This window comes from Bidens hawaiensis, unplaced genomic scaffold (assembly GCF_021521415.1).
Source record: "Bidens hawaiensis isolate Kalapana, Puna unplaced genomic scaffold, B.hawaiensis_p1.1 tig00039628_1, whole genome shotgun sequence".
Lineage (NCBI taxonomy): Eukaryota > Viridiplantae > Streptophyta > Magnoliopsida > Asterales > Asteraceae > Bidens > Bidens hawaiensis.
The window spans coordinates 17,893-162,071 of record NW_027496983.1 but is presented as its reverse complement, the minus strand read 5'-3'; the positions used below and the strand labels follow the sequence as shown (position 1 = coordinate 162,071).

Genomic DNA, 144,179 nt, shown 5'->3' with positions numbered 1-144,179 from the left:
TGGAAATTGTAGGTTTTCAGTTGGGTCATTCAAGATTGGTGTTCCAAAGGTCCAATTTCAATCAATATATTTGTTTATATGCTTTTGATTATATTGGTATTTAACTAGGGGGTTAAGGAAGCCTTCAGTGGATAAATATGATTAAAACATTTAAAATCTCCAAGCCAAGGTTTAATATTGAAAATAATAATTTTTATCATTTCACTAATAACTAATAAGGACTAGGTTCCTCACATGTTAATCATGTCATATGATGTCTTGTTTTACTACTCTTTTTTTTCTTTGTTTTTTTTTTATTTCAAACATATGTGACAAAATTCAATTTTCAGCTTTCATGTGGTTGTTAGTAATAATATGCAGATATGTCTCAAATAATGGTTTTTTGCGTTACGTAAAGATTGCAAAAAGTTTAGTATACAAACCAGTTCGTGCTGCGACTCTTTGGTGTAGATGGATGATAATATAATATATTCTCCTTTTGCGGATTTACTTTTTCCATTTTATTTTATACAATAACTCATATCAAATTCGTGTACCAAAATTAACCATAAATGATTCTCTTTTTTATTTAATAAACCAACTTACAGACTTATGATACTTCTGTGTTTTTACTAAATATTTGATTTAAGTTTTCACATTTACTTTCTGTTTTTCAATTTAAGATATTTAAGTATACCTTATATTATATTGTAATTGTCCCTCTATAAGACATTTGGGCATATTATTTTTGCTCTATTTAGAATAAGACTTTTCTTGAGTGTTTTGGTGACATTTTGTAGCAAAGAAGTATTTTAGATGAACATTATCTAATCCATCATTTCTTTAAAACCTGTATTATTTTCATTACATAATGTTAAATCATGGTTATAAATATGTTATTATGGTGACTATCCACATTCTTAACTCTCATAACTCTATTAGCCTATATATAGTGGCTTTGTCTACTAGTATTAGATATACATACATACCAATGAATAAGAACCTCCATTTTCTCTACGTTTCATGCTCTCTATACACAATGATAATATGCATATCCGATGTAGTTGCTATATATATCTGAAAAATGAAATTCACAATTTATGTTGTGCAAGTCTGAACCAGAAACGAGGTGACTAGGTTAGTTTCATTTTCACGTTGGGTAACTAAATTATAATAATAATAATAATAATAATAATAATAATAATAATAATTCTTTTTTATTTTCTCTTACAACTTGTGAGTTAATTAGTTTCAAATGTTTTTTTCATTCATATTAGTTTCTAAACAATATGAGTAGTTTTCATGGCCATTGTGGATTTTCAGTTGGGTCATTCAAGATTGGTGTTCGGGCCTAAAATCCTTTAAGTAATAATAAAGACAGTTGGGTCGTGCTTTAATTTTCTTGGCTTTTGGGGTTAATATGAGGTGGATGCGGGCCGGTTACAAGCTTTTGACTGAATACATAAGGCTGGGTCACAAGATTTCATGTGAATGTCCAAATTGTGTGCTTTGGCCTTGTGTCTTGTAGTGTATAAAGTTGTTTGTACAACGCGTTTGACATTATGCTTGTAGCTAATTTTATTATGTTTTAAGTATAATTTTCTAGAAGACGTTGACTTAGTCATTGTTTACATTTTGGGTAGTTTTCACTTTTTTGGGGGCCAAAGTTGGTTTGAAACAAGAGTAGACTTTTATGATTGAAATGTACTAAAGTTGCAGTGACACTAAATTTTCAAGAACAATTGTTGTTCATTGGTTCATTATAGTAGTGACTGAATCATCGATGTGTTCCCTATGTACATGGAAACTGTTGTTGCACCGACTATATGATGTTACTTGCTTCCCATGTTTAATGTACGAAGTTACTTAAATGAACCATTTTTAGTGTTTGAACCTTACTACCTCCTTTTAAAATTAAATTTACTTTATCAGTGATTCAAACATTTGCATGAATGGTTGATTCTTAGTATATTACTATGTTTAATAGCTAAAAATTAAAATTTAATTTTCTTCTCTCTATTTATTTCCTTTTTCTTGTTTTTTTTTGTCGCTTCACCCGACTTAAGCCGACATAAAGTTCAAGTTACCTACGCTTTCAATTGTCTTATGAATAACAACCTGTATTATATGATAAAAAATTGTTATTCAAATAAAATATATAAATTAAATTATTTAAAGAATGATAAGAAACTTAATATATAAACATATTTAGAAAACGTAAGATTATTTTCATAAAATATTGTCTATGTCAAAGTACGTGGCGTTATTATTTACAAGAAATGGAGCATGGCTATGTAAGGCCCCGTTACCGGTGCCTCACATTTGGACGTTGGATTTACTCATAAACACAGTTCATACTATCAGAGTTAATAAAAACATTCACGGAATGTTAAAACCTTCAAACCATTACATTACATGACCATTAATCCTTGTCTTAACGAGCATTTCAATTATTTAAACATAAAATATTGTCTTTTAAATACCATAACATAACACTTCATTGAGATGCCAATGCCTTCCAATCCATGCCATGTGCTTCCCCTCAAGCAAGTTGCCTCATTCTACTCACCTGCGTGCATACTAAAAGTCAGCTACGGTGAGTGAGTTCTAGTTAATCAGACGACATACAATACATTCACATACTGACATATGCACCCGAAGGTACATACTTCTAATTTACTTACATGCTTACAATCATTCGTACTTTCATCCTTTCTTTCATACTTACGTAATACTTCCATTCGTATATATATGTTTTAAAGAGCATTTCGCCCTATTAACTTCGTTGATATTATTAGGGTCGGCTCCCTACATTCGCCGATACTTTTAGGTTCGTTTCCTTACATTCGCCGATACTATTAGGGTCGGTTCCCTTCATTCGCCGATACTATTAGGGTCGGTTCCCTACATTCGTACTACTATAACACACCTGTCATTTACATACTTTCATTGACAATATGTGCAATCTCCGAAGAGAGTTCACGTACCATCAACATATCATACATACATTATTCATACATCATATGTATTCATACATACATCATTCATACATCACACATATCAATCATACCTTTAACTACCACTTGATGGCACATGCAATATCCGAAGATCGTTCACACACCGTCAAGCAATCATCATACATAAATCATACAAGGCATACACTTACCACCTATGGTAAGTGTATTAACTATCACATCGAGTATGCACACAGCCCCGAAAACATAACAAGGAATTGGGGCTAGAAACTCACCTCAATGCGGTTGCGTTCACCGTTTACGGTTATTCCACTCTTTAGCTGTGAACGACTAACTGTATAACAATTAGGCGTATTAATTACTATCACTATCCATATCGTATTTCTAGTCCAATTATAACCCTCAACGAGTGGGGGTCCGGGGGAAGCGCACCTGGCAGCGGGGTCTAGGGCGGCAGCCCCTAGCAGGGTCCAAGGGGGAGAGCCCCTGGCTGGGGTCGAGCTGCCAGGTCAGCTTGGAAAAATTTTATTTCTATTAACTGTCTTATCACATTTTCCATTAGCATTTTGAATTATTAATTAATTTGCTACTTAAAAGTTCAAGGGTTTCTTTGTAATTAAATCATTCTTTTTCTAAGTTCAGGGACTATTCTGTCCTTTTGTTAAACTTCTAGTTCGTTACATTGCTCTTAACGAATTGGCTTATCTTAGCAAACTGGTCCTTGTAGCGAATTGAACCCTTTAAAGAACTGGACCTTATAACGAACTGGTCCTTTGACGAATCAGTTCATGTAGCGAATCAATCCATGTAACGAATTAGACCCTCCAATTCGTTATCTCCTTTAACGAATGACTATAACGAATCAAGTGTGATTCGCTATCTTTTCCCTTAACAAATTGAACACGAACTGAAGCTAGTTTGTTATGCTCCCATAGACGAATCAGCTAACGAATCACCTTTTAATTCTTTAAGTTCCCGTTAGCGAACTAGGGTTAGGTCAGAGAATGTCGGAAACATTCTCTGACATTCCCTTCCTCGTATTACCTTTTTCGACGCCGTCGCCGGAAAACCGCGGATTTTAACTCGTGTTTCACCGTTTTTCGTCCCGTTCGATCCAGATCTGAGCTAGGGTGATCCCTAAGCTCATCTTAGGTTCGGTTTATACCCGATTTCATCCGGTTCTCGTGACTTAAACGGTTTAACGGTGTGGGCTCGTCGTTTCGTGACCATAACTAACGGGTATAACATCATACTATCATTACCTTAGGTCGGGATCGATTCTTCTTCTATGTTCGGCTAGAGAGAGAGCTTAAGTGTGTGTTTTGATGGTGTATGGAATATGTGTGAAATGAAATTAAATGGGTGATTAAAGGTATATATATTTATTGATCATGGGCTTAAGCCCATGGTCTTTCCTTCTTTCTTTCATAACCCAAGTCCATAACCCATATCCATTTACCCAACACTAGCTCGACTCCTAATAACTCGTATTTTCATTTATTAACCGAAACTAGAAAAACGGGATGTTACAAGTCTTCCCTCCTTAAAGAGGTTTCGTCCCCGAAACCTAACTATTACATAAACAAATTTGGATAAAATTTGCGCATCTCTTCTTCAACTTCCCATGTAGCATCCGATCCCTTGCGATGCTTCCATATCACTTTCACTATTGGGATAACTTTATGACAAAGCTGCTTTTCCTTGCGGTCAACTATCTCGATTGGTTGCTCAATGTAGTTCAACTGTTCATCAGCCTCAATGCCTTTAATGGCACGTGCGACGTGTCATCAGCCAGACATTTTCTCAGATGAGAAACATGGAAGGTTGAGTGAATTCCTTCTAGCTCTTCAGGCAATTCCAGCTTGTAAGCCACTTCACCTACACGATCCATAATCTTAAACGGTCCAATGTACCTCAGACTCAACTTTCCTCTCTTCCTAAAACGAATAATTCCTTTCCAAGGCGAGACCTTGAGCATCACATTGTCACCAACGTTAAACTCAATCGGTCATCACCGCTTATCGGCATACGACTTCTGTCGATCTTGAGCAGCCTTCATCCTTGCTTTAATTTGTTCAAATTTTGAAGAAGTTTCTTGAACAACTTCCAAACTTCCCATTGCTTTTTGACCAATCTCTCCCCAATATATCGGAGTTCTACAACGTCTTCCACACAACATCTCGAATGGTGGCATGCCAATACTTGAATGGTAGCTGTTGTTATAAGAGATCTCTGCCAGATGCAGATGATCATCCCAACTCCCTCCAAAGTCTAAAACACAAGCACGTAGCATATCCTCAAGGGTTTGGATCGTCCTTTCAGACTGTCCATCTGTTTGAGGATGATACGCCGTACTGATGTTCAATCTTGTTCCCATAGCTTCATGGAACTTCTTCCAAAACCTTGAAGTAAACCAAGTATCTCTATCAGACACGATCGATTACGGCACTCCATGCCTAGATACAACCTCTTTAATAAACAAGATTTCTAACGTCTCTGACGAGATAGCCTCTCGTATACGCAGAAAGTGAGCACTCTTGGTCAAACGGTCCACAGTCACCCAGATGGTATCATGATGCTTAGCTGTACGAGGTAGCTTAGTTATGAAATCCATGGTGATGTGTTCCCATTTCCATTCAGGTATCTCAAGCGGTTGCATTTTCCTATAAGGCTTCTGGTGCTCCGCTTTGACTTGCAAGCAAGTTAAGCACTTACTGAAATAATCTACTACATCATTCTTCATACCCGGCCACCAATAATCTCTTTTCAAATCTTGGTACATCTTAGTAGCTCCTGGATGAATCGAATATCTCGACTTATGAGCTTCGTCTAAGATTCGACCTCTGAGATCTCCATGGCGTGGAATCCATATACGGTCAAACCTAGTCTTAACACCATGCGTGAATTCCACCAACTCGTCTTGCTGACCAAAAATTCTTTCTTTCTTCACTAGCCCTTCATCTACCAGCACCTCTGATTGCACTTTGATGATTTCTTCAAATAGACTTGAGTTCATAATCAACTGGTATGACTTCACTGTTGCAATGATTTCCTCATTCTTACGGCTTAGCGCATCGGCGACCACATTAGCTTTACCAGGATAGTACTTAATGTCGCAGTCGTAATCCTTTATCAACTCCAACCATCTTCTCTGTCTCATGTTCAATTCTTTCTGCTCGAAGAAGTACATTAAAATCTTATGATCTGTGTAAATGGTACACTTAGTACCGTACAGATAATGTCTCCATATCTTAAGAGCGTGCACTACTGCTGCCAGCTCTAAATCATGCGTCGGATAAGTACTCTCATGGACTTTCAACTGTCTAGACGCATAAGCTATCACCTTTCCTCGTTGCATCAACACGCAACCTAACCCACGATGCAAAGCATCAGTACAGACAACCAAATCCTCATCACCATCGGGTAAAGCAAGGATTGGAGCTTGCGTGAGTCTCTTCTTTAACTCCTGAAAAGCCTTTTCTTGAAACTTACCCCAACTGAATACTATCTACTTTTGGGTCATACTGGTCAACGGTGCGGCTATCTTGGAGAAACCTTCGATGAATCTCCTATAGTAGCTAGCTAACCCTAAGAAGCTTCGTATATCAGTCGGGTTCTGCGGAGTCTTCCAATTAATTATCGCCTCAATCTTAGCTGGGTCCACGGTAATCCCTTCAGGATTAATCACATGACCTAGGAATTGCACTTCCCGTAGCCAGAATGCGCATTTCAAAAACTTAGCGTACAACTTCTCTTTCTTCAGGGTCCCCAACACCTCTCTCAGATGCTCAGCATGATCAGACTCGCTCTTTGAATAAATTAATATATCGTCGATGAAGACAATAACCGAATTATCTAACATTGGCCGACACACCCTATTCATCATATCCATAAATGCTGCAGGAGCATTTGTTAGACCGAATGAAATTACGAGGAACTCGTAGTGTCCATACCGCGTTCGAAACGATGTCTTAGGGATGTCTGCCTCTTTCACCTTCAGCTGATGATAGCCTGATCTGAGATCTATTCGTGAGAACCAACTTGAACCTTGCAGTTGGTCAAACAGATCATCAGTCCTTGGCAAAGGATATATATTCTTTATCGTAAGCTTATTCAACTCGCGATAGTCTTTGAACATTCTCATACTTCCATCCTTCTTCTTCACGAACAACACTAGCGCGCCCCAAGAGGAAATACTTGGTCTTATGAAACCTTTATCGAGGAGTTCCTGCAGTTGGAACATCAATTCTTTCATCTCAGACGGCGCTAGACGGTAAGGTTCTTTCGCGATGGGCTGGGCTCCTGGTATTTAATCTCGCTCCGGTGGCAACCCCGGAAGATCCTCAGGGAATACTTCTGGGTAATCGCGCAATGTAGGAACATCTTTCATTTCTTTTGTCTCGGACGTAGCGTTGACAACATACGCCAGGTAGGCACCACACCCTCGTCTTAATAACCCTTCGGCTTTTATCATCGAAATGACGTTAAGCCCTGAACTTTCCTTATCACCATAAACTGTCACCGCACTGCCATCCAAGGACTTTAGCTTTATTATCCTACTCTTACATACTATCTGAGCTTCGTATTCAGACAACCAATCCATCCCCAACACTATATCGAACCCTCCTAAGGTCATAACATACAAGGTAACAGGGAACTCATGTCCCTCTGATTCTATCTTACAATTATTAACCATTTTCTTTATTTTCACCGATGTGTCACTAGCGGTTTCTACTATGAAGGTTTCAGACACTCGGCAACATTTCATTTAGCTAGTTTACTAAATGTCGTAGCTACAAAACTTCTATTCGCACCCGAATCAAATAATACTGAAGCAGAAATACCGTTTACTAAGAACGTACCGGTCACGACATCAGGAATCTGTCGGGCTTGTTCTTGGGTCAGCATATAGGCCCTAGTCCTTTGCCTCCCTTGTTCAGCATCTTTCTTCTCGCTCCCTCCAGCTTCACCACTCGTACAAGTCCTCGTCAAGTGACCTGTCTGTCCCCACTTATAACACGCAGGCTTCGCATGTCAATCTTGAGCAAAGTGCCCCATCTTACCATATTTGTAACAGGCATTTGACCCTGATCTACATTCCCCACCATGAGACTTCCCACACTTGCGGCACACATTAGACCCAGTGCCCCACTTGCACTCTCCAACGTGCATCTTTCAGCACGTCCTACATGGCCTTTTCTCCCACACTCTCGGTTGCTTATTCTTAGGGTTCCACATCTGAGTACCAGGTCGTTTGGCAGGAGCGACCCACTTCTTCTCCTTTTTCTCTTCCATAGCCACCTCATCTGTCAAGTCCTCATAAATCGTTTCCGCGAGCCCCACAGTAGAATCAAAAGTATCTGGTCTACCAACCTTGACCAGGACGCGAACATTCTGCGGCAGTCCCCTATGGTAAAATTTGATCCGCTTGGCCTCGGTGTCCACCATTTCTGGCACCAACCTTGACAGACGGTTGAATTCAGTGAGGTATTCGCGGTGTGTCATCTTACCCGCCTTCAGACCCAAAAACTTCATCTCAACCTTCTCTACCTATGCATCAGCACATAGTCGTTTCATCACTAACTCTTTCAGATCGTCCAACCTCAAGGCCATGATCTCTTCTCGACTCTTCCTCTGCCCAACTGACTCCAACCAGTAAATCGCCTCCTCACCGAATGATTGGGTGGCATACCCTACAGCTTGGTCGGGATGACATTCGCTAATTCGGATAATTTTGTCCATCGCGGTTATCCATTGGAGAGTAGCGATTGCATCTCCCAAGACAGTTAGCTTTGGTGAATCACAGCCTTTGAAAGACTTATAATGGCATCCACCTCGGCCCCTTTTTCTAGCATCCACCTCGAGCTGCCAGGTCAGCTTGGAAAAAATTTATTTCTATTAACTGTCTTATCACATTTTCCATTAGCATTTTGAATCATTATATAATTTGCTACTTATAAGTTCAAGGGTTTCTTTGTAATTAAATCATTCTTTTTCTAAGTTCAGGGACCATTCTGTCCTTTTGTTAAACTTCTAGTTCGTTACATTGCTTTTAACGAATTGGCTTATCTTAGCGAACTGGTCCTTGTAGCGAATTGAACCCTTTAAAGAACTGGACCTTATAACGAACTGGTCCTTTGACGAATCAGTTCATGTAGCGAATCAGTCCATGTAACGAATTAGAACCTCCAATTCGTTATCTCCTTTAACGAATGACTATAACGAATCAAGTGTGATTCGTTATTTTTTCCCTTAACGAATTGAACACGAACCGAAGCTAGTTCGTTATGCTCCCATAGACGAATCAGCTAACGAATCACCTTTTAATTCGTTAAGTTCCTGTTAGCGAACTAGGGTTAGGTCAGAGAATGTCAGAAACATTCTTTGACATTCCCATCCTCATATTACCTTTTCCGGTGCCGTCGCCGGAAAACCGCGGATTTTAACTCGTTTTTCACCGTTTTTCGTCCCGTTTGATCCAGATCTGAGCTAGGGTGATCCCTAAGCTCATCTTAGGTTCGGTTTATACCCGATTCCATCCGGATCTCATGACTTTAACGGTTTAACGGTGTCGGCTCGTCGTTTCGTGACCATAACTAACGGGTATAACATCATACTATCATTACCTTAGGTCGGGATTGATTCTTCTTCTATGTTCGGCTAGAGAGAGAGAGACTAGAGAGAGAGCTTAAGTGTGTGTTTTGATGGTGTATGGAATATGTGTGAAATGAAATTAAATGGGTGATTAAAGGTATATATATTTATTGATCATGGGCTTAAGCCCATGGTCTTTCCTTCTTACTTTCATAACCCAAGTCCATAACCCATATCCATTTACCCAACACTAGCTCGACTCCTAATAACTCGTATTTTCATCTACTAACCGAAACTAGAGAAACAGGATGTTACAGGCTAAAACTACACGACACAAACCTTCTTATGACCTATTTAACCTGCATAACCCAACGTGTTCATGTTGACCTGTTTGCCCAATTAGTTCAACACGACAAACCCCTAACCCGCTTATGACCCTTAACCTATTTGTTTACAACTCACCAACTAGATTCACATGTTTACAACTTGGTTATTGACTGCAAACTCGTCAACGTTTTTTCCACGTTTAAATAATTTAATTAAAGGGGTCATGTTTAGGTTACATGGTTTTAATTGAAGCTTCATATATTAATCGCCACCCTTTGACCTTTCTTCACAAACTTAGTTGGCTTGTGATTATTCTCAATGAAAGAGATCTGTCTGATATCTATATAATCCCCCTAAGGAATACACATTGGGGTTGTAATCGACACAAAATAAAACCATTTTTTATTCATATATTTTGTTGAAGGCTTCATTCTTAGAAAATTATTATGACTGTTAGCTGAAAAATTAAAATATAATTTTCTTATCTCATTTTTTTCCTTTCACGCGACTTAAGACTACATAAAGTCTAATGTTTATTTTTATGCATCACCCAAACATGTTTGAACTCGTTTAAGCTAACATAGATCTTAGATCTGAGATATAATTAACCTAACACTGATCTAGATCATGATTACTCTTGATTGTATATAATACGTTATATGTATGTGTGTTAATTGTATGTATGTGTATATATAATATGAAGATGAAGATCGAGAGAGATTCGGACAGGGTTTTGTTAATTAACTCTCCAAAACTTAAATAACTTGTGAACATAGTTCACTATAAATAGAAGATAGGTCTAGTTCGCTAACATTCCCTAGCGAACTAGACACTACTTCGTTACATACATAAATAGATAAATAACTTAACCAAACATCTCCTGATTCGTTAAACATCCTTAACGAATCAGGAGGAAACTAACTTAAGTCTTAGTTCGCTAAACATCCTTAGCGAACTAGTCATTACATTAACGAACTAACTTAATACATTAATATTTTATTACATTAATCAAAACGACGAATACATTAAAGATAAATACAAAGACTCGAGACGCAAAACCGTGCACTAACAAAACACCCTTCCAAACACTCGTCACTTCCTATCAACTTTGTAAGTAACATGTGGCTCATAATATAACCACATCGTACACATATCGATTAAATGATGTTTCACACTGACTCATGTATAACACCTTGCGATGTAAATACAAATCTTCGTGGAAGGCATGCCTAAAAGTGCAAAAACATGTACCAAATATACGTATGGACCCTGTACGACTTCAATTCAAGATGCCCATACATATATACTTTTGTCCGACATATTAGTAAGGCTAGGAATTAGGCCAATGTGAAACCGTATGCAAACAATGGCTCTCACTACTTGAAACAAAAAAAAATTAGCACAACGCATTGTCACCACTTTCAAAGAATTTACAAAAAAAAAAAATCAATGCTCAAACCGTGGCACACCATAGTCTATCCTCTTACTTCAGCATACCCGGATCTTATGTCAAATACTATCGTTCCACTACCATGCGAGGAAAATCCTCGTGAATTCAACATTCATACAACTCTTAATGGCCTCATATGTTTATGTTGTCGCTATACTAGAAACTTGGTCGTCTAAAACCCCTTAACTAGCGCATATACACACACTATCTAACGCTATTGGATTGTACTTACAACATTTAAATGAATATACCCTCCTACATGTGAAGCGCGACCATGAGAAAATAAAATTATACATGTACTTACCTAAACCATGGATCTGGAAAATAGTTGGAATCGTAAACGAATATCAACTGGGAACAAAGGACCATCAATGGAAAAGTGATACTTTTAATAACGGAGTTATGTACTTTGTTGTGAAATCCACATATTTAAGGTGACGTGTTCAGTTGTTGGCTTTTGATACTCACACGGAGAAGTTTATTAACACGACCTTCCCAAAACTTCCAACAAAACCCTCGGATGGACACTTGGTTGTCATTCACAACGACCTCCACATATTTGTTACTCACGGTTTATCGTATTGGACCTTAGATTTTTAAAAGATGACACGTCACACATGGACAAAAATGTGACCCCCCCCCCCTAAAAAATGCCTATACTATTAGAGTTGACCATAACATACAAACTTAGAATTTGTGTTCTCAAATCATCCCTTTATTTTAATCATCCCCTTTATTTTAATCATGCAAACTTAGAATTTGTGTTCTCAAATCATCCCTCTATTTTTCATTTCTTTTTTGTTTTGTATGTTTTACTTGGTTTAATGACGGATGCAATCGATTTTGTTATGTTTATAGTTGATCTGAACCAATAAATATACCTAACATGTCATTACCCTTACTTCTTCGATTCCAAGGCATTCAGATTTTTAATTATAAACAACCTACATGGAACCAGAAAATAGAATCATCACATGATCAATTGCTAAAAAAGGTTCTTACTTCTCACTGACACATTAATCCAATGCTTCATGTACATATAAAAAATAAACAATCGAATTTGACACAACTTTTGCAATAGAAATCCAATATAAATCCCATTATAAATCTATGTATACCATACTCAACGCATACTTCGTGTAAGGTTAATCATTATTCCAGAATTAAACACACATTCAGTGCTTCATCATCGATAAGTCTCTCCTGCTATTTAAGTCTGATTCGTACTTGTCAGTTTTTAATGCCCCAAACAAAAACTTTTTTGTTTCTGCAAGTTAAGTACCAGATACTTCATAACACCATCGATCCAATATATATGTGTGCGCGATTATGCATGTGCAAAATCAAGTCACGTATGCCCACCCTTTTACCTTTTTTACAATTCGCTGACATACTAGCTTTAATTTAAGCATTTCTTTCATCTCTTTATCAAATGTCACCCATAACTACTCACTTATTAACACACATTAATCCTTTAGTTGATTAAAATTTACAAAACCCACAAACGTACTTTATTAAAAAATATATCACAGAACACGATGTATCCAATATATATATATATATGCATATGTTAATTCTTTTGTGCGAGCACCCCCCCCCCCAATAAAAAACAAAAAGCATCCAACAAACCATAATCACATGCGGCGCTCGCTCGCACTAATAACCCATTACACACCACACCAAACACTACAAACCAATACGAGTCGATAACTTGCGTGAACCCGCAACAATGCGCGGGCACTTTTTCTATTACAAACAAAATTTTAAACATATCTGGAGTATTTTTAATAAACAATGAGTAATCATTTTGGCTTTGAATAAAACAAATTTCTAACAAAACACCTAGTAATTTTGTATTCCACATTCTAGGTGTTTGTTTAAGACCATATAAAGATTTATTTAACCTACATACCTTATTTTCATTTTTAGATTAATAGCCCTCAAGTAATTTCATATATAAGTCCTCATTTAATTCACCATATGAAAACCCATTGTTTATATCTAATTGAAAAAGAGACCAGTTATTAAACACAGCAAGAGTTATGACACTTCTAACAGTTATCATTTTTACCACTAGTGAAAAAGTCTCATAAAATCAATTCATTCTTTTAGGTTAAAACCTTTTGCAACTAATACCTCTCAACCTCACTTGTTGACATATTTTTAATCTTATGCACCCACTTACACCCAATGGGTTTTCTACCATTAGACATATCAACGAAATCCCAAGTATGATTTCTATGTAAAGTACTCATTTCCTCATTCATAGTCAATACCCAATTATTATCAATACTAGCTTCTTTAAAAGTTCTGGGTTCAAAACTTCTATTTAAAATAGACACTAAACAAAAATTTTCTTTTGGAAGTTTAGAGTAATTTAGCATCTTTTCTAGCCCGTATTAACTTTTCCCTCAACAATAAAGTGATGTAATATTTTTGGTATGAAAATATTTCTAGTAGATCTTTTAGCATGTATGAAACCTGGTTCCCGAGTACCCTCAAGATGGTTAGTTTCATCATGTTGGAAAGTAGGTTGAGCTACCACACTGTCACTATTCACATATTGACTAGGTTCAGCCGTCCTAGTCTCACTAGAACTACACTCAGGCGGCAGCTTAGACCCACTTTCTCGTGAAACATTTCCCTCCTCATCATTAGTATTTGTACATTTGAAAAATATTGGTTGTCTAAATCATCAAACTTATCAAAGAAATTCAAACTATTAATTGAAGTATCTTGAAAATAATCAAAAAATTTTTGAAATACATTTTTTTAAAAGGAAAAATGTTTTCATAGAATTTTATATCTCTTGAAAAAACAATATGTCGTTTCTCATGATTCCATAGTTTATAACCTTTTTTGTTAAAAGAGTATCCTATGTGTACACATTTATCAACACGTTTACACAGTTATCAGAATTGTTTAAAACAGTGTGAAAACAAAGACAACAGAAAACTCTCAAATGTACCAAAGAGGGTTTAAATCCAAAAAGTTTTTCATAAGGGGATCTGCCATTCAACACATAACAGAATCCTTTTGATTAAGTATGTAGCCGTTAGAACACATTCAGGCCAAAAGTTAAAAGGAACGCCTCCTTCAAATAATAAAGTCCTAGCAACATTTAACAAATGTCGATGTTTTCTTTCAACAATACCATTTTGTTGAGGAGTGTGGGTGCAAGATGTTTGATGAAGAATACCATTATTTCTAAAAAAAAATCATTTGATTATTTATAAACTTGGTACCATTATCACTTCTAAAGGCTTTAACAATTGTATTAAACTGGTTTTTAATTATTAAAAAGAAACTTTCAATGTTTAAAAAACTTGTGACTTATCATTTAAAAGATACACCCGCATTACTCTAGAAAAATCATCAACAATTGTTAGGAAGTACCTAAAACTTCCTTAATTTTAATCCTATAAGGAGCCCAAACATCAAGATGAACCAATTCACCAACACTATGTGACACATGATCACTAAGAGGAAATGGTTCACGATGTTGTTTGGCTTGATGACATAGATCACAAGGAATAGACTCATCAAAGCTTTTACTTTTTAAATCATCTTTAACACATTTAAGACTTGACTAGCAAGATGGCCTAATCTAGCATGCCAAAGATTAACTTGATCAAAACTATTGGAACACACTTTAAAAGATTTAGAATCTTCACCACATATATATAACTCATCTATTTGGCTACCAGTCACCAAGGTTCTCTTTGTGAGTGAGTCCTGAATGAAACAATTTGACTCATTAAAGGTAACAGACATTCTATTAACCTTTGCAAGTTTATAAACTAAAAGAAGATTTACATAGTATTCTGGTACAACAAACACATCGCTTAGGATAACATCATTATTAAGTTTTAGGTTTCCAATTTTAGTTACCAAAACATTTGATCCGTTGATGTTTTGTAACAGCCCAGCTACCACTGCACCATAATATTGTCCGCTTTGGCCGGGACGTACCACCATCGCCTCATGGATTTGCTTTTGGTTGCCCAGGTGGTCACCCATCCTCATACTACTCCCACCTGAGCACGCTTAACTATGGAGTTCTCCTCTCATCCACTACCACTAAGCGCCCAAAATGCTTTATGATGGGGAAGGTATCCACCTCCTTATAAAGAAGGCTTAGTTCTCCTTCCCAAGTGATATGGGATGTCACATGTTTAATACTTATGATAAATTCAGAAACATCAATTGGATCTATAATGATTTTATCAGTTTTGACCATGTGTTGGTTTGCACCAGAATCAATGACCCAACCAGTTACAGCTGATAAACTTTGACAACTATTAAAACTAAAAATATTTTTCATAATATGTGAATTTGAGAAGCATCTAATACCTCGTACATTACCACCTTGTTGTTCCTCATTAGACTTCTCTTGTAATAAACCTGATAATTTAGTCACTTGATTAGGAATAAGTGAATTATGTGAAGCATTATCAGAGGAACCACGTTTAAGAGAACTACCACTTGGTTTGTATACCCCCTTAGGTCTGGAACTTTGTGGGTATCCAAAAATTTCAAAACACCTTTCTATGTTAAGCCTTATCTTATTACAGTGTGTGCACTTCAAATTAGAGTTATGTAACATTCGTTATTTTTCGAATCCGAAACCGAACACATATATCATTTATGATTATTTTTATTTATTATTAATTCGAACGTTCAACGCTAAATAAATTATCGCGCCGTTTAAACATATGTATTTTTCTTTTATTGATTTATTTTTTTTATTTATCGATTTAAATAAGAGTTATGTACAAAATCCAGCCCTAGCTAACATTTATCCACTTGTGTACCCAATCCTAAAGTTTAGGGACTAAATTGCAAAAATTATCCAAAACCCTTCTCTTCTTTCTCCCTTTCCCGTCACCACTGTCGCCCCCCCCCCCCTTGCTTCATGACCCACGATTAAGGCCTGGAATCACGGAATTAACTTTGTATAAACGCTAAGTGATCAAAAACGCGTCCAAATCATACTTTAATTGTGTTAATAAACAACCAATTTACAGCTCAATGCCAAAAACGAACTGCGGATCATTCGATTCCTAAAACCATATATAAAATCGTCTATGTTTCAATTAAACTCGTCCACAACTCACTTAAGCTATCACGACCTAAACCCCTATACTTAATTAGACCAGTTCACTCTTTATAACTCGTTCTTTCATCAATAAACCGTCGGCCCTGCTTGATCTCGTTCACCCACCTATGATCGTTGTTAGAGGTAATTGTATACATGGTTAGAATCGCGATGTTGTGTAGATTAAAAGCCCTAAGGCTTATTGGATAAACATTAACATATTTGGATCAATTGATTTCGTTAGGGGTGCTTAGCCAAATATGTTGATGTTTGCTTATGATTATATTATTTGGGTTCTGGGTATTGTTGCAAGATGTTGGATGGCTCAACTAGTTAAGTCACTTGAATCCCGGGGTGGAGGTCGCGGGTTCGACCCCCTGCCACCCCGTTTTGCCTTTAATTTTAGTATTTTTGTTAAACTAATCAATTTCAATAATTTAAAACCTTAATAAATTATAAATAATTTATATCTTATTAAAGCCAACTATTAGCTCGTTGTTTTCTGAATCTCGGTTAAAACTATATATATATATATACATACACACACAGGGGTGGGATCTAGAGAGAACTCATCTTAAAGAGAGAACTAGAGAAGTAGTAAAGAACTATTTTTAACAATCTAAAAAAATTATTTTGTGATTTTTTTTTCTTTCCTCATTCTAATAAGATGATATTGACCATAAAAAAAACAAAAAAAAAAAAACTTGTCGGTGTAGTACTGTAGTGCATATGTGCACTAATACCTATTGCATATATACAATAGTATTTTATTGCATATAATACAACACAATTGCATTATCCAATACACACTATTGAATATATGCAAATACGACACTAATAATTGTATGCAAAACACATTATCGCATATATGTAATACAACACTAATGCACATATGCACTATATCGATTTTTTTAATTTTTGTATATAATATAACACTATTGCAAATAAACAATACAAACAACTATATAAATGCTATTCAACATTATTTCAAATATCAAAATGCACACTATTGCATATATGCATTATAAAAAAAGTCGGTGTATTGCATATATGCATTACTCGTTAATTTTTGTTATTTTTTTTTAATTTTATTTTTTTTTTGTGGTGAAGAATAACAACATATAAGAAGGATGAAAGAAAAAAAATTTAAAAAATATTTTTTTTAATTAAATTAAAAATACTTCACTATTAGTTCTCTTGTTCTCTCCATAAAATGGAGTTCTCTCATGATCCTCTCCCTATATACATATATATATATATATATATATATAAATATATATGTATAATAGTTATTAAAAGTTTATAAGGGTTTTTGTAATGAATATTTAAAAAGATTTTGTTTATTTAGAATACATAAATTAAGGTATATAATATAATTTTACATAATAATTTGGCTAGGTAATTTATAAACAAATGGTATTTTAATAAATATATATTGTTACCGCTTAAATATTATAAGTACGAATATTTTATAAACAGATATATTTTATGCAATATTAAGTTATAAGTAATCTTTATTAATCTTTAACTTTAAATAAAATATGCTATACGCTCAATACCCGTTCCTATCTCGTTTTCTCTCTTAGTCCATTTGTTAATTTGTAGTTTTCCCGTTATTACACTTGTTAGGATTTGACTTTGCTACCTCTCGAGCGCGACGCGTATTCTCCTACCAATCTTAACGTATTTATTCATTTGCTTATTCTCTAAGGTGAGTTTACATATCCCCCTTTTTCATATTTCAAAATTTGGGGGGTGGCATGTATACCCTATTTAAATTACTCATTTTTATTTATCCATCTATTCATAACACAATTCAATATATGTTTATGTGTGATTATTGCATGCTCTATGATAATGCTCTATGTGCTTAATTGTTTATTTTATGTTTGGTGGTTGATATCTCATCCTCATCTAGTATGATCATACACTTACCCAAATACATTGATTTCGTATCAATAGGAACGGGTCCACATCTATTTAGTTGTTTTACATTTTTCATGGGAATTGTGATGCTCAACATTAACATATGAATTGTGGTTTTTATCTATATATGTATCTCAACTTAAACTTATGTATTCTCACCAACATTCGTGTTGACAAACTCTATTTTTATACATGCTACAGGTACAAGTAATTTACATTGATCAAGATTGAAGATATTAGTTTTTACCTAAGGATATTTATCCAAACAATAAATATAATGTAATTGTTTTAATTATTATAACCGTGTACTTGTTTTGATATTAATGAATTAAATAATTATTGTCACTTTAATTAGTGTCTTATGAGCTACTGTCCAATCAATACATTACGTCCCCGGCATGTTCCGCCCCAAAATTTAAAAGATGAAAAAGGGGGATATGTAAACTCACCTTAGAGAATAAGCAAATGAATAAATACGTTTAGATTGGTAGGAGAATAAGCATCGCGCTCGAGAGGTAGCAAAGTCAAATCCTAACAAGTGTAATAACGGGAAAACTACAAATTAACAAATGGACTAAGAGAGAAAACGAGATAGGAACGGGTATTGAGCGTATAGCATATTTTATTTTGGTGGTTGGTATCTCATCCTCATCTATCATTATCTAGTATGATCATACACTTACCCAAGTACTTTGATTTCGTATCAATAGGAACGGGTCCACATCTATTTAGTTGTTTTACATTTTTCATGGGAATTGTGATGCTCAACATTAACATATGAATTTTGGTTTTTATCTATATATGTATCTCAACTAAAACTTATGTATTCTCACCAACATTCGTGTTGGCAAACTCTATTTTTATACATGCTACAGGTACAAGTAATTTACATTGATCAAGATTGAAGATATTAGTTTTTACCTTAGGATATTTATCCAAACAATAAATATGATGTAATTGTTTTGATTATTATAATTGTGTACTTGTTTTAATATTAATGAATTAAATAATTATCGTCACTTTAATTAGTGTCTTATGAGCTACTGTCCAATCAATACGGTACGCCCCGGCATGTTCCGCCTTTGGTCGGGGTGTGACAGATTGGTATCAGAGCCGAAGGCTATAAGATAGGTGGTTAGATATAACGACCTAGTAGCATGCTTAGGGTCCCTATACGTGACATGCCTTTACGTGTTTGCATCCTGAATTATAATATTGATTGCAGTAGCTTAAATACTATTTAATGATTTAATATTATTCTTGTACACAAAATCACACACTTAATCCGAGGTTATGCCTCACTCTCAAAATTGTTTTCAAAACTTTAGGACGATTTTTTTTAAATAATATGTGAAATTCCTTAAGAAACCCCGCCTTTTTCACCTCCCTCCTTGAGGATGATTCGTGGGATGGATATGTAGTAACTGTAAGAGGGACGCGCTTGTTTACCGAACCCTTGAAACCAAGGCTTGCGAGCCTAAGGAAGTGCAATGCGCATAAATCCCAATCAACTGCGAGACCTGCTTGCCTTCCTGGAGTGTTCAGTAAGGGTGTGGAACTTATTAGCCAAAGCATATCACACCAAACGTACCCGAGTCTGCTACCCTCATTGTATCAAACGTGGTCATGTGACGATCACACTCTTATATCAACGATGAGATTTTTGTTTAAATTTTTCTATTTTGTTTAAAATGAATATTTTCTCAAATTATCAGTTTCATCAATACTCTAAGTTAAGGTTATTAAAATTTTATTTTGTATTCTCATGAATTTTCACAAAACTCGAAATTTCACATAGATATACAAAATTCTTTCCCCAAAACATAATAATTTTTTTTTCACGTGTCATCATTGTAGCTTGTCTTCTTCCCGCCTTATCAACCGTAACCATCGCACCAGCAACGCAGGCCGTAGCATGTCATCCCGCATCACCAAGGGAATCGGGGAAGCCCTCCCAACGATCATCTCTCAATTGCAAAATGTGAATGCTTCTTCATCATCCACAACTCCAAACCCAATTGCTTACCCCCTCAAACAATTCAAGAGTGCCAACCCGCCCGAATACTTCGGTATCGACGGTGCTACCATTCTCCTCCAATGGTTCAATGAAATGGAAAGCATATTCCTTCATTGTGAATGTCCTGAGGACAAGAAAACCACTTACGCCTCGAGCATGCTCAAGAAAAATGCCCTCAGTTGGTGTAACGTTGAGAAGTGCACGCTTGGCACTGAGGTTGCCATGGCCTTGCCATGGGATGACCTCAAGAAACTCATGCTCAAGAAGTTTTGCCCAAAACATGAGCTTCGGAAGTTGGAAGAGGAGTTCTGGAGTTTGAAACAAGAAAGTGGAAATGACGCCATCTACAACGATCATTTCCATGAACTGAGCCTTCTCATCCCTCATATGGTCACTCCCCTTGAACGTTCAATCGACAAGTACATCTCAGGTTTGCCTATGCAAATCCAAGATTCCGTCCTAATTCGTGACCCTCAAACCCTCCATGATGCCATCACTTTAGCCGGTACCCTCACCAAAAACCACGTTAAGGCCGGGACCTTGACGCGGAAAAATTCCAAGAAGCCCAATGATAAGGCTGCATCCGAGCCCACTAAAGAACCTAAGCCCGAATCTCCCAAACCCGAGTCTTCTAAGCCCGAATCTTTCAAGCACAACAACAACAGCTCTACCCACTACCGCAACAATAAAAGAAAGTCCAATTCCCAAAACTATGTATTGACCTAATCACAAACCCAACCCACCAAGAAGCCCTACATAGGACCCGACCCATTATGTGATACGTGTAACTTTCACCATTCGCCTAACCTCAAGTGTTGACAATGCACCCATTACAATCGATTTGGTCACCTCTTTACCACATGCCGTGAACGCAACCAACTCATGATGCAACCATTTACCTCACCTCTTACCCAACCCTTACCTTATACTCAATCACCCTCAACTATGAGTGCTTGCTACAATTGTGGAGACCCTAACCATTATCACAATGGATGCCCAAGACTCGCACACATGAACCAAATTCAATCCTAACCAACCCAAGTCGCTTAATATCAAGCTTACCAAGCCCAAGAAATCAACTTCATCCAATTCAAGCTCAACCCATCCAAGCAATTCAAGTCCAAACCATTCAACCAATTCAAGTCAACCAAACCCCGATTAACCAATCAACCTCAAGTGACCAAGCTACTCAAGGACAAGTGTGTTACATCAATGGTTCCCAAGTTTAGCCTAACCCTTTATGAAGACATGCTACGCAAAAGACGTTTCTTTTATTTAGTTCTTTTCATTTAAATCTAATGTATTAACTTCATTAGATTTCAAGTTTTGTTATAAATAAGAATTATGGTTATATATAATAGTATTCAATCTCTCATTTATTCATATATTGTCGATTATTGCACTATTTATTGTTACACAATTTATTATCATGATTTAAGTGGTCTATGACCGGTTTTTTACCGGGACTATGTTGCATGGCTATGCGCATGGTAATTTAATAGCACCTTATTTGTATAATGAACTACCTATGACTGATTCCTACATACTCTTTGGAAATTGGGACTATGGACATGTGTTGTACATAGTTATCTAATAGGAGTCACATGTGCAAATTTTATTTCGATATTTTAATACATGACTACCCAAACCCTCCAAACTCACCACATTCTCATGGTACTCTTATCTCATCCAGTCGATTTTATAATCTTGGTTTCAACCCTCAACTATTATTATATTCATAAGTCATGTGATTGGTTTATTGTGTGAATCGATTATTGCGTGAATTTTGTCGTCGTCACAAGTATTTTCTCTACATCGTAGGTGTAACTTATATAATTTTCCTCTATCTATTTATTTCATTTTGTTGTTATCACTTTCGATGGTTAACTTCAACAATTTCGTTTATATTTATTTTTATTTTATTTATTTATTATTATTATTCTTAAGATTATTTACTAGTTATTTATGATCATTAAATTTCCCATATTTATCTATATGTTCATTACTCTTGATCAAATGATTCTATTTAAATATCAAAGAAAAAAAAGGAGTTTTCTTTTACCCATATTTTCAAACCCGCACAACGGGACAAACCATGTGCATTATTCGACGATCTAAATAATTATGAGTGCACGCATAATTATCGAAATCCTCGCATGGAACTCATGGTGAATACGGTTGTGTGTCATAACTCGGAACCTAAGGTGATTTTGGGTAACAGTACAAATATCGACGTGATAAGGGTATGGTGGATACGTCACTGATACATACTATATATAAGTGTCCTTATCATGCCTTCCGTTTGTAGCGTTATTTGGGTCACCTGAAGATCTGTGTTATTTTTTTATATATATAAAAAAATCTCTTGACACTTACTTTCTTTCTTTATGTTATATCTTTCTATAATTTCAGGACGAAATTTTCAAACTGTTGTGAATACTGTGACATTTGTTATTTTTCGAATCCGAAACCCAACACATATATCATTTATGATTATTTTTATTTATAATTAATTCGAACGTTCAACGCTAAATAAATTATCGCGCCGTTTAAACATATGTATTTTTCTTTTATTGATTTATTTTTGTTATTTATCTATTTAACTATGAGTTATGTACAAAATCCACCCCTAGCTAACATTTATCCACTTGTGTACCCAATCCTAAAGTTTAGGGACTAAATTGCAAAAATTATCCAAAACCCTTCTCTTCTTTCTCTTTTTTCCCGTCACCACTTTTGCCCCCCCCCCCTTGCTTCATGACCCACGATTAAGGCCTGGAATCACGAAATTGACTTTGTATAAACGCTAAGTGATAAAAAACGCGTCCAAATCATACCTTAATTATGTTAATCAACAACCAACTGACAGCTCAATGCCAAAAACGAATCGCGGATCATTCGATTCCTAAAACCATATATAAACTCGTTTATGTTTCAATTAAACTCGTCCACAACTCACTCAATCTATCACGACCTAAACCCCTATACTTAATTAGACCAGTTCACTCTTTATAACTCGTTCTTTCATCAATAAACCGCCGGCCCTGCTTGATCTCGTTCACCCACCTCTGATCGTTGTTAGACGTAATTGTATACATGGTTACATTCGCGATGTTGTGTAGATTAAAAGCCCTAAGGCTTATTGGATAAACATTAACATATTTGGATCAATTGATTTCGTTAGGGTTCTTAGCCAAATCTGTTGATGTTTGCTTATGTTTATATTATTTGGGTTCTGGGTATTGTTGCAAGATGTTGGATGGCTCAATTGGTTAAGTCACTTGAATCCCGTGGTGGAAGTCGCGGGTTCGACCCCCTGCCACCCCGTTTTGCTTTTATTTTTAGTATTTTTGTTAAACTAATCAATTTCAATGATTTAAAACTTAATAAATTATAAATAATTTATATCTTATTAAAACCAACATATTAACTCGTTGTTTTCCGAATCTCGGTTAAAACTATAAACATATATATATACACACATATATCTATATATATAAATATATGTATAATAGTTATTAAAAGTTTATAAGGGTTTTTGTAATGAATATTTAAAAAGATTTTGTTTATTTAGGGAATACGTAAATTAAGGTATATAATATTATTTTACATAATAATTTGGCTAGCAAATTTATAAACAAATGGCATTTTAATAAATATATATTGTTACCGCTTAAATAATATAAGTACAAGTATTTTATAAACAGTTATATTTTATACAATATTAAGTTATAAGTAATCTTTATTAATCTTTAACTTTAAATAAAATATGCTATACGCTCAATACCCGTTCCTATCTCGTTTTCTCTCTTAGTCCATTTGTTAATTTGTAGTTTTCCCGTTATTACACTTGTTAGGATTTGACTTTGCTACCTCTCGAGCGCGACGCTTATTCTCCTGCCAATCTTAACGTATTTATTCATTTGCTTATTCTCTAAGGTGAGTTTACATATCCCTCTTTTTCATCTTTTAAATTTTGGGGGTGGCATGTACCCTATTTAAATTACTCATTTTTATTTATTCATCTATTCATAACACCATTCATTATATGTTTATGTGTGATTATTGCATGCTCTATGATAATGTTGTATGTGCTTAATTGTTTATTTTATGTTTGGTGGTTGGTATCTCATCCTCATCTATCCTCATCTAGTATGATCATACACTTACCCAAGTACTTTGATTTCGTATCAATAAGAACGAGTCCACATCTATTTAGTTGTTTTACATTTTTTATGGGAATTGTGATGCTCAACATTAACATATGACTTGTGGTTTTTATCTATATATGTATCTCAACTAAAACTTATGTATTCTCATCAACATTCGTGTTGAAAAACTCTATTTTTATACATGCTACAGGTACAAGTAATTTACATTGATCAAGATTGAAGATATTAGTTTTTACCTTAGGATATTTATCCAAACAATAAATATGATGTAATTGTTTTGATTATTATAATGGTGTACTTGTTTTGATATTAATGAATTAAATAATTATCGTCACTTTAATTAGTGTCTTATGAGCTACTGTCCAATCAATACGTTACGCCCCGGCATGTTCCGCCTTTGGTCGGGGTGTGACAGGTTAGGCCATCTCGCAAACTTTTTCTTATTATCATAAGTTTGACTAGTTTTAGACACAAAGTGAACATTTTGAGTTTTAATTTTAGAAGAATTGTAGTTATTTCTATGTAATTCTTCCCTATACACGATAGAAAAAGCAACTTTAACAGAGGTAAGAGGTTCCCTTGTCAACAAGTTACTTCTAATAGGCTGATAGATGTCATCTAATCCCATAAAAAATTGCATCGGTTTGATTAGATAGTTGAAATCATTAAATCTTTTAGATGCTTGACAAGAACAAAAAGGAAGTTGAACCATGGAATCAAACTGCATCCACATGGTGTTGAGTTTGTGATAGTAATCTGCTACAGAAGAACCATTTTGGGAAATGTAACATCCCGAAATTTCTAAAAGTAATATTAATTATATTATTTATTATTGGTGGGAAAGTTTACTCGGGTTAGTGAGAAAATAATAAACTAAAGTAGGAGTTATTAGGAATCGGGCTTGTGTTGGGTTAAGTAATGTGGGTAATGGACTTGGATTAGAAAGGAAAGAAGATGGACCATGGGCTCAAGCCCATGACCCATAATATTAATACTATAATTTACCCTTAATTCATTCATTTCCATTCCATTCCATACACCACCAAAAACACACACTTAGATATCTTTCATAATACTCTCTCTCTCTCTAGCCGAAACATAGAAGAAGAATTGATTTCCGACCCGAGGTAATGATAGTATAATATTGTAGAGGTTCAAACCCGTTAGATCTAGTCGTGAAACGACGAGCCGACACCTTAAACTGTTAAAGTCACGAGATCCGGATGGAATCGGGTATAAACCGATCATAAGATGAGCTTAGGGATCACCCTAGCTCAGATCTGGATCGAACGGGACGAAAAACGGTGAAGAACGGTGGAAAATAACTGAGATCTCGTTTTTCCGGCGATGACGGCGCCGGAAATGATGTACGAGGTTATGAGAATGTCAGGGAATATTCTGACATTCTCTGACCTAAACCTAGTTCGTTAACGGAGACTTAACGAATTAGAAGGTAATTCGTTATGTCATTCGTCAACGGGAGATAACAAAGCAGACACAATTCGTTAAGCCTTTCGTTAAGGAATAAATGACGAACTAACTCCAATTTGTTAAGTAGTTCGTTAAGGAAGAACTGACGAATGAACCCTAGTTCGTTAAGGGTTCAGTTCGTTAAAAAGGTCCAATTCGTTATGATGAAAGATGACGAACTAGAATAACGAATCAGCTAAGGAAAGATAACGAATTAGCTAACGAATCAGGACAACGAAGCTGGATAATGAATCAGATCATGTGCTAGATAACGTATTAGACTGTGATCTGATAACGAATTAGGCTTAATTCTTTATAGAAAATGTGATGGTGAATAATATAATAATTTAAAATCCTAATGGAAAATGTGTTAAGACAGTTAATGGAAATAATATTTTTTCAAGCTGACCTGGCAGCTCGACCCCAGCCAGGGGCTCTGCCCCTTGGACTCTGCTAGGGGCTGCCACCCCTAGAACCCCGCTGGCAGGGGCGCTGCCCCCCGGACCCCGTTCGTTGAGGGTCATAATTAGACTAGAAACGCGTTTTGGGTAGTGATAGTTAATTGATATGTGTAATTATTATACAGTTAGTCGCGCACAGCTAAAGAAGGGAATAACTATAAACGGTGAATGTAACCGAATTCAGGTGAGTTTCTAGCCCCATTGCTTGTTATGTTTTCGGGGCTGTGTGCATACTCGATATGATTAGTTAATACACTTACCTTAAGTGGTAAGTGTATGCCATATGTGATATATATGTGCCAGGCATGAATGATTGCTTGTCGGTACGCGAACGATCTTCGTATATTGCGCGCACTGTCAGGTTAGAAATAAAGATATGGATGTTATATGTAACGTATGGATGATGTATGAACACTTTTCGGGCGTGAACGATCTTCGGATATTGCACGTATCGATAAGGGGTGTGACTGTTAAATGAATGATGTGAAGAATGCTTAGAGTGTTCTTATGCTACAATGTACTTATTGTATATGTCAAGTAGGTGTGTACATGTACATGAAAGGCATGTGAGTTCTACGTCCGACATAGAGAGTTAGGATGGTAAATCTCTCTAACTTCTGCTGGACATAGACTTGACAGGTGATGGCGTAGTTAAGGACTACGGGCCTTATTGTAAGGCCCCGTTACCGGTGCCTCACTTTTAACGTTGGATTTACTCATAAACACAGTTCATAATATCAGAGTTAATATAAACATTTGTGGAATATTAAAACATTCAATCCATTACATTACATGACCATTCATCCTTGTCTTAACGAGCATTAAAATTACTTAAACATAAAACATTGTTTTTTAAATATCATGACATAACACTTCATTGAGATGCTAGTGTCTTCAAATCCATGCCATGTGCTTCCCCCCAAGCAAGTTGCTTCATTCTACTCACCTGCGTGCATACTAAAAGTCAGCTACGCTGAGTGAGTTCTAGTTAAACAGATGACATTCAATACTTTCACCTACTGACATATGCACCCGAAGGTACATACCTTCATATTTACTATGCTTACATACATTCGTACTTTCATCCTTTCTTTCATACTTACGTAATACTCCCATTCATACATGTACGTTTTTAAGGGCATTTCACCCTATTAACTTCGCCGATATTATTAGGCTCGGTTCTCTACATTCGCCGATACTATTATGGTCGGTTCCCTACATTCACACTACTATAACATACTTGTCCTTTACATGCTCTCCTTGACAATACGTGCAATCTCCGAAGAGCGTTCACGTGCCATCAACATATCATACATACATTATTCATACATCATATATATTCATACATATATCATTCATACATCATACATATCAATCATATATTTAACTACCACTTGACGGCACATGAAATATCCGAAGATCGTTCACGCACCGTCAAGAAATCATCATACATAAATCATACAAGGCATACACTTACCACCTAAGGTAAGTGTATTGACTATCACATTGAGTATGCACACAACCCCGAAAACATAACGAGGAAGTGGGGCTAGAAACTCACCTGAACTCGATTACGTTTACCGTTAATTGTTATTCCTTTCCTTAGCTGTGCTCGACTAACTGTATAACAATTACACATATCAATTAACTATCACTACTCACATTGCGTTTCTAGTTTAGTTATAACCCTCAACGAACGGGGGTCCGGGGGCAGCGCCCCTGGCAGTGAGGTCTAGGGGAGGCAGCCCCTAGAAGGGTCCAAGGGGCAGAGCCCTTGGCGGGGGTCGAGCTGCCATGTCAGCTTGGAAAAGTTTTATTTCTATTAACTGTCTAATCACATTTTCCATTAGCATTTTGAATCATTAATTAATTTGCTACTTAAAAGTTCAAGGGCTTCTTTGTAATTAAATCATTCTTTTTCTAAGTTCAGGGACCATTCTGTCCTTTTGTTAAACTTCTAGTTCGTTACATTGCTCTTAACGAATTGGCTTATCTTAGCGAACTGGTCCATGTAGCGAATTGAACCCTTTAACGAACTGGTTATTAAATGAACTGGACCTTATAATGAACTGGTCCTTTGAGGAATCAATTCATGTAGCGAATCAGTCCATGTAACGAATTGGACCTTCCAATTCCTTATCTCCTTTAACGAATTACTATAACGAATCAAGGATGATTCGTTATCTTTTCCCTTAACGAATTAAACACGAACTGAAGCTAGTTCGCTATGCTTTCTTTAATGAATTACTTGGCGAATCACCCCTAGTTCGTTAACTCCCCGTTAACGAATTAGGGTTAGGTCAGAGAATATCAGGAACATTCTCTGACATTCTTACCTCGTATTACCCTTTTCCGGCGCCGCCTTTCCGGCGCCTCTGCCGGAAAACATCGGATTCGCCGGAAAAACGAGTTTTAACTCGTTTTTCGCCCCGTTCGATCCAGATCTGAGCTAGGGTGATCCCTAAGCTAATCTTAGGTTCTGTTTATACCCGATTCCATCCGGATCTCGTGACTTGAACGGTTTAACGGTGTCGGCTTGTCGTATCGCGATTATATCTAACGGGTTTAAACTCATACAACATCATACTATCATTACCTTAGGTCATGATCGGTTCTTCTTCTATGTTTCGGCTAGAGAGAAAGAGACTAGAGAGAGCTTAAGTGTGTGTTTTGATGGTGTATGGAATATGTGTGAAATGAAATTAAATGGGTGATTAAAGGTATATATATTTATTGATCATGGGCTTAAGCCCATGGTCTTTCCTCCTTTCCTTCATAACCCAAGTCCATAACCCATATCCATTTACCCAACACTATCCCAACTCGTAATAACTCATTTTTCATTTATTAACTGAAACTCGAGAAACGGGATGTTACAAGTCTTCCCTCCTTAAAGAGGTTTCGTCCGCGAAACCTAACTATTACATAAACAAATTCGGATAAAACTTGCTCATCTCATTCTCAGCTTCCTACGTGGCATCCGATCCTTTGCGATGTTTCCATATCAATTTCACTAATGGGATAACTTTACGACGAAGTTGCTTCTCCTTGCGATCAACTATCTCGATTGGTTGCTCGATGTAGTTCAGCCGTTCATCAACCTCAATGTCCATTAATGGCACGTGCGACGTGTCATCAGCCAGACATTTTCTAAGATGGGAAACATGGAAAGTTGAGTGAATTCCTTCTAACTCTTCTGGCAAATCTAACTTGTAAGCCACTTCACCTACTCGCTCTAAAATCTTGAACGGTCCAATGTACCTCGGACTCAACTTTCCCCTCTTCCTAAAACGAATAATTCCTTTCCAAGGCGAGACCTTGAGCATCACATTGTCACCAACGTTAAACTCAATCGGTCATCGCCGCTTATCAGCATACGACTTCTGTCTGTCTTGAGCAGCTTTCATTCTTGCCTTAATCTGATCAAAATTTCAAGAAGTTTCTTAAACAATTTCCAAACTTCCCATCTCCCTTTGACCAATCTCTTCCCAACATACTGGAGTTCTACAGCGTCTTCCATATAACATCTCGAATGGTGGCATACCAATACTTGAATGGTAACTGTTGTTATAGGATAACTCTGCTAGATGCAGATGATCATCCCAACTTCCACCAAAGTCTAAAACACAAGCACGTAGCATATCCTCAAGGGTTTGGATCGTCCTTTCAGACTGACCATCTGTTTGAGGATGATACGCCGTACTGATGCTCAATCTCGTCCCCATGGCTTCATGGAAATTCTTCCAAAACCTTGAAGTAAAACGAGTATCTCTATAAGACACGCTCGATAACGGTACTACATGCTTGGATACAACCTCCTTAATGAACAAGCTTGCCAACGTTTCTGACGAGATAGCCTCTCGTATCGGCAGAAAGTGAGCACTCTTGGTCAAACGGTCCACAACCACCCAGATGGTATCATGATGCTTAGTTGTACGAGGTAGCTTAGCTATGGTGATGTGTTCCCATTTCCATTCTGGTGTCTCCAAAGGTTGCATCTTCCCATAAGGCTTCTGATGCTCTGCCTTGACTTGTAAACAAGTTAAGAACTTACTGACATAATCTACCACGTCATTCTTCATTCCTGGCCACCAATAGTCTCTTTTCAAATCTTGGTACATCTTCGTAGTTCCTGGATGAATCAAATACCTTGACTTATGATCTTCATCTAAGATTCGACCTCTGAGATCTCCATGGCGTGGAATCCACATACGGTCAAACCTAGTCTTAACACTATGAGTGTTTTCCATCAACTCGTCTTGCTGACCGAAAATCCTTTCTTTATTTACTAGCCCTTCATCAACCAGCACTTCTGACTGCACCTTGATGATTTCTTCAAATAAGCTTGAGTTCATAATTAGCTGATATGACTTTATTGTTGCAATGACTTCCTCATTCTTAAGGCTTAGCGCATTAGCGACCACGTTAGCTTTACCAGGGTAGTACTTAATATCACAGTCGTAATCCTTTATCAATTCTAACCATCTTCTCTGCCTCATGTTCAATTCCTTCTGCTCGAAGAAGTACTTTAAACTCTTATGATCTATGTAAATGGTACACTTACTACCATAAATATAGTGTCTCCATATCTTGAGAGCATGCACTACTGCTGCTAGCTCCAAATCATGTGTCGGATAAGTACTCTCATGGACTTTCAACTGTCTAGACGCATAAGCTATCACCTTTCCTCGTTGCATCAACACGTAACCTAACCCACGATGCTAAGCATCAGTACAAACAACCAAATCCTCGTCACCATCGGGTAAAGAAAGGATTAGAGCTTTCGTGAGTCTCTTCTTTAACTCCTGAAAAGCCTCTTCTTGAAACTTACCCCAACTGAATATTATCGACTTTCGGGTCATACCGGTCAACGGTGCGGCTATCTTGGAGAAACCTTCGATGAATCTCCTATAGTAGCCAGCTAACCCTAGGAAGCTTCGTATATTAGTCGGATCTGTGGAGTTTTCCAATTAGTTATCGCTTCAATCTTAGCTGGGTCCACGGTAATACCTTCAGGATTAATCACGTGACCTAGAAATTGCACTTCTCGCAACCAGAACGCGCATTTTGAAAACTTAGCATACAACTTCTCTTTCTTCAGAGTCTCCAATACCTCTCTCAGATGCTCAGCATGATCAGACTCGCTTCTGGAATAAATCAATATATCATCGTTGAAGACGAGAACTGACTTATCCAACATTAGCTGACACACCCTATTTATCATGTCCATAAATGCTACGGGAGCATTCGTTAGACCGAATGACATTACAAGGAACTCGTAGTGTCCATACTGCGTTCGAAACGCTGTTTTAAGGATGTCTGCCTCTTTCACTTTCAACTGATGATAGCCTGATCTGAGATCTATTCGTGAGAACCAACTTGAACCTTGTAGTTGGTCAAACAGATCGTCAATCCTTGGCAAAGGATATCTATTCTTTACCGTAAGCTTGTTCAACTCGCGATAGTCTATGCACATTCTCATACTTTCATCCTTCTAATTCACGAACAATACTGGCGCGCCCCAAGAGGAAACGCTTGGTCTTATGAAACCTTTGTCGAGGAGTTCTTGCAGTTGGGACATCAATTCTTTCATCTCAGACGGCGCTAGACGGTAAGGTGCTTTTTTGCGACAGGTTGGGCTCCTGGTATTAAATTTATCTGGAATTCTATCTCTCGCTCCGGTGACAACCTTGGAAGATCCTCTGGGAATACTTCTGGGTAATCGCGCACTATAGGGACATCCTTCATTTCTTTTGTCTCGACTGTAGCATTGACAACATACGCCAGGTAGGCACCGCACCCTCGCCTTAACAAACCTTCGGCTTTTATCATTGAAATGAGGTTAAACCTTGAACTTTCCTTATCACCATAATCCGTCACCGCACTACCACTGAGCTTTGTATTCAGATAACCAATCCATTCCCAAGACTACATAGAACCCTCCTAAGGTCATAACACACAAAGTAACAGGGAACTCATGTCCCTCTAACTCTATCTTACAATCCTTAACCATTTTCATTATTTTGACCGAGGTGTCACTAGCGGTTTCTACTATGAAGATTTCAGACACTCGGCAACTTTTCATTCTAGCTAGTTTACTAAACGTCGCAGCTACAAAACTTCTATTCGCGCCCGAATCAAAAAATACTGAAGCAGAAATACCGTTTACTAAGAACGTACCCGTCACAACATCATAAATCTGCCTAGCTTGTTCCTGGGTTAGCATGTAGGCTCTAGTTCTCGGCCTCGTTTGATCAGCATCTTTCTTCTCACTCCCTCCAGCTTCACCATTCGTACAAGTTCTCGCCAAGTGACCTGTCTGTCTGCACTTATAACACGCGGGCTTCGCATAGCAATCTTTAGCAAAGTGCCCCATCTTACCACATTTGTAGCAGGAATTTGACCCTGATCTACACTCCCCACCATGGGACTTCCCACACTTGCGGCACACCTCAGACCCAATGCCCCACTTGCACTCTCCAGCGTGCATCTTTCCGCACCTCCTACATGACCTTTTCTCCCACACTCTCGGTTGCTTGTTCTTGGGGTTCAACATCTAAGTACCAGTTCGTTTGGCAGGCGCGACCCACTTCTTCTCCTTCTTCTCTTCCATATCCACCTCATCTGTCAAGTCCTCATAAACCGTTTCCGCGATCCCCACAGCAGAATCAAAAGTACCAGGTCTACCAGCCTTAACCAAGACGCGAACATTCTGTGGCAATCCCCTAAGGTAGCATTTGATCCGCTTGGCCTCGGTGTTCACCATATCTGGCACCAACCTTGATAAACGGTTGAATTCAGTGAGGTATTCGTGGTGTGTCATCTTACCCGCCTTCAGACTCAAGAACTTCATCTCAACCTTCTCTACCTCTGCATTAGCACATAATCGTTTCATCACTAACTCCTTTATCGTACCATCTCAAGGCCTTGATCTCTTCTCGACTCTTCCTCTGCTCAACTGTCTCCCACCAGTACATCGCCTCCTCACCGAATGATTGGGTAGCATACCCCACAGCTTGGTCGGGTGGCATTCGCTAATTCGGATAATTTTTTCCATCGCAGTTATCCATTGGAGAGTAGTGATTGCGTCTCCCAAGCCAGTTAGCTTTGGTGGATCACAGCCTTTGAAAGACTTATAGTTGCATCCACCACGGCCCCTTTTCCTACCATCAACCTTTACCGATTTAACCACGCTCGATTCTTCCCTCTCCCCTTCATCATCCTTCTTACCATCACCTTCCGCCCTCTCAATGGTTCCTTCTCGGCCTCTAGCAGACTTATAGGGATTCATGTTTTTCACAGCAGCTGCTACCGCTTGAGCAATGGCAGTTTGAATTGCGGGATCCAGTTGAACTCCCTCGTTGATACTCGGATTTCGACCAGCTGCACTTCCTTCGCCTTCATTGTTAGTGGCTGCCTCTACTGACGGTTCTTTGACAACACGTGGCCTGCCACGACGTCCTGTACGTCCTCCTTCATTTTTAGCTTCAGCCATTCGTATTCTATAAGAAAACAAACGTCATCACTTATGGAACCATTTAGTACAATGATAGTAAAGCTAACAGGTAATAACAGTGGCCAGATGTGATTAGCTGCTCACGTTACCTTCCGTGTCCTATACACTTCCTCTTATGAGTATATTCGTGCTAGTTCTACTTCTAACAGTTAGACACTCAAACAGTTCATATCATCACATACTCCTATCCCTAGCCATTAAGCTAGCATTCATACATTCTTTATTTAGCAATTACGCAAACATCCAGTCATCATTCTACTTTACACGTGAATTTAATCGCATACTTTACCTTTACTTAGCGTGCTTGAGTGACACATGGCATTCTCGTACTGGCATCTTCTTTCTTTTCTTACTTTTATCCCATTCTCTGTTCGAGTCTAAGCATGTAGGATGCTTAAATCTCTCAAACTTTGCTCTGATACCAACTTGCAAGGCCCCGTTACCGGTGCCTCACTTTTCACGTTGGATTTACTCATAAACACAGTTCATAATATCAGAGTTAATATAAACATTGGCGGAATATTAAAACATTCAAACCATTACATTACATGACCATTCATCCTTGTCTTAACGAGCATTCAAATTATTTAAACATAAAACATTGTCTTTTAAATATCATAACATAACACTTCATTGAGATGCCAGTGTCTTCAAATCCATGCCATGTGCTTCCCCTCAAGCAAGTTGCCTCATTCTACTAACCTGCGTGCATACTAAAAGTCAGCTACGCTGAGTGAGTACTAGTTAAACATACGAGATTCAATACTTTCACCAACTGACATATGCACCCGAAGGTACATACCTTCATATTTACTTACATGCTTACATACATTCGTACTTTCATCCTTTCTTTCATACTTACGTAATACTCCCATTCGTACATGTACGTTTTTAAGGGCATTTCACCATATTAACTTCGCCGATACTATTAGGTTCGGTTCCTTACATTCGCCGATACTATTAGGGTCGGTTCCCTACATTCGCCGATACTATTAGGGTCGGTTCCATACATTCGCACTACTATAACATACTTGTCCTTTACATGCTCTCATTGACAATACGTGCAATCTCCGAAGAGAGTTCACGTGCCATCAACATATCATACATTATTCATACATCATATATATTCATACATACATCATACATATCAATCATATCTTTAACTACCACTTGACGGCACATGCAATATCCGAAGATCGTTCACGCACCGTCAAGCAATCATCATACATAAATCATACAAGGCATACACTTACCACCTAAGGTAAGTGTATTGAATATCACATCGAGTATGCACACAGCCCCGAAAACATAACAAGGAAGTGGGGCTAGAAACTCACCTGAACTCGATTACGTTCACCGTTAATTGTTATTCCCTTCCTTAGCTGTGCTCGACTAATTGTATAACAATTACACGTATCAATTAACTATCACTACTCACATCGCGTTTCTAGTTTAGTTATAACCCTCAACGAACGGGGGTCCGGGGGAAGCGCCCCTTGCAGCGGGGTCTAGGGAGGCAGCTCCTAGCAGGGTCCAAGGGGCAGAGCCCCTGGCGGGGGTCAAGCTGTCAGGTCAGCTTGGAAAAATTGTATTTCTATTAACTGTCTTATCACATTTTCCATTAGCATTTTGAATTATTAATTAATTTGCTACTTAAAAGTTCAAGGGCTTCTTTGTAATTAAATCATTCTTTTTCTAAGTTCAGGGACCATTATGTCCTTTTGTTAAACTTCTAGTTCGTTACATTGCTCTTAACGGATTGGCTTATCTTAGCGAACTGGTCCATGTAGCGAATTGAACCCTTTAACGAACTGGTTATTAAACGAACTGGACCTTATAACGAACTGGACCTTTGTCGAATCAGTTCATGTAGCGAATCAGTCCATGTAACGAATTGGACCTTCCAATTCCTTATCTCCTTTAGCGAATGACTATAACGAATCAAGGATGATTCGTTATCTTTTCCCTTAACGAATTGAACACGAACTAAAGCTAGTTCGCTATACTTTCTTTAATGAATTACTTGGCGAATCACCCTTAGTTCGTTAACTCCTCGGTAACGAATTAGGGTTAGGTCAGAGAATGTCAGGAACATTCTCTGACATTCATACCTCGTATTACCCTTTTCCGGTGCCGCCTTTCCGGCGCTTCCGCCGGAAAACCGCGGATTCGCCGGAAAAACGAGTTTTAACTCGTTTTTCACCGTTTTTCGCCCCGTTCGATCCAGATCTGAGCTAGGGTGATCCCTAAGCTCATCTTAGGTTCGGCTTATACCCGATTCCATCCGGATCTCGTGACTTGAACGGTTTAACGGTGTCGGCTCGTCGTTTCGCGATTATATCTAACGGGTTTAAGCTCATACAACATCATACTATCATTACCTTAAGTCAGGATCGGTTCTTCTTCTATGTTTCGGCTAGAGAGAGAGAGAGACTAGAGAGAGAGCTTAAGTGTGTGTTTTGATGGTGTATGGAATATGTGTGAAATGAAATTAAATAGGTGATTAAAGGTATATATATTTATTGATCATGGGCTTAAGCCCATAGTCTTTCCTCCTTTCCTTCATAACCCAAGTCCATAACCCATATTGATTTACCCAACACTAGCCCGACTCGTAATAACTCATTTTTCATTTATTAACCGAAACTCAAGAAACGGGATGTTATACTTATGCATGATATAGAGGATAGATGTGAGCGTAGATAAGGACGGCGGGCCTTATACGTGTTATAAATAATTGGTGAACGTAGATAAGGATTGTGGACTTTATACGTATTGTAGATAGGTGTCAGCATAGGAAAGGACTGTAGACCTTATACGTGCTGTAATTGTATTTGTGTTGTGGTAGCATTGGGGAGGACTACGGACCTCGTATGTGCTATGAATTAGGTTACAACATAGGGAAGGACTGTGGACCTTGTACGTGTTGTTTATATAGGATGGTATAGGGAAGGACTGCGGACCTTGCACGTACCATAATTGGTGAACATAGGTAAGGACTGCGGACCTTTTACGTGTTCATGACCTTGAGTATAGGTATAGACGGCGGACTATGAACATACTCTCGGTGGAGTGAGGTAAGTGATAGTATGTATGTATGTATGATAGAATGGTAACCGGTTTAGTATGGATATGTATCTGCGGATATGTATGTATGTATGTATGATATGTGTATGTTTTGTATGTCGCCTGATTAACTAGGACTCACTCAGCGTAGCTGACTTTTAGTATGCACGCAGGTGGTATGACTAAAGAGCTAGCATGAGGATGGCACATGGCATGGATTGAATGGCTGGCATCTGAAGATGGAAGAAACGATGTTTTAAATATAATGTTTTATGTTATGGTATCAAAGAAAAGATTTAATGTTTTGTAACTAATGATTTAAGTTAATGTTTCCACGAAAGTTTTAATTAACTCTGATTGTAAAAACTGTGTTTATGAATAAATTCGACGCTAAAGTAGGGCTACCGGGTTCAGGGCCTTACAAGAAAGCTCATTGATCTTCTGATATAGATTGAAAATCACAGACCCATCCACCTTGTCATAAGCTTCCTTCAAGTCTTCCCAAACCTCAACAAGTTAAGAATAGACTTATCCTACATATAGTTCCTCACTAATAGAATTTAAGATCCAAGTGAATAACTAGATAGTTACATATATCCCACTGACTTGCTAAAACTTCATTATCATTAGTTTTAACACATAATCCAGTTACAAAACCATACTTATTTTTAACTTGTAAAGCAAGTTTCATAGAATTAGCCCAAATTGATTAGTTTTCAGTTCCTTTCAGTTTAAAATTGATGATGGTTAAGGAACTACAATCACTTGGATGAATATACAAGGGATTACTGACATCTAGCTTACTTATTAGTGTATCATTGTTAACCACAACTTAATCAGAATCACCTATTTAAAATAAACAACTAAACACAGAAGATATGCACATATAATCCTAAAATTCCTAATGCACACAAGAACCATGCATGTACATCTGGTATCAACAAATTCCTAATGCAAAATCAAAATTAAACAGTAACAAAGAGAAGGAACAATCTCACCAAACGAGCGTAGTAGAAAAGGGAGAGCCGTAAGCTTCACTTAGGGTTACGAACTGTCAGGAGATCCCACGAACACGAACACCTTCTTTTAATAGTCGTAACCTTCAATTGGGTTTTAAATCTGAAAACTCTCAACACCACCAATCATAGAAAAACCTAAATGTGGAAGAGCGATGGATCAGATGCTTATATGCTCTTGTACATTGTCACAACTCTAAACTTAATATATTCAACCAAAATAGACGATTCAATACATAAGACAATTCAGATTAACACAATCTGATGTTACAATAAAAGGAACTAATAAATTAAATATAGATCTTCACTATAACTATTCAATAATCTCAAGAACATAATAAATGTAAATATTTGATGAGAGAGAAACAATATGAGAACCAAGAGACTTTTTGATAAAGTTCTTGTGCAAAATAACATCTCTAGAAAATATAACGTGGAGATGAATGGGCCAGCCATCAAACCAAGCTCCTAGGCTCCAAGCCCAAAACAAAACAAAACAAGAAAACTGACATTAAAGAGAATATTGATTTGGGAAAATCGATATATTTTTAACAATTATAATGTACAATCTTATGTCTTAATACTTACGATTATTTATAAAGTTTAAGCTACATCATTGATCATGTGCTAATTAAAGTTGTATTATAATAAAATGCATATTATTCTTCTAATATTGTATATTTCTTCAAATTAGAGGGGTGTGCAGGTGTGGTATGATGAAACACATAGAACCCTTTAGATAGAATCAAATTGTCTATTTGAAATCTATACGGTTAAGTATAATATTGATTCAAGTGATTAGACATTAACACGCATTTGAATACTTTAAAAACATATTACGATAAGATTTTATCAAATACTTTCGAATTGGTTTGTGTAATCTCCATTTATTGTAGTCCTATACTCCTATACCAAAATCTTGTAATCATCAATTATAAGCTATTTTCATCAAACATTAAAATCACTAGTATGTGTCTCGTAATATATACATACATATATAGAAGGATTCTAGAATGTACAAGGAAAATTCTTACTATTTATGGTGTGTTGGGACATGAATGGGTTCCAAATCTCGTAAAGGTTTTCACTTTTACAAGTAGTGTACAACTCGTCGGAATCTCAACCATAAGAAATTAAGAATCGTTTTTTTTTCATGTTTTTGTTGTCTCACACCTAAACTTATGCCGCTTTTTTGAACGTCATTATTGTGGAAATTCTTGGTCTCATCCTTAAACTACCACGTGTTTTCGGTTTTCCAGATTGCTTCACTGGTAGGAATTTTCCTCCATTTGGTCTCAAGTATCACTTATAGCCTGGTACTTTGATTCTTTGCATCGTTTGACCCGACAAGATTTCCTAAACTTAACTGTCGAATGGCATAAAAAATGTATATGGTGCTCTTTTGAACACTCGTCGTGTAAGTTATTCTTCGTCCATGCGATAATTTTGTAGAGGTCATGTGAAAGTGTGAAACAAGTGGATATCTAACTTGGACCAAGTTAAAGTCAGTATCTTCCTAATACGTCAAATTACTAGAATACACCTTCATACATTCGAACCAGTTCTTTATGCAACTATTGTTGAAGTAAAAGTTTTACCATCACTTGTCATCCACAAACTCTACAATATGTATCCTTTTCCATTTATTGATCCACTCTTTTTTCTTTAATTTTCGTTTCCGCTTTATCAAACAAAGTCCTTGCCAATCTTCTTCTCCTCAAATTTTGATGACGTAAATAAAGGAAGAAACGTCGATTAAAAATATATGGTTACCACTAATATAGTTATATAGGTGATAGAGGCCAAGTTCGAGATTGGCTAATCTCCTTCTAAAATAAAATAACACTAAATGTAAAGAGACTTGTTTTGATTAAATTGTTCATGTCCTCCATTAAAAACCAAATATGCCTTTTATAGGCTTACAAGAAACGTAAGATATGCATGAAATAAGGAAGATAGGTTAGTGGTATAATTACCCACTAATACTTCTAGAATTGAAATAACTAAAATAAAGGAGTTAACCAACTAATGCAAATAAACATGGAATTGACTAGAGAACATGGAGCCAATAGTTGTGCATCATGAGGGATCCGTATCAATAGGCGTAAAATTTAACGTAGTTAATGAATTGTTTACCTTTTTAATTATACACATAAATTGTATGGAGATGCAACTTAGGATACAACCTAATCAACTATGTGAGAAAATAAGAATCATTAGAAATTTTTATCATTATCCGCTTAGAAAGGCTATAAGTTACATAGAATTTGAAAAGTTAAAATAAAACAAAATTTTCAACTCTAATAAGGAAAGTTTTCCCTATTTTATGCCGAAAGAAAAAGTTCGTCTTGATTGTCTATGTTACTTTTGTGTACTAAAATGAGTAATTATTAAAAAATTTTCTCATTTCATGCTCTTCTCGCATGAATAGTCTCCCTATGAAATATAGAATATGTAGAGTTTTGATCAAGTCAAGCAGTTCACTAAATCACTGAAGTGCCTTCATTTGGATACGTCACCATGTAATAATTTCTCTTCACAAATTGACAGAAAAGCATCAAATGATTTGTCGTTTCTGGATCTTCATCAATGGGACTAAACCTTGACCAATAAACACACCCCTACTTGCAAGTGTCGTCATTGTTAGGATCCTATTTATCGTTGCTCTCCAACAAAAGAAGTGCACCATAATAAGGATCCAAATGTTCCAGCTATGATTGTATAACCATATGTTGAACATGCCCTTCTCTATATTGTTTTTAAGGGAGTGAACTGAAAAAACTTTTAACATTTGCCTTTTACACCTACAAAACAAACTATAACTAATCCATTGTTGGAACTCGAACATATCTAACTCTTTACTTGATACCATTTTCTAGTCCCATATTTGTCTCGACATATTAACTTGATGTTGCCATTGTCATAAACTTATCCAAAAAGTATATATTTCTCATTGTCGGTTGCCGCTTTTATTTTCCCCAACAACTCTATGTTTAAAGCTGCCATAATCTCGTTCAATATTTAATATATTCTTCCATGGACCCGTAATATTATACGGATGTCATAAAATTTTAAACTCCATCTTTTATTACTTCATACACAGCCACAATGCAAATACAACTAACCAATCGAAGAAGAAACCAACATATGAAGATTATTACAATACCGATAAACTGACTACAAGAAGTTTAGATCAATTCAACAATGATCTATACGATTAAATCTCTCAAGAAATTACAACGGATGAAAACCTTAAACAATATTGAGATGAAACAAGAAGATGAAAATAATGGAAAGTATCTCAAAACTACTGAAACAAAAAGCCAGACTTCGTTTATATCAGCAAGCCTAAGTGCCTAACCACAAGTTGTTGTAACAAACTTCATACAGCCCAACAGCTCCAAGCCCAAGTATCTTTAATCAGGTACAAGTCAGCCCACTAGCCCAGACTTTTGTGACCAGCCACAAAGTTATTTTTTCCTCACAATAACGCAAATAAACAACACATTAATATTTAATAATAGAATTGATAAGATATAAATTCGACAACCCCCCTCAATTCTATTATTGAAACAAATCAATCAGACCAAGAGAGTAATAAACTTGATCATGTTGAGTTGGAAGAAAACCTTTTGTAAATACGTTAGCTAACTGCTCATTAGTGTACCAGTTTTAATCACTTTTAAAAAACCAGAAGCTATTTCTTCTCGAAGATATAATAAATCTATCTCAAAAAGTTTAGTCCTATCATGGAATACCGGATTTGCACTTACAGAGATTGCAGCTGAGTTATCACAGTATAACTCAATTGGCAAATCCACTTTAACTTCCAATTCTCTCAACACATTAACCAACCAAATAATTTCTGAAGTAGCAGCACACATAGCTCGATATTCAACCTCATGTAAAGATCGAGACACAGTTTTCTACTTCTTACTTTTCCAAGAAACAAGAGATTTCCCCAAAAACACACAAAACCCAGTAACAGACTGTCGAGTAACCAAACACTTACCCCAGTCTGAGTCTGCAAAAGCAGACACCTTCAAACCATTTTCTTTACTAGTCAACACACCCTTACCAGGTACCTTTTTTAAATATCTCAATAGCCTAAATGCAAGCTGTAAATGAACATATCTTGGGCTATGCATGTATTGACTCAGAAACTGAACACTATATGAAATGCCAGGCCGTGCATGTGATAAATATATTAGTTTTCCAATTAATTTTTGATAAACTGAAATATCACTTATTAAAGTTTCATTCTCCTTACAAACATTTATTACCATATAATTTTGATCAACTAAGTGTTCACCAGTTTACGAGCAATTAACCCGAACTCACCAAGTAACTCAACACAATATTTTCTTTGTGATAAGCAAATACTAGAAGATGTTTTAAACCTTAGTTCCTAAAAAATACTTTAAAGGACCTAAATATTTTACAAGGAAAATAACTTTAAACCATTTTTTACCTTTTCAATTTGTGACAAACGTTACATGTAACTACTATATTAGCAACATATACAAGTAAAACTATCAAAACAGCTATGCAAGACTTTATAAACAAGAATCACATTTACTTTGAACAAACCCCTGATCAAGTAAAGCACCAACTAATACTTGATTCCACATCCTTGGCGCTTGCTTTAAACCATACAAAGGTTTTTTTTTAGTTTACAAACTCTATTATCATTTTTTGAAAAATAACCCTCATGAAGAGTCATGTACACGTCTTCATGCAAATCACCATAAAAAATGCATTATTAACATACAATTGAAATAAAGGCCAAACATATTTAACAGCTAATGAAATTAAAGTTCTAACAGTTATCATTTTAACTACCGGTGAAAAAGACTCATCAAAATCAACCCCATTAAGAATTAAATCAATTTTATTAATGACTAAAATCATTAAAAACTTTTGATGCTTGACAAAAACATGAGGGCAGTTGAACCTTAGCATCAAATTGTTTCCACATGGTAGTAAGCTTGTGGTAATAATCTGACACTCATGATCCATTCTGACTTAAAACATTTATTTTTTGATATAGGTTAAAAACAACAGAACCATCAATTTTTTCATATGTTTCCCTTAGTTCTTCCCAAACCTCATAGGCCTGATAAGAATAAACTTTTCCTACACACAATTCCTCACAAACAGAATTAAGAATCCATGCAAGCACTATTGAAAATTAACACTTGATTTTCAGTTGGTTTTATACATTTTCCATTAATAGAACCTAGTTTATTTTTAACTTGTAATGCTAATTTCATAGCATTGGCCACACAGAATAATTTTCTAGTCTCTTTCAACTCTATTGTAATTATTGACAGATTACTTGAATCACTAGGGTGTAAATACAATGGATTACTCGGATCAAGTTTACTAATTAGGGTTTCACTAGTACTAGAATCACCCATTTTTTCACAGCCCAAGAACAACAAATCAAATAAGAATGAAGCACACAAAACACATGCACAGAGTAATGATGATATATGCAACACACAAACACATTAAAAAACCAACACATAGATGATGCACACGTAATACAGGAGTGTCTCTCCCTGTTTCAACCTGGCCCGACTAACATCAAGGCCTAATGTTAAAAAACAGAAACTTAAAGAAATGAACAATCTCACCGAATCAGCAAACACAAAAGAATATTCTTCTTGATTCGGCAACAAGAACTGTCACCAATAGCAAAGATCTAGGGTTTCAAGTCAAGAAACCCTAAAACACCAGATCTTCAAAACTCCAATACAAATACAACTAACCAATCGAAGAACAAACCATTAATTGAAAATTATTATAACACCGATAAATAACACATTAATATTTAATAATAGAATTGATAAGATATAAATTTGACAGATGGGATTGCATAAAATCTTTGAATGATGAAATTACCTTATTCCATAAACATGTAATTCGATTTAAATATCCACCACCATGCATGTGACCAATAATGCAATGTTAGCGCTTCAATCCAATATTAAGCAACATGTTATATTATTAGAACTTTCCCAGCCCACAAGAAACCTTATCCTAAACCTTTTTTTTTATTTTTTATTTTTTATTTTACATGTTAGGAATATCAAATATGGTTTGCTCTTATTACTGAGCTAATTACTTTTAGCCATCACTTTTTACACCCACCCAATTAAAATAATTGGTCTATAGTTTGATAAAAATAACGGATCCTTCACTTTAAGTATAAGCACCAAATGAAGAGTTCTTCACCAAAGTTATAAGTGGAGAGTTATAGACGCAGGTACAAATAGAATAGTTAGGGGTTGTCAAAAAAAAGTAGAATAGAATAATTTGGGTTGTAATCAAACGAACCGAACAAGGTGTTGTTTATGTCCGTTCGTTAAGCTTTTATAGGACAAGCGAATGGTTTACAAATAACTAACCAATGAAATTTTTTGTTCGTGTTCATTCTATAAGGAAATGAACTTGTTGGTCAAGATGTTCGCTTAATCATATAATACTCATGTATGTTTTTGTTGTACCGTCAATAACTTCGCTTAAATATTAAAATTCTTGTAAGACTAGAATAGTCATTAGAAAAGTATTAAAATTCTTTTAATAAACAAACATAGAAAAAAAAACGGACGTAAACAAACATATTGTCGAACATTCAAAAACTCAATTGAACGAACAAGAACGTAAATGAAGACATTATGCATAGGCGGATATCGAGTATTAGAAGGGTGGGTGAAGGCCCACCATCCTTAACTTTATAATTTCGTATAAATTACGAGGTAACTAGTAACATTATATAATCTACATATAATATTAAAGTAATGGGTTTTGTGGACAAATGACATCTACATATTGGTCCATCACTATAGTTTTCATACATACTAAGGCTTCTCAAATTTTCTTGGTATTTAAATAATTCAAAAGTAAATATTATTCAAAAGTAAACAATTCAATTCTTATATTAGTGTTAATTATTGTGATATTAAATAAAATAGCAACTCCTGATTTACATATGGAAAATTGAATACTATTTAACTCTACACATTTTGTTTATATACATTCAACCACAATGTTGGTGGGTTAGACACTTTTACATTAACGATTTTATAATCCTCTATGTCGTTTGAAGTTATGTTATTCTTCGTATCGAGTAGACTAATGTATGGTATTTATGTTTTCTGGGTAATGTTTATAATTTACATGTTTTTACAATTACATTACAAACATCCAACAGAAAAGCCACAATTGTTACTAAACTTAATACTCTATGTTGTCCCGTTTTTCTAGTTGTTACGTATTGTGTATTAAAATCTTTCATTGAATCAACAAAATTAGATAGTACGCTATATACGTTTTTATTTTGTCAACATTTATGGTATTCCTCATTTTCGTATGGTAATCTTGTTATATTATATTACAGATTAATGGTAATTTTGGTCAATTTCTTCCAATAGGAGGAGTAATTCAAACGGTTAGTCATTTTAATATTATTTATTTACCCTTCAGATGTTTTATAATAATGTTTTTTTTTTCTAAAAGTGTAGTGTCAACGCAAAAAGAACCACTGAGTAGCATTTCGCACGGTAACAATTTATATATAACTCTTTAATGTAGTAACATATATTTAAATTTATTTTGTTATCTTATTAGCTTCAAGTTAAAGCTTACATCAAATGATACAATATACTATAAAAGTGAACACGTACTTCTACCTTGCGCGTTGCGACGGAACGGGTTAAATGTGTTACATGTTCGAAAGCTATCACGTTTTGCGACAGACATGCGGCGAGAATTTAGTTGATATCGGTTCGATTCGTTATTATAAAAGTTTTGTGGCAAAAATTTAATTACCAAAGTTGATGGGCCAAAAAAATAAATATATGAAACTAAAGTTGAGGGGTCAACAAATATAAGTCTAAAAACCTTTATGCCAAAAGTCTAATAAACCAAAGTTTTTAATAAGAATTGAGAGGCTAAAAAGGTAATTATTTGAACTATTGTGATAAAATTATAAGGAAAAAAACTTTAGTGCTTACCTTTTAAATGCATAGATAATACTTGTGCAATGGTCTTTATGTAGGAAGATTTGAACAGTGATGTATAGTAAATGTGTGAGTGTAGAAAATAATGGTTTCAACATATATGTGTGTGTGTGTGTGTGTGTGTGTGTATAGAGAGAGAGAGTTCGGTTATGTAAAATAATCCTTAACGTACGCGAATCACGCTTAAGACAAAACACAAAACGCTCAACCGAAACACAAAAAATGCTCATACGCTCAAGGAAACCTAGTTACACTCATGTATAAATTGATTCAATTGAAGATCCAGATCTATTTATTTGGATGAATTGATGATTAATTAGATATAGATTGATGATTTTGATATCATTTGATGTGTTTTCATAGATCGATATCAAGAAAAATGCTCATACGCTCAAGGAAACCCCGTTACGCTCATGTAATAAATTGATTCAATTGAAGATGCAGATGTGTTTGTTTGGATGAATTGATGATTAATTAGATATAGATTGATGATTTTGATATCATTTGATGTGATTTCATAGATAAATTTTAAGTTTAAAGATGTCGTTTACGTTTCAGCAAGCAATTGTGAATGTATCGAGAAGACATGGAGGATGCTTCATTGATCGCGTAAATTGATTTTGCTGAAGAATCGAAACGGGTCGCGTCAATTGATTTTGCTGAAAAATTATGTTCAAGGCTCGCGTGTTTTTGAAATTGAAGGGTCCTGGTAGTCGCGTACGATAATGATTATTGTATTCTATCCTTTATCTACATATACATACATATATATATAGGTATTGGATCATTTCAGAAGTTTTTTTACAGCGAGAAGTGAAGGTGTAACTCCATTAATCCCTAATTTCACTTTCTTTCTTATTTGTGTAGGTGCGTATGTACGTGTGTAGGTACGTATTTTTGTATATGTGTATGTATCTTTGTATGTGTGTAGGTGTGTAGGTTTGAATGTGGCTCAGTTCATTTATATGTGTGTAGCCGTGTAGGTAGGCTTGAATGTGTGTAGGTACGCATGTATATGTGTATAGGTAGGTTTGAATGTGTGTAGCTAACACATAAATACAACCAATCAACATACATGTAGGTAACATCATAAAAAGGGAGTGAAATTAGGGATTAATGGAGTTACACCTTCACTTCTCGTTGTAATATCACTTCTATATATATATATATATATATATATATATATATATATATATATATATATATATACTAGTAAGAGTGCCCGCGCGTTGCGACGGGGACACATTTATGATTCAGTTCGTAGCGGCTCATTGTGTTACGGACATCTTCGATGGTAATATTTGTCTCCGTATAGAGCCCGCGCTTCGCAGCGGGGTGGTATAAGGATGTTAGCGATGACATATGTGTTACTTGTCATAATCATATGACCAACTGGATCAGTCAAACCAAATTCAAAAACCGGATAAGTTATAAATATTTGTTTATTATTTGATATACAAATATGTATTTATGAACCGTTAACTTAGATAATACCATAAACTTTATTTATAGTAAAAGTAATTGGAAGCATTATTACCCCACACTATATATGCACCACAAAAATGACAAGTTCGGTGGTATGTATCCAATGCGCGACCAAAATGATATACAACAATGCATCAAGAACCAGACAACAATTAAAAAACCCCAGTTAAGTAGGACATATGCTCTGATAGAAGCCACACCAAATTTCCAGCCCTACAGCCGGCTTCCTTTGCCCCATATGAAGATGAAGGTCATAAGATAACCAGCCAATGGTGTGTACATATATAACACCAAACATGAGTAATTATTAAAGCACAAGTTAATTTGAATTAAACTTATATTTACATAGATACTAAATAATTATTCATTCAACTTATATAACAATCGCAAAAAAATGACAAAATCTAAATAAAATGATTTAGGAAGTTTTATGCATTAGATATGCAACTTGGCCAGCTTTTGGCCCGATACCCTTTATACCAGTTTTTTTTTAAAAAATACTTGTTTAAAACCGTTATGATAAATAAACCTCGCGAACCCTTCATAAGTAAATGGGTCAAGATTGTAACATTCTTTATTCAGAAGTACAAAACAAACCTTTTTTTTGAAGTTCTTCTTATGATTGGTGTCAACTATGATCAATAAATTTCCTTCAATAATAAAATAAAATTTTAACAGAATGGTCAAGGGAGTTTTATGCATTGCAAGTGCACCTTGGCCACATTTGACCCGATTATTTTAATATTTTCATTTGAATTTTTTATAATTTTGCCCATTAAGAGATTAAGCATACCAGTATCGACCCAATTATAAGTAAATGGGTCAAAACTGTAATGTACTTTTTACAAAAGTAACAAACTTGCCTGTAGGTAAGAAGGGGCAAAGTCATCATCATCATCATCATCGTACTCAGTATATCCTACCAATAGCAAAGCTATGGTAGGGTCTGAGGAGGGTAAGATGTAGGCAGCCTTACCTCTACCCCATAGGGATAGAGAGGCTGCTTCCTGGTGAGACCCCCGGCTCGATAGTAGTTTTGCATCAAGCCTTGGACATAAGACACATAGCACTCAATCATCGGGACACCGGCTGATCGGTGCATGTACCTTATCTTTCAGCTATCAACGCCACTACATGATGCCTGATTAACCGTCCGTCACTTTAAACGTTATTTTCACGAGATTAGTAAAATAACGTCAAAATTAGTGCATTTTCACTTTTGCCCACCCGAGGGTTCACACATATATACATCATATGTGCGCACCGCAATAACAAGCCATTTTGAAGTTTTTCTCGTAATTCTCAAGACCAAGTCTAGACAACATGGATTAGCTTCACTGTACAACACATCGTCAACTGGCGGCTTTAAGAACTTCTCCCCGACCTGCACAACGGGTAAAAAAGGATTTTTAATTTACCCTTAGATATCATGAAACTGATCCATGGATTTGAATCATAATAATGATAATAATCACCTTGAAGAGTCCACCCTGAATAAGTGCAAAGAAAACACCCAATTTGAAGACATTAGCATCCGGATTAGGACACTCCATGTCACTGACCAAAGAAAACATCAATCTCGATTCTCGACCCACAAGCCGCTACATACTGCAATCATGCATTAATATATGTCAACATAAAAAAAAAATGAATTGAAGATGAGTCTTCTATTTTTTTAAAACAACTATAAAGCACATTAATGTTTCCTTACATTTCCATTTTAAGCCGTAAAATAAGAAATTTCATTTGGGACATATAGGAGGAAAAATTTATACATTTAGATAAACAAAATGTCTATCCAAAAAAAACATGAGAGCCTGCAAGTTTTGTAAAAGTCAAGAAAACATAATGTTGTGTAAGTTTCTATCTTAGAAACAAAACACAAAAGATATCTTTTAATAATCACTTGTGGTACATGGAAAGAAACATTAGAGCTTGCAATTTCATGAAATCATAGCCGTTATTAGGGGTGTTCACGGTCCGATTTTAACGGATTTTTGATCAAATCATGAACCAAACCGTTATGAACGGTTTTTCATTTTGTAACCGAAACCAAACGGTAGAACTCTTAAACCGAACTGAACGAAACCGTTAGTAACGGTTTGGTTTCACGGTTTAGGCTTATTGGGCTTCTTTATAAAATGTCCAAAATAAGATATGTAAAGCCTTGAAAAATTTGCAGATTTCAAATTGTCATAACACAAACTCTTGAAAAAATAACAATGTGGTCTAAACACAATTAAACGTCCCTAGTTTCATTGCAGAGTCAAGGTTTACGTTTATCGAATTGGTTCAGTTGTTTCTTGACAACAGCCATGTCTTTTAATGCGCTATGGACTCTGTCACCCGAGTTTATTGCAGCCCAAAATAGTTTATTGCGTTGCTTTGATTATTGTCTGCTATGTTGAAAAACTGCACGTACGCTTACAACTAATTTTCATAGGTTAAATTCACTATTAGTAATTACACATTCTAAGCAAGTTCATTAAATCATTCAAGTCTATCTATGATGTAATGAACACACACATAAATCTTTACCCCACAACAAATAGCAAAAGCCATTTCAACAAATAGCAAAAACAATGAGAAAAGCTGATAACATATTAGAACATAAACCTGAGCAAAGACTTACACAGACTTATAAAGTCTAAAACAATAAAAAAAAGAATAAAGATAGAGATTTGATACCTCCATTTGCTTTAAAAATGAGATTGTTGTGACTTCTGTCCCTGGTAGAACATGATTGCATCACGTTCATGTTCGGGCAGTTAACAAATCAAGCGTTGAAACCCTAAATCCTTACTGACATTATGAGGTATTCCACAATCCACAAAAAAAATGGAAACATTAATAAAAAATGGCCTCAAATTAGGGCTGTAGAAATATAAAAATGAATCACCAGAGCGTGAGAGGAATTGATGTTTCCGTGGAGGCGCCTGCACATACAAATTAGCCATCAATAAATGATATAGATTAGCAGGCCCATTAGGAATTAAGGGGAATCGAGAATTGAAAGGATCCGTCAGGAATCATTTATTCATCATTCAATTTAGAAGTTTCAATTGGTTACATAAGCGTTCAATTGAATTGATTTCATATAAATTGCAATTTAACGTAGTCGTCGGCGAGTATAAATAATAAATTAACGTTTATTGATATTACTTGGAAGGTCTTTAATTTATCGGCGTCTCCCAATCAATTGGTTAAATTACCATCTTGTCCACAGAAAGACTTGTAAAAATCTCAACTTTGTTGAAATTCAAACTCATCATCATAGTCGTTTCGGATTTGAGAACGCCAAACAAAACATAGTAACATAAAGCGTGTAATTTGTAGAAAACCAAGTGCTGAAGCATTGACCTCGAATTTGTGTAAGATGCCGGCCCTGTATTGTTGCTGCAACTGAAATATGAAGTAATTTAATAGTTAAAAGCAAAGCTGTAAAATGTGGGCCGAATATCCAAGATTAGATTCACAATTTGTGGTAGTGCATATGCTTTTCAATTATTATTTAACTACATTTCTAATGTAGTCTTCTATGCAATGACACAAGTATGTTAATGTATGTACAAATGTAGCAGAGTAAGTAGTGCTTTTCTGACCTGGTTAATTTTTTTTTTTTTTTTTTTTTTTTTTTTTTTTTTTTTTTTTTTTTTTTTTTAATTATAAAATTTTACCTTTTATTTCTACTGATGAAACATAGATATTACATCAATATAGCAGGTAGGCGGGCAACAAGCTGCGCCGCCACCCCTTTCTGAATTGCAAACCCTAACCTGCTAAAGACATACCCCTGCCCCTTTGGAGTCGACACATTGCTATGCACAACCTTTTGGACCCTGGTTAGAAAACGGATAGCTTCCGGTGCCAAGGAGCCAAATGTATCAAAAGCCAGAGGGACAAAAACATGTTGGTTCTCTTCGCAGGCTTTAGCATGTTTCTCCACCTTCTTCGTTTCAGCCCTTTTTATTGCTTGCCCAGCTACAAACCCATTATCCCTCAAACCAGCTAAGGGAGATACCCCTGTGAGGTCAACACAAGCGTGTTTTCCCCCGGCCCAACCAAAGACGAGCAAATCTGCCGGTCGTAGAGTGGATCTCCCTTCCGTGGGGTCTGTAAGGAAGTTTACGGGGGCTTCCTTTTTAGCTGATATCCCAGCTCGCCTTAAGATGTCCCAAAGAACGTCCCGCACCCAATCATGTCGGTATTTGAACCCAGGCATCTCCTTGCAATGAACCGCATGCTCTCCGAATTTATCCAGGCAGGCCTTACGGCAGATCGGACATGTTTCGTCTTCGGGGTACATTGGGACCATCAAACGGTACTTAAGAATGGCCCTATACTCGACCGCAGACATGCTTTGGCCCAAGCCATCAATCGGGATAACGGTCAGAAAATCTTGGGCATGAGGACCTTGTAAGCATTCAAAAACCGCCTTCTGTCGGGGGGACAATCCAAAAACTTCTCCCAACCCTAAACCCTAAACCCTAAACCCTAAACCCTAAACCCTAAACCCTAAACCTGGTTAATGAGTACACAAACGAGAAAGGCTTGAGTTTTGTGTAGAGAAAAGCAAGCATCACTTTAACTCCAAGAACAAGATAATTCCAGTTCATCTATGCAATTAATAGTAGGGAAATTGGCACAATCATTTTCTTGGCTAACATCAAGAAATTGTGTGGACTATCATCAGTCTCCAATTCGCCAAACATCCCCATGCTATGGTGGTCTACTGTTATGACATATCCTTCAACATCATGTATCGTCAATTTAAAAGAATAGATATAGTGGTGTCACAATGGTAGTTTTTTACATGGTTCTGTAAAAGAATTTGTTTAATTTTTTTCAACGTAGTCATTTTTTGGTCAACAATGATTCTATATTTAGTTGTTATAATAGCCTTACAAATCATTCAGACCACTAATTCTCAAAACAAGTCAGGGATCAAGATGGCAAGCCAGTTTCAAATAACCAATCCATTTAATTTCGACAAGTGTTGCATACAAACTGAATAATTAGTAATTAGCATATTAATACATGTAAATTCAATAATCATGTTTCGAAACTAACCCGTAACACTTTTTGTACTGCCACATACAACGTCAAAACTGACCCGAAACACTTTTTGTAAGAACATGAACCAAACTATTTATAATTTCAAAATTGGTCACTGCCTGTTTCAACTCGAACCAATTTAATTTTATTAATAAAAGGGTTTGAACCAAACTCATTCTACCCTGAACCCTGTTCGACCTGACCCATTTTGACCCACTATGTAGCCCGACTTGGCCCGCATGAACTTTTCATGTCCAAAGTTTCATCATTTTTTTTGTTTTAAATTCGGCCACAACCCGCTTCAACACATTTAACATACAGACGTAATCAAGTTGAACTGTTTAACCGGTTTAATCAAAAGGGGATTTCTTCACATGCGAAATAACGTCATAATTTTGATGGTTCAATTTCGAGCCAGACTTTGGGCATCGTTTCAAGTTAAACTCACCAACTCGCGAACACCACCCCGTTTAACAAAAAAAAGATTATACTTTTTTTTAATAAAATGAGCTAAAGCAATCTTGTTAATACACTGTATCATTTTTAGTTTTCTTATTTTCCGCGAAAACTTTGGGCATCGTTTCAAGTTAGACTCACCAACTCGTGGCCACCCCGTTTAACAAAAAAAATAATATGCCTATATTTGATAAATAAGCTAAAGCAATCTTGTTAATACACTTACACTGTATCATTTTTAATTTTCTAATTCTCTGCAAGTGCTATATAGTTGATTAAACGTACCTTGGAAAACATTTTCTGCGTATTCCGCAATATATCTGACATTTTCGCAAGCGCTAGATATATTCTGATGCTAGAAATTAAATTTACAAGTTAACCAGAATAATAACTAATTAATAAACATATAAAGATAATCATAGCTACAAATAAAAAATCCAGATACCTGTGTAAGGTATCCAAAGATAACGATGTTAACGGTTTTGACCGGAGACTCATAGGTGATCAGACCTCTTACATTGTTCACCTATTAAGTCAAAATTTGGTTTCAATATTATAAAATTTCTGAGTCAAGGACTGTGTTCGAAATCAATAGTAGTAGTGGCCGGTAAAATAAAAGAACTCCCCATATATCATTGATCTGAGCACGCACAACTTCCGAAACCTCTTATAAGTTTGAGCATGCATCATTGTTATTTTCATTTGATTGAGCTTTTTGAGATGCTGCAGTAAAACTATGTTTATATTCATATTTGAATGATCTATAGTGTACGCACAAAAGTCAAACTTTGGCCATATAAGCATTTCAATGTCAAACAAAAATAAGTAGTCAATCTATTATAAAATATTAACAAAATGCATCACAAATAGTTCAAGATTTTACTAACGTTGACAAACAAAAAATCATCACAGGTACTATAAAATTAGACATATTTATGAAACACAAAACTTTGCAATTTAACAAAACATCATAAAGATAGCAATTGCTACAATTAATTTCCATTGAGATAGAAAAGTTTGTTACCTGATCATTGACTACTCATCAAAAGAGTTTTTTTAGCTATAGATACTCATTGATGCACCTAAAATAAAGAAACGAAAATAAAAAGAGAAAAAATTGAACGATGTGTACCTATTTTTCGGCATGATGTTTCGTAAGGATGACCGACATGATAAGTTTGAGTTTTCTTTTGACGATATAATTTCTTATGTTAAGTCCTTAAGTTCTGTATTATATGTCTGTAGTATTTATTACAATGTTGTCGTCCCAAAAAATATACTACAAATTATCTTGTCAGTTATAATTATATGTGTAGTATTTATTAAACGATTTCAATATTTTCTCATGTGTCGTACACGGGTAAATAGCCTAGTTAGTAACGTAATATGTAGCCTATTTTTCTTGTTTTAGTCTACATGTTCACCCTTTAAAACCTCAAGTCCACCACCTAAACCAATTAACTAATCCTAATTGCCTAATTTTGATTTTGAATGCATGGTGTCATTGTGAATCAACCTTTTGGCACCTAGACACTGCTCAACTTCTCATCATCTTCTGCCTTGTCTTGGCCACTCCGTATTGTACTTTCTGCTTCTGCTTCTAGGTAATAGTAAGACATTCACCTCATCAATTATGTACGTACACTTGTAAGTAATAATATTGTTTATTATAAAATGATCAATCTATTCTATTTTGTGTGTCCAGTCCAGTCCACCAACTGTTCGATGAAATGCCAACAATTCCTTCTTTACTTCAGTCCCTTTTTATTTATTTCTAATTAACTAACTAATTACTTCCTGACTCACATATATTATACAGATCATCACATCTCATACATAATAACATTCAAACCAAAATGGCGCCAAAACATTCCACTCACTTGCTTCAGAAGATAAGAGGTAATAAGATGCATCCAAATTGATCAATTATGTTACATTTTATCATTTTCTGACAATTTTGATTCCATTTAATGCAATCTGTACACGCATTTGCAGGTTTTACGCGTTCCATTGTCGAAGATCTTTCCAACGGTCGTGCTCCGGTGATCTACATCAATCGGTTTCGTAATTACTGCACTGACACTTCTGGAAAATGGTTAGCTATGATCTTAAGATCTATGCAGTAAAAATCGATATTTGAGATACTGGTTATCGTGGTGGGATATCGGTAATTTTAATTGTATACATGTATACGCACGTAAACGTATATAATATTAATACTAATATCAAAAGTTAAAACTTAAAAGTGTCAATATTTTAAACATGGCCTAATCGTAAGTCATGAAATCTTCCTCCGAGCCCACATAAACCAAGGCATCCAAAATATCGGTCAATCAATATTATAATAACTGCATATTTAAGATAATTTCCCCAAATTTTGAATACGCTTTATTAACATGCTTTAATATCCTAATGTTTCGTGTTCGTGTTGCTTTTAAACAGCTATTGCAACCAAAATTCTGTTAAAGGAGTTGAGATTCTCACACTGCAACGAGAATGTCACGCGCGTAGGCTAGGTTAGTATATTTTATTCATCAAAAATTTGTAGTAAAATTTATATCTCCTTCATATAAAAAACTTATGTTTTTTTTTCTTATTGTCAGACATTTTATTGCGGGTGCTACTTATCGTTCAACAACTTTTGCAAGAGAATAGACACGGGTCAAAGAGAGACATATATTACATGCATCCTTCAGTGTTTCAAGGTGAATGTTAAGATACTTTAAATTTTATTATGTCACAGTTTAATAATCTAATTCATTTTTTTACATTTTGTAACAGAACAATCGGTTGTAGATCGTGCCATCAATGATATTTGCATACTTCTTCAGTGCAGTCGTCACAACCTGAATGTTGTATGTAACGCTAACACCCTCATCTTTTTATTTCTGTAATTTTATTATATTTATGTAAGAGTCTCCATTAATGGCTTATTTATTTTTTTGTATCTTTATACTTCTATTTTCATGTTATGTTCCTTCACTTGCAGGTTTCTGTCTCAAAAGGGTGAGTAACACTACTACAACAATACCTTACTTTGTTGAGTTTGCATGATTACTTATTAATCTTTTAGTTATTATTATTATTATTATTATTTCAGATTAGTGATGGGATGGCTAAGATTCTCAGAAGCTGACAGGATATTCAACTGTATGAACCACCCTGATACTGTAAGAAGGAAAACATCATCCTTTATGAGTTGGCGTGTAAACAAATCAAACGTTTAGGGAACCGTTTGATGCGAAGTTCGTTTATTTAATAAATTGATGAAGGCCCAAGTATTGACGAATAGCCCATGTTATATTTGGAGGCCCATGATCGTGTCTCCAAAGGTGGCCCACGAAAACGGGCATAACTTGGCCCACGAAGCTCCGTTTCAGGCCTATTACCAGTCAAATCGAAGCTTGAGACGAGGAGCCCATTGTGGCAAACGCCAACGGCGGTTTGGCCCCTGTCCGAAGCCCAAAAACCCCTCCTAAATAAAGTTTTGGGCCTTTTTATCTTTTTTCAGCACTTTTTATCTTTTTGTTTTTGGGTTTGTGTTTGGCCCATGGCCCATTTTAGGCCCATTTCGTATTTGGAAGTCTTTTTATATGCTTGTAATGTAATTCCAAAAGTTAGACTTGAATTTTATAATAATTAATTTTCCTCTTCATTTTCCCTGACCTTTGGGTGGGATTTTTAGGGTTTGGAAGTTCATCACGGTATTCGATTGAATCAACGTGATCGATCTTCATTCTCGTTTTACCGCTGCATCATAAATGAACACAAAATTCTGTTCATTTAGTTAAATGAATGAACATGAACACGTCTCGTTCGCTCATTATGTTTGTTTATGTTCGATCGTTTAAATTGTTTAAGTTGTCGAATCTAATTTAGTCTAATTTTAATAACTTTTTAGGCCCAACACATTGTTTTTCACATTATTTTTAACTGTTTTTACCTCACGTTTGTTCATTTATGTTTGTTCATGTACCATTCGTTTATACCGTTAACGAACGAACACGGAGATGTTCATTTTCTTAACGAACGAGCACAGACATGTACATTTTCTTAACGAATGAACACAGACAAGAAAACCCTTGTTCGTTTATCTGTTTGTGTTTGATCGTTTGTTCGGTTCGTTTACAAGTCTATTTGTGAGTTAACGTTTAACCAAATTTTGAAGGTTAATAACTGGTTTTCTTGCAGGCACACTCTATTCCAGTCCTTGTAGAAGAAGTGAAAGGTGAAAAACATTATTTCCATATATCAACATAGAGTAATAATATATGTTATTTCCTCATATGAGATGATGCTAATATTATACTAATTGGATTGTATACATATTATTAGTGTTGCAGACTACATACTAGTTGTGGAAAAGGAATCAGTATTCCAACGACTAGCAAATGATTGTTTTTGCAAGAATAATCGTTGCATTGTTGTCACGGTGAGCTTGTATTATTAGGGGAAAGTACTTACAGTTATCAGCTATTAACTATATATAATTACAGGGCAGAGGTTATCCAGATATTCCAACAAGGCGGTAATATTCAAATTTTCCTTTTTCTTTAATTTATAAAACAACTTTAATCTTGATATTGTTTGTACAATTTTTTAAACAGGTTCTTACGATTACTAATCGAGCAACTGCACTTACCTACCTATTGTTTGGTTGACTGTGATCCATATGGGTTTGACATTTTGACCACATACAGATTCGGCTCAATGGTAAAAATAACAAGTTTTTTAGTTAATTACAGTTTCAAGCATGGTAACAGTTTTAATAATTGATTTGTTTTACTGTTAAAGCAAATGGCATATGATGCAAAGATAATGAAGCTTCCTGAAATAAAATGGCTTGGAGTATTTCCTTCAGATGCTGCAAAATTTAATATTCCACAACACTGTCTCCTTCCTATGACAACCGAAGGTGTACTCGAGTACTTCCACATGCCTAAAATTTGCTTGTAAACGAACCGAACATGTAGTGAACCTTTCATGTGTGTTCGTTTATGTAATAAATGAACAAACATGAACAAATATTTTGTTCATTTAGTTACACAAACGAGCATGAACACAGTCTAGTTTCATTAAATTTTTAGGCATAACATATAGATTTTCATGTTTCCTTTTTAATTGGTGTTTGCTCGGTTTAAATTCATCATCTATGTTCAACTATCTTCATTTGTTTATGTTCGTGAACCGTTTGTTTATACTATTAACAAACGGACATGAACATGCTCTTTTCTTAGTGAACTGACACGAACGTTTGTTTGGTTAAAGTTAAACAAACGAACATGCCCCGTTTGTGTTCGTTCGGTTCGTTTACAAGCCAAGCCTACCTAAAATTATATTCCTCTAAATTATTAAATTAGCTCAGTTTTTTGCATCAGTTATTTAATTTTGTTACTTTTGTTAATCAGATAAGATCAAAACAGAGGCAATTTTAAATCGATGCTATTTACAGAGAGAAGTACCACAGTGGAGGTTTATACTTCATATTAGATAATGCTCTTTATTTATTATTATTAATATTATTGTTACCCTGCATGTACTGAAATCATCCTTATAATTTGTTTCTTTATAAGGTTGGAATTACAGTTACTGCTGCAGAGTGGAGTCAAGTTTGAGATTGAAGCGTTATCGGTGCACTCGCTTACCTTTTTATCAAAACAATATCTACCGTCTAAGATTCATGGTAAATATAATTGTTTGTATATATTAATCAAATTTTCAAAATTTTAGAAACACCATTATTTTAGAATAATATTGTTACAACTTACACATGATTATTTAGTTTCTGTTCTGGGAGTTGATAATATCTTCCTTGTTAGTAATAAAATCTATGATCTTGTTTATTTCCTACAATGATTCACCCAAATAAAATTCAAGATTTTCCAAAATCAACAGAAAACTATAATAAAAAATTTCCAAAATTAAAAGATTTTGTCTCTGCACATATATATATATATATATATATATCATGCAAAATTCTTCTTATTGTTTATTGTTTCATCTGTTTGAGACGTCAGTTTTTCACCATGAATCCTTGTTCAGATATGGTAAAACCTTTTGGTTCTTATGTATATGTTAATATTAAATAATATGCACCATATGAAACTGTTTGATTTGATTTTATATATTAATTATATTTGAAGGAATGCACCATGAGAGTCGACTCCAAATGCGAGTGCTGTGTGATGAAGGTGCATGACGTCTTGCGTTCGGTCCGTGGTAAGCTTTTCTTTTATATGTATATGTGTGTGCGTGCGTGCGCCTGCGCGTATATCATGTTTATTCTATTAATGTTTGATATAATGATTTCAAATGTTTGGTGTTTATTCGGTTACCTGGGATGTTGAAGAAAACTTATTTAAAATATCGGGAGAAGTTGAACCGAGTGTGTTATTAAAGGCGGTGTTCCGAACCGGTAAGCACGCTGAGTTTGTAACAGTTAAACCCAAGCACCCACAACTAAGAAAAAAATACTACAATAATGGTGCTAGTGGGCCCCCCATTGGTGGTTATAATAATATGCCCTATTATAGAGGTGCTGGTTATATCCAATATAACCCTTATATCCCACCACGTGTTCATTATGATCCGCCGCCTCTAGTTGATTACCCGTCTTCTCACGGTTGTAACGGTTATAATTACAATAATGCCACCAACAGTGACCACGTGTATCCTCTACCACAGGCCAATTACGTGCCGTCTTCTCACGGTTATAACGGTTATAATCACAATGCCACCACCAGTGACCACGTGTATCCTCTACCACAGGCCAATTACGTGCCGTCTTCTCACGGTTATAACGGTTATAATCACAATGCCACCACCAGTGACCACGTGTATCCTCTACCACATGCCAATTACGTGCCATCATACCCGTCGCAAGAACATGACGCGTATGCTAATTTTGAAAGCATTAGTCCTTGCACCATTATGTGAGATAAGTTGGTTGTTTTTTTTTTGTTCCAAGTGAAAGTTGAACATGAATTGATTTATTGTTTGGTTTTTTAAGGGTTTCCAAAACATGTGTTGATTTATGTGTGAAATAATGATGATATTTTGGTTATTGGTGGAATATTGAGACTGATTGGTTATGGTCATAAGAAAAAGAAGTTAGAATGAGATGCCCTAACACAATAATGGGTGAGAAGAATCTGCTTTTTGGTAAGTGCAAGTTATGGCCATTTAATTTAGAGCCACATTTGAGCCTTTTCTTTTGCAATAATTCGTAAATGCCATGAATAGACGACTTCAACCCTACACTGTTATAACATGACATGAAGGTTAATCAACTTTAACCTCACGCGGTTACGGTGTTATAACATGACACGAAGTTAAACATGTTAGGGCATAAGCAGGTTGTCACATGATAATAAACATGTTTAACTAGGTTTAACATTTATGACATACGATATTTGATTAATTGTGCTAAATCAATTAACGTGTTGTGATGACGTGTTTGAATTTCGTTTATCAAAACGAAATAGTTTTTGTAGTTTTAAGTATGTTATGAATTTGTGATTTAAATATCTTACTGTAATTTTGTAAACTTTATTTTATCGTATTAAAATTTTTTTTTTAATATTTAGTGAATCATGTCAATAATCATGTTAATCATGTTGCGTCATTCGTGCTATCATGTTACTTATTTAATCATCTTAAAAAGGATTGTATATTATAAGTGAACAAGTTGTATTTAATCGTGCAAAAGATGTCTTCTCACATACTCTACTTGTTGAACATGTCCATGTTAGCATTTAGGTAATTGACATGTTTAGATAAAAATGTGTTTGGCTTCAGCAGTCAAGTTAATGTTTTGTGTCGAATACAACATGTTTAACCTGTCGAAGAGACCCTTGAGCTTAGAAAAGGTCGGCCATGGAGGGTGGCTGGATAGTCGACGGCCACAGGCCCAGATTTAAAAAAAAAATTTATATGTAACTGATGAAAAAAATAAGTATAATCAATGTTTCAAAATAGTTACATAACCACTAGTTTTGTCTAATGGCAAAAAGGTATACATCTATCCAAAAGGTTGTGGGTTCTAATCTTATTTGAGACATTTTTAAGCTTGTTTTTATACCAAAGTTTTTTACACAACTCAAATTATAATCAAATAAACACAATATAAAATTAAATTGAATAAACCCAATAAAATGTTTCTTTTACTTAAGACTCAAAAAAATATTCGTCTTTAGCCCAAAAAAAATTTTTCGTCTTCTCAGAGTCGGCCCCGAACCTAATTTTTTTGATCCTCGTGTTTAAATAATAGTAAGAAAATATATATTATATTTCATAATTATTCCCTTATCTAAATACGAGTACCAAATTTTGGTCAAGATTCTCGATCTTTATTTATTCTCCTTTTGCGGGTTGCATCCGATACCTTCTATGATTCCAAAAGCATTATTTGGTGTTTGTACCCTTTTCCATTCCTTTATGGTGTTTAATTTTTAAATATTTTGTCACCATTTTGAATTTAATTCAATAAATATATATCAAACAACATCCTGCCAAACTTTCATTTGAACCATCAAAGAGTTCTTTTGTAATTAAACGTCTTATTACACTACAACCCAAGCTCACAACTTTTCAAACCCCTATATAATAAGCATCTTATTCCTTCATTCTAACTTACAATTCTATCCATTCTTTCTTATTTCATCACTCATTGAGTCATTTCTATCCTCATCGTCGTCATCATAAAAGCGTGTGTTTGGAGCAAAGAATCACATCAATGAAACGATGGAGCAAATTCAGAAGAAAAGAATAACAAAAAAGGGTGTCACGCAAATGCATTTGGTGTTATCGGTTTCTATCTTTTCATTTTTGTGTTCTTACTATTACTATTACGACTACTATTGCTCTGTCTTGTCAAACTGTGTAGATCTTGCATATCCTATCGAGTTACTTCTGACACGAGGCATGAACAAGACATACGTGTTTCTCATCTGTAATGGGATATTGGTTGTGTTGGTAAAAACGTCAGGTTCTTCAATATCTCAATCAAAATTTGACCTCAAGGAACACATCTACATTAAAAACATTCATGACTCGTTAGAAACACAATATGAGGAAGATGTTGTGGAGGATGAAGAATTGGTAATTAGGGTGGATGGAAATGAGGAAGATGTGGAATTTGTAATGGAGAATGTTGGAGAGAGCATAGAAGAACTAAGCAAGAAATTTGATGAGTTTATAAGGAAAAGGAAGGAAGAAATTAGAGGTGATGGTGATCAACTTGCAATGCTTCCTTATGATTGACAAATGAAATATGTATGTACATCGATCTTTATATTATTTTCTTTTAACTCTATATCTTGCTCTAACATATTACATGCATACACACATACGTATTTATACACATACTGACATACATATAGTGATGAATCAAGGATTTGAAATAACACGTGTTCAATTTAGTTTAGACGATAAAACTAATTGTTACGTTGATTTTGTAACAGGTGGGTTGGATCTTTACGTACGGAACATCATATATATATATCTAAATACATGGGGGTAAGTTCAAACAATAGCCACCAAATAGTTATGACCTAAAGAAACCATTTTTTTATGTTTGGCTTATCAGACGTGTAAAATGAGAGAAAATCGCAATTTGTGGAGTGGACAAGACATTAGAGAGCTAGAAGGTTTTAACCTTCCGGTAAAGTACCATCAATTTATCAAATGCAAAAACAATGTTGTTTTAATTCCTAATTGTTTAATGATTCTCCTTTGATATATTAAAAACTAACGGAGTGAAAATTAATACATAAGATTTTAACTCTTTAGGTACATCCTATAAGTGGAAAAAAAATGTATTTTATATTTTAAAGTTTTTAAAATGAAATAAAAAAATAAAATTTAATATATAATTGGGTTTTAAAAATAAAGTAATTATTATATGTAATTTTAGTTTCATTTACTATTTGATAAAAAAACAAAAGTTACATAATTAAATTTCAAAGTTTCATAAAATGAAAGATAGTTTAAATAAATAAAATATGTTTTATTAGTATAATTAGTATATTTTCTTTATTATTATTATTATTATTATTATATATGTTTAAAAAGAAACTTGAAGTCCTCTCACATTTGTTATTGTAGCTAAATACACAATTCTTGATGCTGGTCATACAAACTTTTTAAGTGAGGAGAGTTTGTAAATTATAAGGTGATGTTATGAGTGATTGTGACTGTAAATTATAGGGTGAAGAGAGAAAAGGTAGTGATTTTTTATAAATTTGGGGAAACTTTGTTTGTTTCTATTAATTTTTTAATATTTGTTGAATTAGTTGTGAGTATATAAGAGAGAAAACTATAATGATAATGATATAAAGTAATATTATTTAATTAAACAGGAAAGAGAATGTAGTATTTTGTAGTGTAATTATAAAGATAGGAATGAAGATCCGGATAAGAATCCCCTAAGGTGCAACTTATGAGATGGGTTATTGCCACGTGTTCACATATATGGGTGTATATCTCAGTTGGTGGGTTTTATACCACACAAAGCCTAAATATTCTCATCAAAGCCTAAATATTCTCATCAATCATAAGGCCTCTTTCTCCACAAAACCATCTCCAACACATTCTCTCCTTCGACTACCTCTACCCAGCTGACGGCCACCCTCCGTGCTTTCTATTCTAGTTATTATTAAAATGTATATTTAATAAACGAGACGGATGGAGAAACATGGTGAAAGTGAATATTTTTTTTGAACGGCAAACAAAATAGAATATATAGATAAAACACACAGCTTGCAAGAAGCAAGCATACAACAAGAATAACCACCCAAATTCATCTAGAACAAACTACCCTCACCACCCGATACAATTAGAAACTAAGATTAAAACTACGCCACTTCTCCCTCGTCAGGTTCGTGTTCTTGGATCTATTCTTCACCCATAAAAAGCTTAACGCTTTAATTTCACTTATTATATGAGCCAACTGTGTCGGCTTCCTTTCGAACAGTTGAGAGTTTCTCACCTTTCAAAGGCACCAAATAACCGTGAGACAAAGACAAGCCAGGACACAAAAGATCTTTTATTTTTTTTATTATTATTATTATTATAGTAGAATAAATTTGACATCACTTATCACTATTCTACTTGACATCTAATTGGCTACAATTCTTTGTGCTGTTTTAAATTTGATTCTTAAACGGTTATTCGTCTCAACTCGCCTCCGTAACTCTTGGACCGTTAATGTTCAGGTTTTACCAACGACCATGTTTTACCAACTTTTTTGTTTTAGTTCTGGTACCGTAACGAACATAACCGAAACCGACTGAATTTGTTTCGACTCAGTGCCGCAACGCCCAGGACCGACAATGTTTGGGTTTTATCAACGTCAAGGTTTTACGTTTAAATAAACGTAACGAAACCCGATCGAATGTCAATTTTGTTTTTTTAATTATTTTTCTTTGTTTTGTTTTAGTTCCAGTACCGTAATGAACGTGACGGAAACCGACCGAATTCGTGTAAACTTGCCGCAATATTGTTTTACTTCTTGTACCGTAACGAAAACTGACTGATGTCAATTTTTTTATGGTACCATAATGAACGTGACATAAATCTCCGACTGAATTCGTTTCGACTCAGTGCCGCAACGCTCAGAACCAACAACGCTTGGGTTTTATCAACAAGGTTTTACGTCTAAACAAACGTAACGAAAGCCGATCAAATGCCAATTTTGTTTTTTTTTTTATTTTTCTTTGTTTCGTTTTAGTTCGAGGACCGTAATGAATGTGACGGAAACCGAATTTTGTTTCACTTCCAATACCGTAACGAAAACTGATTGATTATCAATTTTTTATGGTACCATAACAAACGTGACATAAATCTGCCAAATTTGTATAGTTCACCGCCTCAACGTCATGATGGAACAACATCGGTCGGGTTTTACCAACGCTTGAGTTTTACTGACCGAGACCACCCTATTAGCGTACCTTGATTTTTATAATAATTTTTTTGTTTTATTTTTTGTTTTAGTTATAGTACAACAACGCATGTAATTAAAACCACTTCGCACGTCAGCTTACCGCCTAAACGTTTAGAACCGCCAACGCTTGGGTTTTACCACGTTTAAGTTTTACATACTTGTTCGGCGCAACGTGCCGGATAAAACACTAGTTAGTTGTGCCGGATAAAACACCAGCTATATAGTATATAGAAATTATAAATATAGATGCAATGGCTTAAGAAGTCACGAATCAGTCATTATAACCAAATATTGTTTCTTAATCATGTGATTCTTTTTGTTCTGTTGTTTATTCTAGATCTTCGTTTAAGTAGATATAATTATACTTTATTACTTATTAGAGAGTAATTTAAACTGTTAAGTAGATATAATTATACTTTATTACTTATTAGAGAGTAATTTAAACTGATTGAACTTGTTAATCATGTAATAAATATAAGTGTTTATGGTTCGGTTAAAACCCTGAAATCGTTTAAACCGGTCATTGGTTTGAGTTTTTTTTTCTTTTTCTTTTTTTTACTTTCGGTTTGTTGGCCGGTTTCAAAATTCTCAAAACGTAGTGAACGGTTAGTTTGCGGTTTATATTGGCAACTGACCATATAAAACCAGACCAGACTGTAAATGTTGAATGCATTTTAATCTTTTTTATTATTAATTATTAAATATGTTTTGTTATATAAATTAGATATAGTTAAAATGTAATTGACCATAATCTTATTATTACAAATAACTTGGCTATATAACTTCAAATTAACCTAATTGCAGTATGATTCTTTTTGTGATCTTTGTTGTTATTATTTTACGTCCTAGATATTCAATTAAAATTTACCATTTATGTGGCTAAAATTATTATTTTTTATTTATAATCCTCTCAAGTATCATATTATGTTGGTGTTTAGTTAAAATTGATGATATATTTAAAATCTTTAAACTAAATTTATTGTTTGTTTAAACTGTGAAACTAAACTGGAACCAGGCCATTAGTAAAGATTCGGTTTCAATTTTCAATGGTTGAGTTTTGTTTTGGACGACATAAAATCAATATTAATGGTTGGATTCACAAGTTTAACTTAAAACTCATCAAAACCGACACTGAACACCCCTACGTAACATATTAATTTATTTAAAAGAAAAAAATTATAGCAATATCATATTCAAATTATAGAGAATAAAATACTCGTTTTTATGGTGTAATTTTTTATAAAAATATTAACGTATGAAAAAACTATAGTCGTTTAAAAAAATGGGTGGGAAGTTAGTTTGAAATTTAAATTTAAAACATAATATGGTTAAAGACGAGGGATCAAACTTGTAAGTTGAATTTAGTGTTTAAAAGACAAGTTTACCCTTACTAACACATGTACCTTATGCATTAACATTTGTAAAGCTCTTAAAATCAAATGTTTTAATTTACCCTTGCCTCATATATCTTTAAATACTATTAAAGCAATACAATTGTGACACATGGTCTTCACCTAGGCTGTCCACATGTGCAATCCATTCATCAAGTTACCATTCTCAGAAGGTCTAATATTGTGCCACGTGTCCTGGTCTCCAAACTCCCAAAAAAACAAAACCCAGTTTATTTTTCACAAACAATATTGATTTCCACTACCGATTCTCTCTCTAATCTCACGATGATTATACCTACCCTAATTCCGCCGGTGAGATCTACAATCAATTCCACCACTGTTTTTCAGTCTAACTTTCCGATGAATATACGAATCCTAAACACGTCGTTCAGATCCACCATCGAACCTCTACAATGTTTACCAATACGAGCCATAATTCCGCCGTTCGGATTCGAACCGGTTGGAGACATCAAAATCCTTGGAGTTGATTCTCCGATGATTATATTCAAGGTAACTAACAATCCAATTTTGCAAATACAATTAGTTTTTATAACAAATTCTCAATCTTTCCGTCCAATCTGTTATACGCCTATTGTATGTTTACTGATTATTCCGGTCAATTATTTATTGTTTTGTTATTCAAATCTTTATAATTGAATTTCCGGCTAATTTCCAGTCAATTAATTTTTGCCGGTCATTTTTGTATTGTTTTTTTTATTGAATTTAAGTAATTTATATCCGACCAATTTCAGGATATATTTTTGTTAAATTTATAATTGTTTTGTTTGACCAATCTTAATTTTTTCCGACTAACATGTTGTTATAGTTTACTTCTGCAAATTCTGCAAATCTTTATATTTTGATTTCCGGCTAATTTCCGTTCAATTTATTTTTCCGGCCATTTTTTTTAGTTTAAACAAAAATCAGAAACTTTTAATATTGTTAAGATTATAAGTTTAGTAAGCTTTCTAAATCATAATTGTGATTTTGTAAAACAAACAAATAATTTTTAATTTTACAATAAAGAATTTATGATTTCAGTAACTGATTTCATTAACCAATATATAACAATAAAATAATTATAAATTAAGCAATATATTTTTTGAATATATTAACTGATTTCATTAACCTTAAATATTGATATCAAATTTTTTTGTATAATAATACATTTTAAATTTACATTTTGAATATATTCAATCGGTTATTTTTGGAAAAAAAAATCTTCAATAAACCGGTTTAATGATATTAATAATGGTTTTCAGTTACCTTAAATATTTAAATATTTTTTCTTGTATAATAATACATCGGTTATTTTTGGAATAAGGAATTACCATAAACTGCTTAAATTATATTCAAACTTTATTTAGAAAGTTTATAAACATAATACGTTTGCCAAAATTTTTATTCTCTACACCCTACTATATAATATTTAGCTAATCGCATAAGCCTTTATCATACTGTAGAGGATTAAAAATTCTCCAACAATGTAAGCTCCTCCCTTTTTTAATAATTTTGTTTATGTTTCAAATAATTTATTCTAATATTTTATATTTTAATTTTATTCATAGGACAATGGAAGCTCAAAAATTTACCATGCTTAATGAGATTGATGTTCTCAAAACATCACCATCAACTCTGAAGGTTAGAGTTATAAGACTGTGGAGCATAAAAGACAATAAAAATGTGAATGAGGATTTTCTGATCGAGATGGTGCTCATGGATGAAAATGTACGTATCTAATTATGAATCTGTATCTAATTATTGATTGACTTTTAATTGTAATTCTCATATATTTTTTTTGCTTTAATGACAGGAGAACCAATCCAAGCAACCGTTTACAAACAGGATATCTTTATATTCAAAAGATTCCTCAAGGAAAGCTCAACTATGACTATAGTTAATCCGAGCGTTGGTTTAAATGGATCGAACTACCGTGTGATTGACTGTTCCAACAAATTGGGGTTGGGACCAAGCACACATGTGAATTCATGTCAGGAGTTTGATGGTCGTCTGTTTGGTTTTAAGATGATTTCTTTTGAATCACTAATCAATAAAGATATTTCTTTGAAATCGACAGTTAGTATAAAATAATTTTCTGACATGCAAATAAATAGATTTATAATGTTAGCGTTAGATTTCCATTAAATCTGTTAATTAATTATTTTTTTATTTTTCTTTGTGTTAGATATTATTGGTCACGTGGTTCATGTGTTCAAGAGCAATGCTTCAAACGTCAAGAACAAAAACAAGCATACAATGGAGATATCTGATTTACGGTATTACTATTACACCTAACATTTGATTACATATTTTTGTTACTAAACTTTATACTTATGATTGTTTCTAACGCTTCTGTAATTTCAGTGGAAATTGTGTGTATCTCATACTATGGGATAATTATGCGTCTGAGCTCTCCAAATATGTAATTGAACATTTTGATGAAGGCCATGCCATTATTGTACTGCAGTTTGGTAGGGTTAAGTATTACACCGGTTCTGATGGTAAAGGTGACTATGTCTACTGTTTTGAAGTTTCTTGAGTTTAACTAATGTCACTAACTTTAACTAATGTTTCGTTGTATAATTTTCATTTTTGTTAGAGAAAGTGTATGTTTCGAATTCTTTTGGATCTAATGTTAGTCGTTTCTTTATAAACGATTTTTTATTTGAAATAGAAGAATACAAAAACATGTATATTATTAAACCAATAATTATTGTTTTTGTTAGTTCATAGATATTGTTATTTAAATTTTATATTATGTTACTTATTCCTAAATTATGAGAATTTTTTATTTTTTAGTTTGTTGGGTTTGCTAAATGGCAATAATGTTTCTGTTCGTAAACCGATTCCGGTGAAGATGATATCGTCTGTTGATAAGGAGTTTTTGAGAGCAACAGATTTTTTTAATATCGATGATATTTGTACCATTATATTTGTAAGTCAATTATTAACTTCACTATTTGTACGATTATATTGCATAACTTGTTTTTTAATTATTTGCAGCCTAAGAATATTATTATCCTTGGTATAATTAAGGCCATATGTCCAGATACAGAGTGGTATTACATTGGCTGTAATACTTGTAGCCGTAAACTCATGAAAAATAATGGTGAAGGGGGGAATGAGTATGAATGCAAAACAGAAAGATGCAACGTGTTAGGTGTTCTTCCTACACCTAGGTACTTAGTGAAAACAAATTCAAATGTTTATTGACAAAATATACAATTGTTGGTTTTGCTTTAAATTAACCTATTTTATAAATTATGTAGATTCAAGATCAAGATAAGGGTTAAAGATTCGACAGGAGTTGTGTCGTTGACTCTCTTTGATAGAGATGCTAGAATGCTGATCAACAAAACTTCAACTGAATTGATTGATTCTCAAAAGCAGATTTGTTTTCAATTACTAAATTTTATAATTATTATATATAATAATTGTTAAGAAATTGAAAAATTAAGTTTTTTTCCACTTATTTTATTACAGAATGAGGTTGAAAACGGTAGATTCCCTGATGAGTTTGATTGTCTTTTAGAAAAGAAATTTGCTTTTAAGGTCGATGTGGCAGAGTTCAATTTCAGAAACAATGTGGAAGATTATGGTATAAACAAGCTTATTGATGACACTAATATTCTCACTGAATTACAGAAAAGGCAGAATGGATGTTTGGTAATTATTTAAAACTAAATTCATTTTATAGTTAATGTTATTTTAGAATTATTTTCATTAACCGATTTTGTTGTAAAACTTTTAATTTTCAGCAAACCGATTCTAATTCTGTTTCATTTGGAGCATCTATGTCAGAATTTCAATCATCCGGTTCTGTTTCCGTCATGGTAAATATGTTTGTTACATATTATAATTTAAACTTATAAATATATGTGACACAAAGATGTTTGACATGATTTTGTTATGTTGATTACTTTGTTAATTGTTAATAACAGATTTCGGATATTGGAGATAACCAAACTCCAAGTTCAAATGTGGATGGTCAGGATGTGGCAAATGAGGAGAAAGGAATGTCAACGTCTTCTGACGATAAACTTAAGAGAAAATTGGTTGAAGTTTTTGAAGTTGACGATCAACCTAGCATATCGGCCAATAATTTTAAGTCAAAGACTATTGAAGAGATGGGCAACACCAGTGAATCCTGTGATGTTGCAACTAAATGTGATGGTTATATTCTCAAAAAACTCGTTTACCATATAATGACCCGTTTTAAAACCCGACTTTTTGTATCAATTATAACCAATTTTAAATTGTTTTTAATCTATTTCTACCATCCGGTCAAAATCAACAAGACTCTTTGATTCTTCTTCCATGTTTTAAAGGTAAGTTCGCCCTTTCAACCCTAATTACAAAATGATTTTGTCCTAAATAATCCGTATTTTTAGTTTTTTCTTCATTATTACACATATTCTTCATCATTAATGTCAATTTCATATATTTGCATTACTTACCATGCACCTATCTTTATTTTGATATTTGCTAAGCAGATGTATTATCCTACATTAGCTGTGTTTAATCATCCATCCCTTGAAGATACGGTTAGTATCTACCAGTTAAAATTAGTCGTAATTATCATCTACTTCATTTTTTGGTGTTAATGTATGCTAATAGAGTTTCTGTTATGCTGTATAGAAAATTCACAAAGATTATTTTAAGCTTCTTTTTGCACATGATTCTGTACATGAGACTGTTACCATTACGCATCTAAATCAAGAGTGGATGGTTGATATTGATTTTAGCATTGATAAGTATGTATTTGGTAATGGATGGTTCCCATTTGTAAAAGACAACGGTTTCGAATTTGGTGATGTTTTTGTTTTCTGTCCCACTAAGCCACACGAATGGGGAATGTTGTATGTTCCAGAAAATCCGGAGTTGCAGCATAAGATTTTTGATGTCTATGTATCTTATCCAACAATGAATAAGTTGGTATGTTAAACCTTATTATTATTCGGACGTTTATATAAATTTTAAATTTTGTTTATATTTATTTGTTTAATTCTTTAAATTTATCTTTTAAATTTTTTTTATTAACAATGTTTATTAAACTTGTATGTCAGTCATTAAGAGACGATCTGCTTGTATGTTACCTTCCATATCTGAAACGTGGAAGATCATCTGCCAACTGGGATGTTTCTGCAGTTGATGGAAGTAGATGGACTCTTGTCTTTAAAAGTTTCAAAAGCAGTATTCCTGGATATGCATTTGTTGGTGAATGGTCTAGTTTAGCAAGTCATGTTAACTTACAAGTTAATGGTTATCTTGTGTTTTTACCGGTTGATCAGAATACTCTTAGGTTATATGTCTTTGATAGTCATGGTGTTGAATGTACACAGTTTGTTCAACCAAATATTGTTGTTGGTCGGTCGGGCAATCTTGATATAGTTACTATTTCAGGTTAGTTTCCCAATATTCACGTAAAATGTATAACCAAACATAATTATTTGTTAACTTTTGTTCTATGTTTTTATAATCAGATGATGAAAGCTTTGGTGTTGTTGAACTAGAAGGTGAGCGTGTTAGGATTCAAGATGAGCATGTCAGTAAAAATTTTGTTGAAGTTGTTATTAGAGATCGTTTGGTAAGTTTTTTCCCAGGTCATAAATTTGTTATGGTATAAAAACTTTTTTTGTATTTAAGTATGTATTATTCTAAATATGAAATGGTTTTGTTTATATATTTACAACGTTTACCTGTTGAATTTGCTCGTGACAATGAATTGAATAAAGAGACTGAGTTGGTGTTGATAAACCCATATGGTGAAGATGTTATGACTAGAATTCAAATGGAATACAATCATGGTAATTACAAGTTTAGAGTTCATGACTGGCCAGAATTTGTTCGTGTTAATTCACTTGAGTTTGGGAAGAAATGTCTACTCGAGTACAACCGTGCCACTCATTCTCTAATCCTGTCCCAATTATTTGAATAGGTTTAAACTAAGCTTTTGTGGTATCAATATTGTGGTTCAAGAATATTATCTTTTGGTTGTTTACGTTCTACTACAATTGACACTTTTACTTTTTTCTGTTTAATATCTTTGTTAATTATTATGTTTTTGTATAAACTTAACAACTTTTATAAAACGTATGTTTATCATATGCTTAGATTCGTCATACAAGTTGATGTTGTTGAATACGTATCATAAATGTTATAGTATCTTTTGTATAGTATTTATTAAATTTAATTATTTTGTATATGTTTTATATTTTCATAGTTTACTTATTCAAAAATTTATTTTAAGTAACAAATAAACGAGTTTAATTTCCTAATTTAAAATGATTCTTCTAGAATAATATTTTATTCAATACCCACCCTTTTGATTTAATTTTATGTTAATTCGTATCCTAATAATATTACCGCCTATTACCTAGGTTAGACTATTATTTTTAAAAGTTTTATAAATCCCTAAACATCTTTTAGGTTAAACATTTTCATTATGCCTGCCGTCATTCATGTATGCCTCCATCCCTTGATTTCTACTTTGCTATTTCTAATGTATAATTAACTTCTGGTGATTCTTATAGTTATTATATTTTTTAGATTAATACGTCAATAACTAATATATTATATTTAAATTATGGTGTTTCATGTAAAAAGAATATGTTGATAATGACAACTTTTTTTGTCATACTTATCGAAGATCCGAAATTTCCGATTCAGGTTATTTTTAAACTCTATAATAACATTTTTCAATAAGCATTCAGTATCTAATTTTTGTAACTTTTAATTTTGTTATTAGAAAATTCCAAAAGAATTTGTCCTGCAAAATTTAATGATGTTTAAAGAGTTACCGAAAACCATTGAAATTCATCTTACAAAGGATCATTGACAGTGGAGTTAAAAAAAATGAAAAATCAGTTTCTTTTGGTGATGGATTCACTGATCTAATGTGTTCTTTGAATATTCGTCCTTATCAACGGATTGTTTTTGTTTTATTTGAAGATGAAGTACATGGTTACTTAGAACTCCTTCGAAGAAGGCCATTTCTACCGGGCATCGACAGGCATTTATTTTATACGACCATAATAGAATGAATGATAAATTGGTAAAATTCAGATTCTTTATTTTCACTTAATAGTCACTATTATAAATTTATGTTAAAACGGTTTTAACATTCATTAATATTTTCGTATTTTCCTAACAGGTTATTTCAAAGGAGAATATTGAATCCCAATTTCAAGACTCGCTTCAAATTGGAGTAATTAACTTCATTTTTTTATCATAACCATTCATGAGATATCAGTTTTAAATTTTATAAAAAACACTATTTGTTTGGTGACGGTTGGAAACAGTTGGTTAAATATTTATGTTTCAGAGATGGTGACGTTCTATGGTTGAATTATGTGAACAAGTCTACCATTGATTTAAGAGTGTATGACAAGAACGGTATTCCTTTCATGTTTCCACATCTACCACCAGTTATTTGTCATAAATTATCAAACTTAAATCCACATGGTGAACATACCGTGGAGTCTCCATATTGTCAATCAGTAGTTGCTTTTTCTCACAATCATGTTTTCAATCATAGTGATAAAAATATGGATGAAAACTCTAATTGTTATTTAGAGTTCCGTAAGAAGATTGAATATCGTATGGTAATAAATATAATACTCTTTTATGCTTTCGTTATGTTTTTGTTACTTTAATTTTAAAATAATTATATAAACTCTTTTTTTTTGTTATCGCTTACCTGCTGAAGTCGGAAGACTTGCAAATCTGAAAAAAGAACGCTTAATTAAGTTAAGGAATTTAGCTGGGATTGAAACAATCTTCAAGGTTAAAAATGGAGGCAAAAACGAGAAGGGTCGCTTTACGTTAATTGGATGGAAGGATTACGTGATCAACAATCAATTACCTTTTGGCCGGAGTTTAGTTATTCGTTTTTATAAGAACGATGTTGTTTTGGTTGTGATTAAAATCCATTAGTGATGGGTTTTTGTTTTTGTTTTTGTTTTTGTTTTTATTACTTTCGTCTCTATTAAAACTTTATTATATGAATGACGATATTACAATTTAATTTTGTCTGCTTTTGGAATAATATGTTTTTGTATTGTTATTTCTTTCATTAATTTATGTTTATACATAACTATTTGCTAACATAATCACAATAACCAAAACCTTTGTGTAACCCTAACCTATGACAATTTAACAATTTTTGTTTTTCCTATTTTATAATAATTATTTTTTAAGTTACTCAAAATATTTTTATATTAAACCTTTGACTTACATTAATATTTAGAATATATACCTCATACTGATTTCCTAAATATATTCATAAATTTAATAACATAAATAGTATTCCATTATTTAAGATAGTTTCCATTTGATTATAATAATCACATATCAAAATATATTTAATATTATCAAATCGTTAAATATTCTATTATAATTATCTATCATATTTAGCAATGTCTTCATCTAACATATTGTAAATATCTGATCAACCATTTTTCTTTGTTATTTCTCTAACCATGTTTTCATATTCAAATAAACGTAAATCAGTTCCCTCCACCTCACAGAGCAACAACTACGATCGAAATGGTTTTTTAGTTTTTGTTTAAGAATATATCAACCCAAGATATTGATTACCGGTATTGCTTTTTTAGTTTAAACTTTATTTTCTATATTTGGTTTAGGTAATCTTCCAAGAAACCCATTGTCTGATGTTTCAAACACATCACGGCCAAATAACATTCAAAGTGTTTATGTTAATCCTCGTAACACATGTTTCTTGAACTTATACTCATCTCCAATGTATCATTACTATCCAGCAGTAATTTTAAGAAAGAAGAGTCAACATTTGAATCATAATTTTAATCAAGTTGAATTTGTTTGTTTTGTAATATTAAATTTTTATTTTACATTTTCTTAGTTTATTCTATATTTGTTTAAATAAAGGTCAACCTCATGTGGCTTTGTCAAGAGTGAAGAGTTGAGATGGTATTAAGTTATCGATACTCGACAAAGAATCAAAGCTTACAAATAAAACACCAAATGTTGTGTACAAGGAGATTTTTGAAAATGTAGAATGATAAATATTATATTTGTCCTTTATTTGAAATTGTTCTATTCAACTATAAGTGTTATCATGTAACTTATTTTGTTATATAATTTTGTTATGTAGTTGTAAAACGTTTTTTATATTTGTTTGTTATCCTAACTTAAAAATTGTTATTAAGTTATAAATAAATATTACAATTTTTAGATATAAATGTTTTATAAGATACCATTTTTTATATTTCAATTTTAAGTTAAAATATTTAAAATAGTTATAATAATAATATCTAATAAAATATTACAAATATAGGGTAACTATACATGATAATTAGATAGATATAATCATGTACATCATTGGAAAAATAAACCATCACTTCTTTTCTATATTTTATAACTATTAATTTAATTAATCATCTTCTTCTTCTTCTTCTTTTACAATCTAAAGATTTTCATTACAAACTAGGAGTATATTTCTAAAAAATGTCGACCATTGTCAATTGGAAGTTTTCTACGGTTTTACGTAGGTATGAATTCCTCTTTAGTGATTTCCTCATGATACACAAAGATAATATCGAATCTGTGATGATGTTTAATAACCTCCTTAAGCATCAGATTCATGAGATTGGTGTTCGGAAAGTTTCTCCATGTATACAAGAAACCAATCTCATAAATCTGTTACGTGATTACCTAGATGATCTCCACCAAGATGTTTTACTGTTTGAACATGTTAGGGATTGGTTTTTTTATCCAAATCAAAACAAAGTTGTTATCAACTTTGAGAATGGGCAACATAAAAATTTGAATCCTAAACAAGTATTGTTATGTGATGATTTGTTCCTTCTGAGAGAGTTAGATATGTTGAAGTTATCTAATCATAGAAAAAAAATTGCACATTTTGAGTTGGAACGGGAGGTGAGTTTGAAGGTGAAATGGTTAGAGGAATGTGAAAACCTTGAAAGTGATTATGATAGTTATCCCGAAAGTTTGTTCTCCGATGATGAATTAGAAGGTAATATATTAATGTTTTCGATATTGTTTATATATTTAATGAAAGAAGTTTATTTCAAACATCTTTATAGACTTACTAATAACTAAATTTATGAACTTTATATTTGTAGGTTGTAGATAACAATTTTGTAATTTTTAGATTTTAGTATTTATTAAAAATGTTGTTATTTAAAGTTTAGTTTAATTGTGTTGATATTAAAAATTTTCAGGTGTTTAGGAAAGGGCAGTTGTAACATCCTAAATATTCTAATAATAAATAAAGAAAGTCGCGTTTAGTTATCGTGTGTTAATAGTTAACTTATGCCTAATAAAGAAAGGACCATGGACTTGGATTAATTAAGATGGATTAAGGGTAACGGGCCTTAGGTCCATGGGCTTTAAGGGATATAAATATCCCCTTAAACCATCCTAAAACCCTAAATATCATTTCCATCTTTCATAAATCTCTACACACTCCAAAACACACACACCACACACCACCGTGTACACGGCCGAGAGAGACGAGAGGGGCTTGAGGCCAAACGAACGTTAGTTGGTATTAGATCTTTATTACACGAGATCTAGAGTGCATAAACAAGTTAAACGAGATCCAAACGAGCACTAAAGGTATGTTCTTGACCCTTTAAAGTTTACGTTTTATTAGCGTTTAACATTGAAACTTAGAACGAGAGTAGATCGGGTATAAACGAAACATAAAGTTGTAAACTTGATGATAAATACGAGTGTAATGAACCCGAAAATGGAAACGGCTCGATTAATGAACCCTTAACACTAGTATTGAACGTTTTTACCATAAAGGTCCAAACTTTACGTCATTCCGGGCTAAGTTTTACCCGAACAAGGCCATGGGAATGATCGCGGGACTTGTTAACGTCATATCCAAGAATTTCTCGATGAAACGAGGGTGATTCTGGTGATTACGAATGAACATAGGCGAATGCTGAATAACTTCGCCTGCTAGCCAACTTCGTCTTCAAGCAAGTTCGCTTGCAAGCAAGTTCGCCAGCCAAGTTCGCCCCTGACAACTTCGCCTGGCATATGTTCGCTTAAGGTTAACTTCGCCAAACCCAACTTCGCTTGTTGTTAAGTCCGCCTAACAACAAGTTCGCCAACCTTAAGTTCGCTTGGATGTTAAGTTCGCTGAGGTATAAGTTCGCCAATGTTAACTTCGCTGAATAGTAAGTTCGCCAATGTTAACTTCGCTGAACAACAAGCTCGCTAATGTTAAATTCGCTTAATATTAAGTTCGCCAAAAGTTAAGTTCGCTAAGAAATGAATTAAAATCCTAGTGAAAAATGCGTTAAGACAGTAATGAAAATAAAATTTTTCCAAGCTGACCTGGCAGCTCGACCCTAGCCAGGGGCTCTGCCCCTTGGACCCTGCTAGGGGCTGCCGCCCCTAGACCCACTGCCAGGGGCGCTGCCCCCGGACCCCCGTTCGTTGTGGGTTATATAAAGATAGAAATACAACATGAGTAGTAGTAGTTAATTGATACATGTAAATATTATACAGTTAGCCGTGCACAGCTCAAGATGGGAATAACGATTAACGGAGAGCGTAACAGGATTCAGGTGAGTTTCTAGCCCCATTTATGTGTTATGTTTTCGGGGCTGTGTGCATACTCAATATGTTTGTTAATACACTTATCCTAAGAGATAAGTGTATGCCTTATGTGAATAATGTGAAATGTATGAATGATATATACGATCTTCGGATATTGTACGTACTGTCAGGTTGTAACGCTATGTATAAGGTAAGTATGATATGTATGCTTATGTGTATGAACGTGATAAAGTTAATAAAAGAAGAAAATGATGGTTGTATGGTTGTATGGTTACGAAAAGGGTACCGAGCCCTAATAATACTCGAGGTATGATGTATGGTTGTATGGTAACGAAAAGGGAATCGAACCCTACTAATATTCGAGAACTAGGGAACCGAACCCTACTAATATTCGAGGAAAGAGGGTACCGAGCCCTAATAATACTCGAGGAAGGAGGGTACCGAGCCCTAATAATACTCGAGGAAGGAGGGTACCGAGCCCTAATAATACTCGAGGAATGTAGGGCGTAATGCTCTTTATAACGTAAGATATGAAAGCAAGTTAGTACAAAAGAAAGTATGAAAGTATGATTGAAAGAATATAAGTTTATGTGTACTGTATAATGTATGATTAACTAGAACTCACTTAGCGTAGCTGACTTTTAGTATGCACGCAGGTGAGTAGGATGAGGCAGCTCGTTTGAGGGGACACGTGGCGTTGAATAAGAGACTGGCATCGGAAGGCTCAGGGCGCGTTATGTTTTAATTACTTAGTTTTCGAAAGACAAGTTGGTTGTTTAAGACAAGTTTTGAAATGTTTTATTAAAGTTTTTATATTCCGCGAATGTTTTTAATTAACTCTGATATTAGAACTGCGTTTATGAGTAAATCCAACACGAAAGTAGGGCTACCGGTAACGGGGCCTTACAGCAGTTTGTGTTGGTATAACTTTTTGAAGACTTTGATGATGTTTTAATATCAAACAACATGGTTAGTGTTTTTGTTAATGTCTTTTGATGGTTTGGTTTAATTTAAGTTATTATTGTAATTTTTAAGTTTGAATCTATTTACAATGTAATTTTATAATAGTTTGGTAACAAACTATGAACATATATTATGTTAAGTTAACCGTATGTTTAAATTGATTTTTTGTAGAGACATGTATTTCCACCCGCGTGTCACGCGGCTCAATAACCTAGTTATATATAGTATAAATAAACAAGGGTCAAGTTATTAAAGGGAACAAAAATGAGAATGATGTGAAAGATTTCTAGCCACAAAAAAACCCCTTAAAAATAATGAAAAATTAATTAAAAAAATTATAACTCAAAATTTAATAAAATATGAAAAAATGTAAAAACGCAAAAATGTTTCCACGGTCTTCCTCGTTAAAAAAACATAAAAAAAAACAACTCGAAAAAGACACAATGTTGAAAATAAACATCATTGTGTTTTTTTATTTATCATTGTGTTTTGTGTTTATTTTTGTCATTGGGGGTGTCTTTTTTCTTTGACATTGTGTCTTTTTTTTTCTTGATATTGTGGTATATTACTCAACATTGTGTTATATTTTGTTTGACATTGTGTTAAATTTTGCGATCTATTGTGTCTTTTTTTATTTATCATTGTGTTGTTTGTTCATTTTCGACATTGTGTCTTTTTTCTATACATTGTGTTTTCGTCGGTTTTTTTAACGAGAATGATGAGGGAAACATTTTGTTTTTTCTATTTTTTTTCGTTTTTTATTTATATTTTGAGTTATAATTTATTTGTTATTTTTTTTATTTTTTTGTGGAGAGGTTTTTTTGTGTGGCCACAAATTCTTCTCACACTTCTCATTTTTATCTCCATTTGTATTTTAACTATACCCAAATAAACAATTTGTTTTAAGTATAAACTAAACAATCAAATTACTTGTTAAGTTAACAATCAAAATATTTGTTAAAATTATAAATAGAAGTTAAAAAATTCGTTGTGCATTTACTAGATGATTCAAACAAAAATTAGTTGCTCAAATAGCTACATGATCATGTGAAACTAACTAAACAGTTAATAATCACTAACAAAAATACAAAACTAATAAATAAAAAATATATGTAAGGGAGGAAACATCTTAGGTAACTACATCGCGCAAATGTCACGAGTCAGAGCCGGAACACTGTTAGTTCGTCTCATTAACAGTTTATCTACAACTGTTAGAACTTGGCAAAGAGCTCTAGAGTCGGAGAGTAACTATTATTATATTTAGATTTGATTATAGATTTTATTACTTGAGGGTGAATGTCAACTTATTGGCCTGATTAGGGTTGTAAACGTAATGAACATATACAAATTAAGCAAGTTTGTCGTCCTTTCATTTTTTGTCTAGGGGTGTAGATCGGTTAGATTAGGTTCTAGATTCCAAGTTGCCCGAGTCAGGTTTTTCTGGGTTTGAATAGGATTAATCGTAACCGTATAACGATCCATTCAAGATTCGATTAATCAATATTCATGTTTTGATAACTAGTTGTATTTGGTCAGTGTAGATCGATAATCGGGGGTGGGAATTTGGATAATTTGCTACGAAATTGGAATTTGGGACCAAGTAAAACTAGTGTAATAAACCTAATGTTTCTTTTGTTTTTTTATTATTGTTCTTTGTTTTATGCCATTTTTTTATTAATTCCGGTTCGAGTGTCTGATTCTCTACCACTATGACTACGGGTGAATATTGGAGTAATAGACATTAGGTTTGTTATTATGAGCCCACGGCCCATTAACTCGTTAAGTACTTAGGGTTTGCATTATGTTCTCTATATATTGTAACCGTACTTAATGGAATGATATCAACCAGTTTTACCATAATAATACTAGTATATGAGCCACCCGAGGCGCTCTACCACATCCGCCTCCTTACTCACAAACAAACTCTAGGTACCTAACGGGCATGTGGGGTTATAATAATAAACCTAATGTCCAATATACTGATTTTAAACCCATTGGAACCAAATCACACCACTGATAGTGTTGGAGATAAATGTGCGTAAGTTGGGTTGGCAAATGTTTATGTATATCATGCATCTTTGGTAGAGGTGCATTAACATCGATCCTCGAGCCCATAACCATAACCCATTAGCTAGTTATTTCACAAGATGTTCAATGAGAAACATATGCATAAATTGTCCTTGAAATATGACAAAATCAGGGACCAAAATATTGAACACTTAGGTAAATATTCCAAATGTGAAATTACTAAAATACCCTTTAACTTAACAAAAAAGTGTAACTGAGTTAATATCAGGGACCAAAATCGTTATAAAAATACAAACCCTCAAGGACCAAAATAGTTAAAACATTCTTTTTGAATTAAAGTTATTAAATATGCCAAACCCCGGAACCAAATAGCAATTTACTCAAAACTAAAGTCTTGATTTTGACATGAATTAAATTGTTCTGAACTTAAAAGACAAAAAACTAAAAAAGAATGTTTACATAAGTTCCATATAAAATTTAAATTATATAATGACAAGCGAAGAAGAAAAAATCAAATTGAGGTGACTGTACTACACATTTACATTTCCATTTTCCAGTATTGCCTAATCAACCGGGAGTACAACTTTCTTATGTACAACAATCAAAAGGACTAGAGGAGAGTTAACTTTAAAAGCCATTTAAAATTGAGCTAAACCTGATAAAACAACATATTTATAAACAGTTTGGACTAATATTTTAATATATTTATGTAAAAATCTATAAAAATCCGATAAATATTTGTAAGGGTTGCTTTAAATGTGATTCATTGTTTATAAGTTCAAAAGAAGTAGATGAGAGTGAGACTCCACCACACGAATGAAGACTTTAAAGGTAAGGTTAGGCGAAGTTTCACAACCTAAACCTCGGCTTGTTTATGGTTCTCGCGTTTCATCACGCTTGCTCATTCCCAACATGTTACAACCAATCAGCGCGGGTCCAATCTTAATAGACCAAACTAAATTCGGCCCATTAAGATTAGGCCCAACAACCTTATGAATATAAGACCACCTCAACCAAAGGTTTAGTCATTTAGTCCTCTAATTTTTTAGAGTCTTCATCTAAAATAAGAGTTATGTATTATAGGTTTTTGAATGTGGGCATCTTCTTTCTATTTTAGACTTCAGTAATTCTCTTTCAAAATAGGGGTTATGAACTATAGGGCTTTAAGCCTGTGGGTTCTCTAAGACTCTAACGGGTTTCATGTGGGCAGGACTACTATGGTGACCTGTGAAGAGAAAACAGAAACTATAAAGACATGCACAAAAGTTGATCGGAACCAGAATGGTTTTCTCTATCGAGTTGCTATTTGAGTCCATAATCTTTAAGGTGTAGATTTTTTAACGTTTCATTTTCATAATGGAGTCCAGATATTGTGTATCCTTTAACATTGTGTTGTGCAAATTTACAAAAGACAAGTCAGCTTTCTAATCCTGACAGAGATTGATAAACGAGGATTGTAGGCCAGGTTCAGTGACCGGAGAAATTAATTAACCCATGACCGAATCATCGATCACACCATTTATGAACTCGTTATCAAGATCCAGTCCACCTATAACATGCCCATCATTGTCGCATGTAACAACCATTTTAAATGCTAACCAAGTTTATGTGGTTCATATATTAAAGTATAGGCCTGGTTCAGTGACCGGAGAAATTAATTAACCCATGACCGAATCATCGATCACACCATTTATGAACTCGTTATCAAGATCCAGTCCACCTATAACATGCCCATCATTGTCGCATGTAACAACCATTTTAAATGCTAACCAAGTTTATGTGGTTCATATATTAAAGTAACACTTCCACTACTATCTTTTCTGTTCATAAACCAATTAATCCTTGTCTAATTCCTTCATTGTACTCAAATCCAACATGTTTCGTAACCTTTTGTTCATCTCTCTTGTCCTCTTGCTCATAATCTCCACCTCGGCTCATGGTGGTGGTGGTGATCACGACGACGATGATGATGATAACACCACCACCAACCAAAAACTGAACCTCAGAACAAAATCTTTGATTCTAGTGAAGATTTGCTGTTTTGTAATAATATTTATTGGGACCTTTGTAGGAGGTGTGTCTCCGTATTTCTTTAAATGGAATGAGGAGTTCTTGGTCCTCGGCACCCAGTTCGCTGGTGGCGTGTTTCTTGGAACCGCGATGATGCATTTCCTGAGCGATTCTCATGAAACGTTTGAAGAGTTGACAAGTGTTGAGTACCCTTTTGCGTTTATGTTGGCTTGTGCAGGCTATTTGCTTACTATGCTTGCTGATAGTGTCATTTCGTACGTTTATGGAAAGCAGGGTAATTTCGACATTGAGAATCAAGGTGGGTTCCATCACTTGCATTCATAGAAAGTTACTATAGGAATATATATAAGTTAAAATGAGGTGGTTTAAAAGACTCATAAGTGTTTTAGGTGCTTTTTATACATATTTGGATTGTACTTTGTAGCTAGTCCGTTACGTACTCTAGAGTCTAGACTCTGAAAATAAGTTGAAGCTTGTTTATTTGGGTTGGATATTGCACACATCAATCTTATCGTACAAAAACTAAGCAAATATCAAACGGTGCATTCGTGTAAAGTGTAATTACGTCACAACACAAATATTATTAGCGTTATATGTTTAAATTTTAGAACTAGCATAAATAATATTATGTTATAGTTTTACATGTAGCGTAATACTTATTACGCTAGTTCTACAACCGTAGTTTAATACATATTATGTTAGTTGTGCGTAAAACTATAGCATCACTATAATTACGCTAGTTGTATAACTGTTATATCATAATATGCTATTCGGTATAATTACAAATATGACGTTCCGTCTTTACCTTCCGTCACTTTGCACATTTCGAATGATAAAAACTTGTTTGTTTGATACAAAAACTATTTATTTAACCATTGACTCCAATTCATTTAGTTATCTATTTTATATTCAATATTTCGTTTAACATATAATTTACTAAATTTTGTTTTTCTTTCAAGTTGTCAGTTGTGTTTGTTAATATTTTTATCTTCATAAATGTACAGATTTTTATTAAAAAAAAAACAAAAACAAAAAAAAAACAACATTTCAGTGTAATTTATTTTGTAAACCACGTAAATGAACTAAAATATACTTTAAACTGAATATAATTTGGTTTTGAAAAATTATACCAGAATGCCGAGAAGAAAAAAGAACTTTACTTTTTAAAAATAATGAGCACAATATGTTAAGAAAAATGTCATATTATATGTTGACTACATATCAAATAAATAAAGACAGAATTACAGAAGTTGTCCTTTACGTTTACATCAAATTTCAATGGTTGTCCTTTATCTTTAAAAGTAATAGAATTTGTACTTTACGTTTTAAAATGTTACACCGTTTGTCCTTTTGACCTAACCCAGTTATTTTTTCGCGTTAACTCATGTCACATGCCTTGCACATGAGGACAAATTGGTACTTTTACCCATTCAATTGAAAAGACATTATAATAACCATTTATATAAGTATAAAATAAATATAAATATATATATATATATATATATATATATATATATATATATATATGTATATCTCTCTTTCTTCTCCAGGAGCCGCCACCACCACTTGCCACTATCAACCTCCGGCAACCACCACCGAACCACAACCACACCACCGGACAACCACACCACCTTACAAGTAACAGTGAGGTATGGAACTTCTAGAACCCATTACAAACCTAGAATCTCAAACTCAAAATTCGATTTCGTGGATTACAATATGCAAATGAAAACATATGGTTTTTCATCAAAATGTAAAGACAGATCGATTGGCATAAAACTTACTTCGAACGGTGCTCTAATCGACAATGTTGGACCTTGCCGGAGACGCACAGCAGCGGTGGCTAACCAGAAGCATCCGGGTTCAAGTTTTCCACAGAATTTTGTTTCCGGGTTCAATGTTGGACCTCGTCGGAAACAGCTTTTTGTTTCCGAAGACGCACATCAGCAGTGGCTAACCAAACATAGGTTTTCTCTTTCTGGATTGTAATCGGGAATCAAACGTGGCTGAGCTCAAGTTTTACACAGATCATGTGCTTCAGTTAGATCTGGTAAGTTGAATGTGGATGTGGTGGGTTGTTGTCCTGTTGATGGTGGTAGGTTTGCAAGAGAGAGAGAGAATGAGTTTTTATATATATATATTTATAACTAGTTTGAGGCCCGTGTTTTACACGGGTAATTGTTGAAAATTTTAAACTTTAACCATTAAGTAAAATACAGTCAACAAATTGATTATAAATTGTTAATACAATTACAATTAAATTAAAATTACAAAAATTACATAACTAAAATTACACAAATATGCTACAAATAGGTAAAATCTTCCTTTTACACTACATTTGTGATTGTATTAGTAGGTATACATTATTTATTAAAAATCAAAATCTTAGTCCATGTCTGCTTGTAACTATTAATGAAGTAACATATAGACATGTTTATAACTCTTGATATAGCCATATATAGTTGTTCGTGTAACAAAAAAGGTTCTCCAAGTACATAACAACTCTAGATATTCATACACATAAAATATCAGAGCTTTTAATCAAATAATATGATATAATTTAAGAACATCTGCTCATGTTTATAAAAAAAACATAATTATCTCAAAAAACAATATACCTGAACTTTGATAATATAATCATCCTTAGAATCTTTAAAATTTGAAATTGATTGATCATGATAAATTGTTGTCATTAATATTCAGTGTATGACAAATTTTTAATTGACTTTATATTTTACAACTAAAAATTGTATAATCAAACAACATAAAAATCGAAAATCTGAATATAACAAAATGATTTGTTTATTTCATATGAATGTAATTGCCAGGAAAATGAAAAATACATACTAACATTAAGAACATGTTCAAATAATAGTGATTATTCTGAGTTAGAAGAATATTAGAAGATTTAAAGTTGCATAAAGTGAATGTAGTGATTCTTATTTATAATCGTTGAAAGTATGGCTGTCACTTTTACCCGTAACATGAACCTAACCCAAGAAACCCGTACCTGAACCGAAACTAACCCGACCCGAGAAACTAGAACCCAAGAAAATACTAACCTGAACCTGAACCGAAGTAATTCGGTTTGATTCTTAGGTCCGAATTCTAGGTTTCGGGTCAACCCCGAAAACTTTTAGTTTTAAATCATATGTATTTTTTGGTATTAAAGGCTAAGCCTTAGCCGCTGACGTTATCAGGATTTAGTCCAAGTCGATTGTTCTCATTCCACATATTATTAATCGAATGTTTATTATTTATTATTTTGAATATAAACCATAAAAACACTTTAATTAACACTTCAAAATTCACTAATCGTCTATAGTCAATCCATATAGAGAATACTTATTAAATGTAGTAATGGATTTAGTTGGAATAAACCTATAATTTTAATGTCATATATTGAAATAACTTAAAAGATAAGGACCATATATGAAAATTGGTTAAAAAAAGTGAGGAGGGCTATGGGATTGACAAGTGTCAAAAATTGTAGGCTTTTATTAGAATAGATAAATCTTTTAATTAATTATTAGTATTTTTTTAAATGATAGGTAAAATGACTAATTTGCCCTCATGTGCAAGTCACGTGACCTGTGATAACGGAAAAAACTAACTGGCTTAGGGCTAAAAGACAAACGGTGTAACATTTTGAAACGTAAAGTACAAATTCTGTTACTTGTAATAAAGATAAAGAACAACCATTGAAATTTGGTGTAAACATAAAGGACAATTTATGTAATTCTGTCATAAATAAATGAAATGTATTCGAGTACCTTGATTGCTAACTTGGGATCTTTTCTTTCTACTACCATTCTCATGGTTTAAAACCCACCTATATAGAGTATATACATCTATCACTTATCAATCTGCTAAAACACCCAGAAATCAAAACAATGCTATACTATACTGCTTGCTAAACAAGTAACCCATGCATGTTCTCAACAAGCAACAAACAGTAATAGTAATACGTAGGTTGTTGATTACAGGGCGCACCAGGCATGGAAGAGACGAAACGAGCAATTCAAAGACCGGGATATCATCAGTTTCTTCGCTCGTGGACAGCATGTTGCTAATAGTCGCATTATGTTTCCACTCCGTGTTTGAAGGAATCGATATCGGAATTGCAGATTCCGAATCAGATGCTTGGAAAGCCCTGTGGACCATATCTATTCACAAGATCTTTGCAGCAGTTGCGATGGTCATTGCTCTTCTAAGGATGATTCCGGACCGCGCATTTCTATCGTGCGCAGCGTATGTTTTTGCTTTCGGGATCTCAAGCCCGATTGGGGTGGGAATTGGAATCATAATCGATGACACCAAAGAGGGATGTGTTGCGGATTGGATATTTGCTATATCAATGGGAATAGCTTGTGGGGTGTTTGTATACGTATCGATTAACCATCTGTTACGAGGTTATCAAGCAAAGAAACCCGCGGCTGTAGACACTCCGCATCATAAGTTGTTAGCTGTAATGTTAGGGATTGGTGTGATTGCTGTTGTAATGATCTGGGATTAACTTGTGGTGGAATTGAATCCTTAAAAGATATATTTGGTTGATGCATAATGATGATCAAAGTAATGTATTGATGGTAACTGTAAAAAATATTATAATATAATTAGGTTTTGGATTGTATATTTATTTGTCATTAAAACAGTCATATTTGGGTTGACATATTTAACATGTTTGTCGCCCTTAAAAAGTTTCATAATTAATCAAGTTGACATGCCAACCTTGCAACTCATTTATGTTCATTTAACATGTATACAGCTTCATTACAACTCACCAACATGTTTGATTGATATGTTTAGATAAATAGGTTAATGGGTCGTTTTTAAGTTATACGGTTTTAAGTGTGACCGGGTTGTTGCAATCATAGCCAAAACTCAATATATATCATTATGGTTAGCTAATTGTGAAGTTACAACAAGACACATGCTGTTGATAAGCACATTGTACAAATATATCACTCTATGGTAGTTAGTTGTGGACTTGTGGAAGTTACACAACTTGCTTTCCGCACTTCATCAAAAACGTCCAAGACCATATCGGGCAAGTTCTTAGAGTTTTATAAGCTTGCATAGAAGACTTCCCATATAATATTTCAATGTGGCTAGATCTAATATTTCAAACTGGTCCTTTTTGGATTTCCATTGTGACATGGCTTACAGGCAGGCAATCCAAGTCTATCACACCATTGCTAAAACCGTGAACTTATAAACAAAGGGATATGGGTTCGGTTTTGAATTTTGATCACCCAAGTGTAAGGATAGTTCCAGTGTTGTTAAATGTTATCAAACATTTGATCCACAAAGTCTTTGGTAACATTCTAAGGTGTTTTAATTTGACTTATCAAATACTTACATACATCACATATACCACAGCTAGAAGAAGGTTGTTCTTCCATCTTTGATCTTTAACAACTTTTGGTTTGAGTATTCATAGGATATATTTTAGGGTTTTAAGAGGAGAAAATATAGGTATTACAATGAATGATGTTTTAACTCATAAAAAGAGGTTTGTACATTGGAAGCTTTGTGAAAGATCATAATAAAGAAGATGAAACTATGAAGGTAGTTTAGGTTAATAAAAATGAGCTCAACTCTTGGAGCTGATTAATGATGTAAAATCATCAAAGCAACTTATGGGCCTAATAGGGGTTTTTCTTTATCACATATTCACATGAACTAGAGGTGCACAAATCGGTATTAGAAAAACCCGGGTTCGGGTATAGAATCGGGTTCGGGTATGATCGGGTATAGGAAAATCGGGTATTAGCAATACCTGAGTTGGGTTCGGGTCCGGGTGTTGCCTCTAAAAACCATACCCTATGTATCGGGTTTGGCTGCGGTATAGAACCGGTATTCAAAAACCGGGTATTTGTATACCCTATTTCCGGGGTATTGAAAAAACCATATTTTCGGGTTTTTCAGGTTTTTTTCTAGGTATTTTCGGGGTATAGATTGGAATTTTTTAGGGGTTGCACTTTTTAGAGGTATTTTTCGGGTATTTTCCAGTTATTTTTCGGGTATAGATCGGGTATTTGAAAAAACGGTTTCGGGTATTGGAAAAACCCGGTTCCGGTTATGGAACCGGTTTGGGTTCTCAGGTATTACCGGGGTACAAATCGGGTCCGATTCGGTACGAGTTTTGGTACTAAAATGCATACCCTGTTCGTATCCTACGGGTAGGGTCGGGTACAGGTTCAGATATTAAAAACCTGGGTATAAAAAAACCGGTTCTGAGGTTTTTTTTCAGGTCCGGTTCTGAATTTGGGTTTTTTTTCACTCTAACATGAACTGGTCTTAGAAAAGACGTATGAGATGGGCCGGGCCGGGCTGTGTATTTTAACTATAATAAATTATAGGTTAGCTATAAGTTCTTTGGGAGTTTGGGGTGTGCCACTTCACAGAATATAATTTCCTTAGGAGCTGGGACTGAGTGCCTTTTAAGTTTTTAACTTTTTATCTATGGATTAGATAGTGAGCAAGTTAAGTGCTGATGAATTACTGTATATTTCTTTGTTAAGAGCTTCTCAACTTGAGTTTAAGTGAGCTCGAGCCAAATTATCTAGACATTAAGAGTGATTAATAGACTGTAAATTTAAACGGGTAAATGGTTTATATTTATATAAAGTTATTAATTTAAATTATAAAAATTCATAAAGTATTATTATATACATTAATATAATTAAAAAAATTAATGTATAATAATAATAATTATTATTAGGGTTACTACTATAAAAGAAAATTATGTTTCGAAGAAAAATCTCATCAATCCAATTTCCTTAATAGTAAAGTCCCTATATATGTAAGTGGATGTCCCTATGTTGTGAGGGGATTTTAATGAATTTGCTTGCTATTCTAAAAAAGTTTTATATGAAAAAAAAGTTAACAATCTTATCTTATTCCTCTAATAAAAGACTACCATTAAGTGACACTTGTCAAACTCTCATCAATTTTAGAATTTTTAACCCATTTTAAATATAAATCCTATGGGTCATTACCCACCCTGTTTAATATTATTCGAATCTGTATCTTTTATTCCTTTCTAAACCCTAAATCACAAAAATCTCCCAACTCCATCATCCATCCCCTCTCCATGGTCGTTGTCGGCACCGAAATCTCATGAACCGCCTTAAGCAAATAACCATCAGTCAAGCCTTGAATGATGGAAAGGAAGATCCTCTATAGATATCGACTATTGAATACTATTATTGCCCCTCCACGGCCGCCACTACCACCACTGCCCGCACCGCCACTCCACGACCTCTTTCCGGTTTCCACACATCATCCATCCATTGATCGATCGAAAACTCTCCTTCAACACCAAATATGAATACCAGACCGGGACTCTTCTCTGATATCGGCAAGAAAGCCAAAAGTTATTTCAATTCATTTCAATTCACTATTATATTCATATTCAATTCGCCCTAATTTGTTTGTTTGTTTGTTTCACCTGATTAATTAATTTGTTGCATCTGTTATGTTTTGTGCTAGATCTGTTAACGAGGGATTACATAATGGATCAGAAGTTTTCTGTCTCCACTGTCAGTGCCACCGGCGTTGTATGTATCTCTGTCTCTTTTTCTAACCCTATATCTTACCCTTTTTCTTTCAATATTTGATTCATTCATTCTGAATCATCTATTGCTATTATTATACTCATATATGAATGACGTTTTAAAACATGGCTTTCAAGCTCTTGACAGGTCTTTAAAAGACGTTTTATCTTCTAATTGCTATTTGGAGGCAAAATTGTTGTATTTGGAGGACACTTTCGACAAATATACCTGTAGTTCAAAAGGGCACTAGACAAGACATCGTAAACGCCTATCTATGTTCTTCTTACATTTGGAGTGAATGCAATGTCTTGAGATTAACAACAAACCTAAGGTTAACTATGGGTACGCCGTCATCTGATGTTGAGGAAACCAGATTATTTGCTAAATGGATTTTAGATATAGGTGAAGGTAATATTGGTGGTCCTAATGATGGTGTTGCAACGATAGATATACCTGACGATCTACTTATAAAAGATTCAGTTGATCCTATATAAAAACTTTTTGACTTTTTTATCCTGATATTCTACAGAATTATGAGAACCAACATTACTTTCAGGATAAAGCAATACTTGCACCAACAAACGAAATTGTTGATAAGTCGAGTACTTAAGTTCAGATACCATATCCAGTTCAGAATATATCAATAACACTGTTGATACAGCTTTATACTCTCCTGAACTGCTTAATGGTCTAAGAATATCCGGACTACCAAACCACAAACTGGTGCTAAAAGTTGGTGTTCCTGTTATGCTTCTTAGAAATCTTAACCAGAAAGAAGGCTTATGTAACGGTACTCGACTACAGATTATATCTTTAGGTACTCGTGTAGTTGAAGCCAAAATTATTTCTGGAACTAACATTAGTCATAGAGTTTTGATTCATAGATCGCCACTGACTCCATCAGACAACAAAATAGCCTACAAGTTTCAAAGACGACAATTTCCCCTTACAGTATGTTTCGCGATGACGATAAACAAAAGCCAAGGTCAATCGTTATCAAGGGTAGGTTTGTACTTAAAAGAACCCGTGTTCTCACATGGACAACTATACGTCGCCTTGTCAAGAGTTACAAGCAGGTGTGGGCTAAAGATTCTGATTCTTGATAAACAAGGTAATCTGACCAATACAACAACAAATGTTGTGTACAAGGAAATTTTTTCTTATTTATAAAATACTTGTGTATTTTTTTTGTTGTAATCCTTGTATTTTAGTGTAATTTGTAATTGTATTAACAATATACGACAACTGTGTTATTGATCTTATTTTACTTAATGTTTAAATATTAAAATTTTCATTAATTGCCCGTGTATTACACGGATCTCAAACTAGTAGTATTATAGAAAAGTTGTGGGTTTGATGAAAAGGAAAGATGGACTTATTCGTGTGAAACCATTTTCAATTGGACACATCTCTTTCATAGAACTTGCTAAACGTAACGTTTCAGTCTTCAGGCACCCCACAATCATATGCCTCATTAAATAGTTAGCATTTAACAAGGAAAAATAAATGACATACTTCCATTATTTTATTTGATCTTTTGTTACTATTAATAGTTACTTTTATTTGTGTACATAAATGAAAATAAATATTAAATACTATGATATAGCCCATGTTACATACGGATGAAAAAAAAATCAACAAACCATATAAATATAGACAACATATTCAACTAACACAAATATGTTTTGAGCAATATGATACTTTTCGGTTGGCAAAATTAATAAACTAAAATATTTTTCTTTTTTTTTCTTTTTTAGAATTTGTTCATATTGAATAATTTCATAAGGAAATATTTCACAAAATAACAAATAATCAAATATGATTTATAATGAAATATTTAGTAGTTTATAAACTTTATGGTTTAAAGTTTATATTTTTGTTATTTTGAGAATCCAAATTTGATATTCGGTTATATATATATATATATGACATCTAGGAATAAATATATTAATGAAATTTTTTGAAAGTGACATTAAAATCATAATAACTTGAAATAAATGGTTATTAAAAATAATTTCTTATTTAAAGCATGCATATTAAAAAATGATGAAATGGTCAAATTCATTAAAATTTGATTTTTGAATAACTGGTGAAAGTCAAACTACATAAGATACTATCTTTTATCCCCCCGTCTTAAGGAGGTTTTACATTACTCGTTTCTAATATTTTTATATTTATTGTTGTTTATAATTTTATTTATTGTAAATAAGTTAATAATATACTTAAGGTTTGATGATAAAAAGGTTATACAAATAAATGAGAGAGATATTAATTATAACACGATTTAAAAGTTACCTGGGTTTGGTGAGACCCAAGGCTCGCTCATTTTTTATACTATAAAATTGTTTCTTAATTATAAATAAATTTTTTTAAAAAAAATCATATATTAATTTTTGATAGATATCTATTTTATAGGATTTTCACATAAGATATTTGAGGTATTAATATTTAAATTAATGATGTGCTATAACCTGTTTAAGAAATATCTAGGTTTGGTGAAACTCATACCCGTTAATTTGAGTCAAATGCATGAGAAGCCTCAATTTACAAATAATGAAATTTGGTGGCTTGAGATAATGTAGGGAACAATCAGAGAGCTTTTTAAGCTCCACATTACGGGGGTTTTACATTACTCGTTTATAATATTTATACTCTTTTTGGATTTTAATTTTATTTATTAGACAAAAGTTAATAATATAATTAGTATTTGATGATAAAAGGGTTCTCAAATAAACTAGATGTTATAACCCGGTTTAAAAGTTATTTGGATTTGATGAGACCTATGATCCGCTTATTTTTTTAATATAAAGTTATTTTTTAATTATAAATAACATATATTTAAAAAATCATATATTAATTTTTAGTATATCTCTGTTTTATAGGACTTTCATATCAGTTTTACATTATTCGTTTTTAATATTTATATATTTTTCTATTTTAATTTTTTTTATTGTAAGAAAAGTTAATAATATGCTTAGGATTTGATTATAAATGAGATGTTATAACCCGGTTTAAATATATCTGGGTTTGGTGAGACCCAAGACTCGCTTAATTTTTTTACTATAAATTATTTCTTAATTATAAATACTATCTTTTAAAAAAAACATATATTACATTTTGGTATATCCCTATTTTATAGGATTTTTACATCAAATTGATGAGAATTATTTTTAATTTAGTGAGATGTTATAACTTGTTTAAAGACTATCAGGGTTTGGTAAGACCCATAACCGTGAAATCGGGTTAAATGCATGAGAAACCTCCATTTACAAATAAAACAATCTGATGGTTTGAGAGAATGTAGGAATTAACCAGCGAGTTTTTAAAGGTTTCATTTATATATATTTGAGAGTTGAGATAGATAAATTTGTTTAATATAGTTTTGAAAGATATGTATTTAGAACAAAATTATTTTAAATATAACCTTTTTTGGGAATACTTAAATAGTTGAATATGTATGAATTCCTTTTTACAAACATGTATGACACAATAAGCAGATTAAATTTATTGTTATTAATAGGGTTTGAATCATTCAAAGTTTTAAAGGTAAAATATTATGTAGTTATATTTCGGGAAAATTTAATACTTGATTCGCTAATAAGTGTAAACATTAAACCGTTTTTAAAGTAAATAAATTTTGGAATAAATAATTTAAAAAAAATAAATATTAACTTTTAGTATATTCCTAATTTATAGAATTTTCTAGATTAATTTTTAATTTAATGAGATGTTATAACCCGTTTAAGGACTATCTGAGTTTGGTAAGACTCATATCCGTGAATTCGGGTAAAATGCATGAGAAACCTCCATTTAAAAATCAAACAATCCGGTGGCTTCTATAAAAGAGGGGGAGCGACCACATCGCGACACGTACGATTTTTGAGTTTTCGTTTATATATATTATAGATTTTTGTAAACTTCAAATAAATGGCGAGAATCCGAATTTGAATGGTAAAATTCGATTTCTAAAATGTCATATTAAATGTGTGTTATTTTTTTTGAACGACCAACTAAGTAACGCCGGGTACCCCGTACGCGGCCCCCATTGGCTAAAGGTAGCCCGAGCCGGCCACTACTCCGGACGGACGGAGCCCCTAGCGGTCCACCTGTTGAGGGATTCACCGGATAAAACCCGACCCCCATGCCCGCCAAATGGCAAGACAACGAGGAGTCGGTAAAACCGGGTGAGATCAGGACTCGAACCCTGGCAAGCCAGGGTCATCCCTCATATCTCCCATATAAGTTGGTGGTAGTGAGGTTTGATCCCCCTACCTCTCACTTGTAAAGTGAGTGCTCTGTCATTGATCCACAACCAACTTAAATGTGTATTGTTTTAAAATGTAAAGAACGATAATATTGGAAAGTATAATAATGTTTTAAATTGCGTTGACATTGGTGATTTAATTGGCAATGATATTAAATTTCAAATGAATCAAAATGATTAAAATATATTAAATGGACTTTGACCAACAAAAATATATGATTGATTATATAAAAATCAAATAAATTACATAAATTGTGAAAAATACATAAATGCATTCATAATAACAAAAATATGCATCAATATTAAACAAAAAAATAAGAAATTTTATCAACAAATTCTTAATCCATGAAATTAAATATATCAAGTTGGGGACATAACGTGAAATGAGAAAATTAAATATTAATATTAATATCACATAATAAACAAATTACAAATTATAGAAGATTTCAATTATGTAAACAAATGTAAAATTGATGTTCTAATTGATAACCGAAATATTTGAATCGTGTTACCGGAAAAACGAAATATGGAAAATCAACATTGTATATTCGATTTTGATATATAAATAAGGGATGAATAATAACTTACATTGTAGAAGTTTGAAAGAAATAAAATTATTATGTGAAACTGTGAAATTGGGAAATCAATTTATTATTCTCAATAATTAAAAATTTTCAAATTTTTAATAAAAAGTCAACATAATAAATTGTGATTGAGGAAAATAAGAAAATCTAATTTGAAATTATTAATCAATTAATAAAATTAAATAAAATTTAAATACTAAATAAAGGAATGTGTTAAATATAATAAACTAATATTTTAATTATTATAATTAATTAGGTTACTATCCATATATAATAAGATTTTCAAAATTTGAATTGATATGTAAACAAAATAAATTGTGTTTGAAAATATTATGAAAACTTAACTATTAAATTGTTTAGATGTTAGAATTGGAGGATTTATATTATGTTTAAAAAATATGTTAGTTAAGATGGGTAAAAATATAATACGTTTTTATTATACATTGTAACATCACAAAAATATCGGGTTAAAAATACCAAGTTTCAACAGTACAAGGGCTTAAAATATAAAATTCTGGTTTCCTGTCTGCCCGCAATACGCGACGTCACAAAAGGCAAGCCCATCGTGTATCGCGATGGGTATGTTTTCAAAACCCAAGAAATGGGAAGATGGCGATACGCGACGAACCAAAAACCCAACGTCATCGCGATACCCGATGATGAGGTCTGACAACGTGACACGTGTCCCGCCACGAGTCACATGGTGGCACCATATTCCTGCCACGTGTCACCACGTGGCATAAAGACTTGACACGGTGACACGTGTCCTGCCACGTGTCACCACGTGGCATAAAGCCATGATAAGGTGACACGTGTTAACACGTGTCACCTGGTGGCATTATCAGTGTGCCACGTGGCGCCACATGGCAGCCCTAGTGGGTGACTCATCATGCATGCATCGCGATACGCGATGACATGATAAAGGGACCATCGCGTATCGCGATAGGTCCTGAGAAAAGTCTATAAATAGCCACTTTGGCCATTCATTTCTCACACACCATTTTCACACACACTTTCTCTCTCTAACATCTCTCTAAAAATACATTGATAAACGTGTACCGACCACCTCGTTTTTCATGACCATAAAACCCCGACATCTTACCTCGTAATCTGTACCAATAAACCAACGATACCCCGACATACCAACGTTTTGCCTCGAAGTACGTGCCGACCCGAGACGACCCGACGTCCCCCCTCGAGGTACGTGCCGACCCGAGACGACCCGAAGACCCGCCTAGATTTTCGTGCCAAGGAGGTATTGATCAAGATTCTCGATATACGTGTAAGCGTCGAAGTGCTACCCGTGAGTTTAGAAAATAATAAGCCAAACAAGGTAGGCATAATACTCGAATAACATATTAATAAAATAATAAAGGCTTAGACCCTAGTCAAGGGTATAGTCTATACCTCGAAAATATACAAAAGAAAATAAAGGAAAGAAATTATATAAAGAGAAAGATATAAATATTATTATAGATTTTAAATAATAATAGAAAGAGAAAGAATAAAGAAACAAATAAAATAATCTTTATTAATAAATAAAGATAAAAGTATTATTTAAAGATACTTTAAATAATAATAAATAAATGAATATATATATATATATATATATATATATATATATATATATATATGAGTATACGTTGTTGGAAAACGTGGAATTTAGAAAAGAAAAACATGTCGAACTATAGGTCCGAATATGAAAATAAAAGATATATGAGTTGAACTATAGGTTCAAACATACTATAAAAGAAAAAGAAAAGATGGAGATAGAAAAGAGTTATAGTTGATAATATTATTTAAAGTTATTATTCTTATATAATAAGAAAAGAAAAAGATACGTTTCTTAATGAAGAAGAAACGTAGAAAAAGACAACAAGTTAAACTAGAGGTTTATCTTGTAAAAGAAAAGAAAAGTAAATAAGTTAAAAGAAAGAATTTTAACTTGAAAAAGAGAAGAAAGAAATGATATTTTAAACTAAAGGTTTAAAATAAACAAAAGATGTTTTGAACTAAAGATTCATAAAGAAATTAAAATCAAGGTAAAGATTTTACAAAAGAGACTAGAGGTCTTAAGCCGGATTGTATATCCGACTAACAAAAAGTTATACTCGTACTATAGGTGCGAGATAACAAAGAAGAGGGAAAGACCCTCGGACAGTGTATTGAAGCTGATCCAAAAGAAAATGTTATACTAGTACTAAAGGTGCGAGATAGCAACGGGAAAGACCCTCGGACGGTGTATTGAAGCCGATCCAAATCAAAAGGTGAATACGCCCCCAAACTTTTCAAACAAGTTAAATGTGTTATATGAAAATGATTTGCAAGGAACTATGTGTTCCTAAAACCGTTATAAATAAGAGTATAAGCCTAGCCCTCAGGCTGTAGTATACATTTGTCTGGATCCTTACATATGTGGTACTACGCGCTGTGTGCATCGCACCACACCTGGTCGTAGGACGCTTTCCTGCAGGAAGCACGACCACGTGTATACATACAGGTACTTAACTAAGTCGAACGCTGCGGTGTTTGCTGAGGTATTTAGTGTAGAGACTCGAGTTTATAATTATGTTGTTTTAACTTTGTTATTCCTAAGCCAAGATGGGCCGAGGCTTGCGTAACCCTCGAGGGGTAACAAAGTAAAAGAAAATATTTTTAGCGTCAGCGTATTCACCAGCATATCGCTGACGTATTTTTTTAACATTTCAGGAAATTACAGTATCAAGAATTGGAGCCATTCATAAAGTGGATGTTCGCAAGGTAGATATGACTCATTATTTTAAATTATTGAAAGAATGTAAACAATATGTTTTGTAAAAATCAAACGAGGTTTATAAATAAAAACTCGGGAATTATTATCCGCTTCGCTTTCTAAATAAACTAAATAATCTTATTTATAAATAAAGGTTTACAATTAAATTGTCATTTAATATATATATATATATATATATATATAGAGAGAGAGAGAGAGAGAAAGGTTAAAATAAAAAATAATGTTTTCCTAAAAAGTGTAGGAAGCATTTTCCACCATTAGATAATAAGGGTAGGATTGTAATCTTACTTTCTTATCTTATTATGGTATTTAAATATATAATTAATTAAAAATATTATACACCCATGATTTGTTCCTTATTAATCGATATGTAGTTAGACAGTTAATAAAAAATAACCAATTGATTTCATATTATCATGCACGATCTTGATTGTTTATATTCATTATCAAGATCTAATTCTTAATCTCCAGTATTCTTCTATTTCTTATTCACCATCTCATTTATTCATATCAATTTATCATCTTACTAATCAATACAATATTCAACATGGAGACCTTCATGGATGAATATCAATTAGGTAAAACTCAAATATTCTTTTTTTTTCTCATCGACCTTTTATGTGCTTCGCGACATGGTGTGTTATGTTATTCTGAATTTTTCTAAACCTATAACAATTAGGTTACGATGTTATGTAATTCGTCATTAGGGTTCAACACATCTGATTGTAATTACAATCTGATCGTAATTCTGATGTTTTTTTATTTCGTATATACTGTACCAGTGATAACAAAATCTTAACCGCCATTAGGGTTCGTTATTTTCCTGTGATCGATGTTTAAATAAGTAATAATGCTGTTCTCTGTAAACGGGTGTGTTTATTATTTGTTTAGGATTTATTTGTTGACTAGGTTGTTTTTTCTGTTTTGTTTCTTCATTCTATTCTCATCATCCTACAACTATGGTTCAGAAGTTTGATTATAGTGTGTTTTGCGTGTTATTTTGATTATAGTGTGTTTTAGTTGTTAATTTTGTTAATAAGTATGCTATAACCGGTGACACTTCAGCGGCTGCTACCTCCTCTCAAGTTGATGAGATGGAACATTAAGGTTCATTGTGGGTTTTAAACTTTGTTTGGTTTGTTTTTTATTAGCACATTATAACTTTTTTCCAATTTTCATTTAAGAAACAATGGTTGCTGAGTGTGTTTATTCATTTTATGGATGCTCTATTTATTGATATGTGCCTGATCTTATTATTCAACATTAGAAAACATTTACGTCGTTTTATGATGTGGTAATAAGTTATGTTTTTATGTGTTATTAATTTCCATTCATATTGATATTTTATACACTGAACACATCGATGTTCGAATTCATTACCTACAAACAGTTTGGTTCCTTAATATTACTCTTACCTTCTAATCAACATATACAACATATAGTGTTAAAATTCTGATTAAGGTGTTATGCATATTCGAATTCCTTACCTTCAAACACTTTGGTCCGTTAATATTACACTTACTTTTCTTATCAACTTATAGGTTAAAATTCGAATTAACGTGTTATAAACCGAAACAGACTCGTCATTAACTAATACACGGATTTGCGTAATACGTAAACTACAACACACAACAACTAATTATACTACACATTGCTCATGTATTAAACCATCATCACATATTCTTAACATGTTGCAATCCATAAACATTACAACCCAAAACAAGTTCTAATAAAAACAACAGTCTAACATTAAAATCCAAAACAAGTTGTACTACCATTCAAACCTTTCAAATCCAAAACACAAAACCAAAAGTCTTACTTTCAAATCCACATAATGAAAATACTTGTACCATAATATCAAGATAGCTTCAAGCGTTCAATTATTCTTGTCGGCGCTGTGTTTTCCAGTCCCATCTTCGCATCAGCAGACAAACTATCATACTCCATCATAATTTGCATGAACTCCTCCTTTGTCAAGTTGATTTCGCTCAGCAACATCTTCGCGACAATACTTCATTCGAAGATCGTTTAGCTCCGCCTTTTGTTTCCCTATAACTTTTCCACGAGCGTCAACCTCATCTGAGAGCCTACAATCAGCAAACCATTCTTTTGTCACACAACCCTTGAAGGTCTCCATGTGTCTCATCATAAACACACCACAATCTACATGGTTGCTTTTACTAGCCCATGGTATATCCACCCTCGTCAGTGTTGATGTATTGACCTTTGACGCACCGGGGTGATCTACCAACGCTAGGTAACCAGCAAACATTTCTTTCCGTGACAAATGTTATTAACAACAGTTAACATAAATTTTTAATAATAATGCTTCAACAAAAAAAAACACACATACCATCTTCTCTGGCCAGCCCTTATACATAAACTTGAACGACCCCCTGGTCCCCATATTATCAATAACAAAAGTCTGATGTGTCTTCAGGTTGAACGCCATTAAATATAAGTGCTTTGTGTTTATAATTGGTATCAACACAACATCCAAGCCTACAATGCTTCTTAGTCTTTGTGTTTCCAGATGCTTGTCCATGTTTTCCTTAAAAAATCCGATTCTTGTTGTTGATCTTTTTCATACTGGTCCGGTAGCTATGTCATTTATCAACACAAATTAATCATTATTCCTGACCAACAAAACAACACTACTAAATTAAAAAATACCAATCATACCAGCACCACCGCCGAGCAGAAAAGCCTATGAACTGTGTTAAACTTTGAACGTATAGCTTCTTCGTGGTTTAACACACTTGCCCAAGCTGACATTACCGACACATGCACCTATGTGTCCGGCCGTAAAGTTTCCATTATCACCTTTCGTATGCTAACCCCACCTCCCGTGCTAAATACAATGTCCCTGAATTAATGAAAATAAATAGACGTTACATATAAAGTACATAATACCTAATCCCTATTCATAATTAATAACACATAAACACTAAAACTTACCAATGGTTCCCGTAATCCGCGAACACAAACCCAGCCACCTTCGACTCTTGCTTTGTTAGCGTAGCTTTCAACGACACCGCATGTTTCGCATGCGGTGAGCAATAAACTTCGGAAATGAACTTAAATCTCTGAGGTCTTTTAGGTGTGTTTACCTCCCAGTCCGGTTCAGCAACTCGCTTCCCTTTAGCTATAACAGCTAACGTCTCACGATCATCTTTTTTAACTCCAGATTCAAGATTGAAATCGGGCACACTAAAACTAACGTTTTTCTTTTGGGGGCGTAGACTTTATTGAACCGGAATCATATTTTGCGCACAACTTTTCCATGCTTTCCCAAGTTCTTTGTCTCATCACTATTGGAGATGCTTCACCGTTCCCATCTCCTTCATTATTCCCAAACTCATCCTCCCCCTTACCGGTGTATCTAGCTAGGTTTTTCTTCCACTGATCCTCCAACTCTTTAATTAACAGGCTACCAGAACACTCATCATGTGCTTCATCAAACTCCAAACATATATCTCCGTATACGTTATCAAAATGTTGCATCAGTTCCTTCAGTCGCTCTGCTCTCTCCTATTTACAAAAACACCCAACACTTTAATATTTAAAATCATAAAATTAACATATAAACTTTAATACTATCTTACCTCTTCATCAGTTTGTGTCAGCATATTTATCATTTCTTCACCATTATCAAACCCCTCCTGTTGTTGCTCATATACAACAACTTTATCATCCGTAAAATCTTGTTTTGTTTGAACATCAGCCACCTTATCACCATCCTCTTGTTGTTGATCCGATCCAACAAACTTCTTAGTGTGTTTTCTGATCACCATTTTGGCTAACTCCTTTTTCGTAAACTTAGCCACTTTTTTACCCCCATCAACATCCCCCACATCTTTATCTTGATTTGTTTTCTTTTTAACGACCTTACCCGCTGATTTTTCAATTGTGACCTTACCCAGCCGGTTCTCCTCCAACATGTCTTGTAAAACTGTTAGGCCGTCGTCCACGAAAACCTTAACCGGCATCAACTTCTTGCCATTTTCCACGACACAATTAAACTAACTATTCGCGTACGCATACTACAAACAAAATCAAACACCATTTTCAAAAAACAACAACAACTAACAGTTTAAAAAAAGACAGGTAACAGTTGTGTTAATAATACTTTGAGATACCCTTACAAAACAAACAAAATTGTAATCAAATACATACCGCTAGCAAAATCATGGACCCGTTGTATTCTTTACTTTCGTTCCATTTCTCGCGTCTCCTTCGCATAACTGTTATTAGGTACCGACACCAATTCAACTCCCCCAAGCTATTTATGTCTCTAACTCCTGGTAGAAATTTTTGATTTACCGTGTTATTCCCGGCAATATCACCCATATATGTCCCTAGAGCAACCAAAAAATTCATCTTGAAATGCCAGCCTACATCCCTCTTGGTTTTCACGAACTCTATAAATTCGTTGGGACAAAGTCTTCCCTGTGGGTTTTTAAATTGACTTCTCCATCTTCGCAAAACTTCATCCTCAGCTCTAGGCCTCAACGTCTCCACTATCTCATTACTTCCCCTAGGGACCCCTAACATGCTTTCTACAAGTGTCTCGGTAATTTTTACTTGTTTGTCTCCCTAATTGAGTATGCTACTACTGTGGTCATAGTTTCTAACCAACTAGTAGGCCAACCCGGTTGGTATGTTATACTCATTTCGAGAATACTACCAAAACCCATACTAGTTACAACTTTTTTCTGCTCATTGGTTAAATTTGTGATATACTCGTGGAACAATCTATGTTTCACCCTCGGTTTAATCTTTTGTCCAACATAGTCATAAAATGCTAACTTCTTCTTCTCACTCAATTTTCCTTTTTTCAACATCTTATCACGTGGAGTTACAAAGTCGTCATCTGAGTCAATAGTGCTAGTTGCATTTAGTTTCAACAAATAACACATTAATTTCAATTAAAAACACAACCTACTACAATTATTTAGTTTCAACAAATAACACATTAATTTCAAGTACAAACACAATCTACTTCAATACTTACTTTTAAAAAAATCCTCAACCAAATTTGTCGCCCGGCGTGAAGAACTTCCTTGCATTTCATTTATTGCTGGTACTACAACAACACACCAAAATTAAGTACGTAAAGACTGAAACTATAACAATATGAATATGAATACCTTTGAAGTTAATCTTTTTCTTCACCTCATCCCCGTTGCCTAGACCCTTGAAAGTGGTATTGTATGCTATTCGTGGGCTTCTCCTAACTAACAAACCAAAACCAACGTGTTACTTACAAACCAACATCACAACAAACACAAACAAATACATCATCTGACATAAAATAAGGACTACAAAAAACACTAACAGACTAAACGAAAATTTAAAACACACATACCTTTTTACACACAACCTCAAAACACAAAAAATACTCAAACCCAACATAATAGTCATTTCAATCACCAACATCAGACACACTATTAAATACCACACACTGATACAATAAAACCACATCGGACCACAAAGAACACATCGGACCTGGAACTGAAACCCTAGAAATTGGGGGTTTCAACTAAAAAAGCAATTAAATCCTAAAAACACACCTGCATCCTTCGATTTTGCCGCGCTATTGTTCAATTGAATGTTCTTCTTCTCCATTATTCTTTGCCAGCATTTTCAATTAAACACACCGGTTAAAAGTCTGAAATTAACAGACTATAAAACCCATCACCGATTAAACAAAGACACACCAGATTGAATCGACCAAAGAAATTGATAGACGAAACCAAAATACTAACCTTCCTCTTCTTTCTTGTTTACGACGGTGGAGAGAGAGAGAAAATCAGTCTGGCGGTGGTTATTTGTGGACTAGAATCGTCTATGGTTGAATAATATAAGAAGATTAAATTGTTGAGTGTTTTTTGGAAGGTCGATCAACTAATTTCATAGAAATAGGAGCTTCCCCAATTAATAAGTTGACAATCTGCATGATATAAATACATAATATCCCTAATATACCCTTTAACACACCAATATCATGTGGTAAAATACGACACTCCTTATTTTATTCCATCTTCTAATCTTGACCATTGATTAACAAGATCTAACAACCCAGATTGCTTCTTACCCTTTTTAGACACACTCTTCTTTTTACAATAACCCCTCCCTATATATATATATATATATTAATATTTATTATATGTTAAAAGACTTCCCCGAGAAGCTTTTTCAAACAAATGAAATTATAATGCTTTTAAAAGTATATAAATATTTTATAATAAATATCTTTAAAAGTCTTCCGCTATAATAAAACTCTGATATATTTACAAAACCGGTACCAACTATTGGTCACACGCCCAGGCCCTAAGTCGGGGTGTGACAGGTTGGTATCAGAGCCATCGATCTTAGCGAATTAGATATTCAGTTATACCTAGGCTTTGATCAAATGATAGATAAATATTTTATTACAAGATTTTATAAGTTTAGAAAAGTTTAAATACTTAAATTAACAATATCAAAATTTAAAAGATATATACATATATACATATATACATACATACATATATATATATATATATATATATATATATATATATATAAAGAGTTAGGGATAAGGTATAACAAGTACATTTTTACATCTAATCTATAATGTGGAAATAGTCGACTATGGTCCGACTAAAAGAACAAGACAACTTCCGACAGAAAAGGAAGAAGAAAATATGAATTTAGCTTTATCCCAAAAATTACTATATGAATAGTAGCAGGGATTACAGCAAACAAAAACAAGGAAAAATGCTTGAAACATAATCAAGTAAAATAAACCAGATATTAAACAAGATATAACTTCATGTTAATTAAACATGGATTATAAAAGAAATATGAAATAAGACAATACATTCGTTTAATTGGTAGCATTAAACCATCTCATAGTAGAAAATCTTGCGTAGTACAAGATATGTTTTGACTTGAATAATTAATTAAACATATCCATGAATTGTTATAGAAAGAAGAAAATATAAACTTTTCTAAAGAAATAAGGGGAATGTTAAAAATAAAGATATGAAGACTCATATTCGTGATGAATAAGTAAAAGGAATTGTAAAGAATAAAACCAATTGATTATCCAATTGATAGCAATAGTATTTTCTAAACCCAATTCGTAATAGAAAATCTTGCACAATACAAGATATGTTTTGATTTCCTTGGAGTATTAAACCTATCTATGGATTATTGTAGTGTGACAAAAGAAGGGAATATAGAAGGAAAACTCTTCCAAAAGAAGTTAATAGTGAGAAGAACATTAAAAATAAAGAAATGAATGACCAATTGATAGGCAAAGTTTGGGAGATGATTAATGAAGCCATGGCTCCAATAATGAAGATACTCAATAAACCTAGACAATTAGAATCAAGAAAAAGGACTCAAAACGAGCCTAATTCTTCAAAAGAAAGTTGTAACCAATTTAGTCATGAGAACGAATTAAGGAATAAGAATAACAAGAAACCTAAACTTCAACCGGAAAATGTTTTTAAGAGTTATAAAGCCTATGAGCCTAAGAAGTTCAGTGGAAATGAAGATACCATATCCACCTTGAAATGGCTTAAGGAACAAGAGACAATCTTAAGCAATATTAGTTGCACAAGTAGACAAGCCATTTGGTGTTCTTCACAAATGTTCAAAGATAAATCACTAGAGTGGTGGAGAGTATTACTTCAAGTTAAAGGAAATGAAGTAATGTACGATTTAAGCTGGGAAGAATTTAGAAATCTTATTCTACAGAAATTTTGCCCAATTAACAAAATGAAACAAAACCAAATCTTGCCATGGGACCAGAAGGTCATTAATAACAATCTCAAGGAATACAACGCTAAAATATTGTCAAGTAACTCCGCGATTAGATGATTTAGAGTTTGAAAATATGATGAAATACATATCTGGGCTACCAAAAGAGACGAGAAGGGTAGTAAGAACTCAGGTACCACAAACGGCCTTTAAGGCCATGATGTTGGCCAAATATACAATAAAGCCGTAAGAAAAAGAAAATAATAAAACAAAAGAAGTGAAGAAAAGCAAAGAAGAAAAAAAAAGGATCGCCAAAATTCACAAGACCCATATGTAAAAACTGTGGAAAAAGGCATCTAGGAAAATGTAAGAAGCTAATTAACATAGTCATGTGTACCTTCTGTAAGAGAAAAGGGCATTTAGAAAATGACTGTAAAAGGAAAGCGGCTACGTGTTTCACATGTGGAGAAAAAGGACATTACAAGAACGAATGTGCGGAAAATAAAACAAGTAACAGTTAAAAGAAGAACATTGAAACACTCACGATGAATATATGAATAAATGTCAAAGACAATCAAGAAAAGACAAGACTAGATCAAAGGAATGTTAACTCTAATAAATAACTATTAGTCTAGTTAACTTCTGTAGCTTGTTTACAAACTCGTTCTTTAAACGGGAGATTTTGTAATGATGAATGGGTATTTAAGTCCCTAATATATAAAGGAAATATTAGCATATAGATCGTGTCTTTACACAAGAATGCTATTATTTATTTAAGTTTAGAAATTTTTTTTAAGAATAACATCTATCATAAATAGAAAAGTAAATATAAAGAAAAGGATTGATTAAATTAGACTTAAAGAACATATAAACTAAGAAAGAATTGAAAGGATGATGGATGGAAATATCAAAAGCATGAAGAATAGATGAAGAATTCTGCAAAAGAAATTCGATAGATTAAATCTGAGAAAAATTTAGTTAACATTAGTAGATATTTAGAATACTGAAGGTAAGGTAAATAATTAAACACAATTGGCCACTGTGTTTAGCGATTTACGATTACTTACGACATTCTAAAATATAAACTTACTATATCATCCAAGGATATAGAACGAACCAAAGAGATATAATATACTAGGAAGCATTAGTAAAAAGTCAAACAAGATAACTATAAAAGAAGACTATCTAATCATTATTAAATTACAGAAAATGTATATACAAAGAGGATTGCATAATTACATAAAGAGTGAATGTAAAACAAGATGGTATAGCATTAGAATATCTACTTAGGATAGTAGATTCAAAGAATGATAAAGAGAAAACCATCAAGTCTGAAGATTTTTATCACCCATAAATAAGAAGAAGGAGAAGACCTGAAGAACTAAGAACATCTACTTAAGATAGTAGATTCAAATAGATGCTGAAGATTTTATTACTCAAAAACGAAAGAATTAGGAGAGTTGGAAAATTAAAACATTGGAGTTTTAGAAATTTAAAACTCTAAGTAGACATAAACAAATCAAAACCAAGAAACCTCAAGAGTATGTAATCAATGAAAATCAAACCTCTAAAGAAGAAGGTTATAGCACAATCGATTCGTTAAAATTAAAGGAGATAATGATATCCTTGGACTCGGAAATCGAAAGTGGATACCGTTAGTTGTGAAGCTACGCGAAACAATAATGAACAAAGCTCATAAGTTTAGGATGCACTTTGAAAGTGACAAAACATACCACAAACCTTAAGATCAAATTAGTGTAAAAGAGTATGAACAAGATTGTTTTGGACAAAAATCACTCAAGGATAATGTATCCAAATTCGTTTAGTGAGGATTAGTGCTATGATGATGAAAACAAGTATGCATCGATTTAAAACACAAACACACGGATTTGTTACGGGGAAAAGCCCTTGATCTAGTTCGGATCGCCGGCACAAAAACCCCGGGTGATGACAAATCGTCAATCACCACTTTATTAATATGAAAAATGAGGATACAAGGTTTGGAGATTATGATCAGTGTTTACAATAATTCTAAGTGTGTGTGTGTATTGTTGTCCTCCTCTACGTATGTAGCTTGTGTGTTATATATAGGGTGTGTGCCTTAACTGATCATAACTCAATGAAGTTATTAATAATAAATACAATTAACTAATAATCCCTAAAAATCCGCCATTGCCTTCAATATAATCATAACAGCCACTTTGACCACGTGCTCCATCACTCAGGCTGCGAAATAGGGGGTAGACCAGGTCTTTTAGCCGTTACATCTGTCAAATATAATGTTATACACATGAAATAATCGTTAGTAAATAATAAATACTGAGGATACTTGATCCTGACGGGATCTGGAACACACACTAAGGATAACTGATCCAAAACATATGCCAGGATAACATATCCACAGTGTTAAATTTCTGTGCACTAACAATTGCACCCAAAATGGCGGTTGTGATAAGATCACAGCTGTCATTTTGCCTTTGAATTCAAACTTCCTGCAAAAACATATGAGATTTGACAAGCTGGATATAATTGTCATATATCAACGGAGTTTCCTTGGGAACTTCCCTTCCAGCTGTATATCCTTCTCCCTGCAAATCATGAACAACTAGTAACACATGTTTAACCCGGATGGATGGTCCATATTTTGAATGGTGAAATCCTGGTTAAGATTTTTGGTAATTGCAAGTAAGTTTAATAAATAGTATCTTCTAACTATCTGTTGATTGTCTGTTATTTTGAAAGTTTGTCCGATATAGCTTTAGACTTGTTGAAAGTTTTGAGAAATATTCTTTAGTAAAAAGTTTTTAGGATAAAATATCCTTGCAAAAAAAAATCAGGATCTTAAATCCTTATAAAAATAGATTGAGAATAATGAATCCTTATATCTATGAAGATATAAACTGAAATCAAATAAGTGTAAACCGATAAACAGAAATCATAACGTAAGGTCTGGTTAGACCTAAGTTATCGTAAGTATTGATACTTTTGCAATCCTTATAAAATTGAATTAAAGGATTTTGAATCCATAAGTATTGATCCTTCGGTGATCCTCAGAATCTAATTTATGATACCTGATGCAAATAACTTATGATATTATCTAGGATTAAACCCAATAAACCGGGGGCAAGCCCATAAAATAAACTGGGGACAGGCCCGTGCAACTGGGGATAAGCCCGTGTAATCTGGGGACAAGCCCGTGAACTGGGGACAAGCTCATGTAATCTGGGGACAAGCCCGTGAACTAGGGACAAGCCCGTGAACTGGGGACAAGCCCAAACTGGTGTTAAACTGGGGACAAGCCCAAACTGGGGACTGGCCCAAGGATACGGATGTTAACTGGGAACTCGCCCAAACTGGGATTTAGCCCAAACGTGAGTGACGTGAAAACACCAAAACCTTAGCTAACATGAAAATGTTAGAAACCTTTGTCTTGAGATAACTTGAAAACGTTATAAACCGGTGGTATGGTACGTCTACCATAAATCATAGGATCCTCCATATAGCCGAAGACAACGAAATTGTCAGCCACTAAGCATGTACTGGTCCCGCTGCCCTGGACTATACGTTGGATAGCGTGCGCTCTAGGCGAGAGTGTAGAAACTCTAATTTATAAGAAAGGTGAAAACCTTTAAACCTTGGAGGGTATGACCACCGGGGGTCATACCCAATCATGGGATAGGCCAAGGAAAATAGCGATGTACCTTAAGCGTGAGGGAGAGGTGGCCAACCTCTTAGACATTGAACCTCTTATTGAAACCTGCATTGTTACTTAAAAACTTGGAAAAGGCAAACGTTAAAAATATATTATCCTTAAATTAATAAGAATCTGAAAAGGATAAGTGATCAGATAGATGTTACCGATTTTAGGATCCTAGATCATTTAAGGATACTCAATCCTCTTAAGATACTTGATCCTGATAAGAAAAAGTACTTCTTGAGGTGGATAGCATTCCATGATCTTGGTAACCTGTTGCCTTCCATAGTGAGCAAATGATATGCCCCCTTTCCTGCCTCCGACTCGATCTGATAAAGACCTTCCCATTTGGGTGCTAACTTCCCATCAGCCGGATTGATTGTATTTTGGAAGGCTTTCCTCGAAACTAAATCTCCTTCTTGAAATCTTCTGATCCTTATATTTTTGTTGTATGCCTCAGCTACCCTTTGTTGATAAGCTGCCATTCTGATCTTGGCCAGGTCTCTAAGTTCTTCAACAGTATCCAAGTCTTCAAGAAGGATTTCTTCGTTGGCCTCAGGATCACGTATGCTTGTTCTAGCTGTGGGAACTACCATTTTTGTGGGAATTATAGCTTCTGAGCCAAACACCAATGAAAAGGGTGTCTGGCATGTTGCATTCTTAGGTGTCGTTCTATCGGCCCAAAGAACATAAGGTAGCTCCTCAGCCCACTTTCCCTTCTTGGATCCTAGTTTCTTCTTTAGATTGTTGATGATGATTTTGTTGCTAGACTCCGCTTGACAATTAGCTTGAGGATGCACTGGAGTAGAGGTTATCATCTTGATGCCCCAGCTGTCACAAAAGTTAGTGGTTCTTTTCCCGATAAACTGGGAACCATTGTCACAAACAATTTCCGAGGGGATACCAAATCTAGTAATAATATTTCTTTTAATGAAAGATATCACCTCTTTTTCGCGTACTTGAACAAAAGCTTCTGCTTCTATCCATTTTGAAAAGTAATCTGTCATTGCAAGCATGAATACTTTTCCTCTTGGTGCCTTAGGTAGTTTGCTTACAATATCCATACCCCATTTCATGAAAGGCCATGAAGAGGATATAGGACACATAGGTTCTGCTGGCTGGTGAAGGATGTTTGCATGTCTTTGACAAGCATCACATTTCTTTGAATATTCCACCGCGTCTCTCTTCATTGTTGGCCAGAAGTATCATGTTCTTAGAATCCTAGAAAACAGGGCTCTACCTCCGGTGTGATTACCACAATCACCTTCGTGAAAATCTTTGAGCACCTCTTGGATTTCAGGATCCTCGATGCACCTCAAGTATGGACCTGCAAGAGATTTCCTGTATAGCATATCATCTAATAAAATATATTGTGATACCTTGAGTTTGAAGGATTTGGGATTCAGTGGTTGGAATCTCTCTTGTTTGAATGTACTTCTTGATCGGGAGGATCCATGATTCTTGATTATTCGAGGATAATGGATCCCAAAGTACAATTTCTTTGTTATTCGTTATCTCCCCCACTTCTTGTTCTCTTATTGCTGGTGAGAGAACATGAATAATTGGGATCTTCGTGTCTTCTGGAATTTTTCAGAGATGAGGCTAAATTTGCCAAAGCATCTGCCCCGGCATTTTCTTCCCTTGGTACCTGTATTATACTAAACAACTCGAAGGATTTTGCCAATTCCTTCACAATTTCTAAATATTTGACCATATTCTCACCTTTCACAGTATAAGAACCGTTAAAGTGGTTAGCTATTAAAAAAGAATCTATATATATTTGAAGATACCTGATCCTCATGCTTTTGGCTAATTGCAAACCTGCGACCAGAGCTTCATATTCTGCCTCATTGTTGGTGGCTTGGAATGCACATGCAATGTACTGGGGTATTATTTCCCCATGTGGCGATTTCAGTAGTATGCTCAATCATGTTCCTCTTACGTTGGATGCTCCATCTGTGAAGAGGATCCAAGGATCCTTGGTTTCTTCTAGTTGTTGCACTTCTAAATCAGCTTCCTTTTGCATGTCACTGCTGAAATCAGCCACAAAGTCTGCTAGTGCTTGCGATTTGATAGCTGTTCTAGGCTCATAATGAATGTCATATGCACTCATTTTCACAGCCCACTTGGCCATTCTACCTGATAATTCTGGCTTTCTAAGAACATTCTTAACAGGATAATTAGTTCTCAAGACAATAGTATGAGTCTCAAAGTAATGTCTTAATTTAGTAGAAGCCATAATAAGTGCAAGAATTAATTTTTCTAAATGAGAATACCTGGCTTCCGCATCTAAAAGACACTTACTTACATAATAAACTGGATGTTGTTCCCCTTCATGATCCTTAACGAGGACGGCACTTACAGCATTACCAGAAACAGCTAGGTAGAGATATAAGGATTCTCCATCCACAGGCTTCATCAGAGTTGGAGCTGAGGATAAGTAATCCTTCAAGGCTTCGAGCGCAGCCTCATGCTTTTCCGTCCACTCAAACTTCTTATTCTTTCTAAGAATTTCGTAGAAATCTTTGCACTTCTCGGAGGATCTTGAGATGAACCTGTTGAGAGTCGCTATTCTTCCCGTGAGCCTTTGGACATCCTTGGCATTTACAGGAGACTAGTTAATAATGGCTTCTATCTGCTCGGGGCTTGCTTCTATCTATCTGTTGGTGACCATGTACCCTAGAAACTTTCCAGCCTTAACACCAAAATGGCATTTTGACGGATTCAGTTTCATATTGTATTGATCTAGGATGTTGAACGCTTCTTTGAGATCTCTGAGATGATTCTAAATTTTCTTCGATTTCACCACCATGTCATCTATGTAGACTTCCATGGTTTTGCCTAACTGATCCTTGAACATCATATTCACCAGTCTTTGATATGTTGCCCCAGCAATTCTTAGTCCGAACGGCATAGAAATATAACAGTATATGCCGGTAGGAGTCATGAATGCTGTATCCTCCTGATCAGATGGTTCCATATGAATTTGTTGAAATCCAGAGGAAGCATCCATAAAAGTAAGCATCTCATGTCCTGCCGTTGCATCCACCATGGAGTCTATATGCGGTAAAGGGAAAGGATCCTTGGAGCATGCCTTGTTTAAATCGGTGAAGTCGACACACTCCCTCCACTTTCCATTCTTTTTTGAAACAACAACCACATTAGCCAACCATCAAGGATACTTAACCTCTCTGATCATACCAGCCTTAAGAAGTTCTCAACTTCTTCTTGTATGATCGCGTTCCTCTCAGAGTGAATTTCCTTCGCTTCTGATGGACGGGTTTAATAGAATGATCAAGGCCTAACTTTTGAGTAATTACCTCCTTAGAAATACCTGTCATGTCTGAATGTCTGAAGGCAAACGTGGATTTTCGTCGCTTTAGGAAGGATATTATATCCTCCTTGATCTCTTCAGGGATACAGGATCCTAGGAACACCTTCATGTCTGGATTTTCAGGATCAAAAGATACTTCTTTTAGGTCCTGCTCTCGAGCTTCCAGTACATTCCTAGGATTTTGCTGTAATTGCTATGCTATCGTCTGTTTAGCTGTCGGCTTCATGGATGAAGAATAATAATTCTTGGCCTCCACTTGGTCACCATCTATCCTTACTACTCCCCAAGGAGTTGGTAGTTTGATGCACTGATGGTAAGTAGAGGCTACAGCCTTCATTCCATGTACCCAAGGCATACCAAGAATAACGTTGCAACAAGAAAGATTGTCAATAACACAAAACTTTTGGTAGGAATTAAACCCTTCAAAGTATATTAGAAGTTTAATCTCCCCCAATGTTTTCTTGGTTTCACCACTGAAACCCACTAGTACCGACGTTCTCGGGATGATTTCCGAGTCTGGGATGTTCAGTACATCATGTTGGATGATGTTGACCGAGCTTCCACCATCGACTAGGATCCTGCGAACATAATGGTTAGCAATAAATAAAGTTACAATCAAACCGTCGTGGTGAGGATCCAGGATGCTTGTCTTATGTTCTTCATCAAAGAAGATTCTTTTGTCAGTCGTCAAAGTAGTGGATATGACTGGTCGTTCCCCTTTCTCCATCTTGGTTTCTTTGGCCAGTATCTTAGCTACGGAGAAGGAAGTACCACATATATCCGAGCCACCGGAGATGAAGTTGATTAGTTGTGCATCTGGTGGGGGCGGAGTTGCTTTTTGCGGGATATCCTCAGGATCCTGGATCTTCGACGTTTTTCTTCCCAATAGTTCTTTGTAATGGCATTTGCTTAGGAGGTATCCAATTTCCCTCCTTAAACCAATACAATCATCGGTCTCATGGCCAAAGTCTTCATGGAATGCACACCACTTGGACTTGTCTTTGAAGGATGTTGTTTTCTCAATTTTCCAAGGCCACCTTGCTTTCTCTCCAAGATCCTTCATGGCACAAATCAAACCACGAGTATCAACAGAGAAGAAATATTCAGAAATACTTGGATAGTCCTCATCATCATCTCCTTCGTCAACTGCCCAGACGTTTTGGTTGTTGAACTTGGAGCAAGGCTTCGAGTTATTGTTCCTAAATGAGGATCCTTATTTCTGGTTAGGAGATTCTTTCTTCGTTTGGGCCCCTAATCGTTCTTCGTTTGGGCCCCTAATCGTTCTTGGATCCTCCAGCCGTATGAATCTTAGTGCTCTGTTGTCACACCCCAAAACACGGCCTAGGAGTGTGACCCAATAGTTGGTACCACATTTATTAATAAATCAGATTTACGTTAAATTAGCGGAAGTCTTTATAAATTATAAGGATCAAATTTGTAAAATATTTACAATACAAAAGACGGGATATAACAGTTTCCCGTTTAAGTTCAATAGATTACTTGTTTTAGTTACAAACCACCATTTTAACATATTAAGTTTATACAACAAATCCGAGCCATCGGATGTATAAGTAGCACTTCGACATTCCCAAGCGCTAATCTTGTTCACCTGCAAAATGTAAGAATATACGTCAGCAACGAATGCTGGTGAACACGCTGACGCTAAAATATTTTCTTTTACTTTATTACCCCTCGAGACTACGCCTGCCTCGGCCCATCGTGGCTTAGGAATAACAAAGTCAAATCACATTTATAAATTCAAGTCTCTACTCTAGGTCACCTCAGCAAACACCGCAACGTTCGACTTAGCTAAGTACCCGTAAGTATACACAATGATCATACCTCCCGCGGGAAGACGTCCTACGATCAGGGTGGTGCGATGTGCCCATCGCGTACTACCACATATGTAAGGATCCAGACACATGTATACCACAGCCTGAGGGCTAGGTTTATACTTTCATTTATAATGGTTTTAGGGACACGTAGTCCCTTGTAAACATTTTCATATAACATGTTTGTCTCATTTGAAAACAAGTTTAAAAGTTTGGGGGCGTATTCACTTTTTCGCTTTGGGATCGGCTTCACTCACTGTCCGAGGGTCTTTCCCTTTTTATCTCGCACCTATAGTACGAGTATAAACATTTGTTAGTCGGATATACAATCCGGCTTAAGACCTTTAGTCTTATTTTATAACTCTACCTCGATGAACCTTTAGTTCATAAATCTCTTTTACTTGAAAACCTTTAGTTTAAATGTAATTATAAACCTTTAGTTTATTTATAAAAACCCGACGTTTCTTCTTCTCAAAGAAACGTATTCTCTTCTTTTTATTATTTAAGAATACTCATTATTGCTTAAATAATAATTTCATAACAAAGAATATACATATATACTTACACTCATATATACATATTTACAATTCAATCTTATTTTCTTTTCTTTGTTATGTTTATTTCTCTTTTATCGAGGCATCGAGTATAACCTCGACTTAAGGCTTAAGCCCTTAATATAATATTACATTATATTCATTTTGTCGATACGCCTAACCTTTTTGGCGTTTAGAAACCCTAGGAACTCAAGTAGCACTCCAACGCCGGTCCAAATTCTTGATCAACTTTGGTACACCTTCCTTGGCACGTCTTTTGATAACAAACACCTCTTTGGTCGTATGTGGGTGGAGGGTGGCAAAAACTTCGAGGTAACGTCGACACGGAAATCGAGGATCGGGATACGGAAATCGAGGTATTATGGCATGTTTTTCGAGGTGGATCAAGGGTCGGAATTTCGGAGTTTAGAGAGATGCTAGAGAGAAGATTGAATGTGAAATTTTGGTGTGAAAATATGAAGACCCGAGGCTGCTATTTATAGGCAAAATTCTGGAACCCGTCGCGGTACGCGACGGCCTCCTGGGCACCCGTCGCGTAGCGCGACGTAGCCCTGCGCAGTCACAACGTAGATCTGCCACGTGTCACCATGTGGCAAACGGTGTGCCACGTGTCGGGACACATGGCGGACGATGTGCCACGTGTCGGGACACGTGGCGAGAGGTGTGCCACGTGTGGACGCGTGGCAGTCTTGTGCCAGAGGTGTCAGGCCACGTCATCGCGGTACGCGATGACGTAGGTTAACAGTGATCGCGTATCGCTGTTGACCTCTTCTAGAAGTTTTGACCAAGCCCCATCGCGATACGTGATGGCTTGCCCTTTTGTCCCGTCGCGTATCGCGATGGGAAAAGAAAATAGAATTTTCATTTTAAACCCCAAGGTTTGGAATTTGGCACATTTGGTCCCTTGACTTTGTAAAGTTTACATTTTGAACTCGAAATTTTCACGATGTTACATCCTCCCCACCTTGAAATAAATCTCGTCATCGGGATTGCTTTATAAGAATAAGTGGGGGTATTTCTTTCTCCTTTATGATTCGAGTTCCCATGTGTATTCGGGCCCTCTACGCGAGTCCCATTTTTCTTTCACAATTTTCAACGTCCTTCTTTTTAATTTCTTTCTTTTCAAATCTTCAATTTGAATTGGACGTTTTGCGAATTTTAAATTTTCATTTATTTCAAAATCTTTTAATGGCATGGCTAATGATTCGTCGGTCAAACATTTACGCAGATTCGACACATGGAACACATCGTGTGTCCCTTGCATTTCCTCGGGCAGTCGCAAACGATATGCAACAGTGCCGATTCGTTCAAGTACCTCAAAGGGCCCAAAGAATCGATGACTTAATTTTCCTTTCTTTCAGAAACTCACGACACATCTCCAAGGCGAAACTTTCAATAATACTTTGTCACCAACATTGAACTCCAATGGCTTACGACGGACATCGGCGTAACTCTTCTGGCGATCACGTGCCGTCTTAAGTCGTTCTCGGATTTGAAGGATTTTGTCGGTGGTTTCTTGAACTATTTCGGGTCCAGATAATTGATTTTCTCCGGTTTCAGACCAACACACAGGCGTTCTACACTTTCTACCATACAACGCCTCGAATGGTGCGGCCTGAATACTTGTGTGATAGCTATTATTATACGAGAATTCCATTAGGGGTAAGTGGTCATCCCAAATTCCACCTAAATCAATCACACAAGCTCGAAGCATGTCTTTCAACGTTTGAATCGTCCTTTCGCTTTGCCCATCGGTTTGCGGATGATAGGCGGTGCTAAGGTTAAGCTTTGCACCGAGTGCTTGTTGGAAGCTTTTCCAGAAATGAGACGTAAAACGACTGTCTCGATCAGAGACTATAGATAGGGGTACTCCCTGCAAAGCTACAATGGTATTTACATAAATACGCGCTAATATATCCATTGAGTACGACTCATTGATAGGTATAAAGTGTGCGGATTTTGTTAGGCGGTCCACAATTACCCATATAGCATTGTGTTGACGAGTCGTCTTTGGGAGTTTGGTTATGAAATCCATGGTTACTAACTCCCACTTCCATACGGGAAGTTCGGGTTGCTGGAGCAATCCCGAAGGCTTTTGGTGTTCAGCGTTGACCTTCAAACATGTAAGACATTTCGCAACATGCGAAGCGACATCCCTTTTCATCCCATTCCACCAATAGTTTGACTTGAGATTATGGTACATTTTGTCACTCCCGGGATGCATCATATATTTGGATTTGTGAGCCTCGTTTAAAATTTTCTCGCGCAAATCCCCAACAATTGGTACCCAAATTCTATTGCCGAATCTAAGAATACCATCGTCACCTTTGACTAGCGAGTCAATGGTGCCGTTACGTTTCTCGTCAGAGATTTGGTTTTCAGCGATGGCTTGGGTTTGGGCAGATTTGATTTGTTCGAGGAGATCAACTTGGAGTTCTAGCCTCAAGGCTCTGACTCTTTTTGGCTTTTCATGTTCCTTACGACTTAAGGCGTCAGCCACGACGTTGGCTTTGCCTTCATAGTAAACAATCTCACAATCATAGTCATTGAGTGTTTCCATCCGTCGCCGTTGGCGCATGCTAAGCTCTTTTTGATCGAAGATGTGCTTTAGACTTTTGTGATCATTGTACACGATAAATCTTACTCCATATAGATAGTGTCTCCATATCTTAAGTGCAAAGATTATGGCGCCTAACTCTAGATCGTGAGTCGTGTAATTCTTCTCGTGTACCTTAAGTTGACGAGAGGCGTAAGCGATTACTTTCTTGCATTGCATTAGTACACATCTCAAACCAGAATGGGACGCATCACTAAAGACAACAAAATCCTCAGTACCTTCTGGCAAGGCCAGGATAGGTGCTTTGGTGAGTTTCTGTTTGAGTATATCGAACGCCTCTTGTTTATTTGTTCCCCATTCATACTTGATGTTTTTGCGAGTTAAGGAGGTTAAGGGAACAGCGATTCAGGAAAAGTTTTCAATAAATCTACGGTAATAGCCGGCCAAACCTAAGAAACTTCTGACTTCGGTTGGCGATTTTGGGATCTCCCACTTAGAGATAGTTTCAGTCTTAGCGGGATCGACTTGAATACCATTGACGTTAATAATGTGACCAAGAAATTGTACTTCTTGTAACCAAAATTCGCATTTTGAAAATTTAGCATACAACTTCTCGGTTCCAAGAATTTCGAGCAGAGTTCGGAGATGGACTTCATGATCAGCCTTAGATTTAGAATAAATAAGTATATCGTCGATGAATACGATAACAAATTTATCTAAGTAAGGCTTACAAATTCGGTTCATCATGTCCATGAACGCGGCTGGCGCATTAGTGAGTTCGAATGGCATAACGGTGAACTCATAATGGCCATACCTTGTTCGAAAGGCGGGTTTAGGAATATCCTCGGATTGGACTTTGAGTTGGTGATAGCCAGAACGAAGATCGACTTTGGAAAAGAAGCTAGCACCTTGAAGTTTGTCAAAAAGATCATCGATTCGAGGGAGTGGATATCGGTTTTTGATTGTGACTTTGTTCAACGCATGGATACACATCCACATGGATCCATCCTTCTTTTTGACAAATAGGATTGGCGCTCCCCATGGTGATGAACTCGGTCAAATGAAACCTTTCACAAGCAAATCATCGATTTGTTTCTTCAACTCCTTCATTTCAGTCGGCGCCAAGCGATACGGAGCTTTGGCGATTGGAGCGGTACCGGGAATAAGATCAATCCTAAATTCTACTTCGCGGTCGGGAGGAATTCCTGGAAGTTCATCAGGAAAGACATCAGAAAAGTTGGAGACTATAGGTACGTCCTTTATCTCCTTTGGCTTTGACTCTTCAGTGACGTAGGCCATGAATGCTAAGCATCCTTGATTCAAACATTTGTTTTCCCTAATCATGGAAATTATGCTAACTTGGCCCACGTCTTTGTCCCATTCAATTCGAAACGTTCGTTTATCGGGGGCTTGAAGTTCAACGATTTTGCTATTACAGATGATACGAGCATGGTTATTGGATAACCAATCCATACCAAGTACAATATCAAAACCAGCAAGTGCCATAGGTAAGAGCTGGATAGGTAAGATATAACCGGCTAAATGAATTTTTCTGTTTTCAAGGGCTTCGGAGATCTTAACGATTTCGCCACTAGCAATGTCGACGCTTAGAGTTTTATCTAACTTTGTTAAAGGTTCATTTAATAGACTACAAAAACTATAATCTATGAAACTTAAATTGGCACCCGAATCAAATAAAACTTTAGCATAGGTGTCGTTGACTAGGAACGTACCGGTGATGGTTTCCGGCATGTCAGCGACTTTCTTTGTGTCGAGTACAAAGACTCGCGCGTTTCCCTTCTTGTCTTTGCCACTTCCACCCGCACCACCATTCGCGGGTTTGTTCTTTGGGCATTCAAAACTAAGATGACCGATCTCCTTGCAATTGTAGCATGTCATCTTTTTCTTCCAACAGTCAGCTGCAACATGACCTGTACGATTGCATGATTCACAAACCTTAGGAGGTGGAGTGAAGTTGCATCGACCTTTGTGACACCTCATGCATGTCTTTCATGGCGTGGCGTTGGGATTGAATCGACTTTGGTGTTGGTTTACGCCTTTGCCTTTGAAGTTGGCGCTTCCTCCAGATCTCCCTTGGGTTGTTGTTGTTGTAACCTTCTTATCTTCTTCCTTATTGCGGATCATACATCCCATCAAGTAACCAGCTAACTCCATCGCGGAGTCAGCAGTTTGAGGTAAGTGAGACCTCACCATATCGCGGATTTCCCGCGGCAGTCCCCAAATGTATCGAGTAACCTTGCTGGATTCCGGATTCACCAGCTGGGGAAGCAGACGACAATATTCGTGAAACTTGGTGTTGTATTCACGAAGGTTCGTCCCCACGACCTTATGATTGAGAAATTTATTTTGGATCTGGTCGGTTTCATGCATGGGACAAAACTTTCCCATCAATAAAGACTTGAACTCATCCCAACTTATATTATACATCATCTCTCTCCCCTTGCTCATCAACATTTTATTTGACCACTCGAGCGCTTCTCCCTTAAACATAAGGGCAGGGTATTGAATCTTTTCCTCGTTCGAACACTTGCTCGTGATAACAATTGTTTCCATCTCCTCAAGCCATCTCACGGTTGTGATGGCTCCTTTATCACCATGGAATTCCTTCGGTCCATAGTATTTGAAATCTTTAAACGAACATCCCCCAATCTTGAGCTTCTTGAACTCTTGCCTAACACTTCCATCTACATTCGATTCATGAACACTTTCTTCGTCATGAGTCGGTTTCGGACGGGATTTCACAGATTTTCAGGAAGGATTAACAGATTTCTGTGACGGATTAACGGATCGGGAATGTTTGGATTGCCAAGATTGGGATCTAGCTTCAGATTCTTCCCTAACAACGTCTTTTACCATCTTTTGTATTAAATTTTTATATTTTTCGGGGATTTCTTCTTCTTGATTACCGACGGGGTCTTTCCCCTTTTCATTTCTTATTTCTTTCTCTTTTTCTTTTATAGCATTATTGTTGTTGTTGCTTTGTTCAGACATGTTTCTTTTTCAGTATTTCTTTTATATCTGAAATTTTAACAATGTTTCCCTTATTAAGCACATACATTTTTATTCCACACTTATATATATATATCGCGAAAGGATATATATAATTTATTATACAACATACATATATATATCACATGATTGATATATATAATGATAGCCCTATCTTTACACAAAGACGTCTATACGTCTTTTATTACACGATTATTCATATAACACATACATGACATTAACACACACACACAAAGTCTTCTTATCGCATCCATCATCACCACTACTTTAATCTTTCAAAAACTTTTTCACCACTTTTGTCAGCTTGTTGCACTTATGAAGAAGCTTTTCTCCCATCTTCTTCTTTTTCTTTCCTTCCTCAGCCACCTTTTTCCTCCAATCATCAATTTCGTGCAGAGCGCGGTCCAAGTGTTCTTCATACGAGTGTGGGACCTCGTTGGGGGTATCCGTATTATGGAGGTGGGTCGCGATAACCCAATGTCACCATCTCGTAGTGATTCCTCGGTTCTGGATACGGAACGTCGGTCATGTCGGAAGAAAGGTAGAAGAAAGCTTTAGCAGCTTGGTTCTGTTCTCGGATCTCATCAGCTTAGTTTTGAATTGAAGGAATTTCTACTTGGAATGGTGGGAAGCTTGACGAAGCTTGGTTCCTGAGAGCTTCGAAATATTGTACATATGGATCCACAGAACCGTAGCTCGGGTTTTGGGAAGTGAGTGATCCATCCATTGATGTTGACATCTCATTGGGATTATTGGGCTCTTATTTCTGTTCAGAATCTTCCTCAGGATCCTCCTCTTCTTTGGGATCAACCTCCTCTTCTGGTTTCTCTTCTTCCATAGGTTCTTCCTCTTCCATATGTTGGGTAGTTTTGTTGATCATCGGAGGAATTTTGAAACTTTCGTAGGGCATCATCACCCTCATTCTTGGTTTGCGGGATGTCCCTTCATCATTGGTGGGTTGAGAATTGACTTCTTTCATGGTGGAGCTTCCAGTAAGGCACCTTCGTGGGTCAGAGTAGCATTGCATCCAGTCGGAGGATGGGGATCTTGGTTCTTTCTTTATTGGTCCGTTTGAAAGAAAGGCATAGGACGGGTGTGGATTTGGTAGGTATCCGGTTGGGTAGTACTGCAGCACCTGTGATGGTTGGTAGGTGGGAATTTCCGAGGGATGGTACGTCGGTATTTCTGAGGGGTGGTACAGGGGCATTGTTGGTGGGTGATAACTTGAGTGTCTCGGAGGTTCAATTCTTTGTTTTGGTGGACTATCGGGAATGTCTATTGGATGGTGTCTGCTTCCGGGATAGTACACCGGTATAGTCAAGTCATGTTCCACATCTTGGTCAAAGTAGGCTTCATAGTAACCATCACTCATGTTGTCCTCGGGAAAAGGTTTGGCGATCCCAGCCTCTTTTGCCTTTCGTACATAGTTCTCCATCCAACTTTTGAATGACATCTAATATTTATATGAATGTAGAGTGAAAGAAAAGGTTACCAGCTTATCTTATCCCTAAAACAAATAATCAATTATTTCCTATACTTGGATCGAAGCTTTGGTATTGTTTTATGATACCCAATTCGCTAAGATCGATGGCTCTGATACCAACGCTTGTCGCACCCCAAAACACGACCTAGGAGTGTGACCCAATATTTGGTACCACATTTAGTAATAAATCAGAGTTACGTTAAATTAGCAGAAGTCTTTATAAAATATAAGGATCAAAGTTGTAAAATATTTACAATACAAAAGACGGGATATAAAAGTTTCCCGTTTAAGTTCAAAAGATTACTTGTTTTAGTTACAAACCACCATTTTAACATATTAAGTTTATAAAACAAATCCGAGCCATCGGATGTATAAGTATCACTTCGACATTCCCAAGCGCTAATCTTGTTCACCTGCAAAATGTAAGAATATACGTCAGCAACGAATGCTGGTGAACACGCTAACGCTAAAATATTTTCTTTTACTTTATTACCCCTCGAGACTACGCCTGCCTCGGCCCATCGTGGCTTAGGAATAACAAAGTCAAATCACATTTATAAATTCAAGTCTCTACTCTTGGTCACCTCAGCAAACACCGCAGCGTTCGACTTAGTTAAGTACCCGTAAGTATACACAATGATCGTACCTCCCGCGGAAAGGCGTCCTACGATCAGGGTGGTGCGATGTGCCCATCGCGTACTACCACATATGTAAGGATCCAGACACACGTATACCACAGCCTGAGGGCTAGGTTTATACTTTCATTTATAATGGTTTTAGGGACACGTAGTCCCTTGTAAACATTTTCATATAACATGTTTGACTCATTTGAAAACAAATTTAAACGTTTGGGGGCGTATTCACCTTTTCGCTTTGGGATCGGCTTCACTCACCGTCCAAGGGTCTTTCCCTTTTTATCTCGCACCTATAGTACGAGTATAAACATTTGTTAGTCGGATATACAATCCGGCTTAAGACCTTTAGTCTTATTTTATAACTCTACCTCGATGAACCTTTAGTTCATAAATCTCTTTTACTTGAAAACCTTTAGTTTAAAAGTAATTATAAAACTTTAGTTTATTTAAAAAAACCCGACGTTTCTTCTTCTCAAAGAAACGTATTCTTTTCTTTTTATTATTTAAGAATACTCATTATTGCTTAAATAATAATTTCATAACAAAGAATATACATATATACTTACACTCATATATACATATTTACAATTCAATCTTATTTTCTTTTCTTTGTTATGTTTATTTCTCTTTTATCGGGGCATCGAGTATAACCTCGACTTAAGGCTTAAGCCCTTAATATAATATTACATTATATTCATTTTGTCGTTACGCCTAACCTTTTTGGCGTTTAGAAACCCTAGGAACTCAAGCAGCACTCCAACGCCGCTCCAAATTCTTGATCAACTTTGGTACACCTTCCTTGGCACGTCTTTTGATAACAAACACCTCTTTGGTCATATGTGGGTGGAGGGTGGCACAAACTTCGAGGTAACGTCGACACGGAAATCTAGGATCGGGATACGGAAGTTTTGACCAAGCCCCATCGCGATACGCGATGGCTTGCCCTTTTATCCCGTAGCGTATCGCGATGGGACAAGAAAACAGAATTTTCATTTTAAACCCTAAGGTTTGGAATTTGGCACATTTGGTCCCTTGACTTTAGAAAGTTTACATTTTGAACTCGAAATGTTCCCTACTTCATCTAAAGTCCTGCAAGGAGTCATCACAAGATCGTCATAAAATGGGGATCCTCTTTGAAGTCCCATCTTGAATGCTTCAACAGCCGTAGCCATATCAAGATTAGGTATTTCTAGGGCTTCCCTGCCAAAACTTGTAACAAAATCCCTTAAGGATTCATCATAAGGTTGGACAACTCTATATAAATCACTAGTTAACTTATCAAATTTCCTACTATAAGAAAACTGGCTGTTGAACAAGTTAACTAAATGTGAAAAAGATGTAATAGAATAAGGGGGAAGACTTAACAGCCATTTAAGTGCAGATCCTGTTAGTGTGGATCCGAAACCCTTGCATAGACAAGCTTCCTTGAGTCTTTCAGGAATTGGATTGATCTCCATCCTTTCCCTATACTGAGCCACGTGTTATTCTGGATCAGTGGTCCCATCATACACCTTCATGTTGGGGGGTTTGAAAGCGTTTCGGGATCTCCGCATCGCATATCGGTGGAACAAATCTGGACAGCTTGTGGCTCCATTCTGGTATTTCAGGAATTGGACGGACCACTCCTGGCACGTTGGATATCATATCCTTAAGCTTCTGAAGTTCCTTAGACATAGCCTGATTGATACCTGTATCCTGCATAGAGCCAAGGTTAGTGTCTGAGGATATGTGATTATAAGCGTTTCCTCTTGGTTGGTTGAATGTTGGCATCCCAGAAGTGTAGTTAAGATAAGAGGCATCTGCTACAGTAGCATGTCCACCATAGGCAATGGTCTGCATGGGGATGATGTCCCCTTCATGGACCTCAGAAGACCTTTGATGGTGAATTCCTGAGTATCCTTGATTCTTCCAGAAGGATCCTTGAGGTTAGGAGCTGAAGGATCCTTGAGGATACAACCCAGATGATCCTAGTTAAAGGATGAATGATCCTTGTTTAAGGAATGAGGATACTTGAGTTTGTTGACCCATGGACCCTTGTTGAAGGAAAGATGATCCTGGCTAAACGAATGAGGATCCTTGAGTTTGTTGACCCATGGACCCCTGTTGAAGGATAGATGATCCTGGCTAAAAGAACGAGGATCATTGAGTTTGTTGACCCACAGACCCTGGTTGAAGGATGGATGATCTTTGCTGAAGGATCGAGGATCCTTGAGTATGTTGAGCCACAAATCCTGGAGTAATGAAATCCAGCACCCTAGGCATTGATGTGTTGAATAACACACTTATATTTCCTTACAATTTTATAATGTTTTAATGATTTAATATCAAATTTATGTAAGTTTAGGGGGTTAAGTGTAAAGTTTTACAAAGTTGAAATGTTTTGTGTAGGTTATGGAAAGATGTGGAAAAAAGGCAAGAAAAAGAGAACTTGGAGGGTTTAAGTGTCAAAGTTTCAAAGTTTAATCAAGGCCCGGTCCAAGCCCACAAGTTAGGAGCCTAATATAATATTATATTAAGTTAAAATAATAATTAATCAGCCATTCATCTCATCCTAATCCAGAAATACAGTCAAGAACACAAAACCCTAACCCTTTGACAGCATTCCGATCAGAACTCAGCCGCCGGCGGAAAAAGAAGAAAAAAAGGAAGAAAGCAAGGCGGCTGAGGGGCTTGGCGGCTGAGGAAGAAGAAGGGGACTAGGGGCAGCAGCTAGGGGCTTCAATACATCACAAATCACAGCCATAAACCTTGAGTATACATCTTTAAACTTTAGTTATTGTCAAGAACCTTAACTTTGATTGATTTGGTCTTTGTTTTACATTGTTTTGCAATTGAGTGATAGATTGACTTGTTATTGATTGAGTTTGGATCTTGAATGAGTTTTATCATGTTTATATTGATGTTTATGATGTTTACTTTGATTGTTTGTGGCTGTCCAAAATCTATGTTAGGCTAAACTTGCTTGTTCTACCTAGGATAGATGATTGTTGCATAGTTTTAACTTGTTTAATGGATTGTTAATGTTCAAGACTTAAATTATTGATGTAAAGTTTAACTAAACCATGAACTAGATTGTGTGTGATGGCTGTGTTTTATTTGTTATTACTTATAATCCTCTTGCATTAGTTAATTGAATCGGTTTTGATTAATTGATTGCTTGTTAAACTCTTTACTTGGTGTTTTGGGTTTATTTGCGGGAAGTACAACCGTAGGGATAAGTGGGTAATATATCATCTAAAATCAGTTAAAATACACCTTCTTTGAGACCGAGAGGTGATAAGAAGTAATATTGTCTCGTTGCTTTTACTTGTTAGAATTAAGACCGCGCGAGAGCGGGTTTTTGTCTTGTCAAGTTTGAGTGTTTATGTGCAATTAGTTGGTTTAATTTGGATTAAGTTAAATTGTTCCTCTATCCTTGGTTGCGTAGTATTCGTCTCCATTAGGATAGTGTGTCGAGGAGACCGAGAGGAGAGTCGATATTTGAACACGTTAATAATTGTTTTTCCGGTTTGTTCTTTAAAAATCAACTAAAATAAGTTAAAGTTTGTTAGAGAGACTGAGAGGTGATTTGACTTTCTTAAACAAGTTTTGGTTGTGTCATCTTTTATAACCGGTGTCTTGAATATTTTCAATCCGTTGTCTTGTTATTTCTGTCAACATGATTCATTCCTAGGTAGACGTTTTTACATATTGAATTTAAATCAAAGTTTTCTAAAAGTGTTTTGTTAAAAGTTTTCGTTTAATTAAGTTAAGTAGTTTAACAATTTTAAATATTAAGAATTAAATAAATATTATTTTGGTAAGTTTTGGTTAGAGTTTTCTTAATCATAAACGTTTTCACGTGTCTTTGAGTTCGACATCCGGACTTCCTTGATGCTATACTATTTATGATCGGTACACTTTGCCGGTTTTGTGTGGTTTCTATAGGATTTTCGTTTTTATAAATTTAAAGCTTAATTGTGATTCTTTTTTTATTTATATTATACATTTTCACACATCAAGTTTTTGGCGCCGTTGCCGGGGACACGGTTTGAAGCGTTTTAAGAACGACTCGAGTCAAGATTTTCCTTGTTTACTACTTGTCTTTCTTGACTGTTTTGTTTGTTAGTTTAAAATAGTTTAGTTAATTAATATTTCTTTTATTTATTTTAATAGTTGTATGCGACGTACTCGATCTCTAGGACCACCAGAAGTTGAAGGATTTCCTGAACCAGAGAGAGAGCTTCTTGAGAGACGTCGTACAAAACCGTCTTCTAGTTCATCTATATCCGTCGGTAATACATTCTCTTCTCCTACTTTATCTGAACCCATCGTTAGGGATAGGATTATGGCCGACGCACCACCGAGGAGGACAGTCGCAGACCGGGCCCGTCCGGTCGATGCTGGCGCGAGATTCAGCATTGCTCCACCAGCTATAGGAGTTCAAACGACCTGGCAGATTCCATCGAACGTTCTGAACACCATTTCCCATTCTGCTCAATTTCACGAGTTGCTCCACGAAAACCCGCATTCACATCTCACTCGCATCGCACGTATTTGCGACACGTTTCACCTTGCCAACGTATCCGAAGACGCCATCAAACTCCGCATCTTTCCGTTCTCACTCGTTGATCAGGCGAGTCTGTGGCTTGAGTCCCTCCCACAGGGATCCATTTCTACTTGGGCCGCCATGCAGACCCAGTTCCTAGAAAAGTACGATCCTCCGGCTAAGGCCGCTCGTTTGCGTAACCAGATTCATTCTTTCCAGATGGAGGACACTGAGAGTTTCTACGAGGCGTGGGAGAGATTCAAAAACCTACTTGCTTTATGTCCGAACCATGGCTTGCAGGACTGGGCGGTTGTTGAAAAGTTCTATAACGGAGTGACGTACGCGACTTAGAATATGCTTGACACTGCTGCAGGAGGCAACTTATTGACGACAAAGGATACCGATGAGTGCATTGCCTTATTTAACGGTTTAGCCATGAGTGGATACCAGCGACCACCTTCTAAGAGCACCAAAAACCGTCGACGCTTTATCACGCGGTATGCATTCAGTCGACACGAGTACCGCCCTCGCGGCACAGGTTGAGGCATTAGCGAAGATTGTGAAGGACCTGCAGGTGAAGAGTAAGTTGTGCGAGATCTGCAGAGGGGGACACGATACCGTTCAATGCCCCGTAGGTTTCCAGGAGGAGGCAGTCGACTATGTTAACAATCCGAACCGAAACCCTAATTCTTTTAATTCTTATAATTCGGCTTGGAGAGGTAACCAAAATCCTAACTGGAGGAAAGGAAATCATTCCGGCTTCAAGCCGCGTCAGAGTTTATTCCAGGATTTCGGTGAAGGAGCGAGTGGTGGGGAGAAGAAGCCCACGCTGGAGGAGATGATGGCACAACAGACTCAGATGCTGTCGCAGCTTATGACTCGAGAGGATTCTCGTCACAAAGAGACTCAAGAGAAATTTCGGGAACACGAGTCATTCATGAGAAATCAGGGGGCGTCAATTCAAAATCTTGAGAGGCAGATGGGAGAGATAGCGAATCGTCTGAATGAGAGGCCGCCAGGTACACTTCCGAGTAACACTGAGCAGAATCCGAAGGCCTTCGCGAAGGCGGGTGACGACGAGGAGCGGTGCAGGGGCATGTAGTAAGCAAGTGAATCAGGGTTTTGCGGTAGATGTAGAGGAGCAGGTAGACGAGGAGATCCAGATGGAGTCTCCACAGGCCAAGGTGCATCAGAGGCGAAGCCCAGGAAGTACAGCACAGGCCGAGGACCAGCCATTACCCAGCACACCACCGAGAGTCTACAAACCTAGACTCCCATTTCCCGGGAGAGTCCGCAGGGAGAGAGATGAGGAGCAGAACACTAAATTTCTTGATCTCCTGAAGCAACTTCACCTTAACATTCCATTCCTTGAGGCACTAACTCAAATGCCGAAATATGCAAAGTTCCTTAAGGATATTCTTTCTAATAAAGAGAAGTTAGCTGAGGTCTCTTCCATCCCGCTGAGTGCTGGTTGCTCTGCAGTTTTGCAGAGAAAGTTACCGGAAAAGATGTCCGATCCTGGGAGTTTCACGATTCCCTGCATCTTGAGTGATAATACTGTTGTTCATGCACTGGCAGATCTTGGTGCCAGTATTAATATCATGCCGTATTCCGTGTATCGCAAGTTGGGTCTAGGAGAACCAAGGCCTACCCGTATGAGTATCCAGCTTGCTGATCGTTCTGTAAAATACCCCCGAGGGGTGGTCGAGAACATGCTTGTTCGTGTCGACAAGTTCATCTTCCCGGTGGACTTTGTCATCCTGGACATGAACGATGACGATAGTGTCCCACTCATCTTGGGCCGACCATTCCTTGCCACTGCACAGGCATTGATCGATGTCTGCGAGGGTAAATTAATCTTGAGAGTTGGGGATGAGAACGTCACCTTTGACGTTCGACAGTCACTGAAACACCCCAAGTCTGCTGATGACTCCTTATACTTCATTGATACCATCATGGAGCATGTCGGGGAGTTTTTCAGCGAAATTTTGGAGGATCTGCCTCCGACACCCAGATTCTCGATAGGGAGATTCCTGAGATTGAGATGGTTGCCATGACCAATCAGTCCTTAGATGACGACACCGAGTCGCATACTCCTGAATCTGGCGTGTCTGCCGAGATCGTACGAGACGATCCGATGGACCGACCTTCGGTCGAGAGTCCTCCTTCTTCCTTAGAGCTTAGGGATCTGCCTGCCCATCTTGAGTATGCATTTTTAGATGAAGAGAGGAAGCTTCCGGTTATCATTGCATCTGCTTTGACGGAGGTCGAGAAGGAGAAGTTGTTGAGGGTGCTACGAGAGCACAAAGAGGCAATTGCATGGAAGATTATCGACATCAAGGGTATCAACCCTTCGTTTTGCACTCATAAAATCCTCATGGAGGAAAATTTCAAAACTGTCGTCCAGCCGCAACGGCGGCTCAATCCGAAAATGCAAGAGGTCGTAAAGAAGGAGATCATTAAACTCCTTGATGCGGGGATCATTTTCCCCATTTCTGATAGTGCTTGGGTGAGTCCAGTCCAAGTGGTTCCTAAAAAGGGTGGCATGACTATCGTCACCAACGAGAGGAACGAGCTCATCCCCACGAGGACTGTGACTGGATGGCGAGTCTGCATCGACTATCGCAGACTGAATGATGCCACCAGGAAAGACCACTTTCCTTTACCCTTCATTGATCAAATGTTGGAGCGTTTAGCGGGTCAGCAGTACTACTACTTCTTGGATGGTTTCTCCGGGTATTTCCAGATTCCCATAGCTCCCGATGACTAGGAGAAAACCTCTTTCACCTGCCCTTACGGTACGTTTGCCTACAAACGTATGCCGTTCGGACTGTGTAACGCTCCGGCCACATTCCAGAGGTGTATGGTGGCCATTTTCCATGATATGATCAAGGACTCCACGGAGGTGTTCATGGACGATTTTTCCGTATTTGGGAGTTCCTTCGATCATTGTTTATCTAATCTTGAGAGGATGATGTCCCGTTGCGTTGATACCAACCTAGTCCTCAACTGGGAGAAGTGTCATTTTATGGTTCGTGAGGGCATTGTTCTGGGACATCGGATCTCGAGTGCGGGGATAGAGGTTGACAAAGCGAAGGTCGAGACCATTTCTAATCTTCCCCCACCTACCTCTGTGAGATCCATTCGTAGTTTTCTAGGTCATGTCGGGTTCTACCGCCGGTTCATTAAAGATTTCTCAAAAATCGCGAGACCCATGACCAAACTTTTGGAGAAGGATGCTCCATTTGTTTTTTCCGAGCAGTGTATCGTGGCGTTTGATCTTCTAAAAGACAAACTAGTTAACGCCCCGATCATGGTTGCTCCCGACTGGTCGTCACCATTCGAGTTAATGTGTGACGCGAGCGACTTCGCAGTCGGAGCGGTTCTTGGACAACGGAAGGATAAACATTTCCATCCGATCTATTATGCGAGCCGGACCTTAAATGGCGCACAAGAAAGCTATACCACCACCGAAAAAGAGCTTTTAGCTGTGGTGTTCGCTTTCGACAAATTTAGGTCCTATCTGGTTTTGTCCAAAACGATTGTTTATATGGATCATGCTGCTATTCGTTATCTCTTCAGCAAGCAGGATGCCAAACCTCGTCTTATCCGTTGGATCCTGTTGCTTCAAGAGTTTGATATTGAGATCCGTGATAAAAAGGGGGCCGAGAATGTTGCGGCCGATCATCTTTCACGTCTAGAAGGTGCTGAGTTAGGAGATTCGGGGGGCAGGATCAACGACCGTTTTCCGACGGAAAGTCTAATGTTCGTTAAGGCACAGGAGGAGGGTTTTCCATGGTTCGCTGACTTCGCAAACTATCTTGCTGATGGATACCTCCCGAAGATGCCTTACCAGCAAAAGAAGAAATTCTTTGCTGATGTTAAGTTCTACCTATGGGACGACCCGTATCTTTTCCGTGTTGGTGCTGATCAGTTAATTAGGAGATGTGTAGATGCAAAGGAGGGATGGCAGATTCTGAGTCATTGTCATTTGGGACCGACAGGAGGTCACCACGGTGCGAGTTCGACAACGAAGAAGGTATTTGATTCTGGATTCTATTGGCCTTCTATTTTCAAAGACGCACATGAGTTTGTTAAAAATTGTGACCGATGTCAACGTGTTGGTAATATCTCATCCCGGAATGAGATGCCCCAAAATGCGATTCAGGTATGCGAGATTTTTGACATTTGGGTATCGATTTTATGGGCCCGTTCCCATCGTCTAGAGGGAACAAGTACATTCATGTGGCTGTTGATTACGTTTCCAAGTGGGTCGAGGCCAAAGCATTGCCCACTAACGACGCCCGAGTTGTAGTGAGATTTTTAAAAGGTTTGTTTTCCCGTTTTGGAGTCCCGAAGGCCTTGATCAGTGATCGAGGTACTCACTTCTGCAATGCGCAGATGGAGAAGGCGTTGCAGCGCTATGGGGTCACCCACCGGCTTGCGACCGCCTACCACCCACAGACCAGTGGGCAAGTGGAAGTGAGTAATCGTGGAATAAAACGTATTCTTGAGAAAACAGTTGGTTCGAATCGTCGGGATTGGTCCGACAAATTAGATGACGCTCTGTGGGCCTTCCGTACAGCTTACAAAACTCCGACTGGTTCCACACCATTTCGGATGATCTATGGGAAGGCCTGTCATCTTCCGGTTGAGTTAGAGCATCGTGCTTCATTGGCCCTTCAGAGCGTTAATCTTGATTTATCCGTCGTTGAGAGTACACGTTTCCATCAGTTGCACGAGTTGGAGGAGCTCCGGGATCACGCATATGCACAATCATTTCGGTATAAGGAGCGGACGAAATAACTGCATGATAGAAAACTGAAGGGTAATAAGAAGTTCAAGTGTGGGGATAAGGTTTTATTGTATAACTCCCGGTTGAGGTTATTCCCGGGAAAGTTGAAATCCCGATGGTCGGGACCGTTCACGGTCACTGAGGTTTTCCCGTATGGCACCATTGAGATACAAGATCGAAGCGGGAAGTTTAAGGTGAACGGCCATAGACTGAAGCACTACATTGGAGAGCCAATAACTGATCAGACAGTCGAGGTGTTCTACCTTGACTCATTCACCGAGGATTAGGCGTGATGGATGCATCACTCGGGAGACAGCCTGAGTTGTAGAGTTTGTATTATGATTCTCTTTATTATCTGTTTTTATTTGTTTTATTTCTATTTATAATTAAAAAAAATATAAAAAAATAAATAAATAAATAAATATTTCAAAAAAATCAAAAAAAAAATTAAAAAATTCAAAAAACACAAAAATATGTTTATTTCTTATGTTTTTGTTTTCTGTTTCGTACGCCGCTACATGCGAGCGAGTTTGAGTTGTTACAGGTATTATTATGCGCATGGTAGCTCTGATGGCGTTTTGGAACTGGTTCACCCGTGGTTGCGGCCGCGAATCAAATGCTATACGGTCGTTCGTTTGAGGCATACACAGCTGATGAAGAATTTGCATCTAAACCAGGGGAGTAACCCGTTCTCTATTTTAATTTCTGTTCTTTCAAGTTTTTATTTTATGCTTTACGTTTTGTTTTTATTTTATTTCTTTTCCTTGTTCTCATCGAGGACGATTTCGTTCTAAGTGTGGGGATGGGAATTTATTTTACTTAGTTGTAGAAGAAAAAAATAAATAAATAAAAAAATTAAAAAAATTTAAAAAAATAAAAAAGTTTTCACTTGTTTTTCATTTTCGTACGTTGTTCAAGTTTGATAAAAAAAAACAAAAAAAAATGTCCCTTGTTTTTAGTTTCTTTTGCGTTAAAGTCGGAGATGATGATTTTATTCGGAAATCGGTTTTTCAAACTACTAATAATATGAGATAAATAAAAGAAAACGCACTTAACTTGGGATGTGTCGGTAGGCTCAGCCTTGAAAATGAAAGGGCAAATTTGATAAAACGGTTAAACGGAAATCTTTTGTGGGTAAAGCGTTTTGTCCGTGGAAAATAAGCAATGAAAGATCGGGCCATACTCAAGCCTCAAATTTTGGTATGAAAAATTGGAAATATCATGAGTTTTAAAAATCTGAATACGTTATCATATGATGCTTAGGTAGGTTTAATGTTAGAGTATGCCGTGTAGCCTGTGATATAAATCTTAAAATGCTAGCTTAGTGTTTTACACCTCATCGGCGTATGGTTTTATAACCTTAAATCCTGTATTGATGGGATGCTTCGGGTCCGGAGACCATGGGTCTGTATGCAATCTATTTAGCTGGGTATTCACAACTCCTAAGTGGAGTTGTGGATATTTAAAATAAAGCCAAAGAGCAAACCCTTATAAGTCTATAAAACATGATCACAACAGTACGAAAGTACAAATACACTATAGACTTGATCATCCACGCTGTTAGTCATGTGGGGTCCCCTTGCTCGCGTCTCATTACCATTAAAAAACGGACCACAAGGGACACGCTACATGTAAGCCCTACAGATAAAATTTTGCATATTCACCTATGGTTATGGATTTGGGGTATTGCTTGATAACGGGGGTATGTCATGTTGTGGGGAGCACTGGCTATGAATAATTGAACCTTAATCATATCTAATGGCTGCTTGGTAGACTTTGATGCTAATCTTATGTGGATAAACAATACCCTTGATCGTCTTAACTATTCATAAATATTGAGCAACAAAGTTTTAATTCTGCTAACTTTGAGGTTTAAGTCAAGTTGGGGTGGTCTGGTCCGGTAAAAGCAGAAAATAAGCGGGTCTTATTTGTGTAAACAACTGAGTAATATTGTCGGATCTTATTTCTCCCGGTAAAGATTAAGGCATGGGTTTAGGTGGACAACAATATCGATGATCGCGGTTTTTGCGTTTTTTCTGAGCTTTAAAATCTAACCTATATGTTTGATTTGACTTTGATTTTCCGATTCTGATCTAACTGCAGTAAAATCTTTTTCAGGGACGAAAAAGGTTTAAGTGTGGGGATGTTTGATGTGTTGAATAACACACTTATATTTCCTTACAATTTTATAATGTTTTAATGATTTAATATCAAATTTATGTAAGTTTAGGGGGTTAAGTGCAAAGTTTTACAAAGTTGAAATGTTTTGTGTAGGTTATGGAAAGATGTGGAAAAAAAGGCAAGAAAAAGAGAACTTGGAGGGTTTAAGTGTCAAAGTTTCAAAGTTTAATCAAGGCCCGGTCCAAGCCCACAAGTTAGGAGACTAATATAATATTATATTAAGTTAAAATAATAATTAATCAGCCATTCATCTCATCCTAATCCAGAAATACAGCCAAGAACACAAAACCCTAACCCTTTGACAGCATTCTGATCAGAACTCAGCCGCCGGCGGAAAAAGAAGAAAAAAAGGAAGAAAGCAAGGCGGCTGAGGGGCTTGGCGGCTGAGGAAGAAGAAGGGGACTAGGGGCAGCAGCTAGGGGCTTCAATACATCACAAATCTCAGCCATAAACCTTGAGTATACATCTTTAAACTTTAGTTATTGTCAAGAACCTTAACTTTGATTGATTTGGTCTTTTGTTTTACATTGTTTTGCAATTGAGTGATAGATTGACTTGTTATTGATTGAGTTTGGATCTTGAATGAGTTTTATCATGTTTATATTGATGTTTATGATGTTTACTTTGATTGTTTGTGGCTGTCCAAAATCTATGTTAGGCTAAACTTGCTTGTTCTACCTAGGACAGATGATTGTTGCATAGTTTTAACTTGTTTAATGGATTGTTAATGTTCAAGACTTAAATTATTGATGTAAAGTTTAACTAGACCATGAACTAGATTGTGTGTGATGGCTGTGTTTTATTTGTTATTACTTATAATCCTCTTGCATTAGTTAATTGAATCGGTTTTGATTAATTGATTGCTTGTTAAACTCTTTACTTGGTGTTTTGGGTTTATTTGCGGGAAGTACAACCGTAGGGATAAGTGGGTAATATATCATCTAAATTCAGTTAAAATACACCTTCTTTGAGACCGAGAGGTGATAAGAAGTAATATTGTCTCGTTGCTTTTACTTGTTAGAATTAAGACCGCGCGAGAGCGGGTTTTTGTCTTGTCAAGTTTGAGTGTTTATGTGCAATTAGTTGGTTTAATTTGGATTAAGTTAAATTGTTCCTCTATCCTTGGTTGCGTAGTATTCGTCTCCATTAGGATAGTGTGTCGAGGAGACCGAGAGGAGAGTCGATATTTGAACACGTTAATAATTGTTTTTCCGGTTTGTTCTTTAAAAATCAACTAAAATAAGTTAAAGTTTGTTAGAGAGACTGAGAGGTGATTTGACTTTCTTAAACAAGTTTTGGTTGTGTCATCTTTTATAACCGGTGTCTTGAATATTTTCAATCCGTTGTCTTGTTATTTCTGTCAACATGATTCATTCCTAGGTAGACGTTTTTACATATTGAATTTAAATCAAAGTTTTCTAAAAGTGTTTTGTTAAAAGTTTTCGTTTAATTAAGTTAAGTAGTTTAATCAATTTTAAATATTAAGAATTAAATAAATATTATTTTGGTAAGTTTTGGTTAGAGTTTTCTTAATCATAAACGTTTTCACGTGTCTTTGAGTTCGACATCCGGACTTCCTTGATGCTATACTATTTATGATCGGTACACTTGCCGGTTTTGTGTGGTTTCTATAGGATTTTCGTTTTTATAAATTTAAAGCTTAATTGTGATTCGTTCTTTATTTATATTATACATTTTCACACATCAGGCATCAAGGGAGTCTGATCCTCCGATGGCCTCTTTCTTTTCTTGAGATCTTCAATATCATGTAGGATTCTCTGGTTGGTTTTGTTTTGCTGCTCCATGTATGCCTTAACCTGTGAAAACATTGCAGAAGCATCATTGTTAGATTTGACCACCGAAGTGGCAGCAATGGTTTTTGAGCTCTGGAAGACTGGAATTTGTGTCTTGTTTCCAGCCGCGGTGGTCCTTGGTGCTCCCGTAATTGGAGGAGGCATCGGCGGCAAAGTTCTTGATGAGAGAGAAACCGAGTATGGCATGGTTGATGAAGCAGAGGTTGATTGAGAGGCCATTGATGGTGATATGGGTATGAAAAGTTGAAAATTGATAGGAAATAATCTGGATTATAGCACCAATTGCCCCATGGTAATAGCCAAATTGTTTTGGACAAAAATCACTCAAGGATAATGTATCCAAATTCATTTAGTGAGGATTAGTGCTATAATGATGAAAACAAGTATGCATCGATTGCAAACACAAACACACGGATTTGTTACAGGGAAAAGCCCTTGATCTGGTTCGGATCGCCGGCACAAAAACCCCGGGTGATGACAAATCGTCAATCACCACTTTATTAATATGAAAAATGAGGATACAAGGTTTGGAGATTATGATCAGTGTTTACAATAATTCTAAGTGTGTGTGTGTGTGTATTGTTGTCTTCCTCTACGAATGTAGCTGGTGTGTTATATATAGGGTGTGTGCCTTAACTGATCATAACTTAATGGAGTTATTAATAATAAATAAAATTAACTAATAATCCCTAAAAATCCGTCATTGCCTTCAATATAATCGTAACAACCACTTTGACCACGTGCTCCATCACTCAGGCTGCGAAATAGGGGGTAGACCAGGTCTTTTAGCCGTAACATTTGTCAAATATAATGTTATACACAGGAAACAATCGTTAGTAAATAATAAATACTGAGGATCCTTGATCCTGTCTGGATCTGGAACACACGCTAAGGATAACTAATCCAAAATCCACAGTGTCAAATTTCTGTGCAATAACAAAGATATCACTTCATACGTAATGAAATGCCTAATCCATTTACAAGTTGAAACCGAGCACAAGAAAACTTTGGATTATTTTAAACAACCCAAACTCCCCGTGTAGAAACGGGTAATGATAAACAAGAACTGTATTACAAAGCTCTCCAAGACTACATGCCAACACGATGCAAGATGAGTTATTGTTGATAGACTAACAAAGTTTACCCATCTTTCTCCCAACCAACGATTCGTACTCGATGGATAGATTAGCATGAAATTATGTGAACAACATCGTGTCCCTATACGGTGTGCCACTATTCAAAATCTCCAATCAAGACAGTTGAATTACATCCCATTTATGAGATACCTCCCAACAAATGTTAGCAAACTTGATTGAACTCTAGCATTGCCTATCATCCCCCAAAAGATGGGCAAAGTGAAAAGAACAATCCAAATATACGAGGTTATGCTCCGCACAAGTATAAAAGATTTAAGCAGAAGTTGGATAATAATTTTTCCCTAATAGAGTTCTCATGTAATAATTACCATACAAACATTCAACCACGCCATGTAAGATGAGATACGAACATAAATACCAAACATCAGTGTGTTAGTCTAAAATATGCGATAACTAAAGGTCTGGACCCGAAGTAGTCCACGAAACGACGAGTAAAGAATCACAAATCCATGAGCGACTCAAGGAGACGTAAGATCGCCAAAGAATTATGCCAATGTATGTCATAAAACCATTAGAATTTATTATAGGAAATAGAGTTTTTATTTCGCCTTAGAAAAACGTCCTTCGCTCAGGTAAGAAAAGAAAACTTAGGACCATTCGAAATAACTCGAGCAAATCGGGACTGTTGCATACCGTTTGCAACTAAGAAACGAAATGGATACACGATGTATTCCACGTCTCTAATCTGCGTAAATATCTAGCAAATAAATATCTTGTCGATGTTCTTAAAATATATACAAATAAATGCAAATATAAAATAGAACGACAAATTCAAATCAAAGATTCAGAAACAAAGAAATTAAAGAGAAGAACCTTGAAAAATTGTGAAAGAAAAATGGGATTCACGAAGAGGCCCCGAGTACACATGGAAACTCAAAAAAAAAAGTACCCTCACTTATCCTAAGAAGAGAATCTTGCGGACGAGATTCGTTACAAGGTGGGGAGGATGTAACATCACAAAAATATCGGGTAAAAAATACTAAGTTTCAATAGTACAAGGGCTTAAAATATAAAATTCTGGTATCCTGTCTGGTCGCGATACGCGACGTCACAAAAGGCAAGCCCATCGCGTATCGCATTAGGTATGTTTTCAAAACCCAAGAAATGGGAAGACAACAACATGCGACGAACCAAAAACCCAACGTCATCGCGAAACGCGATGACGAGTTCTGACAACGTGACACGTGTCCCGCCACGTGTCACATGGTGGCACCATATTCCTACCATGTGTCACCACGTGGCATAAATACTTGACACGGTGACACGTGTCCTGCCACGTGTCACCACGTGGCATCGTGTCCACCACGTGGCGCCACATGGCAGCCCTAGTGGGTGACTCATCATGCATGCATCGCGATACGCGATTTCATGATTAAGGGACCATCGCGTATCGCGATGGGTCCTGAGAAAAGTCTATAAATAGCCACTTTGGCCATTCATTTCTCACACACCATTTTCACACACACTTTCTCTCTCTAACATCTCTTTAAAAATACCTTGATAAACGTGTACCGCCCACCTCGTTTTTCGTGACCATAAAACCCTGACATCTCACCTCGAAATCCGTACCAATAAACCAACGATACCCCGACATACCAACGTTCCGCCTCGAAGTACGTGCCGACCCGACGTTCCCCCTCGAAGTACGTGCCAACCCAGACCACCGGACGACCCGCCCCGAAGTGCGTGCCGACGATATTTAAAGACCGACGTGCCTCGATTGCCTGCCAAGGAGGTGTTGATCAATATTTTCGATATACGTGCAAACGTCGAAGTGCTGCCCGTGATTTTTAGAAAATAATAAGCCAAACAAGGTAAGCATAATGCCAAAATAAAATATTAATAAAATAATAAAGGCTTAGACCCTAGTCAAGGGTATAGTCTATATCTCGAAAATATACAAAAGAAAATAAAGGAAAGAAATTATATAAAGAGAAAGATATAAATATTATTATAGATTTTAAATAATAATAGAAAGAGAAAGAATAAATAAACAAATAAAATAATCTTTATTAATAAATAAAGATAAAAGTATTACTTAAAAATACTTTAAATAATAATAAATGAATGAATATATATATATATATATTGTTTATATTATTAATATAAACTAAAAGATATATATATATATATTTATATGAGTATACGTTGTTGGAAAACGTGGAATTTAGAAAAGAAAAACATGTCGGACTATAGGTCCGAATATGAAAATAAAAGATATACGAGTTGAACTATAGTTTCAAACATACTATAAAAGAAAAGGAAAAGATGGAGATAGAAAAGAGTTATAGTTGATAATATTATTTAAAGTTATTATTCTTAAATAATAAGAAAAGAAAATGATACGTTTCTTAATGAAGAAGAAACATAGAAAAAGATAACAAGTTAAACTAGAGGTTTATCTTGTATGTAACAACGTGAAAATTTCGAGTTCAAAGTATCAACTTTCCAAAGTCTAGGGACTAAAATTGCCAAATTCCAAAGTTGAGGGTCTAAAATGAAAATTCTGATTTTCCTGACCCATCGCTACGCGATGAGTCAGAAGAGACTCCCATCGCGTATCGCGATGAGGATTCTGACAAATTGTGACACGTGTGCCACGTGGCACACGGTGGCAGTGTCTGCCGCCACGTGTCACCACGTGGTAACACTGCCGCCACGCGTCGCCACGTGTTGCCACATGGAGCTTCGATCCAAGTATAGGAAACTATTTGATTATATGTTTTAAGGATAAGATAGGCTAGTAACCTTTCTTTCCCTCCCTATATTCTAAACCACCCAAAGACGTCATATGAAGAATTAATAAAGTATTATGACAATGAAGCAAGAAGAGCAAATAAGTATTACAAATTTCCCAAGATGAGTAAAGATTACTTCGAGTCATTTTTCAACGACGGACCTAGCCAACATCCCAACATGGAAACAAGCCCCATTTACCATTTGGACAACACTCCACATCAAGTGTACCAACCGCCGAGACACTCAAATTATCACCCGACAAGTCTGCCTATGTACCAACTATATGAAGGTTCAACATATTTACCACCAAACCCTCATCCATCATATGCTTTCCTCTCTAACCGAACGATTAAAGAGGAACCTGAGGAGGAGGAGACCGGTCCCAAGGAAGAGGAATTTCCCGACAACCCAAATGAAGGAATGACACCGGTGGATGAACCATACTCTCAACAAACCCCAAGTTATGGTTCTGTTGACCCTTACATGCAATTTCTGCAAGAGCTCAAGGGTAAAGCATCGTCAAGCTTCCCACCATACACTGGCGAGATACCTTCAGTTGAAGAACAAGCAAAAGAAATCCAAGAGCAAAATGAGGCTGCCAACACTTTCTTCAACTATCCCTCCGATGTGACTGCATCAACATACCCTGATCCCAAGAACCACTACGACATTGTGATGATGGGTTACCGCAACCCACCTCCAAGATACGGGTATCCTACCGACATATCTCAGTCCCAGGAGGAACATTTGGAAAGAGCCCTACAAGAAACGGATGAGTTGTGTGATATTCGTCAAATTCGGATTTTGATTTTTTTTTCTTTCACGCTTTATTTTAATAAGTTATATTTCGAACCCGTCATGTAGGCGTGTACTAATCGTTGTTCATAAAACGTAAAAAAATTAGTTTATAAATTGCAAGGTGTAATCTTTGCCATTTTCGAACCTATATTAACATTTATGTAGTTTTATACCCTTTCGTAAAACACTTGGAACTTGAGGGGCCTTTTGTGAAAAATATGCATACATATATACCCAAACTTAACCTAACCCTACCATAAACATTCCCAGCCGCCCCTTTCTTCATTCTTATCATTTTCCGGCACCGATTTCCGGCGTCCGGCAACCACCGGCGACCTCCGCCACTACCGGACACAACCTCCGAACACCACCCACCACCTCCACCGCAGCCACACACGCTACACGCGGCCGCCACCTCCTTGTAGCCGTTTTTCCGGTGAGCCCGAGATTCCGGCCACCCTATTCCTCCTTCTCCGACACCCGCAGCCACCACCGGTGTACTGAGCCGTTCCCCTCTCCCGCAGCTCCCTCTCTTTCTCTCCCCGTTTTTCCGGCGTGCCTTCCGGCGGCTGATCTCTTTCTCTCTCTCTCTTCGTATCTCTCTCTCTCACTCTATTTCTTTCTGATTCGTCTTTCCGGCACCCTTTTTTCCGACGACCCGTGAACGACTAATAGGTATAATTCATTTCAGGTTTTGTTATTATTTATTTTAAAATGTCGATTGTCGGATTTAAATTGTTAATAAACGGATATAATGTTTGGTTATATGCTTTGCAACGAGTTGGATTGGATAGTGTTGTTTTGAATTTTTGTTATGGGTTTAAATTTAACAATTGTTATTTTGGTTCGGTTGGTTATACACAAGTTGTTGAACTAGAGGTCTCGGGTTCGGGTCTCATCCTAGACCGGTTTTGGTGTTATTAGTTTTATATACTTAACAAATTTATTTTCACTAATTAATACTAATATCACTAAGTAGAAATTATTATTGTGATTATTATTATTAACAAGATTATTATTATTATTAAACTATTATTATTATCATTATTATTATAAATATTAAAGTTAACAATATTATTAAAGATCATATTATTATTATTTATTAAAATTATATTTTTATCATTTATTATTAGCAATAATATTATTATATTTATTTAGTGAACTCGTTTAAAAATCGAACCCATTTCGAGTATGATATCATTATTACTATCATTATTATTTACTATTATTACCATTTTTTTATCAACAACATTATATTTAATACCAAGATTCCTATTCTATAACTATTAATATTAGTATTATTAATAATAATTATTGTTATAATTATTATACTATATTAGTATTATTAGAAATAGTTATTGTTATTATTATTATTATCTTATATATCTATATATATATATATATATGTATATCTATATATATATATATATATATCTTTTTAGAATTTTAATTATCATTTTTTTTATCTTATCAATAATAATATTATTATAAGCTTTAATATCAATTCTTTCTTATAAAACCGAAACTCTTGATTTAAAGTCCGTCTTGTTTCTATTTTGATATTGGTTTAGTTATTTAAAAGTCCAAACAAAATAATATTATTTTCATATTAATTATCATTTAAGTACGAGTCCATAATCATTTACAAATTAACCAATAACCCGATTTACTACCGAACCGTCCCAATAATTTAGTTTCATTATGATTTCAAGTTCATTAATATATATTACATTATTTATTTTAGCTAAGGTGTTTATCGTTTCAAGTCGGATCTGTTCGTTTACCGTTCGAGCTTCATTTATTTATCTATTTATTTCTCGGTTCATCAATCGAGGTGAGTACTTTCATACCCCTTTTTCCATTTTTCGTTTTGGGGTGACATTTCATACTTATCAAACTAAATGCTTTAATTACTTGCATCTTAAACCCACAAACGTGATTGTATACCTTACTTGAATAATTGCTCGATTTGGTGTTGTATGCTTATTTGACTATGTGTTTACAGCTTTTGGATGGTGAAACTATAAATCCTATACCATTTGGCAATGGCAAGGTGTCGTTAACGTATGCTATTAACGATAACTATAAATCCTAGACTACTCGGCATCCCCTTGTAGCTAGGTGATGCTAATGTAAGCTTATTAGCAACTGTCATAAAATCCTAGACTAATTGCCAATAGCTAGGTGTCGCTAACTTGTTTAGCGATAACTATTTATTCCTGTTTATAGCTCTTATTTATTGTTTTGTATACAAGTTTTGTGGATTTTCATACTATACACTTATATGCTCAAACTTATGAATTGCTCACCAACCTTTGTGTTAACAAACTTTATTTTATGAAATGTTACAGCTTTGACTTTTGTTGACTCGAGTGCTTGACGGAAAACGTTACCAAGACCTTTAGGATATTAGCAAAACAAACAATATAATTATTACTTGTATTCAGTTTGTTTGTGTAGACGAGAAGTGTTGTTTATCGATTTGTTGAAATAAAACGAGTTAAATGAATATTGTCACTTTAAATAGTGTCTTGTGTATTTGTCCAATCACGTTGCACCCCGTCATGTTCCGCCTTTGGTCGGGGTGTAACAAGTTGAGAAAGAAAATTAATATTGAGGGGAAAAAGAAGAAAAAGATGGGGGAAACGCTTCTCCGTAAATGCAACAAATTAACAAATGAGTTAAGAAGTATATGAAGAATTAAGAAGAAGTAGATGGTGTGAATCAAGAAGTGAAGTTTGTGTGTAAAATAGTTTTGTATGTGATGTGTATACAATAAAGAACGTTTGAAACGTTCTAATGTAATGATAAGACAAATTATATATATATCGTTGGAACGATATATATATATATAAGTATGTGTATTATGAAATATATATATATATATCCTTGTGATATATATATCAATGTATAATAAATAAAAATGTGTGTTTTAAAAAGAAACGTTGCTAAAATTTCAGACTAAATTGAAAGATAAAAAGAAAATGTCTGAACAAAGCAATAATAACGAGAATGCTCGTAAAGAAAAAGAAATGAAAGACAAGGGGAAAGGCCCCGAGAACGAGCGAGAGGAAGAAATTCCCGATAAATAT

The 144,179-nt window shown here is 35.4% G+C and overlaps 3 protein-coding genes and 2 long non-coding RNA genes across 11 annotated transcripts; 3 read left to right on the top strand and 2 right to left on the bottom strand.

The window, feature by feature from the left end:
* Nucleotides 1-50,801: 50,801 nt before the first annotated feature.
* LOC143591422 (uncharacterized) lies at nt 50,802-54,175 on the bottom strand. 7 transcript variants are annotated; one of them, XR_013145673.1, is made up of 4 exons: nt 54,115-54,175; nt 53,376-53,813; nt 52,101-52,311; nt 50,802-50,981 (listed from the first exon to the last, which is right to left on the bottom strand). It is a non-coding gene; the product is annotated as an uncharacterized LOC143591422 (long non-coding RNA). The 7 variants fall into 7 exon arrangements; XR_013145672.1 differs by lacking the exon at nt 54,115-54,175 and having other exon boundaries at nt 52,101-52,326; nt 53,376-53,445; nt 53,536-54,102; XR_013145675.1 differs by lacking the exon at nt 54,115-54,175 and having other exon boundaries at nt 52,101-52,308; nt 53,376-53,445; nt 53,536-54,102.
* Nucleotides 54,176-54,983: 808 nt separating this feature from the next.
* LOC143591421 (meiotic recombination protein SPO11-1-like) lies at nt 54,984-59,311 on the top strand. The gene is made up of 14 exons (XM_077071629.1): nt 54,984-55,185; nt 55,533-55,606; nt 55,694-55,795; nt 55,872-55,945; nt 56,080-56,096; nt 56,191-56,260; nt 57,282-57,318; nt 57,416-57,522; nt 57,587-57,618; nt 57,698-57,803; nt 57,885-58,005; nt 58,499-58,562; nt 58,664-58,773; nt 59,234-59,311. The coding sequence occupies exons 1-14, from the start codon at nt 55,061-55,063 to the stop codon at nt 59,287-59,289; spliced, it is 1,095 nt and encodes a 364-aa protein (XP_076927744.1). The 5' UTR covers nt 54,984-55,060; the 3' UTR covers nt 59,290-59,311.
* A 23,554-nt stretch (nt 59,312-82,865) lies between these two features.
* On the top strand, nt 82,866-87,693 carry LOC143591420 (zinc transporter 11-like). The gene is made up of 2 exons (XM_077071628.1): nt 82,866-83,319; nt 87,008-87,693. The coding sequence occupies exons 1-2, from the start codon at nt 82,866-82,868 to the stop codon at nt 87,535-87,537; spliced, it is 984 nt and encodes a 327-aa protein (XP_076927743.1). The 3' UTR covers nt 87,538-87,693.
* A 3,228-nt stretch (nt 87,694-90,921) lies between these two features.
* On the top strand, nt 90,922-92,360 carry LOC143591424 (uncharacterized). The gene is made up of 4 exons (XM_077071630.1): nt 90,922-91,062; nt 91,113-91,185; nt 91,245-91,373; nt 92,341-92,360. The coding sequence occupies exons 1-4, from the start codon at nt 90,922-90,924 to the stop codon at nt 92,358-92,360; spliced, it is 363 nt and encodes a 120-aa protein (XP_076927745.1).
* Nucleotides 92,361-101,972: 9,612 nt separating this feature from the next.
* On the bottom strand, nt 101,973-102,822 carry LOC143591419 (uncharacterized). Its single transcript, XR_013145668.1, has 2 exons — nt 102,381-102,822; nt 101,973-102,247 (listed from the first exon to the last, which is right to left on the bottom strand). It is a non-coding gene; the product is annotated as an uncharacterized LOC143591419 (long non-coding RNA).
* Between the last annotated feature and the right edge of the window lie 41,357 nt (nt 102,823-144,179).

What these genes read in the sequence shown, in the direction of transcription:
- LOC143591421 (XM_077071629.1), top strand. Translation starts at nt 55,061, where the DNA reads ATGCAATCTGTACACGCATTTGCAGGTTTTACGCGTTCCATTGTCGAA. An exon ending in GCATCCTTCAGTGTTTCAAG is followed by an intron (nt 55,796 to 55,871) that starts GTGAATGTTAAG and finishes ATTTTGTAACAG; the next exon opens with AACAATCGGTTGTAGATCGT. An exon ending in CATACAGATTCGGCTCAATG is followed by an intron (nt 57,804 to 57,884) that starts GTAAAAATAACA and finishes TTACTGTTAAAG; the next exon opens with CAAATGGCATATGATGCAAA.
- LOC143591420 (XM_077071628.1), top strand. Translation starts at nt 82,866, where the DNA reads ATGTTTCGTAACCTTTTGTTCATCTCTCTTGTCCTCTTGCTCATAATC. An exon ending in TTTCGACATTGAGAATCAAG is followed by an intron (nt 83,320 to 87,007) that starts GTGGGTTCCATC and finishes TGTTGATTACAG; the next exon opens with GGCGCACCAGGCATGGAAGA.
- LOC143591424 (XM_077071630.1), top strand. Translation starts at nt 90,922, where the DNA reads ATGGGTACGCCGTCATCTGATGTTGAGGAAACCAGATTATTTGCTAAA. An exon ending in CGAAATTGTTGATAAGTCGA is followed by an intron (nt 91,186 to 91,244) that starts GTACTTAAGTTC and finishes CTGTTGATACAG; the next exon opens with CTTTATACTCTCCTGAACTG. An exon ending in GAAAGAAGGCTTATGTAACG is followed by an intron (nt 91,374 to 92,340) that starts GTACTCGACTAC and finishes TTTCTTTTTTAG; the next exon opens with AATTTGTTCATATTGAATAA.